Consider the following 110,586-nt stretch of genomic DNA (forward strand, 5'->3'; position numbering starts at 1 on the left):
CTTCTGTTTTCTTTGGGGATACTTCATATACTTTGCCTGTCTTCCTGTATTGTATGCCTAGTTCTTTTTTCAGTCTTTCTAGTTTTCTAGTATTTGTTTTTAAGGCTATATTTTCACTTGAATACTATTTAAGCCTTGCTTTAAAATTATTCTTGACCAAAAATTGAGAACACACTGTTTTTCTCTTCCAAGTTAATTTTTTTTCATAAAGCAGTGAGATTCAGAATGCCAAGAGAGACCTCAAGAGCAATAATTTTTCAAGATAGTTCCATCTATTTTTTTACTTAAGATACATTTAAGTACATGGATATTCTCTGCTCTGATTTCTCCACCACATTACATTTAGACTCCTTTACCACAATGTTTCAGAGGTCTCTGTATAGTGAAGAAGCTTCCTTTCTGTATCTCAGGAGGGACACAAACAAAAAAGGTAGCTTGATAATTAGCAGTGATTAGCAGAGAAAACTTCATTTTCTCACTAGAAGCACTGAAAAACATATTTCATTGATTTTCTATAAGATATGGTCCATAAGAGCAAGGCCGAGTTAATTTCCATGACTTGCTAAATCATTATAACAAGATATTATCATTTAGCAATGCATCGCATACACGTATTTCTTTTCCCCCTTACCTATAATTTACATACATTTCCTCTTGAGGAGAAGATGGCTGAAATTTGGTGGAACTATGCTCTCCTCAGTGAAAATGTATGTCATCTACATTTTTTTCACAAATGAAATACTGTGACATGGCAAATTGACAAGAAGCTGTGGCTTGCAAGACTCAATTTCCAAAGATTCCTTGGCATGTTATACCTTACAGCACTTTTTACTGATAGGAAAATGATGGGTGCATATTTAGAGCATGGTAAGTCCTTATGTTTGACTATTACCCAAGACAAAGTGACAGAAGATAACTATTGTCTAGCTCAGTTGCAACATAAAATTAATGAAATAATGACATACAAAGGTAGGATTATCACACAGGGTTAGCTTTACCCAGCTGCTTAGAGATCACCCTTTTTGAATTCTAAACAGATTCCTAATTTGGCAATGTGTCTACCCTGTTGTTAGCTTTAACAAATAGGTTTATATTATATAATGTTTTATTTTGGCTTTAAATTCATAAAAAATTATCTAAATTTCAAGATTAGCAGACCCATTGATGTAATTTCTGGCTTTCATAAGTTTTAATCTAAACATCAAATTCTTTTTTTGATGTGTTCTATTTTCCTTCAGTTGACAAAGAGACACTTTCCCTCGTCTCACAAACTGTGGCCTTCAAAGCAATATTGACAATGACATTAATTGCTTTCATATTAAATCAACATTCATTGTTCTTTGAGTCAATGTAAGAATTGTTCAGTACTTTCCCAAACAGTAGTGGTATGATACGGCCCCACCGTCCCTTAAGCTTAAAGCAAGGATGGATATGTTTCCAAAGCTGCGGTGATAGAATGCCGGGATTCCCAAACTGAGCCCGTCAAACCTCCCATAGGATTAGCAGTGTAGAAAAGGGAGGGCATGAATCACTGGGATCAGTTAAAAATTGAAGACATCTGGTTAGAAGACAAATAGAGAACTGATACTTTTATGGGCGTTGAAACTTCCTGGGAAGATGTCACATTTTTATACACTATGGGATCCTGATAGCTTACTCTAGAATTAATGCATATTTCTCACCTCTTTATTAATTATCTTCTTTTTGTTAATTCTGCTTCCCAAAGGACAAATGTATTTAGCATACCATGACTCATTAGAAAACATTAATTTCCAATTTATTTGAACGTGTGTCATCATTCCACTGGTTGTTTATACCTGGTTCCCATCCTTTGATTAGGCACAAGTGTTATGTTGGATAGCTTCACCCATAAGGATAGCTCAGTATTGATTGAGGAGGACTCTGGAGGTCTCTGTCTGGGCGCCAGCTGAGGTAGAGGGTGGACTCTGTCCCACAGAGTATGCTCCGGGGTGTCATGGATGACGAAATAAAATAAGTTTTCCAGGCACTTCCTCAGTCTGCCAGGGGGAGGGATGGCAGTTCCCTCTAATGGAGAATGCACCACCACCCCCAGCCCTTCTCTTGAAGTGGCTTTTATTGAGAACCATATGAGCAGGGGTATACAGCAAAGATCAATCAATGTCAAAAGGCTATGTTTACAGAAAAGAGAAATCATAGATAACAAGTGAAAGAACACAAGAGATTTGCTTCAGGTCAAAGTCTGTGTATAATGTAAATTTCCTTCCCAGCATGAGCTGGTTATCATAGCTTTTGAGGGAAGAACAAAGCATGCTTCAAGGAACTTACTTCTAGGCCTGATTTCCCCCCAGGAACTGCCTGATCCAGTTTACAGCTGTCCTTGCCTTTAGTATTGTTTCAAGCCTGAGCCAGGTGGATGGGGCAGAGTCGCCAAGCGATAACGAGACTTCTTTCAGATAGAATGAGGACCTGGCCATATCAAAGCCGAGGGGTGAGGGTCTTTTCCCCCTTCTCCAGGTCCCCCACATCCTTCCCTGATGGCCCCTTGCAGCTGTGCCTGTCTTAGGTTGCCCCTGCCATCAAGAGGTCTTACCCATCATTGACTAACTGGCCATCCTCCAGGGCCAAGCAGGGTGATGTGAGGGAGGCAGGGGCTGCACCCCTTTCAAGGGGGGCAGATTTTGTCTCCTCAGTGGCCTATTTTCCCAAGGCCTCCTTGCTCAGCTCCAGCCTTGGGGCCCTCTCACCTGTTGGGGAGGCTACAGTTTCTGAAACCAGGCAGGATGGTTCCCAACAATTGATACTCTAACACATTATACTGTGAGCTGGGCATAGCTGTAACAATGATATTAATGTATCAACTTAAAAATTGCTGGATCTCAAGTTATATTATACAGGGTCTGGCAAAAATAATGCCCCTTTTTATTATGAAATCTTTTATTACAAAATCATAAGCACGTAATTCTGTAACAAAACAATATCACATTCAAGTATACCATATGACATTTAGGTGAAATGTTCAAATTAAAACTAGAAATTATTACACTGATATTATTACCCTACCAACCACACTCAAGCAGGCATTCCTTTTGCTGAACCTTGTATTTACCACATATCCTTCCCTCTACATATTCAGTATTACTCAACCATTAAATCTCCAGTTTGTAGTTTAGTTCCTAGATAGTTCATGAGGTAGTCTTACTTCTGGATTTCTTTTTTGTGAGAAAAATTAATGTTTATTATGTTTAAGCCACTTTATTTTAGGTTTCTGTGTGCAACTGAACATAATTTTAATTAAATCAAGCATATTTTCCATGATTGTACAGAAAAAAAAAGAAAGGAGAAGAGAAGATTGAGGAAATTAAAAAAAAAACAAACCCAAAACAGTGGTAGGATTCTAGGGGTAATGTATTCCCTGAAGTCTTTCAAAGAACAAAACCCAAGGTTTCTTTTGCTATTACAAGTGTTTCAGCAATGTGATTTAGCTCAGATACAAGTAAATGGGGAATAATATCAGGGTAATAAAGCTGAGGTTTTATTGGTTCACATACAATTTTTCCCTGCATGCGATTTCCAAGAAATCAGGAGACAACTTTATCTACAATTAAAAAACAAGGCTTAGCAATATACAAATACCTTAAGAAAGAGATCCTACAGAACTTACTTCCTTTAGAGAAACCAAGGGCTGGGTTAGTGGTTTCAAGAAGTGTCATGCATTTATCTGGTGAAGCTGTGAAGACAGATAAGAAAGTTGCAAAAATATTTCCCTTTGTGTTTAAAAAAAAAATGACGAAGCTTCCTGAATCAGATTTTTAATTTTGATAAATCTGGTCTTTTGGAGGCAAATGCCCCTAAATCTGTAGCAGAAATTAACTGAGCCATTTTTTAAACAAATAAATTTTTTGTTGTTGGTACTCTTATTATAAAGCAGTATGGGCTGCCCCAACCCTATTTATCCCATATGCCTTGTTATTTTTAGTGTATGTTTTTGTAGAGTGCAAAGCTTTAAATATATACATGTATGATTTTATAAAGAACTGACTGTACTAAGAAAACAATACCTTCAGAGAAAACTGTAACTAATAAATTATTTCTCTTTACATCTTAACACAAATTCTTCAATCAATGTTGCCTTTCTAATTTCCTTTCTTCCGTAGTTTTATTTTCTTTTATGATCTAGAATAAAATCTCGAAAAATGCAAAGCCTTAAACATTTTACCCTTCATGATCCTTATTTTTCAGGAAGATACTAGAGGGTGTGCTTTTCCAAAATGAGAGAGTAAATGAGGTGATGCCGAAGTCAGGGATTCCTAGAACAGTGGGGTAAGGTCAAGGGTGAAGACGATGGAAGTCCTAGAAAACAGCTCTGTGGCTGCTGGAAGAGAAGTGGCTCAGATGAAGCTCTGAGAGGGAGGTTTCCCAGAGAAATGGAGCTGAGGGGTTATGCTTGAGTGTACAGCAAAGTTACATGTAAAGGTCTTTTGCACATCTCTTAGGGACACCAGGAAGAATTAGCTATTCAGCCATAGAGAGCCAGCTCTAACTTGATTTGAGAATCAATAGATATGACAGTGCTTGTACCTCCCACAATGAAGGGTGGATTACATATCCTACGTTGGCTCTTAGGATTTAAGAATTACAAAATGGATGTCATCCTGTTACTTTTCAAGAGTTCCAGTAATAACCCTCTACTTTTAGTAGGAAATTCACTTAATATTAAGCACATGAAGTTCTTCCCTCTTTTGTGCCAGTGGCATAGCTCAGAGGGCTGCTTTACCTCCTAAAATCCTGGTTAGGACGCCCTATCTCTGCATCTCTTACACAAGTGTAAGATTCTGGTTGTCCATCTGTTCTTCCTCAGTATCCTTATCTCCTAGATCTTTGGCTTCAAATAACAGCATGCCTATTTCTCCCAACTTCCTATGTCCAGCCCAGATCTCGTACCTGCAAGATTCCCCTGCTCATTTCATCCAGGTGTTTAACAGATGTTAGATTTACTGTGATGTAGGCCTTTCTTGCGGATGGTGAGCCTCCAGAGTTAGTCACTGGAGAAGAGGATAATCCTCAGAGAGGAAACTAGACCTCCTAAAATATGTGCACGGGAAGATTGGGAAATCCTGTTTCTTTCTAGCCTTGGTTTTTTTTTGTCTTTAATTGTACAGGTGGTCTGTTTCATACCTAGTAGTTTCGAGTTACATCATTGTGTAATCTTTTTGAAGGCATTTTCAGTGACAGCAGGAATCCTAACTTAAGTTAAAAATGTAACAGCCAGAAGTGCTATGAATGCAAACAATGCAACTAGGTGACTGTCTGTTCAGGGGTACCTTTTGAGCATGGCTAAATAGGATAGGTGAGCAGGTAAAGAAAACTGTCTTAACTTATTCTTTGGTTTGGCAGCTGAAATAATCCATTAACATTGATTATGACAGAAACCTTATGTTCTGAATAGCTGAAATGTCAAAAACAATGTGGATCTTAGAAACAGGAAAATATGATTATTCTAGAATTCTAGAAATCTTTTCTGTTCCTCAGGCATTGTGTCAGGCATTAAAGACCACCCTTTAAAGCATAGCCCCAGCCTTCCTGAAGTTTCTATAAGGTGAAGTAATGATTAGTACAAAAGAAGCAACAGGGACAAAAAGTAAAGACCGTTTCTGCTTACATGTAAAATTACATGGGAAGGGCAAAAACAAGAACTGAAGGAAGAGGGTGGGATCCAAAGGTTAGATTAATATAATCACTCATTATTGACACACAAGAAACAAAATGAGTGGAAGAAACTGTAGTAATTTTTCATGAGTGCCGTTTGGAAATTATGTATTTTCCTAGCTGTGTAAATACAACTAATATAGCTGATTCTGTACATCTGGAAGACTTTTGACTGTATGTAATTTGGAACAGAGCATTTGGCATTCTTTTTAAGGGTGTGTGTATTCACAACTTAGAGAGGAATCCCACATAGAATTCCAGAGTTAAAAGTAAATACAATTTTTAACATACTAAAAGAGCACTGTCCTGTGTGGTAGAGAAACATCAGCCAATAAAATCTGGAACCCAGGGTAACACAAATGTCAGTGTTGTGCATCTCCTGTGGAATGTGCATGTATTCAGAGGTTTCAATGATTTTTACTTTCTTAACCAAACCCAAATGCTCCTAAATAATTAGATAGTATTAAAAATTAAACTAAATATAAGTGGCCACAAATTATAGTTAGTGTTCCTATAACAATCATTTTGAACCCTGATGTAGAAAGAGCTATATCCTTTTACCAGCATGGTTATTTCAACCCTACTATAGTAAATTCTTGTATATTATCAATCACCTCTTTGTATTTTCTATTAGAGAAATCCTGCATCAAGTAGGCTAACATATGTTTAAGTATCTTTCCTTGTGTCAGCTGAAAGTGGGGCATCAATTTTATGCCAACAGGAATCCCCAATTTGGGGTACAGTGAGGAAGGAAACTTTATTCCGTGCAAATGGCTCAGTTGTGAAACAACACAGCTGTGAAAACAGCACAGCTTTGAGGAGGCCCTTGACCCTATGACCCTTTCTGGCTAGACAGTACTGCTCTGCTCCCTGCTGGTCTGCTCCGTGCTGCCCTGTCCTGGTCTGGTCCACTCTGCTCTGTTCTGCATTGGTCTGCTCTGCTCCTGCTGAACACCTTCTGTGTTTAGCTCCAGGAGGGGAAATGCAGTCTTCAGTCTTCCCTGGGGAGGGGAAGTGGACTCAAAGCCAGAGAGGAGCTGGCATACACAGACAAAAGCCCTGCCCCTGATCCCTCCTGATTGGTCCGTCCTCATGTAAATAAGCATTCCAAAATCATTGCAGTTTGATTGGTCCAGATGGCACTGTCCTGACTGGTCAGAATGGAGCTGCTCCGATTGGTTGGTTAAGAAGCTGATGAGGGATATAGCTGTGGCAGTTTCAGTTGGATAGGGAAAGCCTCAGTCCTACTGGTTGAGATAGGATTCTAGGAACTCAGTTATAAGGGCTGGTTTAGATAGCAGAAACACAGTGCAGGCAAGCAGTTCAGTACAAACACAGATACTTTAGCACAGACTTCTCCCTAAGTGCAATTTGCATGAGAGGCCCCTGTGTAGATTTGGCTGTTAGGGTCTGTTCTTTTTGTTTTTCCAGCCCTGATAGCCATCAGGAAAAGATCTGCTTTCTCAACGTCCACATAAGTAGTATCCCTTATGGCCAGTACAAAGAGGGAGGAAATAGAGCCTTGAAACAAAATAAATGACCCCAAACTCCTTTTTTTTTTTAAAGTCACAAGTCACTTTACCATTGTTTAAAAATTTTTTTTTTGATAAGCCCACAAAATAGAAATAAGGAGGGAAGAATTTTCTAACTATTGTAAAATTTATTTTAACTTTTTAGGAAAGCAGAATTCAACACATACCTTTGAAAGGGGAGCCATATATGAAAGGGGAGCACTATAAATTAATTTATGTTTACAAGCTATGTTTAACTTATTGGTATGTCAACCAACCATATTTTTACCCCCTTAAAGGTGTGGCTCATGATTGTGATGGAATTTTTAGTACAGATGATTGCTTGACTATGGATTAGTCATCTATGGTGGAAGAACTTTAAAAATAGCTTTGTAAACACTGTAAATACCTGGGTAAATGGTAATTGAGAAACAGAGACTATTATTATTTACACAGAAGTGTTCTATTATAAAATAAGTAGCTACACAGAAATGTTCTATTATAAAATAATCAGCTACACATATCCAAACTGAAAAAGTGATATTTACTAAGGGATAATGACTCACTTTCACAAGTGCATAGGCTTTACAAAATGATTTATTTCAATGTTCCTTTTAAATAGGGAGCACCACTTGTGCACTTAAAAAGTGATTGAATTGACAAAATGTAACTTGCAGCATGTACATTTTTTCAAGAACATGTTTTCTTTTAAGTGAGATTCTCTAAAGTGTGCATGAACAAATAGGTTCCAGGAAAAGTGAGCCACAGAGTGTTTTAAGTGGTGATTTCATTGTTTAACAAAACATTGTTCATAATCTTGTTGATACAAACCCCTGAGGAGAGAACTGTGTTCCAGAATAAAGGCTAACAATATAAGGAGTTTAGGGTAGTCCGGTTTGTCATGTAGCTGAGATTTTTAAAAGGAAGAGGAAGTTACATAATTCAATAGAGCAAGTGACCTGCACTTGATCAACTGTTTTTGGCCTTTTGATAAAATTAAATCTTTAGAAATAACAACAATGCTAATTACAATAATACAATTCGCTATTAATATTTGAGGAACTTTTAAGAGACAAAATTCTCAGTTCTGAAAATGGGATAAAATATAATTATTCTCATCTTTACTCCTACCCATAATCAACATTATAAACCAGGAGTAGATTCAAGGAGATATTCTTTTAAATAAGAGCACTGTACTTTAGCAATAGCATGGAATATTAAAGCTATTTTAATATTTAATTCTCTAATAAAAAGAGATTTAATATAATATTTGATTAGGTGTAACCTACTATAGTAATTGTTGGAGTGTATCCCTAAAGAAGTAACATGTTCTGGAAAATAATTACATTAGCATCTGTAACTAAACTATGATCATAGTTTGGGTCTAAACTATTAATCTGTTAGTCTTATTATGCCTGCATAAGTATTATTCAAAGAATAGTTATATGTCAAGTGCTATGATTTCTTTTTTTGGTCAATTTGCCTCATTGTTTTTACTGCTTTCTACTGCAATTTCTTATCATTCATTTATATCTCTACTCCCAGAAGCAAGAATTCTCCTCTATGTTCAAATATATTGCTTTTCTTGGAGACAGCCCTCCTAGAGCTCTCTGTCGTTGAATTCAAACTGGGCTGCTTCTTTCTGGACACCTCGTGCGGTTGTCATTCCAGGGTCTCCCTTCAACATTGTTCTTCCGCCCTTTTTGCCTTTTTATTGCGCCTCTGTGTTGTGGGAATATTCTCACTCCCATGTCCTTGTTCTTGTTGTATTCTTATTTTTGTGAAGAAAACTACACATTCGCTTGGTCATTTATTTCCTGACAAAGAGAGTAAGAGCAAGAGAGAGAAACTTTTTGATTCCTTGTATATATGAAAATGTCTACATTCTATCACAGTTGAATGATATAGTTTGGTTCAGTATAGACTTCTAGGTTAGAAATCACTTTTCCTTATAATTTTGAAGGCACTGCTCCATTGCTCTCCAGCTTTAAGCATTTCTTTTATTTTTATTTATTTTTCATATTTACGTATTTCTTTATTAGCTTCAAGCATTTCTGTTGAGAAGTTAAATACATTCTGATTCCTACTCATGGGTATATGACATATTTCTTCTGCATGGAAACTTCTAGGATCTTCTAAAACATTCTAAAATTTCACAAGGATGAGCTATGGTGTGTGCATTTCTTAAAGGAATTGTTCTGGGCACTTAGGGGGCTCCATTAACCTGGAGCCTTCTATTCTCCAGTTTTGTTGCTCTTCTTGCATCAGTTGTTTCATAATTTCCTTCTCTCATTTTCTTCTTCTGAAACTTTTAGTATTTGAATGCTGGACTTCCTGGAAAAAACTTGATCTTATTATTTCTCTTCCATTTACTATCTTTTGTAATTTTACTTCTTTTTTCTGGAAGATATTACTGACTTTATCTTCAGAACCTAGACATGTTTTATATTTTTATCATACTACTTTTTTAATTTCAAATATCTCATTTTTATAATGTAATGTTTTAAATATTTTTAAAAAATATCATCCTGTTCCTCTTTTATGAATGCAGTAATTTGTTTATTTCTCTACAAAGGATTAACAATAGATTTTTAATATTTTTGCCATGGTTTTCTCTCATCTCCTTTTTTTTCCCTCTTTGTATCTTCATACTAGTAGCATCTTCAAATTTTTGGGAATCCTCAGTATCTGCTCATTTTTAAGTGGTGCCTAAAAACAACGATGGAACATGTTAGGTGGAGGACTTTGTTATAGGGTGATTAGGTCAACTATCAGAATCTTCAGGTTTTTTTCATTTGTTTCTTTAGAGAGGTACCTTCCAATCTGCTGCCTGAGCAAGGGTAGGGGATGGTAAAACCCCTGACTGTAAGCTTCCTTGAAGCCAATGAACAGATGGAAAAAAGGGACCAGGAGCTTCATTACTCAACATATAAATTTTCACTCACACTCTCTTCATTGTTAGGGAATAAGTCCACAGTTTTCTGCAGACATAGGTGAACACATCAAGGTGATTGTACTGATCAAGATGCTGACAGGTCTGGTTCCTTTGGGAGTCTCCAGAAGGGAACGTGTTTCTTATCTTTTCCAACTTCTAGAGTCTGCCAGCATCCTTTGACTCATGGTTATGTCATTTCAATCCCTGCTCACTTCCTTACATCTTCTACTACCAACTTTGATTCTCTCTCTCTCTCTGTCTCTCTCCCTCTCTCTCTCTCTCTCTCTCATTTTCACTCAAGGCCCCTCATGATTATATCATGCCCAACTGGATAATACAGAACAATCTCCCCATTTAAAAATCCTTAACCTAGTCACATCTACTATGCCCTTTTTGCCATGGAAAGTAACATATTTATAGGTTTTGAAGATTAAGTCATGGGCATCTTGGGAGCCAATGTTCAGCCTACCACAACTGGTAACTCACATGCCACTTCAAACAATCCAAAAACAATCTTCTAATTTTCCTATCTCCTGTATCTGCTCATGTTACTGTACCCCACACCAGCATGTGTGCTAACATCTATCTATTTGTTCATGCTGGAAACTTGGTGCTTATCTTAGATACCTCTCATATTTAATTCATATCCCATCAACCACTAAGCCTTCCTGATTTTTATTCTAATATTTTGTGGATTTTTCTGATTTTCTGCATTTTCACATAGTAGTCTCCTAGTGTGTCTCTGTGCATCCCAGATTTATCCATACATTCAATCCATCCTCTAAACAGTAACTACAGTAATCATTTTAAATGTAAATCTAATTATGTTACTTTTTTCAGTATATTCTGTGGAGCCCTGCCTACTACTCTAGCTTTGTTTTAAGCTATTCCTTCTCTGACAATTCAGCTCCTGAATGCATCAAGCTTCCATTTAACATTTTTTGCATTTAACACCATTTTTGCATTTGTTATTCTCCTTGCCTGAAATGCTTTTCCTCCATTTGTTACTTGGCTAATTCTTACTCTTTAGTTTAAAAGCTGTATCTTCCTTAGGGATGCTTTCCTTAGCTTCTTTAAGCTTCCATAGCTTCCTTTAAGGATGCCTTCCTTAAACTCTTAGACTACTTTTGGTTCTCTTGTAATAACTCTCCATAGTTGTGAATTTTTTCTTCAAACACCCATCAGAACTCTACTTATGTAATTATTACATTTTTACTTAATAGATTTAATTTTTTAGAACAATTTAGGTTCATGGGAAAATTGAGCAAATAGTACAGAGTTCTCATGTATTCCCATCTCCCCAAACGTATTTATTTAACATATTTTTTTAAATCCTCACTTGAGGATATTTCTTCATTGTTTTTAGAGAGTCCAGGAGAGATAGAAACATCAGTGTGAGAGAGAAACATGGATAAGTTGCCTCCCGTACATGCCAGTACCAGAGATTGTGCATACCTGAACTGGGGATCATGCATGCCCGAACTGGGGATGAACCGGCCACCTAGGTATGTACCCTGACAAGGAATGGAACTCACAACTTTTTATTTATGGGAGGACACTCCAACCAAATAAAACACACAGTCCAGGGCTAACCTATTCTTAATATCTTGTATCAGTGTGGTACATATGTTGTAATTGATGATCCAATATTGATACACCATTATTAGCAGTAGCACAAAGTCTGTCTGGAAAAAGTCCAGCCATTGTTAATATACTGAGAATGGTTTTTGTAACAGCTATGTAATCTGGCAGTCAAGGAGAGTGGACTGGTATGTGCATGGATGACAATAAAGGATGTTTTCCTGAATCTCATCAATGGTCTGAAATCTCTCCCCTTTCAAAGGTGATTTTAGTTTTGAAAAAAGCCAGAAGTCTCAGGGTGCCAAATCTGGGCTGTAGGGGGACTGAATCACCTGTGTGAAAATAAAGGATGACTTCACTCTACTAGTCAGTGGAGGTGGTAGATGCTATGAGTGAGCATGTGTATTGTGTGGCTGGTGCATTCAATATGACTCAATAATGAGTAGAGCAACACATTAGCATCAAATTTTGCTAAGCTTAAACACTCCTCCATGGAAACTGTTCAGATGATTCAGAAGGTGGCACCTATGGGCAGTTGGTGACTGGCAGTTCCCTCCAAACAACGCATCTGCTCATGCATCACGTCTTGTGCAGTTTTTTGGTGAAACATCAAATCACACAGGTGATTCAGTCCCCCTACAGCCCAGATTTGGCACCCTGAGACTTCTGGCTTTTTTCAAAACTAAAATCACCTTTGAAAGGGGAGAGATTTCAGACCATTGATGAGATTCAGGAAAACACAGCAGGGCAGCTGATGACAATTGGGAGAGCCGTGTGAGGTCCCAAGATGCCTACTTTGAAGGTAACCGAGGCATCATTGTTTTATGTACAATGTTTCTTCTTTGTCAAATGTCTCTATTTTTCATATTACATGGGCAGATACCTTCAAATAGACCTCGCATTAGTATTTATTTATTGTTTATGCTCTAACAGTTGTCCCCCCTTTTTCTCCCTTTTCCCACTTCCACCCAGTGCCACTCCTTTCCCCTATCAGTCAATCCCTGTACCATTGTCCTTGTCAATGGGTCATGCAGAAATGTTCTTTGGTTAATCACTTCATCTTTCATCCAGTCCCCACCTCCCCTTCATTAATATTAACTGAAGTCCACAGTTTACATCAGGGTTCACTCTTGGTGTTGTATAATGTGTTCAGTTCTTTGACATAAGCTGGGTGTTCTACAATTCAATGCAATTCGGGCACTCATAACCCAGCATTAGCATCAGATTCCATAAGTTATTGACAAGATCTCTAATAAGACAGCTCACACTTTAGACAAATGTCAAATGGGGTCCTTGCAATGTTTGCATTTCCCTCCAACTGGGCTACAAATTTAGTTTCTCCCCAAATTCCCCTTCAAGTTTGACAATTATCTAGAATGACTCATAGCACTCACAGAAATCATACTTACAATTTTATTATAAAGGATACAAATGAACATCCAGTTAAAGTAGTACATAGAGTAAGGTCTGGAAGAGTCCCACGTGAAGGAGCACCTGTCCCCAAAGAAATGGGGGGTGTGTTCATCTTCTGGTACATTAATATATCCATTAACCAGGGAGCTCCATCAAGCCTTGCTGTTTAGTTTTTATTATATTTAATTACATAGGCATAATTGATTAAATTATTGACCCCATGCATAAACTCTGTCTCTAGCATCCTGAGGCTGAAAGTACCAACCCTCTAATCACATACTTGGTCTTTCTGGTTATGTCTCCCATCTTGAAGTTACTTAGGGCACCCATCCCAGCCAGGAACCCTCATTAGCATAACAAAGATACACTTAATATTTCTGAAATCCCAAGGGTTTTTGAAGATCTGATCCAGGAACCAGGAAAAAAGACTATTAAATATATATATATATATATTTATTTATTTATTTATTTATATCACATATTGCATTATGGGTTTTGACAAATACATAATGTCATGTTCTACCATTATAGCGTTATAAAGAATAGTTTCATCACCGTAAAAAAAATTCCTGTGCTCTCCTTACTTATTCTTCCTCATATTCCCCACACCCCTCTCAGACACTGGCCTTGTCACTGCCACTATAATTTTACTTTTTTCAAGACTTTTGTATCATTAAAATCATAGAGTATGTAGCCTTTTTAGAATGACTTATTTCATATGTACTTAATGGCTTATTTTAAGCACTTAGAGTTCCTCTGTGTACTTCGATGACTTGATAGCTCATTTCTTTTTATTGCTAAATAAAAGAGCTATCTATTGTATGGAAGTACCACAACTTATTTATCCATTTACCTATTGAAAGATATCAGGCTTGCTGCTAGTTTGGGGTAATTATGAATAAAGATGCTATGCATGTGCAAGATTTTGTGTGGACATAAAATTTAAATAATTCAAGCAAATATCCATGAGTAAGAATACTGGTTCACATGGTGAGACTATGTTGAGTTTTCTAACAACTTTCAAATTGCCTTTGAAAGTTGCTCTACCTTTTCGCATTCCCACCAGCAATGAATCAGAGTTCCTTTTGGCCCACATCTTTGCTGGCATTTGGTGTTGTCAGTGTTTTGGATTTTAGCTGTTCTGGTATGTGTGTAGTGGTATCTTATTATTGTTTTAACTTGCTTTTGAGACTTTTTAAATACACTTCTCTGCCATCTGTATATCTTCTTTGGTGAGGTGTCTTCAGATCTTTTACCCATTTTCTTATTGTTGAGGTTCAGTTGGTCTTTGAACATTTCAGATACAAGTCCTTTATCAGATTCAGATACATATTTTGCAAATACTTTCTCCTAGTTTGTGGCTTGTTTTTTCACTTTTTTTTAATCCTCCCTGGAGAACATACCTTATTAATTTTAGAGCAAGGGTAAGTGGGGAAGTGGGCGGGGGGAGAGAGAGAGAGAGAGAAAGAAACATCAATGCACATACCCCACTGGGGACAGAATCCACAACCCAGGCGTGTACCTTGACTGGGAATCAAACCCAAGATGAGATGATGCTCCAACCAACTGAGCCACACCAGCCAGGGCTGTGTTACCATTATGACTCTATCTTTTGCAGAGCAGAAATTTTAAATTTCAATTAAGTCTAATTTGTCATTTCTTTCTTTCACCATTTTTGGCGTTATATCCAAAACTTGGGACCAAATGAACGGTCACCTAAATTTTCTCCAGTGTTATTTTCGAGATGTTTTATAGCTTTGCATTTTGAATTTAGGTCTATGACCCATTTCAAGTTAATTTTTGTTAAAGGTGTAAGGTCTGTATCTAGATTCTTTTTACTATTTTCATTTAGCAGTCCACTTGTTCCAGCACCATTTGTTGGAAAGGCTATATCCTTTGTCCATTGAACGACTTTGCTTTTTTGTCGAAGGACCACTGAATGTATTTGTGTGAGTCTATTTCTGGTCTCTGTATTCAGTTTCAATCATCTATTTGTCTGTTTTTTTGTTTGTTTGTTTGTTTTCCAAATCCACATTGTCTTGATTACTGTCGTTTTATAGTAAGTTTTGATGTTAGGCACTGTCAGACGTGAGGCTTCGGTTCTTTTCTTTGATATCATTTTGGTTTTTCTGGGACTTTTGTCTTTTCATATAAACTTTAGATCAGTTTGTTGATATAAAAAATAGCTTGCTAGGATTTTTATTGAGATTGTGTCAAATCTATCAAGTTGGGAAGAACTGACATCTTAACAATATTGAGTCTTCCTATCTACGAACATGGAATATCTGTCCATTTGGATTTTCTTTGATTTTTTTCATCACAATTTTATAGTTTTTCCCATATAGATCTTGTATACATTTGGTTACATTTATACCTAAGTACTTCTTTCTTGTGTGCTAATATAAGTGATATTGTGTCTTTAATTTCAAATTCCAGTGGTTCATTGCTAGTATACAAACAATAGGATTTTATATATTAAATTTGTATCTGCAACCTTGCTATAATTGCTTATGTTTTAGGTTTCTTTTTTTGTCAATTCTTTGCGACTGTCTACATAATCACGTCATCTGTGAACAAAAACAGTTTATTTTCTCCTTCCCAAACTGTTGTAGCTTGCTAGGATTTATTTTTTCAATGTACGTTTTATCAGCTAGAGCTGCTAGACCATAAACTCTATGAGGGTGAAGTTTGCATCTTACAGTCATCTCTTTTCTGCTCAGGTTTTTATTAGTTTTACCACAGATTAAATTAGTATAGTGTTAAATAACAGCTAGAAATAAAATGTTTCTAAGTTAATGCTATTTTATATTCTGTGTTACTCTATGGTAAGTATGACAAACAGATAACTTGGGTACATTGTGCCTCAATTTGTATGCTAAGGCCAATGTTATCTATCTTATAGATTGATGTTAACGAACAAATTAGACTATATACATGAGATCTTAGGAGAGTGCCTAGGACATAGGCCTGAGGAAATACAAAATTTTAGTTTTTGTTTTAGAACACAGCCCTTTTGCGCAAACCTACACAAAACCTTCAACAGTCAACGAACTTTAGCTCAGACGGACAAAGAGCAATAAAAGCCAAAGTAAAAAAGCTGTAGCGCAGAGGGCATGAGTTGAGAAGGGTTACTGGGAGGAATGTTTCTGATCCTGGTTGGAGAGGGTCGTGACTACACCGGCGGCGGAAGGCCAAAGGAGGCGGGGCCGGGGGGGGGGGGGGCAGGAAATCTCCACAAGGTAGAGTCTCAGGACTCTGTATCTCATGTGTTGCAATCCACGTGACCCTAAGCGCAGACCAACACGCTATTGAGCAAGCGGCACTGGGCCCTTACCCACAAACTATTGGCAGGGCGGAAAAGGCAGTGAGCACAAGGGATGGCAGAGCGGGCGGCTCTACCTTCCCTAACCCAGGGAGCAGCAGCCAGCGCTGACTCCACACACTGCTCTGCTCACCTCCATCCCCCAGCTGCCTAGTTACCATGGGGACGGGTCACCTGACCGGGCTCCCGCGCTTGCGCAGGCGGAAGGCGGAGGCGGAGCCCTGGCCCGCTTCTGGCGTGCCTCAAGGGCGGTCTTCCAGTGCGTTCCGTTTTCCTCTCGCTACAGTCACAACTCAGAGCTAGTGCCTGGAGGGCAGCGGCGGCAGCAACGGCGAGTGGTTCCGTGTGGCCTAGGTGAGCGTCCCTTGTAGGGGGATAAGAGGGGTGTTCATGCTACTTCCCCGACGCGAGGACGAGGGCCGGAGGCATGGGGACCCCTGGTCACTTAGTGGGGAGCGTCTTGGTCACAATGGTTTTCGGGGGGTGGCGGCGGTGACGCCCTACCAGTGGGCTCTGCACCCCTGTGTGCGCCCGGGGTGGAAGTTTGCGTGAGCAGCGCACTCATCCTGCTTCCGACTCTGCGTGTTTCATAGTCTTTACCTGGACAGGGATGGGGGACTGGGTTGGGGACAGAGCCCGGAGGTCGGGCCCGGGGCGCCTCCTGTAGCTCCCGCCTTAGCTCTGAGACTCTTTCTCATTCCGGTTCTTCTCGACTCTTTTTGTTCTTTTCCGATGAGAATGAGCCGCTGGCTGTGGTTTGTAGAGGCGCTCAGCATTCCTTGGGGCTGTACTTAATCACTTTCCTCGGTAGCAGGTAGCAAATCGGAACGTCCTGGATTTGGAAGGAGGCGGTGTTTGTTGAGGGTGGGGGGAAAAGCCTTGACTTTCTGGAAGGGGGTTGGGGAGAGGTTGTTGGTTCTCTGTGCGCCTGATTGACGAGAAGTTGGAGGAAAGGGAGACTCGTTTCCAGTAGGGTGTGTTCAGAAGGAAATCTCCCTTGAGATCTCATGACTCAGAGCTTTCGTTTCAGGATTTCCCGGTAATAATGGGAATGTAAAGGCATTTGGACGTAAAAACTTTACTTTTTTGCTAAGTGGAGTTATTTAATCATGAAGCCTTCTAATGTGCCAATTTTTGAACGGAATTTATAGGTTTCTCTAGTCTGTATGTTATCTGCATACACATTTACTATTATTTTTCCATTATGTAAGTTCCTTACTTAGAAAGTACATTTAGTTTATCACTTAAATGCATTTGCCTCAAAGAGAAAACAATCGATTAAAAAGGAAAAATGACATTGAAATTGACATACAGAAAAGCAGCTGTAGTCTGTTAGCTTTATCTTAAATACATATAAGTGGTTAAACTCAAATTGGTCCCCTGTCTTTAGTTTTTCTGTTTGCGATCGTGGGTAAACAGTAAAAAATTTTTAAATTTTATTTTTTTCTGTTACTAACTTATTTGTGTAAACTTTTGTGCTTTAAATGGTACAGAAAAAGGGTAGGTCAAATGATTTGTGCCACAGAATAAAAATATGGAAGTGGAATGTCTTTTAGAGGGTTCAGGAAATATTGCCTTAATTTAAATACAACTTTGGCAACATTAATTTTTAGTCATGTTTTGTGCATTATAAAAAAGAATATAAAAATCGTGACCAAAAGAGAATTTCCTAGTAGCAGCATTGAGTATACTGTTCAATTAAAAAAACAAAAACCACTTCCTTAAACTGAGCATGACTCAACTGTTATTTTTCCTTTTTTTAAAAACAAGATTTAAGTACTCTTTTTTCAGGTAGGAAAGTAAATACCAAACGTTCCTAAAATGAAAGATTCCACCAATTCCTACATATGGTAATAGTTATTTCAGCACTTTTAAATTTCTAATTGCTGCAAACATTTTTTTTGTATGTTTATTTAGTTTTTGAGGAGGTAAATAGTAACATGACTCAAAATCTAAGTAATAAAAAATGTATATAACATAGTTTCCCTTTGAGGTTCTTCAGCCAACAAACCATATTCTCTTTCTGTCGGAGCCAGGTTTTACGTTTCTGGGGTATCCATCCAGGGGTATTTCATACCTATACAAACAAACGTATAAATACATTTCTACCACTTTTTTTTTTGTTATTGTGGTAAAATACATGTGATGTAAAGTTTACCACTGTAACCATTTTTAAATGTAAAGTTCGGTGGTATTAAACATATTGATGCTCTACAAACATCACCACCACCTTCATCCCCAGAACTCTTCAACTGGTAAAATTGAACACTATACCCATGAAACAGTAGCTTCCCATTCTCTCCTCCCCCAGCCCCTGGCAACCACCATTTTACTTAGTGTCTTCATGATTTTGACTAAGTACCTCATGTAAGTGGAATCATAGTATTTGTCTTTTCGTGATTGGCTTCTTTTACTTAGTGTAATATCCTCACTGTTCATTCATGTAGCATATTGCAGAATTTCCTAACATTTTAAGGCTGAATAATATTGTATGCAACAACAGTTTGCTTGTCCATTCATCCTTCCATGAGGTTGCTTGGATCCATCCAACATTTGGGGTTGCTTGTGTGTGTGAACATTTGTGAATAATGCTGCTATGAACATACATGTACAAATAATCTCTTCAGACCCAGATTTCAGTTCTTCTGGGTATATACCCAGAAGTGGAATTGCTGGATCGTATCTGGTAATTCTGATTTTTTGAGAAACTGTCATAGGGTTTTCTATAGGTGCTATAACAACTTGCAGTCCCACCAACAGTACAAAGTTCCAGTTCCTCCACATTCTCAGCAACACTTTTTAAAAAAAATTAATTGATTTGAGAGGGGTAGGCAGGGAGCGGGGGAGGGATAGGGATAGGGATGGGGGGGGGGGAGAGAGAGAGAGAGAGGGAGGGAGGGAGAGGGAGAGGGAGGGAGGGAGGGAGGGAGAGGGAGAGGAAGGGGGAGAGAGAGAGAGAGAAATATCCATTTGTTGTTTGATTTTTTTAAATGAATTCATTCGTTGATTCTTTTATGTGCCCAGACTGGGGATCTAACCTGTAACCTTTGTGTATCAGGGCTACACTCTGAGCTACCCTGCCAGGGCTACTTTTGTTTTTATAGTAGCCATGCTTGTGGGTGTGAGATGGCATCTCCTATTTCTGATTGTGCTTCCGTAATGATTGGTGATGTTGAGTATCTTCATTTCATGGGCTTGTCCATTTCTCTATCTTATTGGGACAAATGTCTGTTCAAGTTCTTTGCCAGTTTTTTACTGTTGTAGTTGTTGAGTTTCAGTTCTTTAAATGTTCAGGATATTAACCCCTCATATATATGATTTGAACATATATTCTCTCATTGTGTGGGTTGCCACTTTACTCTGTTGATAGTACCTTTTGACGCACAGAATTGAAGTATTTTCATTAAGTCCAATATGTCTACTTTTTCCTTCATTACTTATGCTTTTGGTGTCATATCCAATAAATTATTTGTTGGAAATCTTTGTTCTAACCTTTATTTCCTTATTTCTGCTAGTTTTAGGTTTAGTTTTTACTTTTTTCTAGTTTCTTAAGTTCCCCCCTTTTAACACAAATGTTAGCATATTTTATCATACACTGCTCTAAATCATGCTTGTTTTTGCATTTAATGGTAATATTTTGAAACTCTTTCAATATTAGTATAGAACTTCCTCCTCTATTTCTTGCGTTCTGCTATTACAGTCGGTGCTTCAGTGGATAAACTTTTATGTGTGTCACTTTTTATGAGCACATATATTTGTAGTCTAAAGACCTGAAGTAGTATTGCTGGGTTGTAGGATCTCTACATATATAATTTTGATAGATATAGTGCAATGTCACTCTCAAAGGAAATTATACTAGTTTATACCTTCACTAGTAATATATGAGTGTTTCTTAAAGTGTTATGATCTGAGAGTGTTGTCAAACTTTGGATTTTTGCCAGTCCAATAGGTGTGAAATAGACTCTTAGATAAGAAGAAATTACTCTACTTAGATTTTATATGACCATATTTCTCTGGCTTATCAGAATTTCCATGGATGTTTATTAAAAAGAAGAGTTCCTATGTTCTTCATGAAATAATCAGCCTGGGAACTATTTTTAACTAGTGCCCAGGTAATTCTGATCTGATGATTAGCCATGTTTGAGAAACATTGCTCTTCAAAGACTGTCTAGGGATTTATCAAAATACACACGTTCCTTGATACCATAGGCGAACCATCTGGAATGCTTTTAAATCCTCAATCTTCAAAACAGTTATCTCTGTTTACCATAAGGGTCCAGTGAACATTTTTATTGTTACTTTTTATATTTTAGGCCATTTTATGAATAACTTTGTGGAAATGAGAATATGGGGTAGTTAAAAAAATTAGTAACAACTTGAACATAAGAAGCCCACATTTTTATTATTTTCCTGTTTTGAAGGTATATATAGCTGAAATGGGCAGCATCTTTGAGTACAACTAATTGATCAGCTGTCATGCATAAATTTGGAACATATACATCATATAAATATTGTTCCAAATTTCAAATACATCTCTAATATGTTCTAGCTCATCATTAGTTTCGGTTCTTTATGCACTTGGTTGTCAAAATACAATACTGAGGTCTATTCAATTGTATACTTTAAGAGAATGAATTCTATGGTGTGTGAAATATATCAATTTAAAAATGTTACTGTTGAATGTCTAACCAAGAGACAGAAAACATGTAGTAATTGGAACATGCACAGATTTATTAACTATAACATGATTGAAGAAACAGATTGGCTAGTAAGAGTAAAGAGAACTTTAATGAATACAGGAAGAGCAGATTTAATAAGTATCTGCTAAACCCAGGGCTGAGATAGAGTATTCCAGCCCAGGAAGAGGCTGTCCACTTCCTATGTCTGAGATCCAGGACTTGGAGAGAGTAGTACAGCCATCACTCAGTGGATGGTGAAGTTGCTAAGTTACTCAATTTACTGGAAATTCTTCCTTTGAGGTACTGGGGAGGCTATTCATTCACAGGGAGGTGCTACAAGCCATTTGAGGGTATGCTAGGGAAAGCTACTCGGTGGAGGAAGTGCTTTGCTGGTGGCACCATTCTGGGAACCTACTCACCAGTGAGTGCGGTGGTCAGTGTGGGTTGCTGTGCATTGCGGGAGCTGGGTGCTTAAAAAGCCACTCTCTGCTGCAGGAAGATGCCAGAGAGGAAGGTACTGCAGGAGCCTGGCTGGAGGAAAGTCACTTTGCTCCAGTGTATCTCCAGCTCCCTTTCCTGACAACTCCTAACATCTGCCAGCTGGCAAAAGATCAATATGTAAATTTTCACAGAGCAGCCAATTATGGGTAGATTTGAAGATGAGAGGTAATAAACTGATAACTAGCTTAAGAATCATTGTTAAACCCTATATAGTTTAGGATATATTGTTATGCTGGGTTAAAAGAAAGTATCAGGTGTTCATCTTGAAATATCTAAACAAAGTTTTAAAATACATATCTTTGTAATACTTTTAGGAAATTGTTTTAAACTACAAAAAGCAATTCATGGTGACTAAAAGAATATTGAACAATATAGATATGTTTAAAATATAAAAATTTCCCTCATCCTACAGACCCTTTCTGTGTATTTCACTCATGTCTCCTGAAGATAAAATGATTATTAATGGTTGGAGTACAGTATATTGTTTTTTTCTGTATACAGTTGACCCTTGAACAACAAAAGGTTTAGGGACACCAACCACTCTTGTAGTCAAAATCTGAGTTTAACTTAAGTTGGACTGCTGCTGCATACTCAGTTTCCTAACGAGATGGAAATACAAGTTGATTCTTCAAAGATCAGCCGTACCTATATTTGTACATTGGGGTGGGCAAAAGTAGGTTTACCGTTGTATTTTATTAATAATACAATAAGTAATAATACAAGAATCAACTGTATTGTGTGCTCACAACAGTGAACCCACTTTTGCCCACTCCTTTGCACATATATTTTTCCCTAGTGACAGAGGTTTTACAGATGGGTAACCTGGGTAAATAACATAACCATTCTTTTTGATTTTCTAAAGTTTTGGAATGAAGGGACTTTGATTTGAAGAGAAGCTTAAAGTCTCTAGTGGATATAGTTTGATAGTAGTGGCAAAGGAGAGAGAGGTAGTTTGGTAGTCCCTAATCAATTAACAATTTTTATATAACCTAGCTATTCATATTTTCCCTTGTGTTTTGCAAGTTAAATGTTTTGTGTTAAATATTTACATGGGTTTATGTGTATGTTGTTGGTTATGGGTAGTATTTAAATTTCAGTGAAATATGAATCACAGAAATTCTTTTTTTAAGTGTATTTTGTTAATTATGCTGTTACAGTTGTCCCATTTTTTTTCTCCCCTTTAACCCCCTCTGCGTGGTACCCCCATTCACTCCAGCACTCCCCACCCTTAGTTCAGTGAAGTCCATGGGTCATACATGTAAGTTCTTTGGCTTCTCCATTTCCTAATTATTCTTAACCTCCTCCTGTCTGTTTTGTACGTACCAATTACGCTTCTTATTCCCTGTACCTTTTCCCTCATTCCCTTCCCGTCCCCTCCCCATTGATAACCTGCCATGTGATCCCTATTCCTGTGATTCTGTTCCTGTTCTAGTTGTTTGTTAAGTTTGATTTTTTTTGTTTTTTGTTTTTAGGTTCATTTGTTGATAGTTGTGAGTTTGTCGTCATTTTACTGTTCATAGTTTTGATATTTTTCTTAGATAAGTCCCTTTAACATTTCATATTATAATGATTTGGTGATGATGAACTTCTTTATGTACCATATCTGGGAAGCATTTTATCTTCCCTTTCATTCTAAATGATAGCTTTGCTGGATAGAGTAATGTTGGGCATAGGTCCTTGCCTTCCATGACTTTGAATACTTCTTTCTAGCCCCTTTTTGCCCGTAAGGTTTCTTTTGAGAATTCAGCTGATAGTCTTATGGGCACTCTTTCGTAGGTAACTGTCTCCTTTTTTCTTACTCCTTTTTTCTTGCTCCTTTTAAGACTCTCTTCTTTAACCTGTGGTAATTTAATTATGATACATCTTGATGTGTTCCTCTTTGGGTCCAACTTCTTTGGGACTCTGAGCTTCTTGGACTTGTATGTCTATTTCCTTCACCAGATTGAGGAGGTTTTCTTTCGTTATTTTTTCAAATAAGTTTTCAATTTCTTGCTCTTCCTCTTCTCCTTCTCGCACCCCTATGATACGGATGTTGGAGCGTTTAAAGTTGTCCTGGAGGTTCCTAAGCCTCTCCTCATTTTTTTGAATTCTTGTTTCTTCATTCTGTTCTGGTTGAACATTTCTTTCTTTCTTCTACAAATTTTTGATTTGAGTCCTGGTTTCCCTCCCTTCACTGTTAGCTCCCTGTATAGATAGCTTTACTTCACTTTGTATAGCCTTCATTTCTTCCTTATTTTGTGGCCATACTCAACCATTTCTGTGAGCATCCTGATTACCAGTGCTCTGAACTCTGCATCTGATAGGTTGGGTATCCCCTTGTTGCTTAATTCTATTCTTTTATTCAGGCCATATATCTTTGTCTCGGTGCACCTGTTACGTTGTAAGGGGCGGAGCCTTAGGTATTCACCAGGGTGGGACAACCCACTTCACTACATTGTGTCATTGTATAAGGGAGTCAGAGAGGGAACAATGGTGCTTGCTCAGGTCTCACCCCGCTGTCAGTCACTTCCCCTGCTACCCACAAGTGACTTGTGCCTTTCTAGGTGTTGCCCTGGTGCTAATTCCTGGGTAGGTGCGTGGGTGGGTTGGTTTACACGTTTTAGGGCCCTGTGGACCCCTCTAGCGGACTCTTCTGTGAGACTGGCAGTTTCTCCCACCGCTGCAACCCCCACAGGTTTTGACAGCCAGAGGTTTTGAAGCTTCATTTCATAGTGCTGGAACCCTGGGTTGTGTGGTCTGTTTCACTCCCCAGTAGTTCCTCTTGACTTATCCTCACTTGAATGTGGGGCTGCCTGGTCCACTGCTGCCCTGCTCTCCAGATCTGCCATCCTCCCAATTGCTGCTGTGTCCTCTCTGCCACAGCTGCCTGTCTCTGTCCCTCCTACCAGTCTTTAACTCCTTCGTTGCTGGACTTCCATATAGTTTGATTTTCTGGCAGTTCTGGTGGTTTTTTGTTTTTAAATTGGTTGTTATCCTTTTGGTTGTGTGAGGAAATGAAGCATATCCACCTGCACCTCCACCTTGGCCAGAAGTTCCTGAATCACAGAAATTCTTTTTTCTTTTTTCTTTAGAAAAATCCTGCAAAAATGTCTCTATACCCATCTCTCGAGGACCTGAAGGTAGACAAAGTAATTCAGGTACGTTTAAGTTGAATACTCCTACCTCTCCCTCCCATCCCCCTAATATAGTATGCCATACATTTTAGTTACAATAAAGTGGAGCAAGAAACTTGATAGATTGTTCACTTTTATACATCATACACTTTTTTCAGTTTATTTATTGCAGCATAAATACTTATAGGAAAACTAGTGTTTCCTTTTCAATTTATTATGAATTAATGGGTAAGGGTATTATTTTTTTAAAACTGGACTTAAACTATTCAGTGATAGCTAGATTTTATGACTAAAATTTAAGTACAGAATATATGTTGATAAAATGCACTCTTAACTTTGATTTTCTAGTTTTGTTTAAAATTACAGTTTTTTTTGATCTTCAGCTTTGATCAGTTTTTAAAATTTTTTCCTATTCTTTGAAGTTAAAAATTATGGAAGTAGTGAAATGTACATGCTGCTTGTAGAAAAGTAGTCATGTGAAAATACAAAGAAAATGTGATGATTTATTTCCTTTTAGATATAAGCAGCAGACATTGCACATGTTCATACTCTAAATGACTATTAGAGATTACAGTATTTCTCATCTCATTAAGTCAAATACTCTTTGTAGTCCTTCATGTAAGTATTAACCCTGGAGACGTGTTCTTGCCTAAGAAAGTTGGGGGTTAGGATTAGGTTTTGATATTTTGTAAATTTTTATTATGCTTTTTAACCATAATTGACTTTGAGCAGAAGTTTTAGATTTTGAAAACAGCAGAAAAAGATGGAAAGAGTTAATATTGACAAATGTTGGATTGCAGTATAGAGGGCTACAGTCTACATTAGGCTTTCCTCTTTAAGGAGAAGTAAATTATATGGGCATTTCCACTAAAAGAAGACCTTTTACGTTTTGAGCAAAAAGCTAGCTGCTTAGAGATACAACAATGAGCAGAGGGGGAGAATACTTATTTTTTTTGCTAGTTGTTTTTTTTTTTTTTAATTCTCACTAGATTTTTAAGTATTCCTACCTACTAAGGTCTTGGGCTATATATGTGTCTGTGTAGGTAGTTTCTTTTACACAGTAGTTAATACGTAGGTTTATTTTTGTTCTTGAGATGTTCCTGCAGAGGTGATATTTATCTTGTAATCCTCTGGCTTTTTACACACAGCAAAGCTAAATGCAGCAGTATGAACTGGCGGTTCATCTATTGTAAACCATTTTTACAATAGCCATTAGGCTGTGGCTTTTATATCATTACAGATCCTTAACCAGGAGCCTTTGGTTGCTGTACCTATACAAAATAAGCTTTTAAAAAACAATGACAGAGAGAGCCAGTGTTCATCAGTTTTCTAATGCAGTGCGCAGACGGTGGCAGCGTTGGCTCCAGGAGCATGGTCTCCATATGTTCTCTGTAGTGGCAGAAACACCGTGCCCCAGCATAGCTGTGTGCTCCTTTGGGACCTCCCCTTCTCCCTTTTTTCATAGTGTGAGATTTCAAATAAGTGTGAAACAGTTTGCTGCATTTAATGACGCATAGTCCTTAAACCCTTATTATACCACCTTCCTTTTTTAAATTACTCCAGATTACATAGTAAAGGTAGATATATGTAGTTGTGGAGAACTTTCTATATATATTTTTATGTCAGTGTTTCTTGGATAGGAATCATAACAATGAATAAAAGGATAAAAAATAACCAATCTAAAAAGGAATAATTTTTAAAATTAATAAATTCTGTCTTTTAGGGTAGTTTTAGGTTCACAGTAAAATTATATGGAAAGTACAAAGAGTTTCCATTTTATCCCCTATATACAATGCACCTATTTATGATTATATAAAAAGTGGTATTAGAGATGGGTCATACAGTTTGTTATTAACCTTGTCTCCAAATGACATGGCTATTTCAGAAAGTCAGATCTACCTGTAAAGGAGAAAGAATTTCCATGAGTGGAGTACTTACCACAACGTGGGCTGTGAGGGCAGCCCAGAGTATGTGAACATTAGTAACATCGATACCCTATAATGTCATTAGAGTTATTTTGGCAACTTTGTTTAACAGTTATAAATTAAACTGTCTTTTAATTTTTTTATGTCAGTGATAAAGTATGCCTTTTGCATACTTTGTAATGTTTCTGTATTTAGTCTAGTGTACTGCTTCCTATACTTGCTGAAATGAAGATAAAGTTTATTTCAGTAGCATATGCTAAAAGAGCAAAATATTAGCAACTTAAGTATTTAAATTTGTAGGTGTTTTTCTGATATGTGGCTTTTACATGAATATGGTTGAGATTTTTTTTTACGTAAATAAAATATTTTTAGGCTGATTACTAAAGAAGAATGAAAATGTAAAGTGTGTAGCCATGCATTTTATAATACATTTTGAAAATATTACTTATTCATTTGCAGCAGCACTATGAAATAATTGGTTATATGGTATGTAGAATGGTGCTTAGTCAAGTTTATGTGATAGTGCTAAATGTTTAGAACACAAAGAATATTTTTGATTTACAGGGTTTTTTTGAAAACTATATTGTTGAAATTTTTGCTATTAAACTTTCTTGACTACAACCTCAGTATTTCTGTTTCCTTTTGGAAGTACTGAATTTAAGTTATATAAGAATTTTAAGTGCATAAATAAAATCATTTTTAGAATTTTCTTTTCTTTTTCAGGCTCAGAGTGCCTTTTCTGCAAACCCTGCCAACCCAGCAATTTTGTCTGAAGCGTCTGCTCCCATCTCTCAAGATGGAAGTAGGTTTATACTTTGGGTTCATTATCCTTGAACAGAAATCTTTAAGTGTACTTTTGAGGAAATAAGGAATCCAAGAATTTAAAAATTTTATGCAGCATAAAATCGGTGGTTTAAATCTCTAGTAGTAAGAAGAAAAAAAATGTTTATTTCAAAACCTAAACCTTTAATTAAGAACGTGAACTAGGGATATGAAGATATGTTTTATGGCTTAATGAAAATTAACTACATTAAATTTTAGTCCTTGTAAGTTCTCAACTAAAGACTGTTTCTTTTATGTGAACTGTGCCCATACTGCTACTCTTGAACTTCTGAACTGTCCTGTATCTGGGGGCTGGGGGCGGGTGGCTGAAATTACCAACTGCCTCGCTTTGGGAACCATCCCAGATCCTGGAATCGCTACCCGGTCTCCATATCCTTTTCTTTGGTCCCCTTCCAAAGTCATGGGGATTGAGGAGAGAGCCCCTAAATATGACATGATACAACTGGAGTGTTAAATAGGTTTTTATGGCCTCTCATAACTATTCCTAACATTGTTTCTTCTAGAAAATCCACTTTAAGTCACAAACAAATCATGTAAGAGTTTTTGGAAATAGTGCCTAAGTCTACTACTAAGTTAAATACTGATAATACTTAAATATATTGTTTCCAAGATTTCATTGGAATGTGGTTAACATTCTTAAAATGATAGGACACTAAATAAATTTATAAGCTTTGATTTTTTTAAAAAATTGTAGTTAGTTCAGAGGAGTCATTTCATAGCCATGTTTACTAAATGAGTTATAAAGTTGCTGCCTTGACAGTAGACATTTTGATCAGTAGTTCTGTATTGGAAAATCAGTAGTTCACAAAATTGCTAATCAAATCAGTTTATTTTAAGAAAAAGTTAAGGTAAGATACTTTATTTGGAGAAATTATTTCTACTCTTGAATTTTTAGAGGTCTGAGATTATTAATGCAAGTAGAAGGCCAATATGACAACTGTTTTCATTTGGAATATTCTACCATTGTTTTTTTTTTTTTTCTTTCTTCATTTATTTATTTATATCAGATCTCTATCCTAAATTGTATCCGGAGCTTTTTCAGTACATGGGCCTGAGTTTGAATGAAGAAGAAATACATGCAAATATGGGCATGGTCCCTGGAGCACCAACTCAAGGGGTATGTACAGTGTGGTAGAAATGATAGAAAACCATACTTTATACATAAATACAAGTTCTCTTTGTGACTAACTCAAAACTGGTAACTTTAGCATTGATCTCTTAGAAATTTTAAACTCCTTTCTGAATATTACTTGCAAGTGTTCCACTTCCTTTAAGCTCTTACCACTTTCCTAATCTATTAGGAGTTAAAAATTCAGATGCTTTTGACTACTCCATTGTCTTCTGCTTTTTGTCAGTTACTAAGATCTAGTGATTCTTTCTCCACCATGTTTCTTAACATTTATCGATTCTAGTCCTACGATAATTCTATTGAGTTTCTGTACTTCTAACCTAGGTTATTACAGTAGCTTCTTACATTTCCTCTAGTAACTTCTTACAACAAACAGTACTAAGCTGCTACTTGAGTAATCATTATGAAATGTAGGTCTCTAATATCTTTTTTTGCTCATAATTTTTTAATGTTTTGAGGCCTAATATTCCTTGTCATTAGACCCCAAATTCTAATCTTAAATATATTGTGTCTCGTAGCCTTTTATTAAGGCCATTGCCATAAGACCCTAGCCCTTTATGGCACTTATTACAATTATAGTTAAATACTTATTTTATGAAGACAGGGTCCACGTCTAGCTTGTTGCCATACCCCAGTGCTTAATAAAGTAACTGATACTGTTATTTATTTACCAAATAGTTACTGAAAACTTGGCTTGTACCTGTTACAGTTCATTTGGAAAAACAGAAATCACAGTAGATATTTTAACAGATAATTTAAGAAATTAGACAAAGAGGTTGAATAATTGAAAGAAGCAAAAATGGAATGCAGTTGTAGCAATGGAAAAAAAGTCAGAATCAGCAGAATCTAGAAGCTTGGGGGACAACCCCAGGAAGCTGGGCCTCAGACCTTGGAGGAGCGCACACCATTGACAGTGCTGGCGCCTCTGAGGGGCTGCGGTGAGGCTGGTTCTGGGAGTGTCAGTAGGAGCTGGAGGATGGAGCTAAATGCTGCGACCAGGGTTAAGGGCTATGCCCCGGCAGTGCTGACAGGAACCAGAAGCAAACAAGAAGGAACAAGGCACTTGTCAATCCTCTAGGCTTCCTGCCCCGCTTTAGTGCCTCATGTGGTGCATACTAACCAGAAACCTGTTGGCAGAAGAAAATGCAATTTGCAGTTCAACCCCAGCATCACCAAGTAGAGTCTAGAAGGGTGGGTTTGGAGCTGTCAGTAATTTCCATGAATTCTGAATGAAAAATTTGCAACCTGCGGCGTATGTATAACTGAGGTTCCTTTTTCCCTGTGAGTGCTGCTCTGAGCAGTCCAATTCTTAGGTAGACGAGGGCTTTTTATGGCAGATTCCAATTAAGTCTTATTTAAACTCTCCCCTCACTGACTTTTTGGTTGAGGAAAGGGTATACTTAAAATAAGAAACTAGTTAGGTCAAGAAAACTTGAAATATGGTACCTGACGCAAGTTCTTGCTATTCTAGGGCAGTCTGGTTTGTGCCTATTGTTGACTAATCCATAGCTGTTTATTAAAAGAGATGAGAAATAATTTGTCTGATACGCCATTAACGTAACCTGCACTTTTAATCCTCACAGTGGCACTGTGAGGCAAGAAATTTGCACTTTTATAGAAACTCTGAAAGGGTAAGTAGATTGCTAAAGATGAGATCATATAAAAGAACCCTCTGGAAAATGTTGGATAAGTTTCAAAAGTATGATGTGGTTGTTAAGTTCAAGGATCATACTTTTGAGTTGAAGAAAAGCCAATGTACACATGAAACAAATGGCATTGAATTTAGGAGGCAGCTGGCAGAGAATCCTTGAATCTGTTGAAAATGATAAATGTGGGAATAAGTTATTTGAGGAATTAGTAAATAAAAACTAGGGTCATTTTTGCATAAGTCGAACTCTCTGAAGGAAATAATTTCCAGATTACATTTTTGGGAAACCACAACTGAATATATTCATTATTAATCATTTAAAAAATTTTTGTCACAGAGAATGTTTATAAATATTGACGTATTGTGTATCTTTTTGGCAGCAGTTGGTAGCAAGACCTTCTAGTATGAACTATATGGTGGCTCCTGTAACTGGTAATGATGTTGGAATTCGTAGAGCAGAAATTAAGCAAGGGATTCGCGAAGTCATTTTGTGTAAGGATCAAGATGGAAAAATTGGGCTGAGGCTTAAATCAGTAGATAATGTAAGTATTTTTAATGTCTATTTGAATTTGTCTGAATAGCTTTTTAGGATATTAAGTGATCAGTGTTAGAATGAAATAGTTAATATACTATACTGGTATATCTATAATTGGGAATACTTTATATCAGCTAACTTAAATTTTTTCCACTTGGAGATACCCTGTTCTGAAGAGGCAGAATTGGGACTTCAACAATACTTTGAATGAATTTTTCTTCTTTTTTGAGTCCTCTTCCTGGAATAAACTTCACTGGTCTGCATATATTAAAACAGTTAATACAGATAGAATTCTGGCTTGAACTAGGGCAATGGATGTGGAAGTTAAGAAAAAACTGACCAGTGAAAATCAGTGGTCTTATAAGGAGTGTTTTTAAACCAAAGTATGACCATTTAACTTGTTGTAAAGTAGTTTTGCAGTTTTATTATTTCCATCCTTCAATTTGAATATAATAGGTCATTTTCTGAGCAAAGGTGACTTTCTAACTAGGGTAGCCATTACTTTAGCTTTATAATTACTTCCTGTCTCCCCTTAACCATACTGAAGAAATTAAGTTACACTCAGAGGAACCATTCAGGATTGTTAAGGACTTTGACAGGTCTTCATCACGATTTATAGTTTTAGGCATTGCCTTATTGGAATCCTTTTTAGTCTCGAGGTCTCAGCTCATTGTGCCCAACTTTTTCACATAGTAAATAATGAGCGTAGCACAGTGTGGTAAATGGCCCATGCTGACCTTGGCAGGAAGCCTGCCAAGGCGTTGGTCTTTGCATGCTTGTAGCTTATTCAAGACGCATTGGCGTGCTCCTTTGGGAAGCTCTGACTTTACTGCTTTCCTTCCTCTTCAGTGAATAGAGTACTTGCTGCCCCTTCCTCTGTCCTCAAGAGACAGGATGCTCTTCGTAGGCTCCTAGTCCCCATTGCAGCTATCCTTCCGGTGGATTTGTCCACTTGGCCAAGGCTCAGTGGTCATGCCACTTCACAGAATGCTGCCTGTCTTTCCTGTACCACCCTGAACTGAAGTGGTAGACACGTGACAGAAGTCATGTCTAACCCAGCTGAAGATGGTAGAAAGGGTAGCCTTGTAGATGCTTACTTATTTTATCAGGTTTGTTCTTTTATACTTGTGTCTGTTTTGTTCAGCATCTGAGGTTGAGTTTATATAACTGAAAGTATCTTAGTTAAATGTACTTGAGTTTCCTGTATTTATTTCATAGTGGATTCTTTGAAAGAACTGTAGTATTAAATGTGCCCACCTTATTTTAGGTTGTTAAATAAACCCTGCTCTTGGTTATAAATAATGTAGCAATGGGCAAAGGAATCCTTCAGCTCAAAAGGTAGAGTTATGACCTTAAACGATTGTTTTTTAAACTGTAAAATAAATCACAAAGTTTCTAAGACTTGTTTTTCCTGTACATAATGGTCACGTGGCTAATACCTATTCCTTGTTGTCGGATCCATAGAAGCTGACAGTGATAGTAATCCTACTTTGTTTTCCGTAGTCTTTTCCGAGATGAAGGGGGTGATTGAGGTTGGGCAGATGGGCCATGAGTTGAGATATAAACTACTACTGAGATCTTACCCTTTTTTGCCTTATTTCTTGGGATTCTTGTCTTGGTAAAATTATCAGTTTCTTTTTTGGGGGCAATGACACATATATTCATGTAATTTAAAAAAATTACTAGGGTAGATTAGTAACCTAAACAGTTGGTTCCTAATTTTCCAATATTTTAAAACTATATCATAACAAAGTTACATGACCAAAGTTATTTTCTTATTCTCTAGGGTATATTTGTTCAGCTAGTTCAGGCAAATTCTCCAGCCTCATTGGTTGGTCTGAGATTTGGGGACCAAGTACTCCAGATCAACGGGGAAAACTGTGCAGGCTGGAGCTCTGATAAAGCGCACAAGGTGCTCAAACAGGCTTTTGGAGAGAAGATCACTATGACTATTCGTGACAGGTAAGCTGATTAAACAGTTCAGATGGAAATTCAGGACCAGTTTCCCATTTCTGGGGCTTTTCAGATTGTGTGAGTGTAGTATTTTGTTGCAGAAGATAATCATGTTATAGATGAGCCTTAGAGTCTTTAAAATGTGTGGTGCAGATTTTTCTTACATAGTTTGATTTTTAAAAAATAGCACTCTGGTTTTGCATAGAAATTCATCCTCTAAGAAGTTACTTTCTTTTTTAATCTGTTTCTCTAGGAAATTAAAAATGTACATTGGAAAAGTAACTAAGCAATATGGTGTCTGGCCTGGCTTGCCAATTTATTGCTTAGACATACAATCTAAGGTGTAAGCGCCAGGGACCCTGTAGAACTGCGAGTACGTCTGAGTTCTAAAAACAAATCTGGTTTTTGGGGTGGTTATGAAACGCTTGTCTAGGTGGGAGGAAGGGACATTTTATTTAGCATTTAGTTTGTTCCTAATTTAAACATTTAGTACCTGAAATAGGGGCCTCCATTTATTTTATTGTTCTGGCCTTCACAAGTGTTAAGGGTGGCCCTATATCATATTGTTACAGTTAGCTTTTGGGTTTTGATTCTTCTCAAACTTGTTACTTTTGTGTTTCTAGTTTCTCACACGTGGTAGGTATTTAGTAAATGTGTTTTATAGATGAATGCCATTTTTGCTTTATATGTGAGGAAAAGAGTAACATGGACCAATAGGACGCTAAGACTGTTCTGAATTTTATAAATACACAGGTTTTTCACAAAACCCATATAATGACATGACAGCAGAATTATAGAGAGGCGGGCTGGTATAACTGGCATAGTAGCTTTTCAGAGTAGATAGCTGGCTGTCTTGTTACATAATAGCTACATGTCTTCCTTTCTAAAAGGAATTTTGTAGAAGCCAATTCAATCTTTGGTACTTAAAAGAAGGAAGTGTTGATTAATATTTAGGCAAACCATAATGGAGAAATTAAAACAAAATACAGTTGACCCTTGAAAATGGGTTTGAACTGCACAGGTCCACTTACACATGGATTTATTTAATATGCGGACTCATGTAGTTCAAACCCATTGTGCATGGGTCAACTATTTTGAGCTGCTGTTGGGAATCTGTAAATGTGGAGGGCTAATTGTAGTTAAGGTTAAGGTTATGCAGAATCAAAAGTTACATGCAGATTTTTGGCTGCACGGTGGTCAAGTGCTCTTCATCCTTCACATTGTTGAAGGGTCAGCTGTAATCTTTTACACTGAAATACTCTGTCAACATGCAACATTACGGCCATTCTTAGTTACTCTTTCTAGAAGAACAGCAGCCAGTATGGCAGAAGTCCATTAAAATGTTTACTGTGGAATTTTTAATTGAACCCATTTTGTTAACAGGCCCTTTGAACGCACAATTACTATGCATAAGGATAGTACTGGACATGTTGGTTTTATATTTAAAAATGGAAAAATAACATCCATAGTAAAAGACAGTTCTGCAGCCAGAAATGGTCTTCTCACAGAACATAACATCTGTGAAATTAATGGACAGAATGTCATTGGATTGAAGGTAAGGAATAGAACTTGTGTCTTGTTCTGCCGGTTTTATTTTAGCAAATGTCTTTTTCATAAGTCTGTTTAGGTGGTGCTGTTTTCATACTGACCTCCAAAATGTAGCAGTATAGTGGGGAGATGAATGACTTGGGACCCGGGGCTCTGCTGTGCTCTCTGCTAGTTGTACTCTGAGGACAAAGGAATTACTAGGTTGGCCGAAAAGTGTGTTTGGTTTTTTTCTGTAAGTTGACTCTGGTAGTGCTTAGTTATCTTCAACTTCCCAAAACAATATCGTTAGATTGTTTTGTGACAGCTGTCATATCGGTGTGCATTTAAAAAAAAAAACTTGCCGAAATTGGTGAATTTTTGTGTAGCCATTTTAATATTGAAGATTGAAGAAAATAAGCAACATTTTTGGCATATTGCGCTTTATTATTTCAAGAAAGGTAAAAATGAAACACAAAAAAAGATTTGTGCAGTGTCTAGAAATAGGTGCTGTGACTGATCGAATGTATCAAAGCGGTTGGTGAAGTTTTGTGCTAGAGGCTTCTCACTGGACATTGCTCCACTGTCAGGAAGACCAGTTCAAGTTACTAGCGACCAAATTGAGAAATTGAGAACAGTCAGCTTTCTACCATGCAGGAGATAGCTGGCATACTCAGAGTATCCAAATCAATAAAATCATTGGTGAGCCCTAGCTGGTGTGGCTCAGTGGATTGAGCGCCAGCCTGCGAACCAAGAGGTCCCTGGTTCAATTTCCAGTGTAGGGCACACACCTGGGTTACAGGCCAGGTCCCCAGTAGGGGGTGCATGAAATGCAACCACACATACATGTTTTTCTCCCTTGCTTTCTCCTTCTCTTCCCCTCTAAAAAAAATAAAATCTTTTAAAAAAATAAAAATAAAAATTATTGGTGAAAATGGAAATGTCTTTTATTTTATGGAAAAAACTAAATGGACTTTTTGGCCAACCTAGTATCTGGGCTATTATCTGGAATTATTATTCCTGTAACAAGGTGGTTGGACTAGGTGATCTCTGTAGTCTCTTGAACTAGAATTCTGTGGAGACATAGGCATTGAAGATTTAATGGCATTTGTCAATGAATGAGTGCCAAACTTTTTTTCAGTGTAGATTGTAAGAAGAGTAATAGTTTCTACTCATATTAGTCCTTAAATTTTATAGTTTTCTTTCCTTCTACAAGTGCCCAAGTAGGGCTATTTTAAGGTTTACAGATTTTCATTATGATCTGCTTATTTCATAAACTTTGGTTAACTGAGGGGATGTGGTAATAGTGTACATGGGGAAAAGTATTTAATCTTAAACAATAAAAAGATGTGGTGTTTTTTTCCCCTAATATATTCAGATTAGTTTACCAAGCAATTTTGCTGCCACCCATAAAATTGTGATTCTACAGAATTAAACTTAGTAAGGAAAACTAGAAAAAAAGCCCTGACCGGTGTGGCTCAGTTGGTTGGGCATCATCCTATGAAGCAAAAGGTCGCCAGTTCGATTCCCAGTCAGGGCATGTGCCTGGGTTGTGGGTTCAGTCCCTGGTGGGGACACACGTATGAGAGGCATCTGATTGATGTTTCTCTCCCTCTCTTTCTCTCCCCCTTTCTCTCTCTGTAACTAAGTAAAATCTTAAAAAAGAGAAAACTGAAAAAAAAATTATAAATATGGTCAGGATTTCAGAGATACCAGCAAAACGTAAGAGGATATACATATTTATCAGTAAAAACATAATTTTATTTTTAAAATGAATAAAAAATTTGTAGAATTAATTCTTACCTGTGTGTTTAACAGGACTCTCAAATTGCAGACATATTGTCAACCTCTGGGACTGTAGTAACTATTACAATTATGCCTGCTTTTATCTTTGAACATATTATTAAACGGTAAGTAGACAATTCTTTACCTTGATGCATATAGTCATGTGACTTAATATAAACACTGTGCTTTCTTTTAATTCCCACATTCTTGGTTCTTAAGAGATGATATTGATATTATCTAGAAATTTGGATAAAATTGTTAAAATTAGAGGAAGTGGTTGGTAAAGATTGATCCCTTACAACTTCCCAAGTATGGAATAAAATTCACTATATACACTTCTGAAATTCTGATGCTTCCTAGTAGGAAAAGGGTAGATGAGCAAAGGTGGGCACGCTTCTAATTTTCATGGAAATTGGACGGCGGTTGCATGCTGCCTATAGCTCATCTGCTCAGTAGAAATTTATACATGGTGGTTCATGATGGCAAATTCTTGTCTTCTGGATGTTTAGGAGTCACAGTCTTTATTCTCAAGCCTGTAAGAGGAAGGTAGAGCGGCGTTTGGGGGTGTGGTTGTGTGGAGGGTGAGGTCGGGGAGGCTAAGAAGGGAGGCTAGAAAAGGGACAACAAGGGTTATTTCTGGAGCTTTTAAAATACTGGCTCTGACAGAGCTGTTTCTGCCAAGTGAACTTAGGGTCCCTTTTTCAGACTCAAGATATCTTGCATGTGAAAATAAGATTAAAGAACTACAAAAATATAAGACTTATAATGTAATTTTTGTTAGTTTCAGCTTCTGGGTAGAAAGTAACTAGTTACCCTTGGGGTATTAAAAAAGGAATTACCGTCAGGACTAGTCATTTTAAAGTTCTCTCTTCTTAAATGAGTGATAGGACCGCCCCCCCCCCCCCCCCCCAACTTCGTAACAGCATTCTCATTTTCTTTCTTTTTAATATCAGCCTTAATGTACAGAGACTTAATTGCATCTTACCTAACTTTTCTAGCCAAGATTCATAGCCTTTCACATTGGAAATTTACAAAACAAGTAGATTATATGAGACCCTTAGATCAGAACTCATTAAAAATAACTTAGCATTTTTGAAAAAAACAAAAACCCAAACTTCAATATTTAATAAAAGTGATATTTAATGAAGTTCTCTCTTGTAGGATGGCACCAAGCATCATGAAAAGTCTGATGGACCACACCATTCCTGAGGTTTAGAAGTCATGTCACAACAGAAACTTCGCCGAACTTTTCCAGTTTACTTCCTTGGCAACTTAACTTTGTATTCTGCACATGAAGCTTTCTAGGAGCCAGAGAGCATATGCTGCATGACGCCCTTTCTATCTGACGTGGCTGGGAACCTTAACTGTTTGATCTGATACCTTGTTCGGACTTCGGAATAGTTGTAGCCTTATCCTGGTTTTATGGATGTGTAACTTTGGAAAGATTTACTGATTTTCATAGATTAGTATCTCTGCTGGAAACCTGATGCTTTTATAAGCCATGATGATTAGAATGACTGATGCAGGCTTCAGCTTTGTGTTAGAACCAGTCAACTTTATTCTAGAGATCAAGTAGTGCTGTTCATACTACTCTAGTTCTTTGGTATCTTTGCATTTTTACTGTTACCGTAGTACATTTAGAATGATTACTTTTGATGGTTTTTTTATTTTTTGGTTTTGTGTATGTGTGGGTGTAGTGCGTGTCTGCAAAACACCAATTAAATAACACTGGTTTCATTCCATGTAAGCATTATACAGTGTATGTAGGTTGCAAAAGATAGTATTATCATTACATTTTTAACTACCTTCACTTAATATGCTTGAACTGTCGCCTTAACTATGTTAAGCATCTAGAATAAAAGCCAAAATAATAACTATTGCTGCCTTTCTAAAACCCAAAATGCAGTTCTATATTAAACTGAAATGTACACTAGCCCAGAACAAATTAGTGGCATATACTGAGCTATATATAGCATTACTGCTTAGTTGCATTTGAGATTTTCTAGTTATTGTGTAATGGAAACTTCTCAAAGTTACTGGTATCATTTTCTGAGAAATGAATCACTATATATTTAAAAACTCTTATACTAAGTAGAATAAACTTTTGACTTTTTTATTGTAGATTAAGTAGGATGGTGCCTAATTTTGACATTTTACTCTAAACATTATGTAACCTAGCTCTTTTGGGATGGTCTTACAATGTTGTCCTGGTAATTTGTTCTATCTCCTGACTTCTCCCTGCAAACAAAATTGCATTGACACTTTATTCTGACTTTTTTCTTCTTTTTGGCCTATTCCAATTAAATACGTATAAATAAACTTAAATTTTAATCAGACTATTTTTGCATCATTTGGAAACTGTGGCTTTCCCCAAACTAGTGTATGACCTAGGAAATAAGCACATGAAATTCACCTGGGGCCTGGGGGAGAGTCACGCCATAGCAGCTGACTTCAAGGGGTCCTGAGGAGAGCCCTCAGCGCTAGGAGAGGCGCAGTACCAGGAAAAGTGCTTCCGGCTGTGAACCTGATCCTGCCCCTCTGGCCAAGGACCAGAACTCAGGCTGTAGATCTGTTCCAGCAATACCTGAGAAAAGTTGACTGAAAAGTCTGTCACCCTGGTCTGATTCATGTTTTTCCCCTGTGTCATACTGCTTACAAGATAAAACAATGTTTTTAAAAAAGAGGACAGAAAAATTTTAAATCACATCATTACGATGGTTCGGAAAAGAGTGTCAAATTTACAAAAGCAAACTACTAAATAAGGTTTCCTGGTTTGATTATCTACTTTGCTGTCTGGACTTGGGTCCAAAGATGGTTCCAAGTGTAAGAACAGCCGCCTTATCACTATGGTTTTCTTGGAAGATTGATATTTAAAGTTCTTAGAAGGTACTAACTAGTTTTTGTAATATATCATTTAAATAAGAAAATGAAAACTGGTTTAATTACAGAAAAATATTTTTAATGTTTAGAAAAGATGAATGTTTAATAGCTACAATGAAATAAACCATTCCTATATACAGCAACTGTTACAAGAACTAATCCTTCCCCAGGTTCTTAGAATCTGAGGACAGTAGGTTATAGAAAGTAACCACTCCATGAAAACATAAATACCCAAAAACCCAACGGGCAGCAATTGTGTAGATCATGAAGACAAAATTGAGTGACTCAGAAATAGTATCATCTACTGCACATTTTCTTGGAAAATTCTGTATTGTTAAGTGCTTTCTGAAAATTTTCCCCAGCCCAGTTGAGCATCTCTTAGGTACTCCCTGCCACTCAAACCTGTCTTCTGATGATCAGCATACTGGGATGGATAATATTCTGCTTTAGAAATGTAACTGCCTTCGAAGATGGCAACTAATAGTTTCAATGAAGTTACCATCATGTAGAAAGTTTAAAACCACAAATTTCTTACGTGGTAAAACTTCCAATTATTATCATTGCACATTCACCAGTTCATTTAAAAGTTTGGTTTAAAAATACATTAGAGTTCAATTTAATATTCAGGGGAGAAAAAGGCACTTAATACTGTAATTTCCAGAACATAATTTGTCTGTCTTTCCCTCCTGTGATGATACTGCTACACTGTTCGTTCATCCATATACACGTCACAGCACCTAAGAGAAAGAGGCATTGTGGTTAGGGAGGGAGCTGACCAGGAGGTCCCCAAGACGCACTATTAAGTACTATTAAGTACTACACTGTCTTATCTATGATAAAATCTTTAGAAATTAAAAACTGCTTGGTACAAGGAACTTGGAAAGACGAAACCATTTAAATGTAAAGATAAAACGACTGGGAATTAGGGATGCAGAGCAGAATGCAAATATGTACCGCTAACAAAAGTCAGGAAGCAGATGATGGAGAAGGTAGGGAATTGGTGTAAATACGCTGAATTATAAGCATTTCTATTGGAAGGAGTACAAATGTTAAAGGTAGTAAGTTGGGTAGAAAAAGGCATGGACACATCGCTATAAAATTAAGAACCATACAAAACTGAGTGACAGGAGAGATGAAGGTGAGAAGTTACTGTTCACAGTGGGAAGGTAGCAGAGACTGGTAACTAAATACTAGAAGAATTAAAAGCCATAAATGCTCCATCAGGGGTGTTCAACCTGCAGGTCGCATGTGGCCTAGGATGGCTATGAATGTGGCCCAACACAAAATTGAAAATTTACTTAAAACCTTTTTTTTTCTTTTTGCTCATCCGCTTTCATTAGTACGTGTGTATTTAATGTGTGGCCCCAGACAGCTCTTTTTCTTCCAGTGTGGCCCAGAGATGCCAAAAGGTTGGACACCCCTGCTCCGAATGATCAGGAGGAAACTATGCAAATATAGTAAATCTCTAAGAGATACTATTAAGGGGGGGGAAATGACAGAACAATTATATACACGTGCAAATACACCCACTCAACAATAAGAGGACACACATCCAAGGACTCAAACTGGGAAAACCACCCTCTAAAGACTTAGAGGGAAACCCCCCCTCCAAGGAACAGAGGTGGGAGGTGCTGGGAAGTGGGACAATGCTGGGAAGGCGACTTAGCCTTGTTCACTGTAATTCGTTACTTCCATACTTTTTTAAAAACTGTATTGAACTATTAAAACTTTTGCTATTGTTTTTAATTCTCTACATGGAACTTAATGTAAAAACTTCCTTTTTGGTGTCTGTCAACATAAATCTAAATCCTGAAGGACCCAAGAAATGCAGGCCACTTAGCCAGTCAGGATGCTGGAGGGGAATGTTTACAGCGTGGAGGGCACATGGGGGTGTTTTCTGCTTGAGAAGAGTATGTTCCCTGAATTCATTTATAAGTTTCAATAGTTTTTTTGTGGACTCTTCAGGAGTCTTTACATATAGTATGTTATCTTCAAATAATAATAGTTTTACTTCCTTTCCAATAAAGATGTCTTTATTTCTCTTTCTTGTCTGATTGCTGTGGCAAAGACTTCTGAGAAAGCAGGTTTGAGTTCAGTATTTTAGGGAGAGAGGTCAGTCAACCAAATAACTCTTTACCATTATGGCCCTGTATTTTCTCACTGATTTTTCCTCCAAGAAGGTCCCAAACAAGCAGTTCACCAGACTGACTTCCAGATAAAACAGTATTTCCATCCCAGATAAAGCACCTGCAAGAGTGATTTAGAAATAATCATTTCATCATTCGTCATGAAGGAATGACTACATTACACTGGCCAAAGCAAGCCCAAAGGCATGATCATGAACTTGTGTGTAAATGTCTTTACCACTAGTAACCCCCCAAAATATACCTCTGAGGCTCGTCTGAAGTCATAGAGGAGATAAGTGTTCCTGTCTGCACATCTATTACATTTAAGCAGCCATCTTCTCCTGTGCTGAGGACGTGGCGACTGTCTGTAACGTGAGGTGAAACGGATATGGGTTACAGCTGCAGAGTGTTTTTGGTTATTCTGAGATTTTGTTTCTGAATCCAGTGGCCTAATATTCAGTTTTCCTTGAGTTGCTAGTTTTAGTTAACCAATGATTATCCTTCTCCTTGAAATGCTCCTGTTTTGGAACATTTGAGATTTTGCTCCCCAGCATCTGTCGTCAGTTTGGCTCAAATTAACTCAGCGGGGGAGGCGGGGAAGACATCCTTTTGTTTCTAAGACACCGGGCTGATGACCATTTGGTGTGAGTTCATTTACATCTTATAAATTACTTTCTTCAGTGAGTTGAGGAATAAAGAATAATATCCAATACACTTTTTCTACTAGGTACAAATGCCGCAAGTACACTGTGTTCTGCCATGAAGCAGGTTTAGCCACAGGCAAAGCCTCTTTCAACAGCCAAGTGTTTTTCTCTTTACATTATTATTTATTTCAAAGTAAAAATTCCAATCCCCCCAGTATCATCTGTATTAAAAAGGATAATACTACCTGGGCTAAAAGCAGTGTCACACACAATCCCTGAATGGCATGGAACCTGGTGCAGTACCGTGGCCGTTGTGAGGTCCCAAATGGTCACCGTGCCTTCTCTGGTGCCTGAAACCAACAGTGTGCTTGCAGCGTTCAAACTGATTGTGTCTACCTAAGGAAGAAAACATAAGTACCCCATTTAGAATTATGGTCATAAGCTCTGTTTCCCTAGGCTAGTTCAAATAAGTAGATGTAATGATACAGATTAAACTCTGTGGTACACTGTAGTGGTGCAGTTAATGCAGATGTATTTCAACATCACCTACTGGATGACAACTTATTTAAAAACAAAATTCTTTATATGCTAGTGAATAAGATGAGTATTGCTGTTGGAAATGTAATGCTGTTTTAAAATAGCCTAACCTTGCCTAACTGCATAGATAGTGAACTCACAACAGCAAACTGTTGATAGTGTTTCAACAACAGCAAATTGGCGACTGTTTTAGGGATTTGGGAGAAGGGGAAGGGGTCTCAAGGTTATACCTGTATATCCATCTTGAATTATATACTGAATAAATATCTCTCAACTTCAGTTCATCTGTTGACCATGCAAAACTAGGCATCACTTCCCAACCTCAGAGAACAGGCAGTACTGTGAGCTACAGCCTAAGATGCAGCAGTGGGACCCAGTGGAAACAACATGTGAAAGGTACCAGGTGCTGGCCCTGGGTTTGCCCCAGGCTGCACACACTTGGGCCATCCAAATATCAGGTCAGTGTCCTCAGCTGTGGCTGTGCATCATCCTAGACAGATGGTCCCTTCTACCTTCTGTGTCAGAAAACATGAAAGACAATGGGTCACATCTTGTTGCCCCCAGAAGTCTGAGGATACCCAAATAGTCAATGTCGTGCTCAGGGAAGTAGCAAACAGAAGAAAACAAGACGAAGTAGACTTGGGAACCCAAAGAGTCAACTCAAAGAAAAGAACTGAGAGCTAGCCTGTGACCTCCAATAAGCAAAATAACACAAAGCAAAAGGTCATAAACACTTAAAGTAAAACCAAGATTTCCCCCCAAACCCCTGGACTTTGAAGCTCAGGTTTTGTGTGCTTTTGTTGCTGGTACTCACACTGACATCATGTTCCAGCTCAGCCAGCATGTCAAACTGGTGTCTTTTGGTGCCTGTCATTTCTGCAGGAATACCAGACCACACCTAGAATGGGAACATAATGCAGAAGATATTTACAAAGGTGTAATATAAAAGCGTTTCTAATACATTAAAGAAGAACTCTCTTGACCAACTTCCATTGAACATACTTGTCAGCAAATGAGCTGCCTAAATGCTCTGGTTCCTCTTCTACAGTGCATGTGCCTTTATTCCTGTCATCCTGTGCTTATCGAGAGGCGACTGTTTGGACTTGTGTCTGTTTCTATCCCTTGCACTTGCTGTTGTAATTATGGGATTTAAGTATTGTGCAAACTAAGGAATATGAATGTTGCAGTGTTTATTAATGTTTTGAAAAGACTACCACAAAAATTACTAAAGGTGTAGGTAAGAAACTTACCTACAAGAATGGGGGAAAAATCTTGAAAACTTTTGAAGGAATTCTAATGGTTTTAGGATTTTGATTTCTTTTTACACAAATACAGAATGGAAATGAAGATGATGTATATATATGGTCCTACAGCAATAGAACAGTGAATGAATGTGCATTTGTATGTTTATCTTGCAATAAAATCCATCATCTTTTAATGATTCCCCACTTGAACTTGACATTTTCTGATTAACGGATAAATTGCTAGTTCCAATTGTGTTCGATAAAAAGGGTTGCTACTGTCCATTTCTCCTTAATTGCTGTCTAATGAACCCCAGATCATTTAACTGTCAGTTGAACACACAGTAGAAAAATCACGAAAACTTCCTGTTATACTGAGAAGTGTACACATTAAAAAAGCAATAATATTCAATATCCTTATATATCCCACACTTTGTGAAAAATAGTGATTGGACAGGTTAACAGGTAGTTTAATGGCTTACAATATTTTTACTAGACAAGCATTGTAAGTTAGAAATATTAAGTAAACCTTCACTGTAGAATCCCACGATGCAGAATACAGCCTGTTGTCATGCCAACAGATCTTACTAACAGCATCATCATGTCCCATTAATGTGTCTTGGCATCTTCCAAATGCTATGGAATAAAAATAGCTAACATAAAAGATAATGAGAACTATTAAAACAGCGTTCAGCTTAATTTTAAGACTCTTAAACACATATTCAAGAAACATTATGCTGTTTAATGTTATACTTACTAAGGCCCATTACAATTATAAATTACTTGTTCTCATGTTAGGAAACCAAAATACTGAAAATTTTAATTTAAAACTAGAAATTTCCATGTCTGGCTCATCTGTGTTTTCATTTAAATTTAAAATTTAGGGAAATATAGAGTTCAACTGGAAAAATTATTAGATTTAAATAATCATATTCAAATCCAACAGAAATACCCTCATCTAATATTTGTTCCTTTTTAAAAAACATTTAAAAGGCATAGGGTCCTGGTAATGGAAGATTCTGTCCTTTACTGCTCTGCATCCACAAAGGTAGTGATATGCATGTGGAATTACAAGGAAGCATGCACAGGTACTTACACATTATTATCCCATGAAGAACTTATGACAGTGGCATCTCCTGGTAAAAGTAAACATGATGATAAGGCCTGAAATAAAAATGATTCAACATTAATAATGTGTAATAGTAAGTCCCTAACGTGGTAAAACTATCTTATGAGATCCCCCCAAATTAATGCTCAAATTCTGTTTATGTAAACCTTCTGATATTTATAAAGTTTTTTTCAACTGGCTAATTCCAGATGCCTTGTTTCCTCCCACTTGTAGGAAGGTCAAAGTATGTCAAGTGTACAAGGGCCTCGCCTGATGCTGTTCGGGGGCTCTGGAAGGCCTCCCTCACTTCCCTGGCTGGAGGAACTGCCAGGAACACCGGAGGAAATCACTGGGGAGGGCGTGCTAGTGATTATCCTCAGGGATGCAAGCACAGTTTCAGGATTACAGACTTATGTGCGTAAGGAAAACTTCCAAAATTCTTTAGGGAGTTTCAGAATCTTTTGGGTGACTTACATTAAAAATAAAATGTGCTTTTTCAGAATCATTGGTTTTCTAGTATTAGGTATCCTACCAATTCAGAAATGCGTAAGTTATTTAAGTAGCATATACACATTAATCTGACAGTTTGAAAATGTAAAGATTTATTAAGGAGAATTCTACAGGGTAACAGCAGTTCAAATTTTTTAGGTTACAAATGAAATCACATATTAGAATGAGGCAACTTTAAAAAATTTTAACCTTAATTTATAAATAATCTAACTAAGGCATTCTGTCAATACCACACAGAAATAAACCCAATTGTTTTGAGAGAAACATCATTATATGCACGTGTATACATCATGCATATAATGCATATATATCATGCATATAATGATTTAAAATTAAAATGAACTCACCATATTTGAAAATGATATACTTCTTTGTAGCATTTTGGATTCTTTAGAAAACATCTTCAAGGTGGAATCTAATTTAATAATGAGAAGGCGACCATGTAAGAACAATTTCCTGACTGCTAGAAATGGCAAAGAAGGCTGCAGGCAGCACGTTCCTGAATGCACTGGGTGGTAAATGGGGCGAGGTGACCTAACTCCTCCATCTAACATCAAGACTCTAGGGTCTGTTAATTCCCTGACAAGGTAATCAGTTTAAAATCCAGTCCAGATACAGGTGACATTTCAGCATGAGCGAACAGAGTTTAGTGTATAACTGCTATAAGCTAAAGTTAAAGAGGAGTAAAATAGCCTGGCTGGTGGAGCTCAGTGGACTGAGTGCCGGCCTGTGAACCAACAGGTCACTGGTCTGATTCCCATCAGGGCACATGCCTGGGTTGTGGGCCAGGTCCCCAGGTGGGGGCCTGTGAGAGGCAACCAGCCCACGTATCTTTTACACACAGATGTTTCTCTCCCTCTCTTTCTCCCTCCTTTCCCCTCTCTCTAAAGATAAGTAAATAAAATCTAAAATAAATGAATGAAGAAGTAAATCTTTAAAAAAAAATGAGAAGAGTAAAATAGCGAGTTTAAATATTTAAAAACCCCCCAAATTGTGGCAATATAAAAGTTGTTTTTTTTAACCAATAGCCCAATTTTGGTGCGATACCTGTACTGAATTAGCGTTTATGGAAGTGAATTGCTAACTTTCTACAGAATAATAAAGTTGGGATTAAAATGTCCAACCTTTTAATTTCCCTGCCTAACAGAAGTTTTAGAAGTGTACCGAACCTTTTAAAAACCAAGACTTGCAAATTACAATGTGGTCCAAACATCCCATATTTGAAATATGTAACATTTCCAAACATACAACATGATAAATAAAGGTCAGGATGAGCTTTTAATAATTCTTTTGTATAGTAAAATTTAATATTTCAATTTAATTATTGCAACACCAACACACAGAAGTCTTGAGTCTTTACAAACATGAGTTTAAATAAAACATCTTCCCAAATTAGCTTGAAAACAGAAACAGAAGAATGAATACAGTATCACCTGAACATCTCCCTGAGGGGTACAATTCACTCTGATATTCTTCCCAACCTTGCTTTGGTTCCAAAGAATGACTTTTTAATTCTGAGTATTTACCACAAAGCCTACTTAAGCTTATTAATTTGGGGTATCCTATAGAAAACCATAAGCCCGCCTGCGATGTAAAGATGCTTTTCTTGAAAACAAACGTTCCCTCCCTGTACTAGAGGTGATCATGTCACAGATGGGGAAGAGCTAGTCTCCTACGTGATGGGTTCCTGTCATGCCCACATACCTAAACAGACACAGCCTATCTGAGGAAGAAATGTAACTTTAGGGTAGTTATCAGGATACGTATAAATCACTAATATGAATTACTATGTGTGATAAAAAACAAAAATATAAAAGCTTGTCACTTAAGAAAAACAAAATCTCCCCTTTATTTGGCAAATTCATAAAGAAGCAACATAATAATTAATAAGCCTCAGAGGTTTAAAGCTTTGATGCTCATGATTTACAAGGTCATACAAGTACAACAAGCTGAAGGATTTAATGAACCATGTCAGGCAAATCCAGCTAAGAACACAGGCTTTGCTTAAGGCAAAGCATTTTGTCTGTGTGACAATGTTGACAAACTTGGCAGGTGGAAATCCTGGTAAAACATGGACTGCTTCCTTCTCCCAGAGCCTCGTGTCGGTGACGCCAGCACGACCCAGTGTATGTCCTGCACAGTCACTTCCTTTGGTCTATAGTAGAATCATTTTCTATGCTTTGTGGGAAATTCTGTTTTATGAAATCTGAGACTGTATTTGAAAGAGAAAGGAATGACATGCTACAGATCATAAACCATGATTACATAATCTGACAGTAGTAACTGATTTACCCCTGGAAGTGTTTACTTGGATAGCATTATTTCCTAACTTAATGGATGAAAAATATAATTTCATATGAGAAAGACTGAAGAATAAATAGACTCAGAACAGTCAGCTACTGGCTTGGCCAGAATCAGCTGTCTTAAAGCCTAAGCAGGGGAGCTAACACATTACTCTTTTCATCTCCACACCTTCCAGAGTACCTGTCACCATGTTTTGAACATAACAGGACAACACATGCTTTAACTAATCACATACTGTATAGACTGCCAGGAAAAGCAATGTTGTGTATAGCAAGAGATGCTTTTTGCTTAATCCTTTTTAAAGATCAAAATGGTTAAATCATAATGTGTCATTCAAATATAATGATTACAAGTCATATCATCAAGCCATTGCAGGGTTTCTCGTAATTTTGATAATGCAAAAGCATATTAACAATGTAGGAATTAGATTTCAAGCTAAATGCTACATTAAACACCTTGAATACATCCTGAGTGACAAGAATGAAAACCATAACAGCAAATCTGCATTTCCATGTGCTAACAAGCACCAGGCCGTCGTGCCCTACGTCTGTCTGACACAGCGGCTCCAGCCCTCCTTCCCGTTCTCCACTTGCCCACGCACCGGAGGGTAGATGCGCCTCCAGCGGCTGTGAGAAAGGCTCCTCCCAAGCGAGAAGATGGGAAACAAGTTTTTTCAGTCCTTCCCTTTAAATTCTGGTAAACCTCAGCAGCAGAAAGGCATTTCTCATAATTGTTTTTGGCAAACAACAATAAAATTGTATGTGATATACCACAAAATTATTGCTCAAAGTTTATTTTATGTGGGGGCAGCACATGCAAGTACAGTCCTTGACTGAGAGTCAAGAAACGTGGATGAAGTGACTCTAGGGAACCCATTTTTCAGGTGGGAAAACATACCTTGTGAGGTTGTAAAAACTGACGATCCATTACAAGAGACTGCTATGCCCGTAACCGCCCTGTTTAAAAACAAAGTTTTGTGAATTACCATCAATCATGCACTAGGACACTGGTCTCTTTCAAGTTCTTGACTTAATTTTAACAATCTTTTGTAATTGTTTTCTTCACAGCTTGTCTGCTGGATCTGTCCCGCATAAAAGCTGCCATTACCAAATCACCACTTGGCAACTTCTAATTTTGTGCTTGGTAACACCTGTGGCCAGAAAACATTCCCACTCTCGCTCCCCTAGCTTTCTCGTTTGAAGTTGAATACATTTCTGACAATTGGAAAACTACTAATGCTTCTCCTTCGATTCCCCTTTATTTGACTATCACCCAAAATGACTGAAACGCTTTACAGTCACTTCACCTGCTTCATTAGTGAATCGAGTTTACCTAGCACCTGTGCAACGATGATACCACTGTCTGGTTCTAGCACGCCTTGTTAAAGGTTCAATCATGTCTTCACTGCCTTGGATGACAAGGTCCCTTGCTACATGCCACGTAGAGAATTTGAGAGAAGGCCACTGTTACAATGAATAGGGAGGAACTATGCATTCCTTTCCAGAGGCCGTGTTCTGATTTTAAACCACTGATCTAAAGGAGGCCAGCATGTTCTGTTTCACCCATGACCAAATGGTATACATGATATCAAAATGTCAGACAGGATGTCCACGGCTGTGGAGCAGGACATCGAGCCTTGTCTCTGGGCTGTGTTCCCCCACCTGTAACAGGATGATCAGGTGACCAGTGCTCCTCCAGTCTTTCTACCAAAGTATAAAAATGTCCTTAATAGCAGAAGGCAACAAACACTCATAACCCCTCTAGGTCCAACAGCAAGCTCAATGTCTTGGAAGTATAGGTATTATTTTTAAAATTCTAAAATGGCCTACTACAGAAATGACAACATGGTAGACCGACACAAATCTGTTTTGTACCAAAAGTTCCTTTGCCACATTGACCTCAGGTGGCCGATCACTATGGACATTCTGGGGAGATAAAAAACAATCAAGATGACACTGAAAGAGAACTTCCCCCTTGACTCAGCTTAAAACAGTTTCACGCCAGGCCAAGACCCCAACTTCTACAAGGACAGCACAGAGACAGTCTTACTCTTTGTGGATCTTATATTGCTCGTGTAACTGCAGTTTTGCGATGTTATTCCAGGCCAGTGTTTTGCTTTCCTCAGTCAGGTCTTCAAAGGACTCTTCACCTGGAGAGACTACATTAAATTACTGCTAAGTGAGTCAACTAACTTGCTAACAAGCATCAGACAACAACCATCAGAGTCACAATATTTTCTATTAAAATCAAACAACCAAGAAAACAAAGTATCCCACCAAAATATAATAGTTTTGAAATATACTTGTTAGTTGGCTCCATGTTAGTCAAGAAAAAATAATAAGGTGTATAATCTAAATAAAATAAAAATCATTTGGAGAATGATTCAAAAGTATATTTAAATACTGGAACATTTTTATACTTTTATCAATGTTTGCAAAGTTTTCACTTGTTCTCTAAATTAAGAACTTCAAGAATACAAGCCTGAAGAACCATTTCCTCGTCAGCAATCTATGCAAACATCTGATGTTTCCCTAAGAATGCTGCAGTTTTGTTTTGGTTTTGAGAGGGAGAAAGCAGAAATGAAAGCAATTACCCCAAGTGCTCCCGGACAGGACTAGCTAAGTAATCCCTTCACTTGTTTTAAAAAAAGCCTGGAACTCTTTAAAATAATCACAAGACAGTGGTACGGGCTTGGTGAGTAAGCAAAATACGGGTTTAAGAGGCATCACGAGATAACCCTATGGTCTTTATGACTTAGCCCTCTGGGGTTCTTTTAGAGAAGCACTCCCAGCCAGCCCTGGGTCATGTGACTTCGGTGAGCTATCCCTTCACACTTGAGAGCACGCTCAGCCATGTGTGCTTAAGAAGTCTGAATGTGCTTGGAACCGACAGCAGAAGTGGAGATAATAAGAAATCAAGTGATTTTGCCTCCAAAGTTCCATAGTGTCAAACTCCTACGAGCTGGTGGGTTGGAGGCTGTCTTACGTGAAACGTAAAACATAGATAACTGGAAGAAAGTATGGGTACATAGCACCCTTTCCAAATACTAGATGTGAGAACAGCGTCAAGTTCATTTTGACACCTAACATATGCCTGGCACAGAAGAGATAATTAGTAAATGTTTGTCAAATGATTAAGAAAATACAATCAAGTAAAGAAAACAGAGTACCTTGAATTCAAGGTCTATAGGGCAGGGAAGGAATTGGAGATGGAGGAAGTAATTTTGGGGAAAGAGTGGGGCGGAGGGTGACTTTTAAAGCAGCCATGGCCAGGGAATGTCAATAAAAAGGGAATAACTAAGAATCAAACACCAGCTTGGAAAAGCACAGAAAAGAAACAGAACCATAACAATAATAAAAATACTGCCAGGTTTCAGATTACCAGAAAATAAAAGTAACCTGGTTTCCTTTAAAGTCAATAATGAAAAATGAACAAAATAACAACAAAAACTTTTTTTCTTTCAGGAGAACCATGATAAGATGGTAAAACAGTCATCTCTAAGCAGCACAACAGTTTGTTTCATCTCTTCTTCAGAACTGTCAGGAACACCTTAAAGAAAAACAAGAGGTGCTCACATTTTTTATCTTTGCAAATTTACCTGGAGAATCTGGTATGGAAGCATTATGACTGGAGGTCTGGGACAAACTTTTAAACTTGGGAGCGATCCTTCGAGGATGTGGTGTCACAAAGAGCTGTTTTGGTGTCTGCCCAAATTCCAAGATTTGGGTTAGCATGGCCACTTTCTCGTCCGGATCTTCGATGCTTTAGGACAGAACGCAAACAATGCCATGAGCCACTAGGTTCAAGTTTCTTGAAAGCACACATTTCAAGTAATACAGATCAACAGGAGAAAGATTAACTTTCAAATACGAACAGCAGGATTGTCTAAATCTTATCACAGATTTTTGGAAAACTTTCTGAGGCTCAGTAACTCACATAGTAGTAAAAACAAGATATAATTAGTTGTAATTTTTCCATACCTTAACATTATTAAATAAGTGCATTAATCATTTAAAGAGGTACTTTGTAACTCAAGTGGAAGATCCTTAAAGACATAAGTACCTGTTCAAGTCTACACCTCCTTCATAGGTCAGAGGATGAAATACTGAAAAGAGAGAGGTAAAACACCATGAAAGATGTACTGTTGAGTTGCAATATACACTCTGCTCAGAATTTTAAAACCTAGTAACAACTTTAAACTTTTATTCAAAGAAATTGATTTTCACTTTGCAAAAAAGAATAATGATATCAAATTTCAGTCAGTATCAATTTGATTTATTATCTTTTGCTTAGCAGAAATCTAATTGGCGGGCAAGATGACCTACATCTCAGTGTCTTTCTCAAGTCAGCCTTATTTTTCTCCTGAGGGGAAGCATAGCCACCCTGCCTACTGCTCAGCTGTGTGGGAAATCAAGCCTGAACCTCCAGCTCCCTTCCTTGCCATCTGAGAAACCTGGAGGTAGGTAAAAACTGAAACTGAAGATGAGGTCCATTACTGCTCGTTTCTTTCAGCTCCACGAAAATGAAACTCTGGGGCCCTTCATTGCAATTGAAGTCACTGACCTATCATGTTCTGATTGAGCTTTTTTTTTTTTTTTAATCCTCACCTGAGGACATTCCTGTTGACTTTAGAGAGAAGGGAAGGGAGAGAGGAAGAGAAACATCTATGAAAGAGAAACACTGATCAGTTGCCTCTCATGTGCACTCTGGATGGGGACCAAACCTGCAACCTAGCTATGTGCCCTGATTGGGAATCGAACCCGCTATCTATCAGTTTATAGGATGATGTTCCAACAAACTGAACCACACTGGCCAGGGCTGCTCTGATTGAATTTTAATTGAAATTATTTAATGAGATAGAGAGAGTACAAGCTAAAATGAGAAGACTTTAGAAAAAAGACCTCTTGGGATCATGGTGAAATAGATGTTCTTTAGGGCTAAGTACTTCCTCCTCTGTTACTTAGTATCTAATTGAAGGTAACTGAGTCAGTAGGCACTCTTTGCTGATACAAGATGCTTCTGCTGAAGAAATAACCTTGACTGCTCTGCCCTCATTTCGGTTTTTTTGGGGGTTAGTTTTGTTTTTTTCAAATACTAAATGAACTTACAGTGACTATTACATACCGTTATATGCCCCAACAGCCTCACTTCCTTTTTGCTTGTAGCCAAATATTAGGTCAATCCACTCATGAAGGTGCTCTGACACATAATTGCTTTCCAGTGCATCTTTGCTTTTCTGGAGAAAGTCCTCAGGACCTATTAGATTAGACTCAATCAAAACATGACAGTGTCCATCTTATTTCCTCTCATTTCTTTCATCTATACACATGTAGATAAAGCTTCTAGGAGAAGCAAGAGACATATTTCTTAATGAAGTTTTTGCCCCCATCATATAAAACAAATTTTGTGGAGCAAGTATTTTCACAAATGATACTTGATACATTTTTTAAAAATTTACAGAACTAAATAGTTAATAGTGAAATTGCACAATTAGGAAAAGAATGCCTACAATGCAACACCTTCAAGGTGGTACTCACTCTGTGCCCAAGGTGGAAGTTCCACATCATCTACCATCTGCCCTCCTTGTCTCTTCCCCAAATCCAGTTTCAGACTATTGACTAAGAAGCTGATGTCATCACCATAGAATTCTGGAATCAACTGAAAGTTCCAGGGAGGGGAGAAAAAAAAAAAGAACAGCAACAAACCTTTGTTAAAGCAGTTAGAGACCACCAGCCCAGTGAATCATTAGCTTTTTAAACTGCTTACCTCTTTAAAATCTGTGGCTCCATCCAAACAGTTTTTCCAAGTTTCTGCAATACTAAATATATAAAAAAAGTTAAACTGATTTTAATTCTAGGGTATAGACACAGCAACCACAGAGCTTTCTCTGCACCTAGGGTACGGTTCTACATTTTATCTATATTAACTCATTTCTCTCATTAATTCAAATTCTCAAAACACCCAGATGCATGTCTGGGCTCATGTGGGAGTGAACGTGAAGTCAGAACATGGCCCAGACCGACAGCCTCCGAGTCCATGCCATGGACATCAGCACGTACGGCCTCATCGAAGGCTCAGTGGAAGCAAGTGCTTAAACACTAAACAATTAGCAAAACTATTTTAATAGCCCATCTCAAAAAGGACTTATGAATAAACATGTATAGAGCTTAAAAAAAGATTGGAAAGACACAGACCAAAGATTAACAATGAATAATATCTCGGCATGGTTAGGTGCCAAGTAAATTTTAATTTCTCCATTTTCTCATATTTTTCCGGTAAAGAAATATTACTTTTATAATTAAAAAGTTACATATTTACACACCCACAGGGAACTGTATTCAATTCATAGCAGAGTTATTTAGAAAAATGAAATGTTGGAAACAGTCTAAATGTCCAACAATACAGAAATAGTTAAAATATATTCTGTCACACATTAGGATTTGATACAGTAATTTTAAAAATGACACTGTTTTGAAAAACATCTAATAATACAGAAAAACATCAAGATCTAATATGAGGCTACAAAAGGCATGACAAAAAACTGAATTTAAAGTACGTTCTCACATTTACTCACACACATACACACATGACTAGAAAAGGACTGAAAGGAATAGATAGAATTAGTGATTTTTTGCATATCTTTACATTTGTGATCATATATAATTTTTCGAAACAAACACACTGTGCATATATGAATAGGAAGTTTTAAAAATGGTAGGTGAGGCATTTATGTCAAACCTGTTGAACATTCTATCTGCATTGTCAAATCTTCCATTCTGTAGGCACAGCATGTACTCTGGTGCTAGAGGGGAAAAATCAGCGTTAATGAGATATAGATTTACTGAAGAATCCACATGAAATAACATTGCCTTGGGTATCGATAAAGAACCTTACCAATCCTGACAAGATAAAACAGCACATAACCCGGGGAAGAGTAGTGACTGCCATACATGAATTTTGGGTCTGGCATCTCCTGGTAGCGTGTCTACAATATGCAGGAAAGAATACTACTAAGCATTGGCTATGAAAATAACAACTGACTTAAGTAGTAAAAGCCTAAAAGAAATCATGGCATGCATACATATATCCCTTAATTTATTTCTTAAATAAGAAAAGGAAAGATAAAAAGAGGGGGAAAAATCTGTGAATAAACACACCATTCCTGTGGTTAAGTATTTTGGTTTTCTTGGCACGGCGGTAACAACGTTGAGGCTGGATTGAATAGAAGGGATTTTAATCTCTTGTGCAATTTACAAGAGAGCACCTTCATGAAAATAAATTAGTAAATTTGTAATCAGGTCAGCTTCCTACTTCCTGAGTTGTAGGCAAAAAATGCAAATGGTGAGCAGCTAAACTCATGGGGTAAGGCAACAGGCAGAAGGGGAGGGGAGTAAGAAAAAAAGAAACAAAAACATCATCACTCTGGACGTATTTCCCATAAATCTTGATTAAATGAGTTTCAGTTACTCTAAAAACATAGGCATGGCTCGGGAATTTCCTTATAGATTAAGAACCCTTAAATCCACGTACCAGTAGTCTCTCCAGCCGCTCCTTATTTAGGGCTCCTACTGGCTTACTAAGATCCCGGAAGGTTCCGGGATTTGACAGATCTATATAAATAAATACATTTTAATAACTAGTTAATTAGAATAAATAAAGCAAGCAACACTTATACTTAATAACATTACATCCCTGAACTGATTCACATATTTACTTCCACAAAATAAAGTTTTTTAAAAACTGAGACAGATCCATTAAAATTATATAGTACTTATGACAGTTATTTATACAGCTGTCAAAAGGTGAGAACTTGAGCTTTAATTTAGCACAGCCATTCAAGAATGATTTGAAAACACCATGAATATAGATCTCTTTAAAAAAAGTCCTACTGACAAAAAACTATATTCCAAGTAAAATAACAAAAGACTCCACACATATCTTAAAAGCCATTTTTCTTCTATTAAGATTTACTTTTTAAGTTTGAATTGCAGGGAATACATTATTCTGTAATAATAGAATAATTTGAGAACTAAGACCTGAATATTACCAGAGAAATAAATGATTAGATTCCTAGAAAATCTGTTAATCTCTTTCAAGTATAAGGGTTCAATAAGTGATTTGTCAAAAGTAATTTATTCTTCACAATATATAATTTAAAAGTATTACAAAATAAAATCATAATACAACCACTATTTTTGTTAAAATAATTTGAGAGAAATACTTATACCACAAAATTAAAATGGCCACCCCCAGTAATGTAATTTTTGATGATTTTTATCTCATTTACTTTTTAAAATATTTTAGTACATTCGAAATGTCCTATAATTAATAGTTATTAGTTTGGTAATCACATTTTTAACATAGATTTAAAAATAGGATAATCTGAGATAATTTTCAAAGTGAAAAACTACAGTATTTTAAAACTTGGTACTTATAGATAGTAATGATAATATGATTTCAAATTATACACATATTATCTGGGCATGTCCTTTAAGAAGTATGTGAGCACTTTTTTTTGGATTAAAAAAATTAAGAGACAGTGGAGAAAACATATAAAACACATATAATTTATATAACACTCATCCAGTATCTTGAAATGAAAATTGGCAATCTTTAGTAATAAAGTCAAAATGGGTTCTAATCTGTTCACAGGTTGCATTGTAATTCTACAACAGTATTTTTTTCTGTCCTTTAAAAACTTAGCTTTGTGTCATTTACCCAATTGTGAACTGCAATAATCGTTGATTATCCATGGAAACACGGGGTACTGGGACAGGTCATTGCAGCTGCGGTCGGCTAGGTTGTTGAGGTGCAGCAGGTACTGGTAGTTGGAAAGGTGGCCGCGCTGCCACTGCAACATATAGCTCTCGGCCGTGCGCTCTGCGACGTGATGCTCTGAGGAGGACAGGGCCCACAAGGTCACCACTGAACCTGGCAAATGTTGGCTAAATCATCCTTGGCATGTAAACACTGGACACTTTATAGTCCCTTCCACACATTTTTGAAAAATATATTTTATGAAAAACAAAAGGGCACAGTTCGTTTTCACTAAACAGCTGTTCCCTTAAGTATGAAGTCTTAAAGATCCAGGAGGGAAAATTATTAAATATATACTATAAAATATATCATATATATGAAATATATGATATAAAACACATAAAAAAAGTATGGAGCAAATATATAAATATTCATAATGATATTTAATATTTACAATATTATATATAGTTGATAATAACTAACAAAGAATCTTTCCAAATGCACTTAAGTTTTAATGCCTTTAAGAAGCTATGACCATTTTTAAAAGCTTATTTTCTTCATTTTTTATGAAATCCAAACAGAATAATCTTTGAGTTTTCTTTCAGATCTGGAAGAGGTGTACTACTGTTAATTTGTCAATGACTATACTATTTATTCATGTGAGGAATAAGAAAATTGTTACTGAGAAGAAAGGTATTTGACAGGAAGACATGATTTTGCAAACTACTGTAGAACCACAAAGATCACCCCCAGAAATACCTCAGGAAACTGGAACCACAGATTACGTTACACCAATGATGCCTCTCTTTTCAGAGATATAAAATGATTCAACTCTTCTATTTTGTTCAAAAACTTCTGCTTTCAAACTTTTTATTGGCCGCATTGAACAACTTATCTAACTCATGTACTGATTCAACATTTATTCTTATTTACTTTTACCGAGTTTCTTCTCTAATCAGATACTAGGAAAGGGCTTTAAAAATCAAAAAAACCTACTCTCCTCATTTTCAACTCTCAGAACACCTCAGAGAAATTCTGAACAATCTTAGAAATAAACACAAAGAAAATGATCAGCTTTATAGAAGACAGACTTTTTAGGTCATGGCAAGTTTCTGGCTTGAAATTTTAGGACTCACCATGAAAGCTGAGTATTTTTGTTGAAATCTTATTATAGTCAGAAAATTGAATTGGAAAAAAAATTAAACTGGGGGCAGGAGATAACAGTAAACTTATACCAAATCTGTATTTACTTATGCATTAAGTTAAACTGAATAGCTTAATGTGAGAAGAAAAAACATAAACTCTAAACCTACTGTAAAATAAGATATATTCCTTACTGAAAATAAACTATTACTGGAGGAAAAATTTCATTCTGAAGGGAGTATTTCACTATATAGCTCATTAATGGCTTCACTGTACACCAGAACAGCAAACAAAATTAAGATGGTATTAATATAATCCTAAAATTTATTTTTAAAAATCATTCTATTCTAGTCATCTGGCAAATTTGTAACCATGAATTAAATCATTCAGCCATATAACTTAATATATTTATGTTTGAAAAGAAAAATGCAGGTGTTCTCCCTAATAAAGGTATTAAAATTTACATGGAAGACTGAGGAAATACTAATTAAAAGCAAATTTAGTCCCATAGGTACTACATTGAGCTGAGAGGTTCATGTGTTCCTTTTGTATTTTTTTTCTAGCTTCATGATTAAGGCCACAGTTAATGATCATAAACATATGACTGGCTAACTCACTGTCTTTCATTAAGAAATTGAATCTTGGTTTTTTCATGAACTAATGCAAGGCATGACTGGACATAAAAATAATTAGGTAGAGTCTTTATAATCCATTCAACTTATATGTTGTTAAAATACAAAAAAAAATTAAATATATTTATCAAGAGTTTTTAAAATGTACAACTGAAGTGAACTATTACCAAAATTCATTTATATTTCCCTTAGTTTTTAAAATGCTATCTTGCCAACCATAGTTACTAATAAGAAAATAAGAAGTAGAGCCACAGAGAGATGATTCTAGATATAACATTTTTCTTTTTTATTCTCTTATATTCTAGCCCAGTTACTTAGTAGTTAAACTACCTTCATATGAATAGTTAAATGAAAGGTGAGCACCACACCTAGATACGTGGCAATATAAAAATAGAGGTCATCTCTATCTTGAGGGTCATAGAACTTCAGGTAGATGTCAGAACACAGATCATCTTCTGTGCAAAACACTTCCAAGCCCTATAAACTCAGAAAGAAAAAAATAAAGCAAATAGCATTTTATTAATCTTGCAATTGCTATATAAGCTACACAATTACAAAAACCTCCAGTTGAACATCTATATTTTTACTTGTAGGCCTTGTATTCATATTTTTCAGGTATAAATTTGATTCAGTGATGCAAACACATATAAATATATATAAATTTCCCAAGAATAAGACTTGTATCTGTAAATTTTATAAAATCTCTTTTGGGTGAATATTTTTATTGATAAAAGCTTCTGTGAATTTAGTATTTTGGAATTCAAAACTGGCTGATCCATGTCTTCACATACCTTCTTCAAATACAAATGTTTATTCTATTTTAAAGATTTTATTATGTATTTTTAGAGAGAGCGGAAAGAGAGAGGGAGAGAAACATCAATGTGTGGTTGCCTCTCACACACCCCCTACTGGGGACCTCGCCTGCAACCCAGGCATGTGCCGTGAGTAAGAATTGAACCAAGCAACCCTTTGTTTCTCAGGCCGGGGCTCAATCCACTGAGCCACACCAGCAAGGGCTTATCTTTCTTTTATAATTAATTATGTCAATCTAACAAACTAATAATAAGAATTCAACTAATAACTTGCAGTTATTCTTAAGAAAACTGTGAACTTAGTGACTTGTGTTGGTAAGGCTGAGATAGGACAGGAACAGATGAAGAGATGACAAAAGCAGAGTTGTCCTTTGTTCAAATACAGGCTTTCACCATTTACCAGTTAAGGTAAAGAACAGAGGAAATTAACTCTTAGAATCTCAATTTCTTTATAAAATAGGACCTCATCTACCTCACAGGTATAGTCATGATAACAAAATATTGTACGTAAATTGCTCAAGACACAAGACAGTTAATGTCAATTTCTTTGCTTTTTCTGACTGTATTTTTACATCCAAAGGAGGAGATTTTTAATAATACATTTCCATAATCCTCTATTAGTACTAGAAATGAAGAGTAGCCTTTTAAGTTAAACAGGTAGAAGAACAGGTAAGTTTACAAACTAGAAACAAAAATGAGGGGCTTAAAATTCCACAGTGATTTTGTAATCCTACCAGGTTAATCTTCAAAGGAGAGCAAATGAGTTTGTACTGATGTTAAATTAAAGCACCTTGGAATCACACCTTATAGGGGTTGGTTTCCAAGGTCAGATGTGAGACTAACATGCTTACTAAGGGGAATGGTGGGAAGAATTGCCCATGTGATTTAATTGGTTATTTTATTCATTTCTCTCACTTACCAAGCTGAGGGCTAATTTAATGTAAACTAACTGTGAAGATACTACAGTTCCCAAGAAGAGTTAATTTTGTACTAGCTTCCCAATTTTACTCTGAGACCTAGCTGCTCTGAACAGATGGTGGCAAGTCACACTGGATTATTCTGCATACATTATCCCTGCATAAACCTAGAAACTCTGAGAACACAGGAATGAAAAACTCAAGGCAGAGCACCCTTATCCCTCTTGCTCTTGGAGCTAAAAACAATTTCACAACCGACCTCTTATGCAGAGAAAGGAGTTATTCCTTTATGAATTTCTAGCTCATCCAAAAGAAAGAGTAGCAGGACTTAGAGTCCACTTGCTTACAGTACAACATATATTTTTCAGACATGCCGTAAGTGTTTATAAGTTAATAAACTACTGGTTAAACTGAAAATAGGACAATCATTCACCTAGAACTGACATTCTACTTGAACTCACCAAAGGCATGAGGCCGTGTCTCCTTTTGTAAATGCGACGGACATCTTGCAGTGTTATTTGGACCACAGGTTTCTGGAAAAGTAAAAAGACAATCTCACACGTCAACATTCTGACACAACTAAAAGCTGATCTTTAGTATCAGAATGCAGAAAAAAATGACCAAATCTTGCATTCCTGGTATGTTACAAAGTGAACAATTGGAAAGGGAGACCTTAAACAAGGTATATCTGGGTTTTATATTCTAGTCTGCCCTTTTTTACTTTATGACCTTAGACAAGTCTCCCTACCTCTATTAGGTACCGAAAAAATATGGTAATGCATTCATCTTTCACATAATCGCAAGGCTGTTGAGTGATATGGAATATTAAAGGATTGGTATAGATAACTTCTCAGGAATTATGCTATTCTTTTATAGAGCAATGGTTTGCTCAGTACAGACTCTTTTGTCTCCTTAAAAACTATAGTGTATTAAGGCTCACAGACAATTATAGCATAAAGCAGGGCCTCTAATCTTTTTCTTTATGAGGAGGGCAATTTTCTTGCTTCTTTAGAACCTTAAAATGCTAGTAGGAGGAATGAGGTTAGAAAAGGCAATGAGATTGGCTAAACAGTGACAAGTTCATTTTCCTATTTCTGAGTGGGAGATATCAATGCTCATAGATATCAATCCTGAAGCTATGGCACATACTCAAATATTTTTCCAAACAGTTTTGGATCCCAAGCCAGAGTAACACTAGTGGTCAAGCCGATTTATTACATCACTACCGAATGCCCAGCAGCAATGTGTGCATTGCTTCTACTGGAGGGTTCGGCAAGTGTGCCCCACCACCTGGTGGTTGGAGTTATTATAGCATCATCTCTCACTCAACACAAGTATTAGAAGTTTGAGTGACATACAATGACTGACCAGCCTGGCAAATTTCCAGGGGGTAGCCTTCTCTGGCGGAAAATACTCCTGTTCTTTAAGCTCTCCTGACAAATGCTCCAATGGCACCATCAAAGTACATTAGGATTTCTGTAATTTTAATGAACCATGCCCCAAAGGGGCCAGATCTAGATAAATAACACATCTTCACGTGGTTCAGTGTAGATATCTGAGTTTATCTTTACTGGGACTGGCTCCACCATCACAGAAGGAGCCCCGCAGCTGCCCAGTTGCAACATCTCTGCATGCATCTCTGCACTAGCTGGGCGAGGACCACTTCAAACTGCTTTTTGGGGGAAAGATTCAGATCCTACTGATTTCGTTGGTAAAAAAGGAAAAACAAGTAGCAACATAGGTGATGTGTACACATAAACATGTTTCTTCTTAGTTATAGTATATTTCATTTGTCTCTTTCAGAAGTGCCTCTGAATAGAAAGGTATAAAACTCTCATGATCCTTAGCTAAAATTGGGAGGTGCAGGGTTTCTTTTCACAGCATTGAGAACGAGTGACCCCAAAATAAAAACTGAGAAGGAGAGCTCAAACTCAGATTCCTTAGGATTACACAGGGAGACACTGTTAAAGACACAGATGATATGGAGGGGGCGGGGAGGGAATTTTGATCCTCTCTAAAATGTGAGTCAAGTTCACAGGAAAAGGAGCACAGGTGCGTATCCCAGTGCTAAGGGAGCTCTCCACCCGACCCTGCGGTCTTCACTTACCGGGTACCCATTGAGGGGCTGAAAGTACAGGTTGGTGTCAGTAATGCACACGTGTCCAGGATTTGTCACCAGAGGGGTCACCATTTCTGCTTTGCATTCCATGTGCAGCTTCTCAGAAACACTTTGGAATCTGATAATTTTCAGGAAAAAAAATTCAAAAATTTATCTACTTTCTGGTTTAACTTTAAGAGTTACAATATGGCTTTGCATAAAATTTGTCTAAACACTGATTCAATACAAAATAAATGGCAATATCAATTGGTTGCTTAAAGAAAACTGACATTCTTTTAAATGGTATAAAGAAAATTCAGTTTTTAAAAAAAAGGTGAGGTTATGTATTGCAGAAGGGAAGATAGGTAAGTAGGTGATGCCAAGTAACCCTTCGGCTCAACTCTTATTCCTTCCAAAATAAATTGACATTGAAACTATTCTTAAATTAACAACATTTTCTATTTTTGTGTCATTAAGACCTTTTATAGTCATATAAGCCATTTTTTGCACAGGCAGCATTTATTTCACACCACAATTTATAAGGCTATAAATACACAACTACAACATTGGCTGGTGTGGCTCAGTAGATTAAGCACCGGCCTGTGAACCATAGGGTCACCAGTTCGATTCCCAGTCAGGGCACATGCCTGGGTTGCAGGCCGGGTCCCCGACAGCGGGCACGGGACAGGGAACCACACATTGATGTTTCTCTCCCTCTCTTTCTCCCCCTCTTCCTCTCTCTAAAATAAATTTAAAAAAACAAATACACAATTATAATTACTTGAATTCAGTTCCTAAGTACAGTTACCCATGAACAACACAGTTTGAATTGTGAGGGTCTGCTTACATGAGGATTTTTTTCAATAAATACTGTAAATGTATTTTCTCTTTCTTATGATTTTCTTAATAACATTTCCTTTTCTCTAGCTTACTTTGTTGTAAGGATATAGTATATAATACATATAACATACAAAGTAAATATTAATTGACTGTTATCAGTAAGGTCATCGGTAGCTATTAGCAGTTAAGGTTTGGGGGAATCAAAAATTATATGTGGATTTTTGACTACACAGGGGATTGTTACCCTTAACTCCCATGTTATTCAAGTGTCAACTGTACATTCTTTTGTGGCTTTACTGCAGTAAAACCAATCCAAGATGATTTCTCTACTACTCCCTTGTAAATTATTCTAACAGTCAAAAAAAAAATCCATTGTCTTATTGTTTTACTAATTAAAAGAATTTAGAGGGGGGAACAAGCAAATAATCAATATTTTAAGGAAATTACATAAATAACTGGGTTAAAAATAAATCTCCCTCATAAGTAACAAAACAAAAGGATACAGGGGCAGTCTTCCACTTCCAGTTAGGATGTAAAGGAAACCTCTCAACTCTCACACTAACAGCAAAAACCATCTAGATAAGCTACACAACCCTCATTATTTTTTAAAAAGACTATCAGAAAGGTGAAGATGTAAAGAAATCTAAACGAAAGGGCCAACAGCTGAGTGGCAGGAGGAGCAACCTATTGCAGAAGGGCTGACGGGTGAAGAGAGATCTTCAGAGGAGCAGAAAGCCAGGTCAGGACTGGAGAGCAGATATGCAAAAATGTTAAACCCAAAGTAAGCTGAAGGAAGGAAATCATAAGAGTGGAAGTCAATTTTATGTAAAGTGGAAAAGTAAAGAAAAATCATTAAGCCAAAAGTTGGTTCTTTGAACAGGTTAATAATATTGGCAATCCTCTGGCAATAGCAAGTGCTGACAAATACAGAAAGATTTACAGAGCAACATCTCCCATGAACAGAGATGCAAAAATCCTTTAGAAAATATTAGCAAAGCAATGCCAACCAAACATGAAAAGGATAAGTACATTATGATAAAGTTGGATTTATCCCACGAATACAAGTTTGGTTTAACATTGAAAAATCAATCAATATAATTCGCACTAACAGAATAAAGAAGAAAAAAAATGATCACCTCAATAAATGCAGGAAACTTAGTTAACAAAATTCTAAGCCTATTATCAAAAATATTTTCAGTAAACTAGGAATAAAAAGGAACTTCCTCATTCTGAAAAAAAGGCATCTATAAAAAAGCTACTGCTAGCATCATTCGTTAACGGTGAAACATTAACCTCCTTTTCTATTATAGCAAGAACAAGGCAAGAATGTCTACTCTCACCACATCTATTACTTAAACAGTGCAATGAGGCAGGAAGTAGGAATAAAAGCCATAAGGATTTCTGAGAAAGTGTGATTATTCACAGATTAAACAATTACGTACACAGAAAACTCTATGGAAATACAAAAAACTCACTAGGACTAATGAGTGAATTTGGAAATCATACAATACAAGGTCAATGTAAAAACAAACTCAACTGTATATTTATATACTAGCAACAAATAGTTGAAAAATAAAATTTCAACAGCATCAAAAAAAATCACAAATCTAGGAACACATCTAACAAAAGATAAGAGGCAATGGCACACCAAACACGTAACAATGGGGGAACTGGGTGAGGGGTAAAGGAACTCTGTACTACGTTTACATCTTTTCTTTAAATCTGAAATTAATCCAAACTAAACTACTCTAAAGAGGCATTTTGGGTACAGATGGGGAGACCTGGATATGTAACTATAAATTTTACATAACATTATATAAAATAATTATGACTTGGGTATTCTAATAGTATGAAGGAAAGTTAAAAATATCCTTTTAACAGATACCTGGTGAAGTAGTTCTGAGTGAAGTGTCATGACGCCTTGCAATATAATTTTAAATGATTCAGACAAAATTATACTCATATATGTTATTGTATAAATAATATACACATATACATATACACATATCATCTATACATATATACATACATATAACACACATACAGATATACAGACATACATACGTTATGTATATGTATACACACACAAAGACACTAAGAATACAAATGTAAAAATTAAGGCAACTTTGGCAAAATGCTAACAAATTAACACCTGGTGACTCAGAGTATCTGTGATCATTATTCTTTTAACTTACAAGGATTTAAAATTTCAGAATGGATAGCAGGAAAAAATAAATATAGTTATACTTTATGTCTTCAATAAAAAGTACTTCCTCAGAAATATGATAAAAGCTTTTTTTTTTTAGCAAAACTTTACCTTCTCTCTTTTAAAGGAAGTATACAATACTGGGATATCTCATTTTATACTGTAAAAATTTCTTCCACAAATTCTTCAGTCTGACATTTTAGAGTCTGGATAAATGAAAGCTTTCATAGTGAACAATTTTTTAAAGTAGTGTTATGCTGAAGCCCAGGATTGAAGTCTAAACTGCTACCTAGAAAAATTATGTAGGGGTGACTAGGGGATGGAGGGACAGAGGAAATAAGAAAAAGGACTCACGGACACGGACAACAGTATGGTGGTTGCTGGGGGTGGGGAGGGGAGTGGGTGGAGGTGGAAGAGGGTTTAATGGGGATAAATGGTAATGGAAAAAAATACAACAAAAAAATAAAGAGTGATAGGCACAGCAAAATAAAAAAGGAAAAAAGAAAAGAAAACATGTATTCTAAGTGGGTCAAAGAAGCTAATTCTTCTTATTCCTTTTCCTTTCTAAAATGGAAGGTATTCTCTAGGGCAATCCACTTACCTAATATAGCCTACAAGTATAAAAATGAAAATGAGTACCATACAAGGGAAACAGAAAAGGAAGCAAACATAAACACAGAAAACACCACTGGCCAGATGGCTTTATGGGCAAGTTTTAAGGGTCACAAATCTCACAAGAACAGCAATAAAACAGAATATTACAAATTAATCTCATTTATGAACATAAGCTTCTAGCAAAAGCCTAGCACACAATAATCTATAAATGAATCTATTCAACCAATACTTTCTACTTTGTCCTAAGCTGGAATAATTACAAATGCAAAAATTTAAAATAAAAATGTTATCTGGTGAAGATACTACAATAATTCATATAAGAGATTCTGTACATATTAAAGAACTGACATATAAAGTTAATGAAATTGATCACAAAGTTTAGCAGGGCTGCTGAAAACGAAATGAATACAAAAACATCTACTGCACTCTATGTATCAACAATAGATGATAAAAATTTTTAGGATACAATTTACACCATCAACAATATGAAGTACTTGGAATTAATCTAGCACAAAACAGACCTTTATGACAAAAATCATAAGGAAGACATTAGAGAAGACAAAAATAAATGGAGAGATTCACTGTAATTACAATCATATCTTTGCAGGCCTTCTTTTATGGAACTTAACAAGCTGATTCTAAATTTATATCGAAGTGTGTGAGGCCAACAATAATGAAGACATAATTGAAAAGGAAATAAAGTGTGGGGCCCTCCACTATCAGATACCAAGTATAGTAATTAAAAAGCTACAGTATTTAATACTGTAGTACTGCAGATGAAGATGTAGACAAATAATCAAAGTCTATTTAATATAAGGAAATTTAGTTAACATAAGAAACAAATAAGAGAACAGTTTAATATTAAAGTATAAATGTTTTCAAATTTTGGCTATTGTAAATAGCATTGCTATGAATATAGGGGTATATAAATTCTTTTAAATTGGTGTTTTGGGATTCTTGGGATATATTCCCAGCAGTGGAATCACTGGGTCAAAAGGCAGTTCCAGTTTTAATTTTTTGAGGAAATGCTACACTGTTTTCCACAGTGGCTGCACCATCTGCACTGAACAGTGAACTAGGGTCCCCTTTTCTTCACATCCTTGCCAGCACTTGTTGTTTGTTGATTTACTAATGATAGCTGTTTGCACAGGTGTGAGAAAATATCTCAATGTGGTTTTAATTTGCATATCTCTGATGGCTAGTGGTGTTGAGCATCTTTTCATATGTCTATGGGCCCTCTGGTCTATGGCCATACCACCCCGAACGCGCCTAATCTCATCTGATCTATGGTTCCTCTGTATGTCCTCCTTGGAGAAGTGCCTATTCAGGTCCTTTGCCCAGGAGATGAGTGGATAAAAAAACTGTGGCACATTTACACAATGGAATACTACACAGCAGAGAAAAAAGAAGGAATTTCTGCCTTTTGTGACAGCACGGATGGAACTGGAGACTATTATGCTAAGTGAAATAAGTCAGTTGGTAAAAGGTAAATATTGTATGACCTCATTAATAAGGGGAAACTAATGAACAAAACAAACTAATGAGCAAAATAGAACCAGAGACAGGGGATCATGGAACAGACTGACAGCTATTAAGAGGGGAGGGGGAAGGTGGGGACTGACTGAAAGAAGGTAAAGGGGTTCATCAAGGAACATACATGAAGGACCCAGGGACATAGGCAATGGTGTGGGCACTGACTATGGATGTGGAGGCGGGCTGGGTGGAAGCGGGGAAAATGGGACAACTATAATAGTATAAACAATAAAACATTTTAAAAAAGTATAATTGTTGTCAGAAAATATACTGTATATTTAGAAAAGCTAAGAAAATTTTAAAAAATATTAGACCAGTAAATATGTAGTCTCTTGGTCCCTACCAAGGGATACCCCAGGAAGGTAGCCATCACAATTTGAAGGATTGGAAAGACTTTCCAGAAAAACTGACAGCTAAGCTGAAATCCGAAGAATATGGAAGAGTGAGTGAGGTGCAAAAGAGGAAGGAGGCTGAGTACTCTCAGCAGAAGGAACATGCAGTAAGGCTCAGAGGTGAAACACCATGTGGCACACTCAGGAACTGCACGTAATGCAAAGTGCTGAAGCACAGAATTCAAGAGAAGTGAGTGACTCAAAGTAATGAACAAAGGCTAGAACTTAAAGAGCTGTGTGCCAAGTAACGTGAAGATTTTACACTGAAGGCAATGGGAAGTCTTGAAGAGTTTAAACAGTGATACAATTAAATAAGTTCTTTATAAAGAATATATTTTAAAAGTACAATATATACAGTGGAGAAAAAAAGGATTAGGGGAGGGAAAACTGGAGTTAGGTACGCAAGCTGAAAGCTGTCACCGTGTTCTGAGTGGCAGGTAATGGTGGCCTGGACTGAGGCAATAACAATGTGAAAAGACAGAAGCCAACAGTCTGGAAAGATCTTAGAGAGCATTAATTAGTCTACAGGCCTGACTGACAGATGCCAGGATGAAGAAGAGCTGAGGAAGCCCCTGAGGCCGACCATGCACTGAGGCGGGGCCATGCTCTGAGATAAGCAGGCGTGTGGGGAGGCAGATGATAACATCAGTTTGGACACGCTGAGCGAGGCAAACAGAAGATGTCTGCTGCTTCCATAGCCAGTACACAAAACCATAAAGAACTTACCTGTTTTTGTCAAATGATGTTCTAGCCAAACGTGATTGCAAAATAGCTGTTATCTATTAAAACAGAATCATTTAAAAAGTATGGATTTAAGTATTTATAAGTAAAATCAATACAAATTAATTTATAATAAAGATACAGATCTTTGGAAACTCTTACCATAGCAGTTTGGTCCCCTAGTTTGTCAAGGCAGGATGCTCTGTGAAGCTACAATATTATAAATATACATGAATTTATTTTTTCTTTCAGATGATATGAAGATATTTCCTTAGAAGCAATGAAAAACAGCAATCATTCTGTTACTTAGTAACAGTTAAGATTTCTTCTGATATATGTATGGCTCCTTCCTAATATACAGTTTTCAAATTCAACATAATCAAGTAAATCTGATTCATATTTATAAGAGATTAGGATTTCATTAAGATGTATAAATATACTTAAAAAAGAAGTTTCTGCCTTAGTTTGTTTTAAATTCTCTGCCCAGTAAATGCCCGAGTGAGGCACTGGCTTACCTGAAGCAACGTCTCCACAACATCTTCCACTTTCCCTGAAACATCCAATTCAAAGACATATTCCATTTTTCCCTAAAAAGAAAGGAAAAATTAGAAACAAAAGAAGAAAAGCATATCAAAAGACATTACTTGAAGAGCAGTAGCAAATCCCTGGCTGAATGAATGTTCTATGTATCCGCCCGGTTTGTTCTCCCTCAAGCCACCCAGGAATGAGTTTCAGGGAGCAGACCCTGTGGGATTTACTGCTATATGTATTATGCTCTTGTTTCTGCTGACTTTGGGCTTAGTTTGCTCTTCTTTCTTTAGTTCCTTAAGGTGTATAGTTGGGTATTAATATTTGAGATCCTCTTTTTTATCACAAGTGCATATTACTATACATTCCCTCTTAGTACTGCTTTCGCTGCATCCTACAAGTTTTGGTATGTTGTGGTGGTTGTGTTTGTCTTGTGATATTTTAAAATTTCCCTTTATATTTCTTTGACTCACTGGTTGTTTAAGAGTGTTAATTTCCACATACTTGTGCACTTGCCTTCTGCTATGGATTTCTAGTTTTATTTCACTGTGATTGAAAAAGATACTTGGTATGATTTCAATCTTCTTAAATTCATTAAGATTTGTTTTGTGACCTAACGTGATCAGCTCTGAAGAATATTCCATGTGTACTTAAGAAGAGTGTGTATTCTGCTGCTGTTGGGAAGAATGCTCTTTTGTGTCTGTTAGGTTCATTTGGTCTATAGTGTTAAGTCCTTTTTTTCCTAATTAATCTTCTGTCTGGATGTTCTATCCATTACTGAAAGAGGGGCATGAAGTCTCCTACCATGACTGTGTTGCTGCCAATTTCTCCCTCCAGTTCTGTCAATGTTTGCTTCATCTGTTCAGGTGCATATATTGAGGTTGGGTCCATATATGCTGTGATGGTTAATTTTGTTTGTCCCATGCTCTTCTCTTCTCTTTCCCCTGAGGGAGAGTCTGCTTAGCTGCACTGGCTTCTGTCTGGTGTACCACAGGTCCTCTGGAGCAGCAGCATGAGGCCCTGCTCCTTCTTGCTTTGGGTGGTCCCTGGCCATCTAGTGTAGGCTGGGTCCTGTCAATGCTCCAAGATAGGCGAGACAGAGCCAGTCCCTCGGGAATCTGCCTCCAAGAGGCAAATGCACCCAAAAGTGCGAATATTGGACATATGGTCCAAGGTTTTCTCTCCCTCCCCAGGGGGGTGTTGGGAGCTGGGAATTTCCTCCCAATCATATGACACTGTGCTAGAGGGAGGCTACAAATTTTCCTACTAGCTTCAACGAGGCTGATTTTATGCTAACCTGGAGTGCAGCAGGCTCTTAACTGGTTTTTGAATTTCTCATGAAGGAAATTGGTCCATGTATGGTTATTGCAGTGTCTCCATGAGAAAAAACGAAGGTCTGCGGGTTCCTAACCTGAGCTCTCTCATCGTCATCACTGATGTCACTATCTGCCCCCCAACCCTTTTGAAAACTGAGAATCCTTTAGTTTCTAATTTACATCGGAAGAAAGAGACTTTTTCTTTGCTTCAGGCAACCTCACTCATTTCCTTTTACATAATTTTTCAAGGAACCAAGCGCAGCTTTGCACTTCAGGTGGCTATGGGAGAGCCTTTAGAGGGAGAGCACCCAAGGCAGTGGTTCTCAACTTGGAGGTGCTGTGGAGGTGCTCTACACAATGCGGGGGACAGTGCATTAGGGCATTTAGTGGGTGCGAAAAGGCTGTGATACGAGGGACAGCCCCTGCCCAAAATGCCAACACTACCACCTGAGAGCAATTAAATTTCAGTATTTATAGTTTCTGACTAACCAGGGCATGCAGCAGTTTCTTGTATATAAAACCCAAAGGCCGCTGTACGCAGTTCATGTATTCCACAACGTATTCTCCGGCTGAGAGACTGCACGCACCTGAACTGGGGCTGAGATTTGGCCTATGAGACTGTGTTCTCCCAGAGAGGGCGATTTTTCCTAATTCACAGAGGTGTCATTATAAGGATCACTAGCCCTGTCTCTAGGTCCTGTACACATTCTCCTTTGGTTGAATTATCCCTTTACTATTCATTAAGCTGAAGCATAAAGAATTAAATGAAACACAGAATGATTAAATGTAATGTCTATGCTTACATGTCAAGTCCTGGAAAACCAGATATTATACTCAAGTCTACTCCTACCCAATTAAGAGAATTTATAAGTTATTATTGAGTTCTCAAGTAAGGGCATTTTATAACCCATATTTCTCAAAAAAATTCTCAATAATATCCAGTAAATAATCTTATAAATGATGTATGTTCTGATTTCAATTTTTATTCTAATAATTTAAGCTTTCCTTGGCCTATTAAATATATTTTTTAAGTCAAAAGGTAATTGAAATATTTTGGACTAAAATATGTGGTTCCCTTGGGTAATTCTGCTATAACTGCTAGGTAACAAGCTTTTAAATACCCATTATTATTATATTTGACTAAAGATTAAAGATGTTAATAGAGTCACAAAATCTTATTGTAGAAAAAGCACTATATTAATGTATGGGAATAAACAGAAAGATTTACTTACTCTTTCTATTTTATATGGTGCAACAATGTTGTGTTCTTTAATGAAATATACCTGGGAAAGACAAATTTATATTTGTAAAATAAAAATTGTCATAGTATAATATATACTTATACTATGATATATATAATACTGATGATATATATTATGAGACATATAATATGTAATATTATATATTGCATTTTCATACAATGTTCAGATATTATAAATTGAATTTAAATCATTGTTACATAATCTCCAATTTCCAAAAGCACTTATGTTAATATTATTAGCAGAGCTTTAAGTTTCTGATGTTGAAATAACAAGTATTAAATTAAAAAAGAGATTCATCAAGGCAACACAGCATCAACCATCACTAGATAAAAGTATCTTAGATGTTTCATGAATGTCATTATTTGTACCAAGTAACCAAGTGGACAGGTGAAGGAAGCTAATCTAAGTGCCAGTTTTCTAAAAAAATGGATAAAAAACATCACTGTGGCATGAAATACATTCGTTAACACAAAGAAACTTCCCTAGAGGTGATCTGGACACAGTGTCCTTAGATGCACAGGGTTAGTAACCATGTCAAACAAGCACACCATCTGCCAGAGCCAATCATCTCCTCACACTTGTACTTCTCTCCCCGTCTGCTCTACTGTTGTGATGGAGGGTCTTCCGGGCTCTCAGAAATCAGTTTCTCTACAAGGGCACAAAATGTGGACCTCCGCTACCAAAACCTTTGCTCCCATGATTATATACTGCACTCTCTCCCATTTGATACAAACCATAGTGAAAAACTCCACAGTCTCCATCCTCCTTTGGCCATCTCTCTATTTCTTTTTGTAGCAAAACTCTTTGCAAGAGCCAGCTTCACCCTCTTGGGCTCAGGACAGGTTTTTACCCACATTGCGTTACTGAGACAACTCCTGAGAAGGTCATAAAAGATGCGCAAGGTCTCCATGTTACCAAATCCAAGAGTCCCTTCTCAGGACTTCCTTGGCTCTGTTTCTAAGAGCATGTGACAGAGCTGATGGCTCCGCCTGACGCAGTTTTCCACTTGGCTCCCCAGCCACCTGCTGGTTCTCCCTGACCTCACCAGCTGCTCCTTCTGTCTTCCTTCCAACCGTGCCATTTTCCCAACCTATTATGTTACAGAGCGCTCTCTGGAGGGCCTCCTCAGGCCTCTCTGTCCACACTCTGTCTCAGGGAAACCTCATCCAGTCCCAGGGCTTAAAAAAGTGTCTGGGAACTGCTGACTTCAATTTATCTTTCTGGCCTCAGCTTCTCTGAGGCCCAGGAAAGTGCTTCTAAAGGCTGCCCGACTTCTCTGAGAGGTCACATTCTAAATAAAGCCTGCTCCTTTATCACAATAAAGGGCACTCCCAAGTTGGAGTCGTTCCTATTTTCCTTCACACTTGGAACTAGTCCAGCAGCACATCTGTCAGGTTTTTATTCAGAATATATCCAAACACGGACCACCCCTCGCCCTTCTACTGCTGTCATCCTGGTCTAAGACACCTGGTTTCTGAATACCCGTGATTCTACACTTGCCCCCTCCAGCATATCCCCTACCCAGCCTCCAGAGAGATCTACACACACACAGATCACAACCCTTCTGTGTTAGCTCTCAATGGCTTTTCTTTTCTGCATTTTACTCTAACTCCTGCCTATGGCCCACAGAGCCCCCTAGGACATGGTCTCTGCCACTGCTTTAACCTGCCTTCCTAGCACGCTCGTATGGCCCAGGCACACTCACCCTCACGGAGCCTTTCACCTGCCGTGGACATCTGTACCTCAGGATCATTTCGCATGACAACCGCGTGGCTCACTCCTTCACGCCGTCCGAGTGGTGTGCCTCCAAGTGGGACCTTCTCGGCGGGGCATCCCTGACCATTCTATCTAGAGTGGCGCATGTATCCCTTATCATATTCTATCCTTTTGTCCTGTTTTCATTTTCTTCATGACAGTTATCACTATCTGACATTAGAGGAGATATTTTCTTCTTGTCTGTTTCCTCTAATGAAAAGTAAAATTCATGGGGAGATTTCAGATAATTTTGTTCTTCCCTATATCTCTAAAACCTTCAGTATAATACTTATTGGGTGCATGAATTTACACACACACACCCCTCTTTAATCTACCAGTAAGAGAAAATTTGGAAGCAAAACTCTCTAAATCCTAAAGAACCTAATAAACAATAGTCCTCCTTTATCCATGGTTTCAATTTCTGGGGTTTCAGTTACCTGCAGTCAACCTTGCTGTGGAAATATTAACTGGAAAATAAACAACTCCAGTTTAAATTGCGTGCTATTCTAAGAGGCACTATGAAATCTCATGTCCTCCTTCTCCAAACCACCCAGATGTGAGCAATCCCTTTGCCCAGTGTATCCACACTGTGTACACTACCCACCCATGAGTCACTTAGTAGCTGCTTCGGTGATGAGAAGACTGCCATAGTATCCCAGTGCTTGCGCTCAAGTCACCCTTATTTCACTAACTAATGGCCCCAAAGCCCAAGAGCAGTGACGCTGGCAATTAGGATATGCCAAAGAAAAGCTGTAAAGTCTTCCTTTAAGTGAAAGGTATGATGTATAGGAAAAAACACAGTCTATACAGGGTTCAGTACTATCTGTAGTTTCAGACATCCACTGGGGGTCTTGGAATGTATCCCACAGATAAGAGAAGGCTACTGTGTTTCTGAAACATTGAGACATACTAAGTAATCAAAAAACATAGAAGCTGTATTTCTTGGTTGTGTACTTAATACCCAGGAAGCTTAAAATAAAACCTGAAAAGAGTAGCTTGCGCCTAGTTACCCCTGGGTGTTAAGCTGATCTTGAATTTGTTTGATACAGACCTCTTCTGCACACTACTAAAAGTAGGTGGAAGGATTTTGGGAACTTATTTCTAAGCCCAAAGTTATTAAAATTTTACCAAAATGTGTATTTTTCTAATGGAAACCACACTTCCAACTGAAAAAAGAAACATATACAAATTAAGTATATGTTCCTTTCAAGATGCAGCCTTTCCAGAGTAAGACAACGATGTAGAATAATGCTATAGAAGTAAGGAGAGCACAGCAGCAGACCAGAATTATTAATAATGGTGTTCCCTCCCCAAAGTAATAGATGGCTATAACTTTTATATATGCCCATTAAAACAGTATAAAGTCAAAGATAGCCTGTGAAATGTTTTCTTCCTTAAAATTAATGGAATCATGGATGCAGACCTGGAAAATCACCTCATCTGATATCTCCCTGCTTTCATAAAAATTTTCATTTTTTTAAAAGTTAGAGGCCTTTTCTTTTCTTTTTTTTGTTCTGCATTTATTTTTTTATGTGTGTGTGTGTGTGTGTGTGTATCTTTTTATTATTGTTCAAGTACAGTTGTCTCCATTTTCCTGCCACCACTTTCCCCCGCCCCACCCACCCTTACCTCCCACCCTCAATCCTTCCCCCTATAACTGGAGCCTAATCAACAAAACAAACAAACAAGCAAAATATAACCAGCAACATTGAAATAAATAGCAAACTGACAGTAAGTAGAGGGGAGGAGAGAGGGAGATAACGGGGAAAAGAAGGGGAAGGGCTGTCGACTAACATGTATAAAGGACCCATGGACAAAGCCAAAGTGGGGGAGGATTCATAACAATTTTCAGTATACATTAAAAAGTGTTCTACGATCAAGGGTTTCAGTGATCTGAAAACTGCTCGGAGTACTCTCTGCTCCTCACCATTTGCCTCCTTGAGACTCTCAATGCACTTCTGTATGTGAAGAATTTGAGTCAAGTCCTGAAATAAAGGAATCTGTGTATCTTTGTTTCCCACAGCTTTTCCTACACTTGCTTGATCACAGAAAGATTCTTCTCTGAACACTTCAAGGAACTAGGGCTCTAGTCAGTAGCTGCGGCAACACTGATCTCCTCTGACCCTTTCATTTTAAAGATGAAGAAGGTGAAGTCCAGAGCCAAAAAAGAAAGTGGTAGATAATCTCCACTCCTTTCCTATTTAGAATTTTTCAAAAATCTACAGACAAATTAAGTTAAGTATATGACAGGAGAAAATCCATTTTTTAATTTGTCTCTGTATTGCCAGTACTAAGCAAAGTCCTGGGTGCGTACATGTATACCAAGTAAACACAGAATGACTGAAAAGTCATGACCCCAAGCGTCATAATTATACAAAGCTACACATCCTGAGTCGCTGCCTTGGTTGTCATCATGAGTCAAGCTCAGAGCCATTTAAGAGGCGTGCTGCTAGCTTCCCGTCTACTGAATGACTAGGAGGCCACAGGAGGCGCTGCGGTCCTTTCATCTCAACCCTCGGACATGGCCAGGACTCCTGAAATCACAGCCTGCAGGTATCACACGCTTTATAAACATTAAGGATCTCGGTCGGGATCACATCTTTTTAAAGAATATATTTCTCAGTGATTCAATTGATTAAAAGCATTTAAACATCTATTGCAATGGCCTTCATTTAAGATTCCTGGAAACAATTTAACCATGCTGAAACACACACACACATGCACACACACACATGCACGTGTGCAAAACGTTCATTCAGATTAGGACAAGATATTTACTATGTGATTCTTACCTGACTGAAAATGAGTGAAATCCCCCCAGGTTTTGCCCTAAAATGCAGATGAAAGTTATTAAACATATATACACTTTTGGTAGAAGTAAAATTAAAGGGTTAGTGATGATGACATACTTTGTAAAGTGTCTATTGGCTCCATTTTCTCCATGTTTTCCTATTTTTACACAATCTCTCAAAGGAATCTATAAAAAAAATAAGAGAGAAATATAAAAATAAACAAAAGCAAAATATACATAAACAATAGGAATGTCTCTATTTTTACATTTCATTTACCTTAATGATGGGCTGGGATATTGCATCTGGTTCAAAAATAACTGATTTTGAACATATTTTAAAGGAGCCTCTGATTCTCCTAGAGATCAAAGTACAAAGATTATTAATGCATATTAACAAAAGTCACAAAAGAATCATAATATATTTTAACTAGAAAGCATCAACTAATAAAAGATCAACAAAAGAATTAAAGAGAAGGGTACAAAAAGTTAGAAAATATAGCAAAATAATTTTCCTCATCTCCTAGAGATTAACAAAATCTGCATACACTACAGTATGGATTCATTTGGTGAGCACTGTCCCTTGCATTCTACTTGTATCGCTTGTATTCACAACTGCACTGAAAGGGAAACTAAGGATTAGAAAATTGATCATTAAGAAACACTGTCCTCCTGTCTCTAGTAAATCCTTTTAATTCCCTGTTTTTAAAAAAAACTATTCAGAAGTCAATACTAAATATCTAAAGTTGACTCTGTAAGAGTTTTTTTTCTTACTTATCGTAATGGAAAAATAAACTGAATTTGAATTTAGCACGTAAAACTCTTTTAATGTTGATTTTGGGGTATGATTCAGGAAAAAATGTGTTTCATAATAATAAACAATTTTAAAGACTATCAATTCAAATGTTAGATTTAAGATTTTTAATTCCACATCTTGGATTTATATCTGCCATCTCTATATAGTTTAAATAATCTATTGGTTGGAAAGTTATAGCATCTTAAAAAAAATCACACTGAGAAATACAGTCTTAGAGTCTGAGTACTGGCCCCCCTTCCTTCTACCATCACCAGAGTAATACTCCCTGTTCTTCTGTGGGCAGGAAGTACTTCTAAAAAAAGAAAGTACTTCTCTAGCTTTCTATCTTCAGTGCTCAGCATATATGCATTGAATGAATGAGAAGATCCATCATGCTAAAGGTTCCTGATTTAGTTTACAATTCTTCATTCTCAAAGGATTTTTTACATTGTTGATTTTACACCACTTTTTCCCCATGCTGTTAACTGCACTTACTTTTTTAACACCCTAAATTCCCTAATAATAACTTAAGAAAAGTATTTTATGAAAATTTCTTACACATAAAAATAGAATAGAAAACTCCAGGTATCAATCACCTAGCTTCTGCAACTGTTAACACGAGGTCATTCTTGTTTTGTGTTTAACTGCTGGGTTAGAGAGAAAATTCTGGAAACTATACACTTCATAAATACATCTCTGAAGATGGACTCATTAAATAAATGACCTATCATTATCACATCTAAAAAATTAATAATTCCTTAATGTCATCAAGTGTACATTTTCTATTTCCTAAATATATTTTAATAGCTTGTTCAAGTCAAAACCCAAAGTCTATATTACATTTAGTTGATAATGCCTCTTATTATCTCTTCATCTAAAACAACTTCATTTGCTACATTATTAATTTTACTGAGTGCATCTTTGTGGTTTTCGTCTATCCCATTTCCTTCAAATAACTGACAAAATTAAGACTTAACCAGATTCCAGTCTGATTTGACAAGAATGCTTCAGAGGCGGTGCACATGTACTTCATATCAGGAGGCTCCAGTGGGGTCCACCTTGATATGCTCATTATACTATTTCTCAGCAGCTTTTCACCTGCTGCTTTTTTTAGGATGCATCTTACTGGAGACACAGTCAAATTACTATGCTGTATTCTTCTCTGTGGTCAACCCTCTGACTTTATTTAGTTAAGTTCATTTGTTTCTTTTTTCTTAATTTTATTTTTAGACTTTACTATTGAAATTTAATTCTGTATTAAATATGTAAAGAATATTTCTATGGTTCCAAAACCAAAGTTATAAAATAAGGTACAACTAGAGAAGTTGAGTTGTCATCTCCATATTACTACCTAGATCCCCCCTGCACTTCTGTACTGATAACCATTTCCATTAGCTTTTACTTTGTGCTTTTTAAAATATATAATTTAAATTTTTTTACTTTTAAAAATATAATAAAAAATTATTCCCCCCTTTCTCATGTGAAAGATAGCATACAATACACAGTATTCTGCCCTTTGCTTTTTGCATTTAACATATGCTCATCACTCCACTGCAGTACAGGACTTCCTCATTCCTTTGTTACAGCTGCATGGTACTCTCCTATGTGTACTTTGCAAGGTTTGTTCAATCAGTTCACTGTTGGATTGTTTCCAGTCAAGTAATGCTACAATAAATAACATGTACATATGTCCATGTGTAAATTTTTCAGTGCATATTTGAGATTGTTCCCTAGAAGTAGCATTGCTAGATGAATAGGTTAATGCACACGCAATTGTGCTAGATATTACCAAATTCACTTCCATGGGGTTGTACCATGTTACCCTAATGATAACTTTAGAATTACAAAACTAGGCTTCAATTTGCTAGCTTATATTTGTGTTTTAATAATAAACAAATGTATTTAATTTTAAGCAAGCCATTAAATGATATAGGACACAAGGGTGTTGAGAGAAATAAAAAGGTATGAAATTAGAGAAATGAATAGGAGCAAAATTTCAGACATAAGAAAGCAAGGTGCCATTACGGAGGAATGATAATAATTGCTAAGGAAAGTTATGTCCTAAGATAATAAACAAAAAGCTAAGTCATTTTTACTTCGGTTTATATTTAAACAAATACTACATAGCTTTGATCCTTTCAGAACAAATCCTGAAGAACACTAAAAGTTCAACCATGTAATAGGAAAGCATGTTGTAAGTGTGGCCTATAGTTGTTAAGTGATATCCCAACAGGAAATCATTAGCAGAAACATTTTTGCTGGAACAACTTTCATCTTAGTTAACTCTAAGCTGGCATTTTAAATAAAAATTTCATTGTATACTTTCGTACATAACTTTTAAAAGGCATGATCAAAGAAACAGAATCTGGTTTTTTATAGTAATAAGTAGTTATTAAATATAGAGAAAATGCTGCTTCCAGTTCAAATTGACAGTACTGATTTTTATACCACTCTATGTTTTATGATCATTACTTTATAATACCATAACATAAATAATTGGAAGTATAAATACAAAAGGGATGCAAGAAAAATATGACAGAATGAATCAGAGTCCTAGCCACCTGATCTGAGACACTTACAACTTTGAAGGAATTAGTACGTACTGATTCTTAGCTTTGGAAAATATCTGAAGTATGACAGCAACTTAAAAATTCCTCTCTTCTCATTACTTTCCCAATATGAAAGAAGGAGGAAAAAATCTATATGATCAGAGGTTTAATTTTAAAAATATCAGACTATAGAAAGTCCACAGAAATCCAAACATCTTCCTTACCTTTCATTCTGACTCCCCTTATGCTGAATATGATGAGCTGTATGCTGTTCAAAGTAGTATTCCTCCAAGTTAAGCAGGAGCAAGGAAAATCTAAAATGACGGGTGGGAGAGCAGGAATGTATCATGTTTATTTTTTTAAAAGTGTAAGAAAGCAGAATATATAAAGCATCCATTCCCCTAGTGCTTTTCCATACAGTAAATCAACAAATGCTTATTAAGTGTATATGCTTATTAAGTGTTTATTATATGCCAGGCACTGCTCTCTGTCCAGCAGGGAAGAGACAACAGACAGACTGGCTGGCCTTGCCAAAAATAAATAAATGAATAAAATTGTTTAGCAGGCAGATTTATTATTTCTTTACAAAACCCCTGCATTTCATGAAATAAAACTTATTCTTGCCTGAACGAGCTTAGCGCTTTCCCACCTGTGGAGTTTTGACCATGTTTCCCCTGATTGATATACTAGGCTTCCCCGTGTCCCCTTCCCCACCACACACATCCCCTCCAATGTCAATGGTTAGTTAGAGTTTATCTTGCTACTCCCCCAATATGCCCTGTAATAACTAAAGTAATGTTTTGTACACAATGGGTGTTTAGTAAATAAGTAAACTGAACTAAATAGGGTTGAAATATAGTTCTTTTAAAAACAAAATAAGGTAGTAAGAAAAAGTATAAATTTAGTTGTATGGCCACAGAAACAAATATATGACAAAGAACTGCAAACAAGCATTTTTGTCTGTTTTAGGGTAAGAAGCAGGAAGTGTCAATAGCATCTAGAGTCATGGGGAAAAGCTTTCTTGAAAAGTGTGGGACTTGAGATGTGTCCTGAAGTTCTGGTGTGTGATGGAGGAAGATATTTAGATTAAATATGGCAGATTGAACATATGTTTATTGCTGCTTCCCCTGGGAACGCCACTAGAAAGGGAACAAAAATATTTTTTAAATGTTAAAACCCACAGATCAAAGAAAATTGCAGGGACATAAAAGCAGATGAGAGATATCAATAAATCTGTAACTAATGTAAAGCAGATGGGCGGAGTTAGCAGTGATCTGAAACCAGAATAGCAGATGCCTCCAGAGAAGGTATCAATGAGGAGAAAAGCAACACAAGTAAGTCACAGCACTTCCAGAAAATCCACGATTGCAGGTATCAGGTCCTACGAAGGCGGGGATGGAGCAGGGGTGGATGACTGAAGCCTGAATGAGGTCAGTGGCCTAGATTCCTCCCCAGATGGTTATCCCTATTTTATTCTGGTCCATGGTTTTTCTATATAAAATCTGAAGTAGAGGCTCCAAACTAGACATCAAGCACAGGGGAGAGCAGGGCTTTGAAGCAAAAAGAGGGTGATTAGCAAAAAGCAAGAAGACATGTACCGCTCCCAGCAGCAGTCCGCTGGGATTATTTTTGGAAAAAAATAAATAGCCAGGGAGAAAAGACCTATGGATTTTTGAAAGAGCCGGGTCTCTACAACATCATCCCACAGAGAAGCCCAACAGATTTGGCCTGCCCACAGTGACAGGGTACACATTTCACACTTAAGTAAGAAGGGCCAACTCAAGATCACTGGGCTCTAACATGAAAGAACTAGACCAAAACAAGCAGAGCACAACTTGACTACAAACAATGAAGAGAAAGTTAAAAGACTATAATGAATAGCCTTACAAACAAGAAATCTCATCCATGAAACAAGATATTACTCATTTAAAAAAACCTGAACCAAAATAAAAATAACTTGTAAGTTAAAAATAATGAGAGCAGGAACCAGTTTACCACCCTAGCAATTTTTATTGGCCTGTTCTACATTTTAAAATACATGAACAAGAATTAATCATAGGTTAACCTGCTAGCACTCAATAGAAAATGCTCACTATTAATAATCGTTCTGAATTTCAATATAATCACAAGAGTTAGGATTGCTAGGAACAGTCCTTTCATGTATCAGATAATTTCCCAGAAGGTATAATTCAGAGAAATACTTGCTAATTACCCTTCCCCTTATTTTTAGTTTGTCCCTTAATAACTCAAAACCCTTTGCTTGGGCTGGAGCTCTGTAACCCTACCTTCTCCTTCTTGATCTCCCCACTCTTTCTCTTAGAGAGAGGGTAAAATAAAGTAAGTACTCTTCAATAGGACAATGGCATAATTTTATTGTTTTGAAATTCGAATAGCCTTCACAGATAACCAGCTCTTCTATATAGTTATTAAAATATAATCCTACCCTTAATATTGTTAAAATATCCAGACTACCCAAAGCAATCTATATATTCAATGCACCCTCTTATCAAAATCTCAATGGCATTTATTGCAGAAATTAAAAAACCTAAAATTCATACAGAATCAAACAGTCAAAACAATTGAGAAAGAGAAACAAAGTCACACAGTTCCTGATTTTAAAACATACTACAAAGCTACTGTTTCAAAACAAGCATGGTACTGGAATAAAGACAGACATACAAACCAATGGAATGGAATAGCTCAGAAATAAACCCTCACATATATGGTCAAATGATCTTCAAGAAGGGTTCCAAGGCCACAGAATGGGGAAAGAATAGTCACTTTAACAAATGGTGTTGGGAAAAGTGGATATCCACATGCAAAAGAATGAACTTGGAGCATTACTTTTTACCATATACAAAAATAAACTCAAATGGATTAGAGGTCTAAATGTAAGACCTGAAACCATAAAACTCCTAGAAGACAACATAAGGAAAAAACTTCCTGACATTGCATTTGGCAATGATTTCTTGAATATTAACTAATAGCTCAGGCAACAAAAGCAAAAATAGACAAATGTGACTACATCAAACTTAAAAACTTCTGTGCAGCAAACAAAAACAAAAACAAAAACTCCACAGAATGAGAAGACAACCTACAGAAATGGAAAAAAATATCTGCAAACTATATATCTGTAAGGATTTAATACCCACATTATATACAGAACTTAACAATACAAAAATTAACCCAATTAAAAAATAGGCAAAAGACTTAAGTAGACATTTCTCCAAAGAAGATACCCAAATGGCCAAAAAGTATATGAAAAGATGCTCAACATTACTTGTCATCATGAAAATACAAATCAAAACTACAATGAGATATTACTTCACACACTATTAAAAGAAAAAAAAAAAACCCAGGAAATTTTTGGGAAATGCCCTATCTGGTTTCAGGAACTGTAACCCTGCCGAAAGACTGGAGGGCCCCAAGGCTGGAATTAATCAGGAGGCCTTGGAGAATCAAGCTCCTGAGGAGACATAACCTGTCCCCGCTGGCAGGGGCGTAGCTCCTGCCTCTCTGCTTTGCCATGGATGATTGGTTAATCAAGGACGGGTAAGTTTCCTTGAGCTGAGGTACAACCTAAGACAGATTGGCAGCTGACAAGAAATTGGGGGACATGGAGAACGTACAAAAGGCCCACACCTCTCGGCTCGGCTTGGACATGGCAAGAGTCCTCATTCTATCCAAAAGTAGTCTCCTTGTCTCTTGGCAGTTCCTTCCTCCAACCTGGCTCAGGCTTGAAACAATACAGGAATCAGCCCTAGATCAGATCTGGCAGTTCCTGGGGAAATCAGGCCTAAAAGCAAATTCTTTAGAGTGTGCTTTGTTCTTCCCTCAAAAGCTCTAGCCAGCTCACACTGGGAAGGAAATTTACATTATTCACAGACCCTAACCCTATACCCTGGGCACTCTTGTGTTTACTACACTCTCATGCTTAGTCTTCTCTCTTGTTTACTAGTCTCTCAGACCCAGGTAAATCGGTGTGTTCCTGCCATTTGTTTTCTTCAAAACATCACCCATTCTCTGTGAACACTAACATTCTGATATAATGAGATAACCTGTGCATTCCTGTTACCCTAGCCCCACTGATAACCTTTTCAATAAAAGCCTTTGAACAAAGGGACTTGGGGCCTTCTCTACTAGAGGGATGTGTCACATCCCTTCTCCCGGCAAACAGAGAAGTGTTTGCGATGACTTGTATTTATTCCCCTCATCCGTGACAACCCCAGGACGGGCTCTGCGGAATTCAGAGCCCTGCTCCCATCTCAGCTGGCCCTGGACGGTTCCCCTCAGATTGAGAGCGCTGCGCTCTCTGCGGCGCGCTCCGCACCCTGCCCCCCACGCGGCAGGTGCTGCCCGGACCCGGGACGAGCGGCTAACCCACCGGCGTTCCCCCGCGGCGGCATGTCTCGACTGGCCGCCACCCAGCGCCCCAGAAAATAACAAATCTTGAAAAGGATGCAGAGAAATTGAAACCCTTGCACACTATTGCTGAATTGTGAAATGGTACAGTTGCTTTGTAAAACATATACAAAGTATAGAGGTTCCTCAAAAAATGAAAATCAGGACTACCATATGATTCATCAGTCCCAATTCTGGGTAAATACCCAAAGGAAACAAAAATAGGATCTCAAATAGATATTTGCATATCCATGTTCACTGTAGTATTACTAACAGTAGCCAAGATGTGGAAGCAACCTAAATATCTATACCCAGATGAATAAATAAAGAAAATGTGATATATACATAAAATGGACTATTATTCAGCCTTTAAAAAGAAGAAAATCCTGTCCTATGCTACAACATAGATGAACCTTAAGGGCATCACGCTAGGTGAAATAAGACAGTCACAAAAACACAAACACTACACGATTTCACTTATATGAAATATCTACAGTAGTCAAATTCCAAGAGGAAATAGAATGGTGGTTGCCAGGGGCTGGGACTAGGGGAAAAGAAGAGTTGTTGTTTAATAGGTACAGAGTTTCAGTTTTGCAAGATGAGAAAGTCCTAGAGATCTGTCATGCAACAATGTGAACATATTTAACACTATTGTGCTATACACTAAAAATGGTTAAAATGGTAAATCTTTGTTTTATTTTTTTTACCATAATCATTTAATTATAGCAACTATTGTAGAACAAGAATCATTATTTTGGCAAATGAATTATATCCTCATTAATTTATCAATATACATCTTTTGTAAAAAATGTAAAACACATAGTGAAGGGATAAAACAAAATCATATTCAAAATTAAAGGATTATGCAAATTTTCTGAGGTTATTTTTTCTTTTTACTGAAGGGTTCAATTATATCTGTTTTAAAATTTTTTATGTAAAAATTATGATAAAGATTTATGCATTTTTGAATAATGATTTTTCAAACTATACTATATGCATAAAAGATTCCATGCTTTAAATTTTTAAAAAATATTTTGGATTGGCCATAAAGTCCGTATGGATTTTTCTGTAAAATAAAAGACACATTTTTCATTTTCACCAGTAACTTTATTGATCTGGATATTTTGAGTATGTCAGTTATCTCCTGTGTGGCATAAACTTTGATTGTTCTCAGTTAATGTCTCAATTTGATCGCTATCAACTTCAACTTGTCTGCCTGACAGTGGAGCACCGTCCAACACAAAACTTCACAAACCACTTTTGACACATTCAGTCAGTCACAGCACCTTCTCCATACACTGCACAAATCTTTTCTTTGCATTTCAGTTGCATTTTATCTTTCTTGAAATAATAAAGTTTACCATACCAAAAATGTTGCTTATTTTCTTCAATCTTCAATGTTAAAATGACTACACAAAAATCTTCAATTTTGATAAGTATTTAAAAAAAATTAACACTGATATGACAGCTGTCACAGTACAATCTAACAAAATTATTTCAAATGAAGTTAAAGACAACTAAGTGCTACTAGAGGCTATCTTTCTGGAAAAAAAAAAAACTTTTTGGCCAACCCAATAATTTTATCCCCCGAAAAGAAAATGAATGCATACTATCATATTAATGTAACATCAATTTATAAACACAAATCATAAGATCTTTCATTATATGATCATATGAAATTGGACCAATGACAGATTAAGCAGTAAATAATATTCAGGAAAATGTTTATCTATAATCTCTTCATTTTACATATATAACATTCTGTGTGACTGCACACTCTATTATATGATCACATTCTTACCAGGAAGTGGCCAAACCAACAAAGCAGTTACATATATCAATCATCAAAAATTGAAAAGACTGTACACATCTTTAGGAATTTTCTCCTCAAGCAATTTGCTTATTACAAAAAAGCTGTATTTTTATTGCCCATCAAGACAATCAGTGGCTGAGGTTCTGGCTCCTCGATCACTTTATTCCCACAGTATACCAGTCTTCTAAATTCTCAAAGCTTTGGTAATTTGTAATATCATATACCAAGAGGATTCCCAGTGCTCCATAGATAAATTTATTCAACATCTTGCCTCCTATTGCCGGCCTTCCTATATTTCAAACTTGAAGAGTAACATCCAAATTTCCTGGCAATATTATCCTTCTCAAAAAGAGATCCAGTCCTACAGATTGTGCTGTTTCCCAAAAGTTTCTTAAGCAAAACACATAGTTAAGGAGGAAGATTCCCAGAGGTGCCATTCTGCGCAGGGCCTGGCTCTCCTCAGAGTCCGACATGGTGTCCCTGGAACCGGGTCTGCCTCCCTTCCACTCCCTCAGTAGTGGGAAGGAAGGAGTGGGACTCCAGGGATGTGGGTGAGGGCAAAAAGGAAGGGCAGCAATGGGGGGCAGAAACCAACCTCCCCTCCCAAGTGCCTCCACGCCTGGAGAAATCCTGGGCAAATCACTTGCCCACCCTTCCCCCTCTCCACGTGGCCCCACCCCCTATGTATTACCTATGCTTTACAACTTTTTAATCCCTTTCATAATTTTATGATCTCATTCATTAGTATTATATCAGACTATAAATTATTTCTTTAAGGAGACTCTTGGTCCTGCCCCTGAGTATTCCTTCATTTATTCCATGTTTTATGGAGCCATGGTGGCATTTTCTTTAGATAAATTTACTTATTCAGCAGCTTAATTTTCCTAAAAGATGCTGCCCCATCCTTATGTCACCTCAATTTTAAAGCATAGTATTCAACACTTAACCAACAATATAGAGTAAGCTCATTTCAGGTAGCCCTTGCATTTATGGCCACTCAGCAATTATTCAACACTCTGTTAATGAACAGTATTTATTATGGATCCAGAAGATTTTGCTGGTCAATCATTTCTCAAGACTGGAGATGTAAAATATGCTCCACTGTGTGGAGGAAATTAAGAAAAACGTTGAACAGATAAGGTAATAACATGGTCTTATCATCCACCATTAGAAATGTTCCCCCCAGTCATCCATGTGACAGCAACCTCTAAATAGAATCATTCAAACAAATATTATTCCACTGAACTACACTAACATTAACTTCTCCTTTCTCAAATCTGCTATTAAGACATCACAAAAATAATCTTATTTTCTGCTAAAGTTTAGATTAACTAAATCTACTGCATTTCCCTGATATACCAGAACTCTGTAAAAGAGATTAGGTTAGCATGGCAAGGCTTCATAGTGAAAATTCATGCTGGAGACTGGTGACAATGACTTCTTCTTCCAGTGGTTTAGAAACAATCCGTATAATCTAGAACTAGCATTAAATCTACTTGTGTTCTTCCTGTACCTTTCGAAGTTCCTAGATCATTAAAACAATTCTGGCATTCTAAACTCAAACTCTCCCAGGTGTTTACGCCAGGAGACACAAGTGCATGGGTGCCCTTTGCATCTTCACCCATCTTACGAAAGTTCATCTGTCACTTTCAGTTTAGTGGTCAGTAGCATTAGCAGATACAAAATAAAAGCCACTTTCTCTGTCATCAATCAACTTTACTAGGCTAGGCAGCAGCTGAATTTTAAACACAAATTTAGGAGACTTAAAAATTGTTTTAATCTATAAAATTTCTTAAAACCACCACTCATTTGGGGCTTCAAGTTTCATTTTATTTTTCCTCAGTAGGTTTCTTGATGCTGATTATGCAAATCTGCAACATCTCTTAATCTATACTTGTTTGTTGTCCTCTTTGTACTGCCCATAGGAACAGTACTTACACAACCATTCTATGTTTTTTTGCTTGTCTGATTCTTTTCTATCTTCCCCAAACACTATTTTAATTGGATGTTCTAAAATATATTTTTGATAGTTTCATAAACCTCTCAGTTCAATATCCTTTTCAGACCTGTCCCATAGTAATACTTATCCTTTTCTTCCCCTTGAAACTTTCAATAACTGTCTTTGAAAAATCTAGGTTCTATGTATGACAGAATCTTTCTTTATCCCTCTGGACTTCAACAACAAATAATTGGCTATGACTGCTTTTTCTGAAGGTTTCTGTCATTGCTACTTGGTTGATTAATTCCTCTTTAATATTTAGAATTTTGTAAAGTTCTCAAATTCTCTACTTTAAGATAAATAAACTTCAACAAGGGAAGTCAAAGTACTGTAATTATAGCTCAGTAAGCTTTGACCAAGTAAGGTCTCCTGTCTTTTTTTTTTTTGTATTGCCACTTCCTATTTTCAATCTATATCAGGTACACATCTACCATTTTTTTCTACCCGCTTAGGTGGCCTGTAACAAATGAACACTATTATGTTATCTCTGTTCCTCTTTCCAATAAGTTTCTGCTTCCCCCCTACCTTTGGTTCATGCATTCCCCAGCAGACATATATCTTCTTGACATTCAGACTCCACTGCTTCACCTCCTAGCAGGTCTTTCCTTTTGAAAAGGTCTGTTGCTTTTTAGCACTAGATTCCAATCGTGAGACCCATCCTAACAAGCTTCATTGACACTTAAAACATACACTACCCTCTTTTGTAATAAAATTCCACTTATTTTATTATCCATGTTCTACACACTTGCATAGCACCATCTGAGTGACTACATGTTATTTCTAGTCCGTGAACCAATTGTTTTCTCAAGTAAATTACTGGACCATCTTGCCCTGGACTAGCATTTCATCACATGCCTACTGTCTTCCATTGTAATCAATTTCACTAGTTCATCTAACCTTTTTATTTTTCTAATATTTCCTTTTAGAGAAAGAAGAAGGGAGGAAGAGAAAGACAAACATTGAAGTGAGAAGCACTGATCAGTTGCCAATTGCATGCACCCCAACTAGGGACTGAACCTGCAAACCCAGGCACGTGCCCTGACCAAGAATCCAACTGGCAGCCTTCCCCTTTGAGTAATGATGCCCTACCAACTAAACCATGCTTGCTAGGGCTCATCTGGCCTTTTGATCCCTTTTCTCAGGAGTAAATTTAAAGTTCTATCACTGGACCAGAACCTAGGAAATTATATTTTTCTCTGACTATTTGAGAGGCAGTTATTTTCCATGGTGCAAACATCAAAATCATTTTCACTGAAACAATCCATAAAGTCTTGCTTCTATTTTCTAGTTTCACTACCTATAAGAACACACAGCAAAAATATCACCTGTGCTCTCAAAGAGAAAAGTCCCGGGGAGAACCTTTTCATGAGCTCTCTCTATACTCTCAAAATGAAGATGGAAGTATAGTTTCAAGGAACCAAAACATCAAACAAAAGAAATCAAGATAAACGCTTAATTGCTGTTATCTAGAACATTGTTTCTCAAACATTAGAGTATGTTTAACTATCTGGGGATGGTGCAGATTCTGATGCAATAGATCTGGAGTGGAGCCTGAGATTCTGCATTTTCTAACAAGTTCAGAGGCCATGCTGATGCTGCTGGTCCACTGATCATGCCTGGAGTAACGAGATTCTAATATCTATATTAAACCAGGCTTCTGATCATTCCTGTATCATTCTGAATTTCAGAGGTACTATAAAAATAAGCAGTGGCCAGGTATTTGAAAAAGAAGTATCATGTTATGGTGGAAGAAGGGCTGGACTTGGATCAGAAAATATTTGTTTTAGCCTTAGTTCAGCCATGACTTGGCTGTTGAGACTTTTAATCAAATCATTTTAATTACTTAGACCTCAAGTATAAAGTTGACAGGAAGGAGAGATAGACTAGATTACCTCAGAAGTTACTTCTTAAACCAGTGCATTTATGGACTTATTAAATAAACCTGCACTTAAAGAATCAGCAGGAATTTCTTTTCAGGCATTTGGCAGATAATATGTCCAGAAAAACAGTCTCAGTACAGACCCTCTAAAACTGCTGGATAAAATTTTCAAATGCTTGGCTGAGGTGATGAAAAAGTAAGGGAAAAATCTTAGAAGAAAGAAACAAAGAAGTCATTAGGCATTGGAGCAGTCTCTTCCCCTGGGGCCTTGCTCTTTGAGTAGACTATACTCAAAGTAGTCTTTGAGTAGACTCTTTGAGTAGTCTATAGCCTTAATTGATTAGGACCATGTGCCTTGAGAGGGTTACATGGAGGGCGGTTAGGGCTAAGGGGTGGTATTTAGAAAAAGCTAGGATCCCTAAAAGTAACAGCTTTAAGGATGGAAATAAAAACCAGCCACCTCACCTTCCCCAGAGGCAGAGGGTAGGACCTTGGCTTTGGGCTAGGGGCAAAATAATTCTCCCTTGAGAATATGAAACCACAAGCCTGCCTTGACACACAATTGGGGCTAGATTTCACGCTACCTGCTTAGCTCAATAAAACTCAAGAAAAACCAGTGTGACCTCTCCCCCCACCTAGCAGAAGTAAATGCAAACACTTTCTGGAAAAATACACTTTCAATGCAGGCCTCTAAGAACTCCCAAGGATACACTCTAAAGAACAAGAGGCTGCAATCAAGAATCATAAAACAAGTGAGGAAGTGAAATTACTGAATGAGGGTCAGTACAAGCAACAAAATGATCAAACCTATAAAAGCTATGGATAATTTATTTTCTGTACATGATCATTCCAATAAATAAATTTAAAGAATATAAGGGCATCAATATAAAACAAAAACATACTTTTATAAAAATGACTTTTATAAATGACCCAAATAAAACTAGAGATTTTAAATATAATAACTGAAGTTAAAACTTAACCTAATGGAACAGAAAGAAAATTAGGCAACCAGAGAGAAAACTGGTAAATTGTAAAATGGATTTAAATAACATATAACACAGCACAGAAAAAAAAATATTAAAGAGTGGTTATAAGACATGAAAGAAGAGGGAAACGCAGTATCCCAAGAGCTAAAGGCTTGGCTCCAAATTCTTCCAAAACTGTTTAAGAATCAGGTAGAAGAAGAGAAAGAAATCTCTATTTCAAAACACTACAGAGAGATCGTAAGAGCAGCCAGAGGAAAGACATAACTTACAGGGAACAATTAGTCTTAAATGATATGGGTTTATTGCAGGCTGGTCTCCCAGAATAGAAGGTGGCCTTCTTCAAAGCCACATGGAAGCCTGCTATGGTCTTGTGTTAAAGGAAACAGTTCTGCTCAACCACAAGGCTAGAATCCCAGTGTCTTAATCATACCAGAAAAAGGGCTGGTGGTCTCCTAATCATGAACACAGATACAACAAATTCTGCCCCATCCTGCCACACCATACAGACCTGAGGGAAAGGCTTAGATATTCCCCAATCAGGTCAGGAAAGGGGCAAGGCCAACCCACAGCCACAAAAGCAGAGCTGGATACTATGAGCCAAGGTTCCATCACAGTGTAGCTCCACTGTATCCTAGCCCCAGCCACTCCAAGGGATGCAAGTTTCTCCTGGAGTCTGAAGCCTGACCCTGCCAAGGCAGCTAAAATGCTGCAACAGGGGGGCAAGGCACACCTGTTACTCAACCTTTTCCCTGTTGAGTTTCCTCCTTTGAATATTGCTCCAGCAAGCATATTCCCTGGACATTTGCCTTCGTTTGCACAATTGTCAAAAAGCTGAGAGAATTATACTTCTAGCAAAACTGACTTTCAAAGCAAGGATAACATGAGGGCCTGTTCAGACAAGCAAAGACAAACATAATTTACTATCATCTGACCCTCATCAGGGGAACTTCTAGCACGGGTGTCTAACCTTTTGGCGTCTCTGTGCCACACTGGAAGAAGAGTTGTTTTGGGCCACACATCAAATACATTGTGACACATAATCGTAAAAAAATTTCATAATATTTTAAGTAAATTTACAATTTTGTGTTCGGCTGCATTCACAGCCATTCTGGACTACATATGGACCGCAGGATGCAGGTTGGTACTATCCTGCACCAGGATAGTCTATCCTGCTATCCTGTACCTGTATACAGGACTATCCTGAAAAGGATAGTCTTCAGGAAAGAGAAAGTAATTCCAAAGGGAAGATATGATATGCTAGAATGAATACTGAACTAAATATGCATGTAAAGCTACATAAGCATTAACTGGATTTATACAGTGGATCCCCCCTTGTTGGCAATTTCACTTTCTGTGGTTTCAGTTACCAGCAGTCAACCGAAGTCCAAAAAAATTAAATAGAAAATTCCAGAAATAAACAATTCATAAGTTTTAAATGGTAGTATTGTTCTGAGTAGCATGATAAAATCTTGCGCCGTCCTACTGGATCCCACTCAGGATGTGAATTATCCCTTGGTCCAATTTCTCCCACCCACTGGGCACTTAGTAGCTGTCTCGATTATCACACTAACTGTTGTGGTATTGCAGTGCTTGTGTTCAAATAACCCTTATTTTGCTTAATAATGGTCCCAAAGTGTTAGATTAATGATGCTGGCAATTCGAATATGCTAAAGAGAAGCTGTAAAGTATATATATATATATATATATATATATATATGTACTCCATATATATATGAAAAAACATAGTATTTTCAGGATTCAGTGCTATCTGCAGTTTCAGGCATTCACTGGAGTTCTTGCAAGATATCCCCCATGGATAAAGGGGGGACTAAGGTAATGTCGAATTTCTAGGTTTAAATATAGATTTAAAATTCTGGAAAACAGCAAGTTATAATTTAGGATGGGGCAACAGGAGTTAACTATTCTAAGGTCCTTATATTATTATGGAGGAGGATAAAATTAATGATGAGCCTCAGACCTTAAGCTAAATATAAATGTTAAAATTTCAAGGGTAAGCACTAGAAAAACAGAAGCAGAATACACACACACACACACACACACACACACACATATCTTCTACATACTTCAGGAAAAATGAAAGGGAACAACGGGGGTTCTTAATTCAAACTAAGGAAAAATAAAGACAAAATTAAAGAACAAAATAAAAAAGTAAAAATTAATCCAAGTATTTATCTGTAATAATAAATGTAAATGGACTAATCTGTCAAGACAAAAATTATCAGAATGAATTATTTAAAAGACCAACTATAAGCTCTAGAAGAAATATGCCTAAAACCTATGGACACATAAAAGTTGAAAGTAAAAGCATGAAAAATTCTATATAATGCAAATAATCAAAAGAAAACTGATATAGTTATATAAATATCAGACAAAATAGAAAAAAATCAATCTAGAAGAGGTCATTATATATTGATGAAAAATTCAATTGACTAAGAAGGTATCAATTCTACACTTACAGATAACATACACTGAAAATATATACAGTAAGCTTTGATAGAAATACAATGCAAAGTTTGCATCATGAAACATCTCTCAGTAATTGATTAGTCAATCAGGAAAAAAATTCATTAAGGGAATAGAAGATCTAAACACAATCAATAAGCTTAATATAATGTAATTTCTTTCCACCCGTCAACAGTCCTACCTAAGTAAGTATTGATTCTGCTATATATCTCCATTTTTAATATTTGGTATAGTCCACAGAGATATTAAAAAACAAACAAACAATAGGACGTTCAGTTCTAGAACTGAAAAATTAAACAGGAATATAACAAATCACGTTGCTTTCTAAAAAGTATTTTTAGTATAATGAATACAGAATCAACTGATAAAATAAACATATGAAGTAGAAGTTATTTAATATCAGCCAAGAAATTTAATATCAGCATAACCATGAGAATTACACACAAGGCATGTTTGAAGCAAAGCTGAAGTATTAAATATGCCTGTAAAACTATTCATGCAATTTGTGTGCCCAATACAGAATTCATGATCCCTAATGTTTTATCCTGGAATGGCAGTTTACAAGCCATAGCTAGGTAATCTGTTCTATGACTTTATTAGAGAGAAAACTGACTTTCCCCCAATTGGAACATGCCTCAACCATCTAAATTTCCACAAAACCCAAGAAGAAAATAGCTTTAGTCCCCACAACACCACTTTTAGATGTGAAGACAAAAATCATTTAACAATTTCCTGTTCTTAAATCTTAAAATAAAAATATCTTAAAATAAAAATAAATAGCAGCAGTTTGTAGAATATCCTCATCTGCTAACCCATTGTATATATCTGCCATGTCCAACAATTCCAAAGGAAGATATGTGAACTGTCTTTTTTAAAACGTTCCCCTTTATCTTCATTAACACCTGCATGGGACATTAAAAAAACAAAACAGCAACAACAATAACAAAACGAATAAAATCAATATGGTTCCTGCCATCTAAATCTTAACCAGGATACTAGTATACTTAATTTGAATTGCCAAGTATCTCTTCATTTTCTAATACTGAAAATTACCAAAGCAATTATTCATAAATACCACCAATAAATGGCATCACAGTTGTTCAAACCAGAAACCTGAGAGTATGACTGCCATGTTTAGCAAATGAAAATGGAAGACATCTAGTTAAATTTGACTTTCAGATAAATTACAAAAAATTTATATCAAATATTGATATACTAATCCTAAAAGTTTGTTCCTCATCTGACACGTCTAGCTGGGTTTCTTCCTCTATTACTTCTTACATGCAATCCGTCACACCAGGATCTATCAATGCTACCTCCTAAAAACCTCTATAATCCATCCACTTTTCTCCATTTCTTCTGCCATCACCTTAATGTGAGCCACCAATGCAAGAATCTCCCAGCCTCTCTGCTTCTACTTTGTAGAAATACCACTTACTTGAAATGCACTAGCATCAACCTAACAGTAAAAGAAATAAATGCTAACTTCAAGTTTCTCCTTTTTGGGGGTCATTATTTGGTAGCAGTAGAAATCTAAAATCTCTAAAGCAACATGAGAGGGACCAATGAACTCACAAATCTGAAGAGGTGAGGTCTTTTCATGACAACAGTCCCAAGGGAAAAAACAATTCCCTTGGATACATGCCTGAGCCAATGAGCCATATCATTCATTTTGCTAATTGGTGATAATTGCACCAAAGGATTTAGCCAGGAAATTTCTGTGCAAAAATGGTAAACTTGGGACTGAATAAAGTTGGCTGAAATATTCTCGTCTTTCAGAATGAATTCTAAGATCTATAGATAGACTGCTTGATTCTAGCCCACACCTGATCATGAGACAGATTCCAGTCATTCACACTGATATTCTATGGACACCATCCATTCTGCCTGGCCATCAAGCCCATCCATTCAAGTCTGCCCATCTCGAAGGTGCAGAGCCAAAGGGAGAGAATGTTAAAGAATTTGGGCAGTCAGCAAGTAGGTTCCAAATAAATATAAAATATGTGGCATAAGCTTTTTCAGGAAGAGTTGCTGCCTCCTGCCTAATGAATAAATGTTTTGGTTGTGAGAGCTAGCTCATATATTTGGTGCTGCTAGCCTATCATGTTGTCTTATCAATGAATACCAACAAAGCAGACTATACACAGAAATGTAAGTGCAGACTCTTGTGACATTGAACAGCTGTACAAGCTAAACAAATTCAACACAAATTATTGCCATTGAAATAACTGGCAGATCTAAAGAAAACAGGTTTTCCTGTATATCAATGAGGCAATGGAATTGTTACAAATGAGTCTTAGATCATAGAATATGATGGCAATTCAAGTGTTTCAAAGTTCTTACAATGTAAAATTTGAACATTCATCTTTTTAACACAGAATACCATCATGTCCTAATGTTGCTGGTACAGAACAAAGAAACTCTACTCAAGATTTTTCTGCATGAAGCATCCATTACAAATGAAGTCAGAAGAGCCCTACAAGTGTGAGCACTTTTTTAGTCCAGTTATTATTGAATAAGCAAGACTTTTTGCAGCTAAAACCTAATCACACTGCTAAAAACGTTCTTGGAAGCCATATCCAAGATGTTTTTTTGTAGTATCTTATCTTCTTCTCTACACTAGTGAAAAAAAATTTCAGTCTATGAATATGATGGCCAGGCCAACAACAGAGATTAGAAAGGGGTATTAATGTTCGGACAAAACAGGTCCAATCAACACCTATAAAACAAGTGTGGGTGCTGCATGACCACACAAACCTTAAAGTGTACCCTTGTATTTGCATATATGAGCTGCTTTGTTGGTGTCCACTGATCACGCAACGTGACAGGTTAGCAGTACTCCGACATAACTAGCTTCCACAACTAAAATAATATGTGTAAAATAATCCTGCCCCAGTTCCTTCTGCCTCCTGGGACCCCAGGCCCAAGGATCTGCAGGTTGTTTCGGTCACCATAAGTACACTGGGAGGTATAGCAGGGGCAGAAGTGAGCTTTCTTACAAGACACTTCCCCTGAAGACTGAGGATCAGAAACTCGGAGAGGGCGGTGCCCTGAGACTATTTTAGCTTCTCCTGGGACCCCAAGTTTCTCCCGGGATACAGGTGGTGACTGCAGCGCCCCGCCAAGCTTTCTAACGCAAAGCCTTCAATGACACATATAATAATGTTCACTGCCTAGTTGGCAGATTGGACCCTGGCGGTCTCAGAATACGGCCTTGTTTGTGGCCTTCCTCCAGGCCGGGGAGAGCATCTGCTTTAGGTCTGAAGAAGGTGGAGTTGTCAGAAGAGGCTCAGTAGTGTGAAGCCTAGAGTCTACAACCGCCGCTCCATACCCCTCCCTGACCCCGGTGGAGGCTCTGGGGTCCCAGACCCGCGAGCGGCCTGGCTGGAGCCCCTCCAAGCCCTCGGCACCCAGCCAAGTGCTGCGATCTCACGTCGGTTACTTGGGCGTAGGAAGAACGCGGGCGCGGAGGGGACAAGGCTCAGGGGAGAATAAGGGGGCGTCCGCCGAGCTCCCTTACACAGCCCTGCTTTCCGCCCCTAGAGAACGCCTGGGCTGGCGCGCAGGGGGGCGTCCCCGCGCTCCGGGGCTGGACGCCCGCGAGAAGGGTCCGCCCCGAACCCGCGCGGCCTCTTCCGGGTGAGCCCGGCCGCGGCCGCCAAGACCACAGTGGCCCCCCGGACCGGTCTGCCTCGGTCCCAGATCCTGCCCCGGCCCCGGCCCCCAATGTCTCAGGCCCCGACCAGGCCCCTGGGCTCTGACCCTGACTCCGGGCTCTAGCCGCGGCCCCCGGCCCGGGCGCCGAACGTGCTGTCGGCCGTGGCCTCCGAGCCGGCGCCACACCGGGTCCGTCCCTCAGCTCGCCCGGCGGCAACCAGGCTCCTACCCCAGTCTCTGACCGCGGCTCCGGCCCTCCTCGCTGTCCCGGGGCCGGGCGCTCACCTCTCTTTGGAGTAGAGCTGCAGCTGCTGCTCCTGCTGCTTCTTCCTGATAAACGCCATGGAGGGCGGGCGGGTGCGGGCGGCTGAGGGGCGCGCGGCTCAGACCCGGTGCCGCGGTGCCGCCCGCCGAGGAGGAGTTGGCGTGAGAGGTCCGGGCTGGGAGGCGAGTGAGGCTGCCGGCCCAGCTTTCCGTGTGGCGCCACTCGGCGGCCGAGAGCCCGACGCTGCGCCCCAGGGCCCGCGGCGTCCCGGCCGCAGTCACCGCATCTTCGCGTGGGGACTCCGGCGCTGTGACTCAGGCCCGGAGGAGGGGCGCCCGGTGACCGGAGGCGGCCCAGGTGCTCGCCAAGGACCGGGAGGTCAGCCTATGATCTGTGCTTAAACACTAAGTGTTCGTGCTTCACCAACCAATGCACTGCTCCGTGTTTAACATTTTACATATGAAAACGGATGCTTGCCCACAAACGATACCACTTTGTTGGTCGCTGGAAGAAACACCTGGGGCCCTCAATCTCTCGGTAGTTGAAATAATTGGTTGTGTGACTTTTTTTCTCTTTTTCTAACTTTATTGAGATATACCTCACACACCAAGCAATTACTCATTTGAAGCGTACCATTCAATGTTTTTTAGTATATTCACAGATACATACAACTATCACTCTAATTTTGGAACATTTTTATTGCCTCAAAAAAAAAAACCCCATACTACATAGTTATCACACCCCCGCCCCCAACGAATATCTTTCAGTCATCACATACACAGACTCCAAGCCCCACACCCCAGCCCTAGCAAACACTCATCAGCTTTCTCTCTATGAATTTGCTTACTCTGGACATTGCATATAAATGTAATCATTGAATATGTAGCGTTTTACGTCTGGCTTCTATCATGGAGCATTTTTTCTAGGTTTAGCCATGTGTCAGTACCCCATTTTTTTTTTTATTGCTGATGAGTTATTCCACTGTATGGAAATATCTATACAGCGCAATACTGTTTATTCATTCACCAGTTGATAGAAATTTTGATTTCTTCTACTTTTTGGCTATTATAAATAAGGCTGCTATGTCCTAGTTTTCATGTGGACGTATGTTTTCATTTCTATTGATTACATACCTAGGAGTGGAATTTCTGGATCATATAGCAATTCTATGTTTAAACATTTGAGAAACTGTCCAACTATTTTCCAAAGTAGCTGCACCATTTTACATTTCCACCAGCCGGGTACAAGGGTTCAAAGTTATTCACATCTTCACCAACATTTACTATTGTCTGTGTTTTTGATTATAGCTATTCTCATGGGTGTGAGTGGTGTTTCACTGTAGTTGTGACCACTTACTATATCCTGAGTGTGAGCCTATGATTGTTTGCCTTTGAGGGATTCTTTAATAATGAGCATCTAAATTGTGTTATAGCTGAAACATATCTATTACTGTCTTACAGACTGGGTTCTACAGGGTTAAAATTTTGAAAGTTTCAAGGCAAACATGTAATTGAGCTCTCTACTATGTTTCAGGACTAGATGGGAAAATGCAGGAGCCAAGAATAAAAGTTGGGGCTGGGTCTTATTGAACTTGGAAAATGATATGCATATAGCAAGTACTCATTAAAATTTTTTAGAATGAGGGAAATCAAGATGGCAGAGGACTGAATGGAAGTCATGCCGATCTTCTCCCAATGCAGGACCAATCTGGAATTACAACTAAATTGTGGAGAAATCCCCTGGAAAAAACAACTGAACAATAGTGAGAGAAGAGCCTTATAACCTTGGACAGACAGAAGAATCGGCTTTAGCACAACTTAACTGGTAAGGAATGTGGTAGAGACTCGAGAAGTTGGCAGGGCGCCCAACAACAGCAGCACCAGAAGGATATTGAAACGGTCAATTGGATCCCCCTGAGAAGAATGGTGTCCAAACCATAAGCAGGGATCTCCTGCCTACAGCACTAGAGCCCAAAAAGTGCACTGGTAACAACCAGCTGCTAAAAGCAGCAGGGTTGCTCTCTGCCAGAGAGGGGCAGCTGGAGACACAAAGAGCCTTTTAAAGGGCCAATGCATAAATTTTTATTTGTACCCACTTACCCTGGTCTCTGGCAAAGGCGGGAGCAGAGTGGGCTAGAGATGCCAGAGGAGAGGCTGGGGAAGGAGGCTTTGTGGAGAGAACTGAGAGAGCAGCTGCTGGGATCCTGGTGCTGACTCATCCCTCATGTGGCAGCAGCCATTTTGCTCAGGCAGACCACTCCCCTGAGCAGCAGCAGCAGTGTGAGAGGACCCAATATCCCCGCCCCCAGGAGGGACTCAGCCCTGCCCTGTGGTGTCTCTAAACCAGCCTGCTGATTGCAGAGGGACTAGATTAAGAGTTGAAAGACACAGCCACAGACATCCTGGATTAGATTCCTGGAAGTCTCTAACAGACTGCCTAAGGTCAGACAGGGTCAACATTGCACATCATCAGAGGCAGATCCAGAAAGACAAAACAGTGGTCTCCTACCATAGAAGTTCACACCACAAAGTCAGGTAATCAAGACAGATCAACTTAAGAAGCAGAAGCAAAAAAGAAGAGTCTCACAAATAATAGGAACACAAGAAACATCCCCTAGTCGAAGGGAAAGAAGGAATCTCCAGAAAGAGAGCTAAGTGAAAGAGAGGCAAGTAAACTATCAGATATTGAGTTCAAAACAATGGTTCTAAGGAAGCTCAATGAGCTCAGTGAGCTCAGAGAATTACAAAAAACTACAGGGAAACTACGAGGAAATTACTGCAAACTATATCAGCATGGAAAAGGACATAGAGTCTATCAATAAGAGACAAAGGAAATGAAGAATACAATTTCTGAATTGAAGAACACAGTAGAAGGAATCAAAAGCAGGCTAGATGAAGCAGAGGAACAAGTTAGCAAGCTGGAGGATAAAATAGAAAAAAGCTCCCAGAAAGAGCAAGAAAATGAACAAAGACTCAAAAAGAATGAAGAGGCATTGAGGGAAATGCAGGACAACCTGAAATGTAATAATATCCATGTAATAGGGGTACCAGAAGGAGAAGAAGAGGGGCAAGGGATACAGAACCTGTTTGAAAAAGCAATGATAAAAAGCTTCCTTAATTTGAGGAGAGAAAAAGTCACACAAGTCCAGGAAGTGCAGAGGGTCCCATTTAAGAGAAACCCAATGAGGCCCACTCCAAGACACATCATTATTAAAATGGCAAATATCAAATACAAACAGAGAATCCTAAAGGCAGCAAGGGAGGAAGAGGTAGTGACATATAAGGGAGCCCCAATACGGCTAGCATCTGACTTCTCAACAGAAACACTGCAAGCCAGAAAGGAATGGCAAGAAATATTCCAAGTCATGAAAAGCAGAGGCCTGCAACCAAGACTGCTCTACCCAGCAAGGCTCCCAATTAAAATGGAAGGGCAAATAAAGAGTTTCCCAGACAAAAGAAGGCTAAAAGTGTACACCTCCACCAAACCAGCATTGCAAAATATGCTAAAGGAATTGCCTTAAAAAAGATGAAGAAGAGTCTATGAATACCCAGTTCCTTTCACAGCCACCAATACTTGATATTACCAATATTTTTAATACATATTAATCCAGTTGTGGCAAAGATGTGTTATTTTAATTGTTACTTCATTATTTGTTGAAACTAAACCTCTTTGTATATTTCTTGCTTATTTCTAATATTTTAAAAAAGCTTTAAATGACTTTTTGGTATTCTTTATCCACTTTTTGACTAAATGTTTGCAGAATTTTTTCCCTAGATAAACCTATTAACCCTTTTTTAGATGTATTGCAAATGCTTTCCTATTCTATTACTTGTCCTTTAACTTTTTTTATATGTGTATTGCTGTATAGTCTTAGAATGTTTAATATAGTCATATTGTCATTATTTTACTTTATAGCTTCTGTGTTGGAATATTTTACTTAAGGGCAAGAAAAATACTATTTTGTATTTTCTCCTAAAACTCCTTAGATTTTACATATTGATTTTTAACTCACCTGAATATTTTTTTGTATAATATGTGAAATAGGGTTATATATTTGTTTTATGTCAAGTAATAGTGATCCATGCACCTTATTTGTTGAGTAAGCCTTATTTTCCCCATTGATTTGAAATATCAATTTAATCATATATTACATTGCTAGATATATACATTTGTTTCTAGAATAGTCATTTTATTTCATTGATCTACTTGATTATTTCTGTGCTGGTGTCATGTTGTTTTAATTGCTGAGACTTTATAATGGATTTTTAAAAATATTTTATAATGGATTTTGACATTTAAAAAATAAATAAATAAAATCCATCTACATTTTTGAAGAAAGAAAGAAGGAACTCACCTTTTGTGACAACATGGATGGAACTGCAGAATATTATGCTAAGTGAAATGAGCCAGTTGGTGAAAGACAAATACTATATGATCTCACCTATAAGTGGAATCTATTTAACAAAATAAACTAACAAACAAAATAAAGCACAGCCATGGAAACATGGAGCAGACTGAAAGTGACCAGAGGGGATGGGGAAGGAGGACAATGGTGGAAAGAAGGGGAAGGGACTAGACAAAGAACATGTATGAATGACCCATGGACATGGACAACAGAGTGGGAATTGACTGTGGGAACAGGGGGCGGGGTGGGATTGGTGGAGGAGGGCAAAGGGGAAAAAACTGAGACAAGTGTAATAGAATAAACATGATTTTTAAAAATAGAAGGGGTATTTTAATACTAAAATGTAAGATTACCCAAGATAAGAAAGAGCCTTTAAATTGAATAAAGAATAAAAGTACTTCAAAAAACAGTTCTTTTTAGAATGAATGAAGGTACATGGGTACACTGTGACTTGCATTGAGTCCCTTCCATGTGATCAAGCACTACACAGAAACTTTAACTGTAAAAAGATGTTAGAAAAATTAGCCCATGTTCCTATAGGAAATTGTGACCTCATCAGGTAGCCAAGACAAATGCATAAGAAGTACATGTTGAAATAAGATAATAAAATTTGCTAAGACATACAATAACTTTCTATATGGGAAGTACTATAATAGATGCTATAAGCTCAGAAGAGAGAAATCACTTTGTCTGGATAAAGTGGAAAAACATTCAAGTTTTTCTTTTAGTTAAACATTGAAGGATGTGATCCTGGTAGGTAGAGAGTGACAAAAATTCTCTCCTCGACCAGCTTCTAGCCAGGACCCTTTGAGCCCTTTTGTCAACTAGGCCTCAACCTTGGGTCATAAAACCTACAGATTCTCAGCACAAAGAATTTTGTCCATTACCTCTTCACCACATTAAAAACCTTAGCTAAAATAGGTTCTAACAGCTCTAGGCCTCATCCCTAGGATGACCCTAAGCACCTCTTAAAATCCCCTTCCTGAGAAAGCTCAAGTCTGCCCCCAAAATACAGTTTGCTTTAACCAACACCAGACATATGTCCCTGACTTCTGTTTTAGAGCATTTACTAAAAAGTGCTTACAAATGTGAATTCTTTCTCTGTATTGTTGAGATGTATATGTATCTCTTACAACTCAGGAGTGCTTTCCATAGGGACTTGAAAGCCATTCATTTGAAATGCAGTCACTATCAGTGAGGATATGGCTTTGGTCTTCCAGACACTGTGGGAAGATAATTACCAACTAGCAGATACGGATACTGGCATTTGCCATTATCAATCTTTTATAATTTTTCACTCCCCAGCTTTATCTTTAACAGGAGGAGGGGAACAAACAGGCCCAAAAGGATTTTCTTGAATAGTTCAACAGATAGATACTTCTGCTGTTACAGAGTTTGTTTGTGGAGAATTAAGAGAAAACTGATGTGGTAATTTCCTCATCCTCCCACCAACAAATCATCCAGCCTAGTAGCATCCATTCCCTTGTCTTCATTCCTGCTATTCTGAGATATATTTACTCCTATCAAAGGCCAACTTCTTTCTCAACTATATAGCCTTTGTAATTATCCTTTCTCTCTTTCTGTTGCTTTGTGTATTTCTCCCTTACTATCAAATTATTTCCATTGTAATATATAGTTTTCAAAAAATGTTCCCTTTATTCCCACATCTTCTTCCAGCTCTCCATTCTTAGCAAAACTTCTTGAAACATCTAACTATGAATGCTGTCTTCATTTTCTCACCTTGCAGTCTCTTTATTCCAATTGGACTTCTGTTTTCACCAGCCACTCTAACGGTTCTTGTCAAATCACAACATTCATTGGTCACTTTTCTGGCATCAATTTTTCTGAACTCTCAGCAGAATTCAGAATAGTTGACAATAGCATTCACCATACTTCCTTGTTGGCACACTTTCCCTCTCTCCCACTTATTTCCAAGGTCCCTCTGTTTCTTTGCTTTTCAATTACCTTGTTTCTTACTCTTTCTCAGTCTCCTTGGTTGGTTTCTCTTCTACTTAATGCTGATTTGCTGTATAGGTCATTCTATCCAATGCCATAATTAGATGGGGCAGGGAGAAAAGGGGGTAAAGTCTTCTGTTTAGGTGACTGCGGATTAAATTGAGGAGCAGATTTCAAAGGTTTTACTATGTAGATACCTACTACAGAAGACAGGAGGGGAAAATCTCAAGATATAGAGCAAAGGAAAAGATTCCAGAAAAGGCTGAGTGAGAGATTACTTTGAATTGTACATCCCACAGTAAATGGAAGGTTTTGACAGAACATCGAACTACCAATAAGACTTTACTCTGCCTTAAGCCAATCTTACCTTGATTTTTAGTCAGCCTTAAGCTGGCCTTACCTTGATCTTTAGTGGCTGAAAACTGTAGTTTGAGATAATATTACCTACTTCAGATGAAAATGATTGTACATCCCAGGAGATGTGGTAAGCAGGGGAGAGACCTGATCTCCTCATACCTCCCTCCACCAATTCTTGTCCTCATAAAAGGCAGAGCTTTGTTCTCTTGAAACAGTTTTCATTCAGAGCTATTTCGTAATAATAAAACGTATCTTTGAGTTCTCAGTGATGTTTTTATTTTCACCTTACAGACTAAGCCCTAAAAACTTCAAAGAACCTTATACTCAGTTTTTAAAAATTGCATTTGATTGCAGATGAGGATGTTTATGTACCTCCCATTTGTAGGTGTCAGTCACTAGGTATCAATGTTCTTTATTCTGTTTGTAAAATAAATATTTTTAACTGTTGCATATTTCTGAAGAGTACTTAAACTAATTTTTAAAATCTTATATAGGTAGAAACATTTAATTATTGCCCTTTTTGTTTAAAGTGGTAACATACTTTTTTGTTTAACCTAGAAAAAAGGGACAATTACCATTCTTTTATATGTTATGACTTCCTTTCATTATGCTTTTAAACCTTCCTATTCTCTCTGCCTAAAATGCTTTTTTACCTTTCTCCAACCATTTCTCTCTGTTGAAGTCGTACACATATTTTAAAGTTGCCACTCAAGACTTTGAAGTCTTCCCTGATGTACCCAGGTGGAATTCATCTCACATTCATTTGCTTAGTACATGTTTATTTTACACCAATATGTCAGACATCATGGTGGGTAGAGACTGAACAAAGCTCATAGTCAGATGAGGATTTTAGCAGCGATCCCATTCTACCTTACATTATTAGGGCTTGTCTTCCCATTTAGGCTGGGAACAGGAACTTGTTGGTGTTAATATCAGCACTACCTCTCACCACACTGTCTTGCACTTAGTGGTTGCTTAATAAATATTTGTTTGATTTTGCACTTTTTTTTTGTCACCACTGTGTCTGTTAGGATTTGTTACATTGTAAGTAACAGAAAACTCAGTCAACAGTTGAGTTCGCTTTCTCATTGGCAGTGTTTGAACAGCTCAGTAGTATGCTATGACATTTCTTTTAGCCTTGTAGCCAATGGTCACAGGGGTACTTTTTCATCACTGTGATCGTGCCTGACTTCTGTGCAGAAGTAAGGAGAAAAGAATCAGCTTTGTTTGTACCTTTTATCAGGCAACCAAAAGCACTCCCAGAAACACACTCCTGACTCCCACTTACATCTCACTGGCTAGAACTGTTTATTAATGTAGGCAAGCCTGTAGCAGCAGTGGAGGCTAAGAAAACAAGTATTGAAATCTGGAGGGAAGGGTAGTGGAAGGCAGCCAGGCAGAAGGAGGCAAGGAATGGTGTGTACCCATTACTAAAATAAAAAATACCCAAGAGTTCTATATTGATAGTTCCTCTTAAGAAAGATCACTTTTTGACATTATTACTTTCTTCTTTATTTTTCTTCAATAAATAATTATTAAGTGTTTATTCTATGCCAGGAAATGTTCCAGATGCTGGAGACAAAGTAGTGAATAAAATAAAGACTTGCCCTTACGGAGCTTACATTCCGGTGAGCTTGACGGGTTTAAAAAGCAAATGACATAAATCCAAGCAGAGATAAGTACCATGAAGAAAAATTAAGCAGAGTAAGGGATAGAGTGTGAAAGAAGTAGGTCCTGCTATCAGAAATCAGTATAGATTACATTAGAAGATAATCAATATTTGAGCTGGTAAATGAATGAATTCGGAGATTGAAGGTGAAGGTCTTGGGAAAAGGCATTCGGACAGAAGGAACAACAGTAAGTGAACTGCACTGAGACAGGAGCTGTAGTAACGAGAGCACCCTCAGAGAGGTGGCACGAAGACAGCAGGAGCCAGAGCACCAGGAACCATGGAGGGCACTGGGCTACTCATTATTATTATTATTATTGTTATTATTATTATTATTACTACTACTACTAACAACATTATCATTTTTACCGATGTGTGACAGAAGCCATGGAGGTCTAAGAACAAGGAAATGACATCACCTGATTTAAAGTTTTAAATTTGACTACTGTGTAACTAACCTGAGAGATGCTCTGGACCCATACAGACAACTTTGAAAGTTAGAGCAGAACTGTTACCAGCTCTTTGCCCTTTCATTTATTGCTTAATGACAAAGAGAATTTTCAGCTTAGGTACCTGGAAATCAGAGGTATAATGCACTTCAGGGTTCCTTGAGCCAGTGGCGCAACAATTTCATCAGAGAGACAGTTTCCATTAGTCTCTATTAGGTCTTCGGCATCATTAATTAGCTGCATGGTAAGTCTGGTCCCCACCACACAGGGCTGACTGGTAGTTGTGGTAGCAAACTAGCTGCATGTTTTCTCCTTCAGGGTGACAGAGCACATCTAGCTGAATCTGTCCAGCAAGAACACAGAGATTTACCTTTAGGATAGCTCTTAGACTATACAACTATCTTGAATCAAAGACTTTAGTGAGGGAATTGGAATGTTCTGAGATTAAGACCAGGGCCATCTCTACAACTGAAGGCAAGAGTGAGCATTCCCCAAAGCACATGGGCCAAGTAAAGAGAGGGAGGAAAAACAAGTGAAAATATGTGTGCGAGAACAACAAGGTCGTGGGATAGTAATGAGATGCTAGGTAGGCCACTCACAGTAGACACCACATGTAACCACTTGAGTTTTCTCTTGTTGGCAATCTGGACATGTACCTGTTTTTCTCCCTTAAATACCCATCCATGCTTTTGAGTAAATGTTAAGGTTAGAGGAAAAAAATAATGTCTAATATTTTTTTCCTGGCAATTCATATAAACTAGATTTTTAAAAATTTTAAATGATTTTTCCCACAAAATTAATATTGTTTCTGAAATACTGATTTTTATGTCTAGTTGCAAAATCATAGTGTGCCTCAGGAACTATATACCACGTATGCATCAATTTTCTCCTTCTCAGGCAATATACAATTGTTAGACGATACCTGTTATTTGTCATCTGCACAGTTTAGCTTCTCTGTAGGAGTAAAAATGACTGTAATTGCTAGAGTCATCCCTCATTTAGGATCTTCTCCCTTGAAATAAACCCAGGAAATTTTTACCAGGCACAATGCTTATCAGAAATTAGTATAGAGTAGATAGTAAACAGGAAATGATAAATAAAACAATGATTTTAAGATATATATCATAGCCTTTAGAACAAAAAATGTCAACTTCATTAGTAAATAAATAAAATTTAAAAAAATGAGATGCATTTCAGATATGAAATTACCAAATAAAAGTGCTATTAACAGTAGCATCCAGTACTCATGTGAGAAGGCATTCTTAAACACTACTGATAGAAGTAAAATTTGGTACATTTTCCCAAAGGTTTAGCAACTAGCAAGCTGGGAGAAAACAGGCTGCTTTGGAGTGTTTACTGATTTCTATGGAATAACTACCCTTATCATGGCCAACTTCAAGGTGCCAAAGGGATGTCACTGAACGCAGAGTTGGAAAGACACATGCACAAGTGAGCCAGCTCTTCTCAAGGGCAATTTAAATAGATGGCAAGGCCCACTAAATTTATGTCTAGGAATTTATTCCTGAAGAAATATTCAGCTGCACAAAGATTTTTATATGTATAAACATTCATTACAGTTTTATTTTTAATTGGTGAAAAGCTATCAACAGTCTAGTCGTCTACTAAGAGGTCAGTGGTTAAGTAAATTTTTGGGTGTCTGCTCAACAGAATATTATGTGGCCATCTAAAATCCTGTTTCTAAGGAAGATTTAATTACCTAGAGAAATAACTATAATGTGTTAGTGAAAAATCAGGAAATAATATATATTCTATAATACCAATATATATTAAGTGTACTAGAAAGAAATACAGCAAGTTTTCATAGTAGTTTGAGGGGTGAGACTATGGATGGTTTTTGTTTTCTTTATACTTCCATATATTTTCCAAAGAATATATATATATTATTATTGTAAATGGAAAGTAAATAGCATTTATTACTCATTTTTTTAAGCAGTACATAAGGAGTACATAAACAGCATTTGGGGGGTACATCCTAATAAATTCTCTTTCTCGATTTTTCTCTAGTCAGTCTATGGACTAGGAAAATACTCAATATGTTTCTTTAAGTTTTTTATTTCTGTTTAACATTCCAGGTGAACTACTGTCAAAGGGGTACTACTGACCCAGGGTCATTTCCCTAGCCTCGCATCCTGGTCTCCACTGTCTCTTGTGCTGTGGCATCAGGAATTCAGATCGTTTCCTTTGTTTTATAACTCCCAGCAACACATTTAATCCTTTGATGCTTGTTTTTCTTTAAGTTTGGCCACAATAAAAAACAATGCTTTTGGCTCTCTTTACTTATTTTCCCCAAACGCATTGATTTGTGTCCTTATCTTTTTTCTTTCCAGGGCTGTCTTCTTACAGTCCTGGTCCTGGGACACTACAGCTAATGCTACCACGACAGCTATCATTTATTAAGTGTTATTTTAAATTTCTTTGTGTGTATTAACTCATTTAGTCTTCATAACAATTATATGAGGCAGTACTATTATCTTCATTTTTTAGATGAAAGAATTGGAACACAAGATCACATCTACTAAATGAAGGAGCTGGGACTGAATCTTGTTTGGATGCATAGCCCAGTCTCTGAATCAATAGATTATATTGCCTCCTAAAAACTATAAATGAAGATGTGGGCTTTCAATTCTCAACTGCATGGGAGTCAGAATTATAAAAGCTTAACCATTCCTCTTCTGATTCCACCTTTAATAAAGGCTCTGTATATGCTTTCATATCTTAAGAGACCCTCCTCAAAAAGAAAACAAAATAAACAAGTGGAAAATTTGCATCAGAACTTTCAGAGTGACAGATAACACACTCATCAGGCTTCAGTCTTGTAGAAGAATGATCTTCTTCCTTTACTGATGTTTTCTTACAACCACTTAAGACCTCCATTGGAGTCATCTTATTATTGTAATATTATTATTATGGCCCATGTGTAAGCTGCGTCTCTCTGCTCTAGCCTGCTGACTTGTAGATAAAATTGGCCATTAGTTCATGGAATTCAAAGACCTTTCCAAAATGTTTCTTATTGCTCTGAGGGCTTCTATTCCCAAGACTTCTTCTGCCTCCTGGCATCCAGCTTCTTTACATGTCTTTGTTTTCATCACATGAGGGTCCTTTATCTGTCCACCTCCCCACTGCTGCCCTGAACCCGTGTTACAGTCTTTACAGGAGAGATAGGGCTCCTGGGAAGAGTACCATCAGTGTAAACTGCTTTAAAATTTTTAAATATTTTCACAGTCCTTTCAAGTCCACCGTGAGGATTCCTCACATTTTTCTTCCATAAGAGAGTCTAGTCTTGCATCTCCCTATTTTCTCCCTCTCCCTTTTCCTCTTTTATTCCCCACCCCTTCCACTTTGCTTCTCTAGCGCAGTAGCTCTCAAACTTGAGTGGGTATCTGAGTTACCTGGAAGTCTTGTTACACACACAGATTGGTGGGCCCCACCCAGACTTTCCGATTCGTAGGTCTGAGGTAGTACCTGAGAATTTGCATTTCCATTACGCTGGTCTCAAGAAATACTACTTTAGAACAACAAATTCCTTTCCAAGTTTCAAAGGGAGCAGTTCCATCACCTTCAGCCTGGGTATTGGCAAATACACAAACCCTTGCGAGCTCCTACTTTATTGCAAGCACTTACCAGTATATTTCCCCAACAAGTACAGTGCCTCTTCTAAAAGGGATGATGGTGCCAGGTTTAAAGAAAATATGCCATTTTTTTCACTATGTTATCTTCATAATTGTCACTATTATTGCTATCTGAATTTATTATGTGATTACTCTGTAGCAAACACTAAGTTTAATACTTTGCATTGATTTTATTCTGCAGTCTGGTTGGTAGAAAATTCTCCATGAATCTCTCACATTTCTCCATGTCTAGGCATCTTTAGTCAATTTGTTCAGATTTATTTTCTAGGATAGTAAAGATAGAGACCTTACCCACTCCTCCCAGGGAAGATTTGCTAACTTCTCAAAATAGTTAATATAATATTTCTCTCCAAAGAACAGAGTGGGCAGGTTTGCCAGCAGCCCCTATGCAAGGTTGGAGGTTTCCTAAACTTGGTGTTCTCCTCTATGACAAAGAGCCACAGTGCATGCAACATTAACCTGGGCACCCCTTCACTGGTCCCATGGGACTTGAGGGTTCACTGTTTCCATACCAACCAAATCTGGGGACATCTTGCAGCTGTGATCTGCCACTCCTTATGAACTACTTGCCTTGTTGGCCAATCTCTAAGACTGTTTCATTATTACAGTTCTTTGGAATGGAACAACTGAGTCTTAGTGCAGTATAATAACATGTCCAATACCACCAATTAGTAAGTGGTAGTGACAGAATTTAATTTCATGGCTGCTTGATTGAGCCCACATTCTTTGCAGTTTTCCATTTCTAGTGGCAATTCTGAAGCCTTTAAAAAAAACTGATAAGAATCAGAAGTTCTCACTACCTGTAGTAAAGCTCTAAGGGACCTCAAGGGAAGAAAGCAAAAATTTCCACTCCTGTCCATATAACTGAGGGGAGTCCCAATATACCCATGTGCAAGAGCTCTCTGAACAATCTCTCAAAATCTTTCTTGAAAGCAGTGGCCTCAAAAGAAGGAGTGTGGGAGCAGAAAAGGCAAGCTCAGTGTTTCCAACATCAATCTTAGAGTTTTTTTTCCCTTAGTTTCTCTTAGTAACGATTTATAATATTTGCAAATTTGTAAATCCATTTTCAATCAAGTTTATTGAGGTGTAATTTACATACAAGGAAATTGATCAATTTTAAGTGTGCCACTGGACAAGTTTTGACAGATATATAGTCCTGTGACTACTGCCAAAATTATGGTACAGATATTTCCAGCATCCTAAATGGTATAAATTGCTTTTGAAAATAATGAATTCTCCTTAGAATGCTACTAATAATCATAGAGGGCAAAATAAAGCTCTCCAAAGATGTCCACACCTTAATTCTCAAAATCTGTGAATATGTACCTTACATGAAAAAAGAGATTTGGAAGATAGGATTAAATTAAGGAACTTGAAATGGCAAAATTATCCTGGATTTCTGGCTGTGCCCAGTCTAATCACATCGGTCTTTTCCTAGTTATGGTCAGAGGGAGGAGTGTCTGTGGAAGAGAGATGCAGAGAGATGGCAGTGTGAGGACTCAAACCATCCTTACTGGCATTG

General features: G+C 37.5%; 2 protein-coding genes across 4 annotated transcripts; one reads left to right on the forward strand and one right to left on the reverse strand.

The window, feature by feature from the left end:
• The first annotated feature begins 16,666 nt into the window (after window positions 1-16,666).
• Window positions 16,667-38,793, forward strand: SDCBP (syndecan binding protein). 2 transcript variants are annotated; one of them, XM_054590154.1, is made up of 9 exons: window positions 16,667-16,804; window positions 24,702-24,767; window positions 27,392-27,470; window positions 28,519-28,628; window positions 30,669-30,830; window positions 32,610-32,785; window positions 34,160-34,331; window positions 36,119-36,210; window positions 37,247-38,793. In XM_054590154.1, exons 2-9 carry the CDS (start codon window positions 24,717-24,719, stop codon window positions 37,299-37,301), a joined length of 897 nt encoding a protein of 298 aa, XP_054446129.1. In that variant the 5' UTR covers window positions 16,667-16,804; window positions 24,702-24,716; the 3' UTR covers window positions 37,302-38,793. The 2 variants fall into 2 exon arrangements, with proteins under 2 accessions (XP_054446129.1, XP_054446130.1); XM_054590155.1 differs by having other exon boundaries at window positions 30,672-30,830.
• A 471-nt stretch (window positions 38,794-39,264) lies between these two features.
• On the reverse strand, window positions 39,265-96,888 carry NSMAF (neutral sphingomyelinase activation associated factor). Of its 2 annotated transcripts, none has more exons than XM_054590157.1 (31): window positions 96,599-96,888; window positions 79,319-79,408; window positions 76,030-76,108; window positions 75,871-75,938; window positions 75,754-75,790; window positions 71,177-71,227; window positions 68,616-68,687; window positions 68,263-68,310; window positions 68,107-68,159; window positions 61,804-61,933; window positions 60,158-60,229; window positions 58,336-58,444; window positions 56,154-56,330; window positions 54,966-55,045; window positions 54,330-54,420; window positions 54,174-54,237; window positions 53,202-53,253; window positions 52,973-53,093; window positions 52,560-52,691; window positions 51,498-51,540; window positions 51,034-51,197; window positions 49,485-49,584; window positions 48,333-48,391; window positions 45,479-45,546; window positions 44,610-44,677; window positions 44,043-44,166; window positions 43,087-43,170; window positions 41,981-42,131; window positions 41,354-41,456; window positions 41,103-41,212; window positions 39,265-39,702 (listed from the first exon to the last, which is right to left on the reverse strand). In XM_054590157.1, exons 1-31 carry the CDS (start codon window positions 96,655-96,657, stop codon window positions 39,608-39,610), a joined length of 2,754 nt encoding a protein of 917 aa, XP_054446132.1. In that variant the 5' UTR covers window positions 96,658-96,888; the 3' UTR covers window positions 39,265-39,607. The 2 variants fall into 2 exon arrangements, with proteins under 2 accessions (XP_054446132.1, XP_054446131.1); XM_054590156.1 differs by having other exon boundaries at window positions 49,485-49,593.
• Between the last annotated feature and the right edge of the window lie 13,698 nt (window positions 96,889-110,586).

The sequence above is a fragment of the Pteronotus mesoamericanus genome, unplaced genomic scaffold (genome assembly GCF_021234165.1).
Source record: "Pteronotus mesoamericanus isolate MK-2021 breed Mesoamerican mustached bat unplaced genomic scaffold, CSHL_Meso_final scaffold_174, whole genome shotgun sequence".
Classification (NCBI taxonomy): Eukaryota; Metazoa; Chordata; class Mammalia; order Chiroptera; family Mormoopidae; genus Pteronotus; species Pteronotus mesoamericanus.

Coding starts and splice junctions, on each gene's coding strand:
- SDCBP (XM_054590154.1), top strand. CDS start 24,717: ATGTCTCTATACCCATCTCTCGAGGACCTGAAGGTAGACAAAGTAATT. Junction 28,629..30,668: donor CTGGAGCACCAACTCAAGGG/GTATGTACAGTG, acceptor TCTTTTTGGCAG/CAGTTGGTAGCAAGACCTTC. Junction 34,332..36,118: donor AGAATGTCATTGGATTGAAG/GTAAGGAATAGA, acceptor TGTGTTTAACAG/GACTCTCAAATTGCAGACAT.
- NSMAF (XM_054590156.1), bottom strand. CDS start 96,657: ATGGCGTTTATCAGGAAGAAGCAGCAGGAGCAGCAGCTGCAGCTCTAC. Junction 54,421..54,965: donor AGCGGCTGGAGAGACTACTG/GTACGTGGATTT, acceptor TGCATATTGTAG/ACACGCTACCAGGAGATGCC. Junction 52,692..52,972: donor ACTTCCACCTTGGGCACAGA/GTGAGTACCACC, acceptor CTAATCTAATAG/GTCCTGAGGACTTTCTCCAG.